This window comes from Scyliorhinus torazame, chromosome 10, assembly GCF_047496885.1.
Source record: "Scyliorhinus torazame isolate Kashiwa2021f chromosome 10, sScyTor2.1, whole genome shotgun sequence".
In the NCBI taxonomy this organism is placed as follows: Eukaryota; Metazoa; Chordata; class Chondrichthyes; order Carcharhiniformes; family Scyliorhinidae; genus Scyliorhinus; species Scyliorhinus torazame.
The window spans coordinates 6,747,477-6,891,655 of record NC_092716.1 but is presented as its reverse complement, the minus strand read 5'-3'; the positions used below and the strand labels follow the sequence as shown (position 1 = coordinate 6,891,655).

The following is a 144,179-nucleotide window of genomic DNA, read 5'->3' as shown; positions in this document are numbered from 1 at the left end:
GCATAAAATTATGAGGGGGCCTAGGTAGCATGGATAGGAAGGTCCTTTTCCCCTTAGCAGACAGGGCAATAAACAGGGTGCACAGCTCTAAAGTAAGGTAGAAGGAATAGAGGGAAGTTGAAAATCAATATTCTCACGCCGAGTGGTGGGGATCGAGAACTCGGGGCCTGTGAGGGTGGCAGAGGCACAAACCCTCATCTCATTAAACAATAGTTGGAAATGCACTGAAAGTACCGTAATCTCCAGAGCTATGGATAAAGAGCTGGAAGGTGGGATTAGGCAAGGTAGCACTTTTATGGCCTGTGTTGTAAATTTGCTAAGTAGCCCTGACAGACGTGTGCGAGTTTAGAAATCCTCTCAGCTGCTATGTACTGCACCATATGGTCAATTAACACTTACTGCCAGGGTTCTCACATGAAGGAAAGATATGAAAGAGCATTTAGCACCCATGGAACTATAATCCAACACAAAGTCAGTGCATTAGAGATGGGAAAAGGTGAAGCGAGGGGCAAGTAGTTAAAAGTCAAGATTGGACTTCCGGGTGCGGCGATGACCAGCTAAGTCGCACGTTTGGGCAGCTCCCGTTGGAACGGACGTTTGGGCTCTTGATAGGAGCCCCAACGGCAATTTAAACGGCCAAAAACACTGTGCGGTAAACCAGAAGGGAATCCCCCCGGACACGCATGGATAAGAGAGAGGATAGCGGCCGGATTGCGGAGGATCCTCTGGAGCAGCGGCAAGGAAGGGAAGCTCAAAGCAAGATGGCGTCGGAAGGTGGCCGCTTGTTATGGGGCCCGGACCAACAAGAGTTCTTGCGACGCTGTGTGGAAGAGCTGAAAAAGGAGTTGAAGAAGGAGCTATTGGCCCCGATATTACAGGCGATTGAAGGGCTAAAGGAGGAGCAGAGGACCCAAGAGCTGGAGCTTCGGGTCGTGAAGGCAAAGGCTGCTGAAAACGAAGACGAAATACAGGGCCTGGTGGTGAAGGCAGAGACGCACGAGGCACAGCACAAACGGTGTGTGGAAAGGTTGGAAGTACTGGAGAATAGCTCGAGGAGGACGAATCTAAGGGTTCTGGGTCTTCCCGAAGGCGCAGAAGGGGCGGACGTCAGGACATATGTGAGCACGATGCTTCACTCGCTAATGGGATCGGAGGCCCCGACGGGCCCTTTGGAGGTGGAGGGAGCTTATCGAGTTTTGGCACGAAGACCGAAGGCTGGAGAAATACCCCGAGCTATAGCGGTGAGGTTTCTCCGCTATAATGACAGAGAGACGGTCCTCAGATGGGCGAAGAAAACTCGGAGCTGTAGGTGGGAGAACGCGGTGATCCGCGTATACCAGGATTGGAGTGCGGAGGTGGCGAGAAGGAGGGCAAGTTTTAATCGGGCTAAGGCGGTGCTTCACAAAAAGAAGATCCAGTTTGGAATGTTGCAACCAGCGAGATTGTGGGTCACACACCAAGGGAAGCACCACTACTTTGAGACGGCAGAAGAGGCGTGGACATTCATTGTGGACGAGAAGCTGGAATAGTCTGGCAAGAGAAAGAACTTTTGGGACAAAGTGGTGGGGTGATTATGTGGGGCGAGAAAAAAAGGGGGGGGGGTTTCAATTTGTTAGTTTTGCGATCCTGTAACTTTTCTCTCTTCCCCATGTTGGGGGGGGGGGGGGGGGGGGGGGGGGGGGGGGAGAGAGAGAAGTATGAGGAACTGTGGGCGCTGGCCATTAGGGGCGGGGCCGAGTGGGAAACGCCGGCTTTATTCCCGCGCTATGGTAATTATGGCGGGAACAGGGACACAGGAAGGAGGGGGCCTCGCACAAGGGGGGAAGCCGAGGTCAGCCAGAGTTCGCTGACTTCTGGGAGCAACATGGGGGGTGCAACTACGCTAGAGGGGGATCTAGCGGAGGGGGGGGGGTTAACTGGGTTGCTGCTGCTAAGGAGAAGGGGGAGCTGTTATGGGATGGGGTGGTCGAGGCGGGAGGGCATCGTCGGGGGATACACGGATACGTGGTAACCGGGTGAGGAGCTGGGTTAAAAAAGGGGATGGCTAGTCGACAAGGGGGGGGTTAAAGAGCCCCCAACCCGGCTGATCACGTGGAACGTGAGAGGGCTGAACGGGCCGATTAAAAGGGCACGGGTACTCGCACACCTAAAGAAATTAAAGGCAGATGTGGTTATGTTGCAGGAGACGCATCTGAAACTGATAGACCAGGTCAGACTACGTAAAGGATGGGTGGGGCAGGTGTTTCATTCAGGTTTAGATGCGAAGAACAGGGGGGTGGCTATTTTAGTGGGGAAACGGGTACTGTTTGAGGCAAAGACCATAGTGGCGGATAGTGGGGGTAGATATGTGATGGTGAGTGGCAGATTGCAAGGGGAGGCGGTGGTTCTGGTGAACGTATATGCCCCGAACTGGGATGATGCAAATTTTATGAGGCGTATGTTGGGACGTATCCCGGACCTGGAGGCGGGAAAGTTGGTAATGGGGGGAGACTTCAATACGGTGCTTGATCCAGGGCTGGACCGGTCGAGGTCCAGGACCGGGAGGAGGCCGGCAGCGGCCAGGGTACTCAAGGACTTCATGGAACAGATAGGAGGGGTAGACCCCTGGAGATTTATTAGGCCTAGGAGTAAGGAGTTCTCATTTTACTCCCATGTTCACAAAGTATACTCACGGATAGACTTTATTGTCTTGGGAAGGGCACGGATTCCGAAGGTGACAGGGACGGAATATACGGCCATAGCCATTTCGGACCACGCTCCACATTGGGTAGACCTGGAGGTAGGAGAGGAAAAAGAACAGCACCCACTCTGGAGAATGGATATGGGCTTATTGGCGGATGAGGGGGTATGTTTAAGGGTGAGGGGGTGCATCAAAAGGTGCTTGGAGCTTAATGACAATGGAGAGGTTCAGGTGGGAGTGGTCTGGGAGGCGTTGAAGGCAGTGGTTAGAGGGGAGCTGATATCTATCAGGGCACATAAAGGGAAGCAAGAGGGCAAAGAAAGGGAGCGATTGCTGAAAGAACTTTTGAGGGTGGGCAGGCAATATGCGGAGGCACCGGAGGAGGGACTGTACAGGGAAAGACAAAGGCTACATGTGGAATTTGACCTGCTGACCACGGGTAAGGCAGAGGCACAGTGGAGGAGGGCACAGGGTGTACAGTATGAGTATGGAGAGAAGGCGAGTCGGCTACTGGCCCACCAATTGAGGAAGAGGGGAGCAGCGAGGGAGATAGGTGGGGTGAGAGATGAGGAGGGAGAGATGGAACGGGGAGCGGAGAGAGTGAACGGGGTGTTCAAGGCATTCTATGAGAGGTTATATAAGGCTCAGTCCCCGGAAGGGAAAGAGGGGATGATGCATTTCCTGGATAAGCTGGAATTCCCTAAGGTGGAGGAGCAGGAGAGGGCGGGACTGGGAGCACAGATTGAGATGGAGGTGGTGGTAAAAGGGATTGGGAGCATGCAGGCGGGGAAGGCCCCGGGACCGGACGGATTCCCGGTGGAATTTTATAGGAAGTATATAGACCTACTGGCCCCGCTTTTGACGAGAACCTTTAATGAGGCCAGGGAAAGGGGGCAGCTGCCCCCGACTATGTCGGAGGCAACGATATCGCTTCTTTTGAAGAAGGAAAAAGACCCACTGCAGTGTGGGTCCTACAGGCCCATTTCCCTTTTAAATGTAGATGCTAAGCTCCTGGCTAAGGTGAAGGCGACGAGGATAGAGGACTGTGTCCCGGGGGTGGTCCACGAGGATCAAACTGGGTTCGTTAAGGGGAGACAGCTGAACACGAACATACGGAGGCTGCTAGGGGTGATGATGATGCCCCCACCAGAGGGGGAGGCGGAGATAATGGTGGCGATGGACGCCGAGAAAGCATTCGACAGAGTGGAGTGGGACTATCTGTGGGAAGTGTTGAGGAGATTTGGTTTTGGAGAAGGGTATATCGGATGGGTACAGCTGCTGTATAGGGCCCCGGTGGCGAGCGTGCTCACGAACAGACAGAGGTCTGACTATTTCCGTCTTCATAGAGGGACGAGGCAGGGGTGTCCCCTGTCTCCGTTACTGTTTGCATTGGCGATTGAGCCCCTGGCTATAGCACTGAGGGGCTCCAGGAAGTGGAGGGGGAGTACTCACTCAGGGGAGGAGAAGAGCACCGGGTATCCTTGTATGCAGATGATTTATTGCTGCATGTTGCGGACCCAGTGGAGGGGATGCCTGAGATAATGCAGACACTCAGGGAGTTTGGGGAATTTTCGGGGTATAAATTGAATATGGGGAAGAGTGAGTTGTTTGTGGTGCATCCGGGGGAGCAGAGCAGGGGAATAGATGACTTACCGCTGAGGAAGGTAACAAGAGATTTCCGGTACTTAGGGATTCAGATAGCCAGGAGTTGGGGAACCTTACATAGGCTTAATTTAACAAGATTGGTGGAACAGATGAGGAGGATTTCAAGAGATGGGGCATGGTGCCCCTGTCACTGGTGGGTAGGGTGCAGGCGGTCAAAATGGTAGTCGTCCCGAGATTCCTTTTTGTGTTTCAGTGTCTTCCGGTGATGGTCACGAAGGCTTTTTTCAAGAGAATTGAGAAAAGTGTCATGAGTTTTGTGTGGGCCAGGAAGACCCCGAGAGTGAGGAGGGGGTTTTTGCAGCGTAGCAGGGATAGGGGGGGGGCTGGCACTACCGAGCCTAAGTGAATACTACTGGGCCGCCAATATCTCAATGGTGTGTAAGTGGATGGGAGATGGGGAGGGAGCGGCGTGGAAGAGATTGGAGATGGCGTCCTGCAAAGGAACCAGCCTACAAGCAATGGTGACGGCGCCGTTGCCGTTCTCCCCGAAGAAATACACCACAAGTCCAGTGGTGGTGGCAACACTAAAAATTTGGGGGCAGTGGAGACGACATAGGGGAAGGACGGGATCCCGGTGCGGTCTCCGATAAGAAATAACCATAGGTTTGTCCCGGGGAGAATGGATGGGGGATTTGGAGCATGGCAGAGAGCTGGGGTTGTGCAACTGAGAGATCTGTTCGTAGACCGGACGTTTGCGAGTCTGGGAGCGCTGACGGAAAAATATGGGTTGCCCCAAGGGAATGCATTTCGGTACATGCAACTGAGGGCCTGCGAGGCAACAGGTGAGGGAATTCCCGCAACTCCCGACGCAGGAGATTCAAGATAGAGTGATCTCAGGGACATGGGTGGGGGATGGTAAGGTGTCGGATATATACAGGGAAATGAGGGACGAGGGGGAGATCATGATGGATGAGCTGAAGGGGAAATGGGAAGAAGAGCTGGGGGAAGAGATTGAGGAGGGGCTGTGGGCTGATGCCCTACGTAGGGTAAACTCGTCGTCCTCGTGCGCCAGGCTAAGCCTGATACAATTCAAGGTTTTACACAGGGCGCATATGACTGGAGCAAGGCTCAGTAAATTTTTCGGGGTAGAGGATAGGTGTGGGAGATGCTCGAGAAGCCCAGCAAACCACACCCACATGTTTTGGTCATGTCCGGCACTACAGGGGTTCTGGGTGGGGGTGGCAAAGGTGCTTTCGAAGGTGGTGGGGGTCCGGGTCGAGCCAGGCTGGGGGTTGGCTATATTTGGGGTTGCAGAAGAGCCGGGAGTGCAGGAGGCGAAAGAGGCTGTGTCTTGGCCTTTGCGCCCTAGTAGCCCGGCGAAGGATATTGCTTATGTGGAAGGAAGCCAAACTCCCGGGCGTGGAGACCTGGATAAACGACATGGCAGGGTTTATAAAGCTAGAACGGATAAAGTTCGCACTAAGGGGTTCGGCTCAAGGGTTCACCAGGCAGTGGCAACCGTTCATTGACTACCTCGCAGAACGATAAAGGAAATGGGAAGGTAACAGCAGCAACCCAGGGGGGAGAGGGCCCGGGCGGGTCCTCAGGGGTGTTTTTGTATAGATATTTGTATTAGGTTATGTATATTGGATTGTTTGATTTTATTTTTGGAGAGTTATTATTTTTGATATGGCAGTTGTCATTTAGTTTATATATTATTTACTTATTTGTTAAAAACGGCCACTGTTATTTATACTGTTTTACTGTTGTAAAAAGGAAAACCTTGGTATTGTTTTGTTTGGCCAAAAAAATTTGAATAAAATATATATATTTTTTTAAAAAAGTCAAGATTGATCTAATATTACACGTACCAAATTTCTCAACATCCACCCAGTCTAATGGGACTGGTGCTTTCCTTTTGCGCCAGAGTTGGTCCATTGTGAGCAAGTACTTTATATCATCCCTGAAAAGCTAAGAAAACAGTGTGTAAAAAAATCTTACAATTAGAAAATATTAACAGATCCAAGCTGACTGCCCACTGTTGACAACTTTCCTTTAAACAGTAACATTCCATTTCACTGATGACATAGCGGCAATGTAATGCTGAGCCTCACGGACTATAACGGCTCAGCATCAATCCCACGTCACTGCTGAGTTAATTGATCGCTGTTTTAGCAGCAGTCCGACACGAACTGCTCCCGTGCCGAGTGACCAATCATTTCAACCATAGTTCAGTGGGCAGCACACTCAACACACGTGTGTTCAAGACCCACTCGAGAGACTTGAAGATACAATCCAGGCCGACACTCCAGTGCTAGTGCTGAAGGACTGCTGCAATGTCAGAGGTGCGGTCTTTTGAACGGGACGTCAAATGGAAGCCCTTCCTGTCCTCTCAGGGGAATATAAAAAAATCCAATGGCGCTATTCGATGATGATTGGGACATTGTCCTGCCTAACATTTGCCTCTCAAAGAAAATCTGAAACATGCTGTGAAACCTTGCTGCACACAAATTGGCTGCTGCTAATCAATAAATCCATTGCTGCTGCATCATACAACTGCCAGGATGGTGGAAGGCAAACTAGATGGACCTCCGTCTTCTTCTGACACATTTTTCTGAGAATTGTGAATGCATGTGCTGTAAGTACAGACTCTCAGACTGGTTGAAAGTTTCCTACATTTACAGAAACGTCTGATTTTGAGCACCTCCATCAGACCACTCGCCTCTTGGTTCAGCTGAGCTATAGTTATATGCTCACATCATAGAATTTACAGTGCAGAAGGAGGCCATTCGGCCCATCGAGTCTGCACCGGCTCTTGGAAAGAGCACCCTACTCAAGGTCATCACCCCCACCCTATCCCCATAACCCAGTAACCCCACCCAACACTAAGGGCAATTTTGGACTAAGGGCAATTTATCATGGCCAATCCACCTAACCCGCACATCTTTGGACTGTGGGAGGAAACCGGAGCACCCGGAGGAAACCCACGCACACACGGGGAGGATGTGCAGACTCCGCACAGACAGTGACCCAAGCCGGAATCGAACCTGGGACCCTGGAGCTGTGAAGCAATTGTGCTATCCACAAGGCTACCGTGCTGCCCTCATCAGAACGGCAGGAGCGAGATCGCTGGGGACTCCGAGTAAATCGACTAGACAGCACTCAGAAAGCTTGGCCCTGTAACAGCTAGCAATTCCCACGTTGCTAAACATTTAGAAAGCTGCGTTTGAGGTTATAACGGGTTCTGAGGCACAAACTCCACCCTCACAGACTAATACATTACCACTGGCACTCAAACATGTTACATCTTCTACGCCTGCTCCTGACTGTTCATTGGCTGCAAAAGTCTCACTGGACGTATCACTGCAAACGTATCACTGCATGTACCTTGTTGAATATTTTAACTGGGTCATACCCAGTGGATCGGGCCCAGTCCTTTGTGGATATACGTTTGATGCCACCATCCTCATTAGAAGCTCCTGCCCTTGCTGCGGCGTCCGACAGCTCCCCTGCCAACAAGCAATTTGGAAATACGCTTAGACATGCAAGCAGATAAGAAATAGGATTGACTTCACAGTCCCTCAAGCCTGTTCCACGATCCTTTTTAAAAAAAACTTTAATTCACGGAATGTGGATATCTTCAGGAGAGCCAGAAGTTATTGCCCACCCCATTGTCCTCAAGGAGGTGGTGACGAGCCTCGCTCTTGAATACAACTGAGCGGATTGCTCAGGCAATCAAGAGTTGACTACATTGCTATGTGCCTGAGTCACATATAAGCTAAACGGGGTAAAAATGGCAAATTGCCACCCGAAAGGGCATCAGTGAATCTGATGGGCTTTTAAATCAATTTGATAGTTTCATGTTTAAAAATAAATTTAGAACACCCAATTCCATTTTTTCCAATTCAGGGGCAATTTAGCGTGGTCAATGCACCGACCCTGCACATCCTCGGATTGTGGGGGTGAAACCCACGAAACACAGGGAGAATGTGCAAACTCCACACGGACAGTGACCCAGAGCCGGGATCGAACCCAGGACCTCGGCGCCGTGAGGCAGCAGAGCTAACCACTGCGGCCACTCCGCCAGCCCTACAGTTTGATAGTTTCATGGTTACCATTACTGATAAATTCAATTAGCCGAATTTAAATTTCCTAGTTGCTGTGGTGGGATTTAGAAAAAAAAACCTTTATTGCCACAAGTAGGCTTACATTAACACTGCAATGAAGTTACTGTGAAAAGCCCCTGGTCGCTACATTCCAGCGCCTGTTCGGGTACACAGAGGGAGAATTCAGAATTATCAGCTGGTACAGGAATTGAACCCGCGCTGCTGGCCTTGTTCTGCATCGCAAAGCAGCTGTCTAGCCCACTGAGCTAAACCAGCCCCCATGAACTCATGTCTCCAGATCAGTAGGTTACTGTACCCCCATTTAAGATCTCCTCCAATACGATCATGTCTGAACTTTTGTCTCCACTCCATTCCCCCACCCTGATATCCCGTGATTCCATTAGTCACTAAAAATCTATCGATTCCAACATATTCAACCATTAAGCATCCATAACCCTGTGGGATAGAAAATTCTAAAGATTCACAACCCTTTTGAGTGAATAAATATCGCATCTCAGTCCAAAGTGGTCAACCACTTAGTCCGAGGCCCCGAGATGTAGGCACTCCACCACCTACCTTATCAAACATCGACTCGAATTTTACACGCTTCAATGACAACCACACCAACCCCTCCCATTCTTCTAAACTGCAGAGGTTACAGGCCCACTGGAATCAATCCACAGAAAGAAATCCCATGCCCAATTCTGATGAATAACGCCACCCGGGGTCCCAAATGCAACACACACAAATCTGCAGCTGGACAGTGAAGGGAATAGTCATAGAGTCAAACAGCCGTGGAGGTTATTCAACTCAACATACCTGTCCTGTCTCTGTGAAAGAGCAAATCAATTAGACCCACTCCTGTTACTATTTAATCTGCTTCCACCAACCATTCTTTCAGGCAATGCATTCCAGATCATAACTCACTTCTAATAAATATCTGTTCAACTTCCTCTGCTTTCAGAATTCCCGATTCTCCAGCCTATCCACACAACTGAAATCTCTCATCGTTGCTGCCATGCCTCTAAACGCTTACTTTGGCACCTCCTTGCATAGTGAAACTGTTGGTACAGTTTCTTAACAGGTGGCGCAGTCCATAGGATGACCAATGTACTGGACAAGGCTTTACATTGGCAGTTTCTCCGAATTACACATCTCAGTCAGGCAAGAAAAAGGAGAATGAATACCCACACAGAATCATGATGGTTCTTGCGTTCACCTAACAAGTCACACAGATTAGAAGACACAGGATCCCAGCCCACACTCTGAAGGGTTATTTGATCCCAATGGTGGAGGTGAAACAATCACACTGAGCATCGCTGGACGAGGGACTGGGGGAGCGGTAGAGAATGGGTAGTGGGAGAATCATTTAGGCTCCCTCGATCTCCATCCAGTGACCTCACTGGAAACTGCATGCATTCACGAGAACTTTCAAGGTCGCACAGTGCGAATGCATGGGTGAGGGCAGGTCTGTCCTGGTTGTGATGGCTCTGATGGAAGAAGAACTAAGCTAAGTTCAAACAAGAGTAACAATCACCTGGTGATATACTGGGCACCCGTGGAACAATATATGTGTCTCAATGTGAAAACACTAAAGCGGGATGGTCTGTGGAGCAGAAGCCTCAATTGTTTGATTAAGCAGCCCACCCATTGGTCCAATTACAAAAAATAGTAAACTGGAGAAATCTACCAACATGTCAGCAAAAACAGGAAATTAAATTCACAGGAACAAGGCAAGTGATCTAACTGGCCTATGTCAGTTCCTGCTCCATGTGGGCTTCTTTCCACCCTGCTTCATCTCACTATCGACATATTCATCCCCTTCTCCATATTTAACTTGCTTCTCATTAAAAGCATCCACATTAGTCACCTCAGCCACTTCATGTGGTAGCAAGTTCCGCATTCCCAGCACTCTGAGTGAAATCCCATCCAAATTTCTTGATTGATTGATTTTTATCATGAACTGTCTTATATTTGACTCCGAGTTTTAGACTCTTGCTACGTGCGACATTTTCTATAGCCTGGCTCCACTCAGCCACTTTTCAGAGTTTTACAGCACTGAAAGAGACCCTTTGGCCCATTGTTTCTGTGCTGGCCATCAAACATCTTTCTATTCTAATGCCATTTCCCAGCACTTAGTCAGTAGTCTTGTATGCTTTGGCGTTTCAAGGGTTCATCTAAATGCTTCTTTTTGTGTGAGGGTTCCACCTCTACCCCCCTTTCAGGCAGCAAGTTGCAGATCCCAACCACCCTCTTGGTGAAATGGTTTCCCCTCAAAATCTCCTGCCCCTTACCGTAAATCTATGCCCCCTGGTTCCTGACCCTTCTGCTCAGGGGAAAGGTTTCTTCCATCTACCCCCATCTATATACCTCAATTTTGTACACTTCAATGAAGTCCCCCCTCAGCCTTATCTGCTCCAAGGAAAACAACCCCAGCCTAACCAGCCCCTCTTCATGGAATTTACAGTGCAGAAGGAGACCCTGGAGCTGTGAGGCGGCAGTGCTAACCACTGTGCCACCATGCTGCCCTTCGTAGCTAAAACGCTCCAACCCAAGCAATATCTCAATGAATCTTCTCTGCAGCCTCTCCAGTGCAATCACATCCTTCCTATAGTGTGGCGACCAGCACTGCACACAGTACTCCAGCTGTGGCCTAACGAACATTTGATACAGCTCCATAACCTCCCTACTCTTTTAATCTATGCCTTGGCTAATGAAGGGAACCACCCCATATGCCTTCTTTTATTAAAAATATTTTTTATTCTCCTTTTTCACATTTTCTCCCAAATTTACACCCACCAACAATAAACAATAATCAGTACCGAATGTAATGTCAACCCCCAATACTATAACAACGATCCCATTGCCCACCAAACCCCGAAACATTAGTCCGCATGCTAACATAAACAAATGACAAAAAGGAATCAGGAGTCACCCATAGTCACCATTAACACACACAGGCTGCTCTCCCCAACCCCCCTAATGTTCTATGTGATCCAATTCTCGAAAGTGCATAATGAATAACACCCATGAAACCCCATATGCCTTCTTAACCACCTTATTTACCTGTCCTGCTGCCTTCAGGGATTATTGAACATGTACCCTCTGGTCCGCTGTACTTCCTAGAGTCCCACTGTTCATTGTTTTTTCCTTGCCTTGTTAATTCTCCCACAATGCATCATCTTTCACTTTCCAGGGTTAAATTCCATTAGCCACTGTACTGTCCATCTGACCAGCCCGTCATCATCCTGTAATCCAAGGCTTTACTCCTCACTATTTCCCACATCACCAATTTTCGTGTCACCTGCGCAAAGCTCCTAGTTGCCACATTCCGGCGCCTGTTCGGGTACACAGAGGAAGAACTGAGAATGTCCAAATCACCTAACAGCACGTCTTTCGGGACTTGTGGGAGGAAACCCACGCAGGCATGGGAGGCCGGTTTATTGTGGGTCGAATTCAGGGGAAGATACCCGAGGTTCAGTCTTGTACTTACAGGCAGCCTCTGGGTCAGCCGTGTCGGGCGATACTTCCTGGTCTGCATCTTCCTCTCCAAACAACTGGCTGCAGAGAGAACAGCAAGCATAAACACTCTGGATGGTTACCTGGCCTGACAGGCGCATTCTGATAGGGCAATTCTTTGCTCCTGCTGTACACAACCCCAATCGATCAAATCATTTCCCAATAACATTGCCAAGCAGAACATTATGGGGAGGTGGTGGAACAGTGGTATTGTCAGTGGATAGTAATTCAGAGACCCAGGGTAATGCTCTGGGGACCCAGGTTCGAGTCCCATCCTGGCAGATGGTGAACTTTGAATTCAATAAAAATCTGGAATTAAAAGTCTAATGATGACCATGACCTTTAGGGAAGGAAACCTGGCCTACACATGACTCCAGACCCACAGCAAAATGGTTGACTCTTAAATGCCCTCGGAAATGGCCACTCAGTTCATGGACAATAAATGTTGGCCCAGCCACATTCCCCACAACGAATAAAAAAAATTAAAAGCAAATTATTTCTAGAAATAACCAGCAAGGGAATGGGACGAGAGCAGACAGCTTTGTAGGTGGAGGGAGGGTGGGGAAGGGAATTAGCATCAGCAAAAGTGGGCTTCTTAATGATCCAAATATATTCAACATATGAAATCCCATTAGGTCATTCCTACAGCAGAGTTCCAATGGCTCACTCACCTTTTAAGGCCACACTGAAACACAACGTAAATATCTTTTTAAATAATTTTGCTCTGTCCACATTTATTGCTCAATCCTCATTGCCCTGTGATCACAAAGTCAAACGTGTGGTGTGGGGACTGACATCATTTGCAGGTCTGATCAGGCGAGGACCCAGGTTCCCCTTTTTGAGAGACATTCGTGAACTTGCTGGATTTCTACACCAATTCAACCAAGTTACTTTTCATCTTGTCTGGTGCCAGCCCAGAAAGTTACTGAATTTAATTTCCCAACTTGCCATGAGGAGGTCTGAATTCGCAAGCTCGGAGTTCCGAGTGCAAGAGTCGGAAACATTAGGGACCTTCAAGCGGCTATTCGATAGGTACATGGATTATGGTAGAATGATCTAGTGTAGATTAATTTGTTCTTAAGGGCAGCACGGTAGCATTGTAGATAGCACAATTGCTTCACAGCTCCAGGGTCCCAAGTTCGATTCCGGCTTGGGTCACTGTCTGCGGAGTCTGCACATCCTCCCCGTGTGTGCGTGGGTTTCCTCCGGGTGCTCCGGTTTCCTCCCACAGTCCAAAGATGTGCAGGTTAGGTGGACTGGCCATGATAAATTGCCCTTGTGTCCAAAATTGCACTTAGCGTTGGGTGGGGTTACTGGGTTATGGGGATAGGGTGTAGGTGTTGACCTTGGGTAGGGTGCTCTTTCCAAGAGCCGGTGCAGACTCGATGGGCCGAACGGCCTCCTTCTGCACTGTAAATTCTATGATTAATCTAGGACAAAGGTTCGGCACAACATCGTGGGCCGAAGGGCCTGTTCTGTGCTGTATTTTTCTATGTTCTATGTAAGACCATAGTCACGAGGCGACCACAAACAAGCTGTGAATGGGGCCTCTACCGTTAATACCTTAAATTTAAAAATTCATCACTGCATTGGGAAAATCTGCTGGGCTAAGTCCATGGAATCATTACAACAGAGAAAGCCAGTGGCCGATTGTGCCCCTGTTGCCTCCCAGTACAGCGATTCAGCAAGTACCAAATGCCCACTCGATCCTCAGAGCAGTGAAGGGGTTCAATCCCTAACCTGGTTCAAAATGAGCCCGATGCGCAAACACACTGACACATTTCAGAAACAACTTGTATGTATATCGTGCTATTGAAGTATAAAATATCCCAAAGGCCCGCTCAGGAGTGTTATAGATTAAAATTTGATACTGAGCCACATGAGGGAGATGGTTAACAGGTCTTCGAGTCGATGGAACTCTCTTCCCCAGAAAATGGTGGAGGCAAGGTCAATGAATATTTTAAGGAAAGGCAGATAGGTTCTACCTTAGGTAGGCGGAAGTGTGGAGCTGAGGCCACAATCAAATCAGCCACCACCTTATTGAATGGCAGAGTAAGATGCTCGAGGGGCTGAAGGGCCTCCTAATCCGTATGTTCAGTCAAAGATGCAGTTTTAAATCTCAGTTGCTACGGCCCGGCCCAGGAAGCCATTGGGTCCATTGTACCTGCAGCAGCTCACCAAATGAGCATCGTGGCTGAGTGCCATTCCCTGCATTTTCCCCGTGTCCCTGCACATTGTTTCTACTCAAGTGGTCAGCTAACACCCTCTTGAATGCATCGACTGAACCTGCCTCCACCATATTTCCAGGCAGCGCATTCCAGACCCCATCATCCCTTTGACATTCAATGGCATTACCATCGCTGAATCCTCACAATCAGCATCCAGGGGGGTCCAATGATCAGAAACTGAACTGGACTAGTCACATTAATACTGTACCTACCAGGGCAGGTCAAAGGCTAGGAATCCGACGGCGAGGAGCTCACCTCCTGACCTCCCAAAGCCTGTCCACCATCTACAAGGCACATGTCAGGAGTGTAATGGAATACTCTCCACTTGCCTGGATGAGAGCAGCTCCAACAACACTCAAGAAGCTCAACACCATCCAGAACAAGGCAGCTGCTTGATTGCTCCCCCTCCCACAAACATTTAATTCCAAAACATTTAAGGTTTTGCTTGACAGCCAGCCAAGATACGTCAGAAAGCACAGGGGTGAGGGGTGAATGGGATTGTGTGTGAATAAGGAAGCAGACTGTAGAGTTTTGTATAACCTCAAACCTTTGGAGGGTGGAATTTGGGAGACCAGCCAGAAGGGCATTCGAACATGTCAAGTCCAAAGTTGGCAAAGGCGTGGATGAGGGTTTCAGCAGCAGATGCCCTGAGCCAGTGGTGAAGTCAGGCAATATTACCAAGTGGAAATGAACATACTTAGTGATGCTTCAGACATGTGCTCAGAAATATGGCATCGAGGTTGCAAAGTCTGGTTCAAACTCAGACAGGTACCAGGATGTTGAATGGAGTCAGCAGAAGTGCAATGCAGTTTGGAGCTTGGGCCCAAAACAATGACTTTGTCTTCCCAATATTTAATTGGATGAATTTCTGCTCATCCAGTAGTGGATGTTGGAAAAGCAGACTGGTAATTTAGTGACAATGGGGGAAATCAAGAGAAGTCGTGATGGTGGCACGATAGCAGTGGTTAGCGCTGTTGCTTCACAGCATCAGGGTCCCAGGTTCGATTCCTGGCTTCTGTCTGTGCGGAGTCTGCACGTTCTCCCCGTGTCTGCGTGGGTTTCCTCCGGGTGCTCCGGTTTCCTCCCGCAAGACGTGCTTGTTCGGTGAATTGGACATTCTGAATTCTCCCTCAGTGTACCCGAGCAGGCGCCGGAGTATGGTGCCCGGGAGATTTTCACAGTAACTTCATCAGGGGCTGGTTTAGCACAGGGCTAAATAGCTGGCTTTTAAAGCAGACTAAGGCAGGCCAGCAGCACGGTTCAATTTCCGTACCAACCTCCCTGAACAGGTGCCGGAATGTGGCGACGAGGGGCTTTTCACAGTAACTTCATTTGAAGCCTACTTGTGGCAATAAGCGATTTTCATTTTATTTCATTTTTCATTGCAGTGTTAATGTAAGCCTAGTTGTGACAATAATAAAGATTATTATATGTGAAAACAAATGTGTTTTCTGATTATGTTGCCATATGGGTGCATGTAGTTGAGAAATAGGAAGGACCAAGAATAGATCCTTGGGGATCACCAGTGGTAATTGCGAGGGCGCGGGAAGATAAGACATTACAGGCGATACTCCAGCATTGATTTGTTAAATAAGAACGGAACCAGGCGAGCGCTGCCCCATCCAGCTGGACCACAGTGGCACGGTGATGGAGGTGAATGGGGCAGCCAACTGTGTCAAATACTGCAGACAAGTTGGAAGGGCAAGGAATGATAGTCCACCTTTGGCACAGTTCAACAGGACTTCACTTGTAACTTTGATAAAAAGTTATTCCGCTAGTGCAAGAGGAAATCTGATTGGAGGTAAATTAGTTCTTGAGACACACAAGGTCCGAAACACTTCAATGGATTCGCACATACACATGCAGACTGGCACACGCTTCTCTGCAATACATACAAAGTCTGGAAATACTCTGCAGGTCAGGCAGCATCTGGAGAGAGAATCAGAGTTAATATTTTAGGTCACTGGCGTTTCATCACAACTGCTCTAGCTCCTTACTTGAAGAGGTACTTTGCCCAAACGATACAGTGGATTGGCTCTGAAGGAGTGTTTCGGATTGTGCAACCTGGAAATGTTTTTTGTGATGGTTTGGGCTGGCACTCGTAGCATTCCGTTACTCCCTGCAAAAAGACAATTTTACTTTCAGCGGCATCAGGACAGGTCCCAGTCTCTCACTGAAATGGTCTTCACTGTGAGAAAATTTGCATGCAATAACACAAGCAGTTACATTACATTAGCTCTATCTGCTAACAGGTAAAATGGCTTTTAATATCTATCAGCAACACATTTCCCTTACAAAAATCACTGATTACCTCGCTTTTAATCAGAGCTCTAGCAAACATACTGTCCGTAAGCATTCGAACCTTGGATTTAATATCACTGCAAAAATGCAGACTACAATGTACGAAAATTTCTTATATTCATCACCCCCTCTTGTTTATCCAGAAACGATCTAGTTTTGCCTTGAAAACAAAGGCTTTGCTTCCACTGCCTTTTGAGCAAAGGTGTTCCAAAGATTAACAACCCATAGAAATGTTTTTCTTCTCATCCGTCATAAATGGGCGACCCCTTATTTTTAAACAGTGACCCCTTGTTCAAGATTCTCCCTTAAGAGGAAACATCCTCTCCACACCCACCATGTCAACACCCCTCAGGATTGTGTATGTTTAAATCAAGTCCCCTCTTACTCTTCTAAACTGCAGCAGATACAAGCCTAGCCTATCCAAACCATTCTCATAAGGCAACCCACCGAGTCCAAGGATTAGTTCAGTAAACCTTCTCTGAACTGCTTCCAATGCATTTATATCCTTCTTTAAATAAGGAGACCAATATTGTACACAATACTCCAGATGTGGTCTCACCAATGCCTTTAAAACTGAAGCACTACCTCCTTAATTGTATATCAATTTCCTCACAATAATAATATTCTATGAGTTTTCCTTTTTTAAAATAAATTTAGAGTACCCAATTCTTCTTTTTTCCAATTAAGGAGCAACTTGGCGTGGCCAATCCACCCACCTGGCACATCTTTGGGTTTGTGGGGGGTGAGACCCACGCAGATACAGGGAGAATGTGCAATCTATTTGCTTTCCTAATTACTTGCTGTACCTGTGTAACCTTTCACGGTTCATGCACCAGGACACCCAGATCCCTCTGCACCTCGGAGCTCTGCAATTTCCCACCATTCAGATAATAAGCATATTTTTTATTCTTCCTGCCAAAATTTGCCCACGTTATACTCCATTTGCCAGATCCTTGCCTCCTCACATAACCTATCTATGTCTTCCTGTAGCCCCCTTATGTCTTCTTCAGAACTTAATTTCCTACCTCTGTCATTAGAAAATTTAGCAACCATTCAAGTACAGAAAATTGGTATGGTTGGGATGGTACTTATTAAACTAAAAACCAGTCATTGCAGGATAAATAATATTCATTACCTTTTTGATGACAGTGACTTGACCAAGATATCCTGCAGTCCCACTCTCTATAAGAGGAATGTCAGCAGCTAAACACATTCTATTCACGTGGTTACGGGCAGCTGAAAAATACAATAGATCGAATAGAAGCAACATTAGGGATCTGTAAACTCAATCGACCACGAAGCAGCAATTGCTGTTCATTAAAGCAACTGCACAAAATCTAAACAAAATGTACCCTTCCAAAAAGTACCACGTACTTAATTTTAGTTATGAGAGTTGTGACCAGTACAGACTGTACTGGACCAGTACAGCACTCCCGAGTTAGAGGAGGAAGAATTCGGAACCGTTCCACATAAAGTGGTTCTCGTGCAATAGAGACGGCTGTGCCATTCTGTGCCAGTGCACACAGCAGGTTATTGCCGATTATACATTTACACTGCGATTTTCCTCTCCCCACTCATTCCCTGCTCCTTTAAATGCAACGACCTTGAGTTTTGAAGTGTTGCTCTCTGCGGAAAGCCAGCTGGTGGCCTTGCAGACTAGTCATGTAAGGAACTTCTTCAAGTGAGGAATTGTCACACTGCCCACAGAAAGTGGCTGCACTGATTTCACCATTCCCAACATTCCATTTCCAGCACAACCGTTCCTGAAAGCTGCTTGATTCAGGTCTTTTCTGATCCCAATGCCCAATGTTTATTTCTCTAATAGCTGATTTGTTAGGATAGTGGTGCGCTGAGCCATGAGGATCTGGAAGGTCCAAAGTTTGATCTTGGTTCCTGATCAATTGGTCTCACCCAGGTCCTGCAGCAGGAGTGCTCTCGGTGCCACTGCATTGAGGCCAAGTAACATTTTCCTTATTACAGAAGATGGGGCTGCATAAAGAAGCTCGTCACCCTTTGTGTTTAAAATGGAGCAAGGGGTGGGGAAATCTGGTTGAGGCGTTTATAAGGGGGAAGCTTTGCAGGACTATGGAGAAGCACTGTTTATGCAGTTGGACGTTCTAGAGTAGGGGGGAGGTCACAATCTACGGACCCTGGGTGGGCATTTAGGGGGTCTTCACTTCGCAAGTTGTGAATCTGTGGGATTTTCCAGCCCGGAGAGTTGCGGCCGCTTGGTTAGAGTATATCCAAGATTGAGATTGATGTGATTTTACGGCTGTAAGGGAATGAAGGAATATAGGGGTCAGATAGGAAAGTAGAGTTGACGTTGAAAATCAGCCGTGATCTCACTGAATGACAGATGGTTCACTCCTGCTCGTACTACTTCTGTTAAAAAAATGTGAGGCAGTGGGATTAATTGGATAGCACTTTTGAAGAGATGGTGACGGACGATGGGTGCCTCCTCCCGTGCTGTTTGATTCTACGATTTGATAAAGTAGAAATACAAAGAAAGAATGGTGGGGGAAATCAAGAACAAAGAGACACAATCTTAAAATTAGAGCCAGGCCATTTCATGAGTGACATCCGGAAATACCTTTTCCATGGAGTCCTGAAAATCTGTGGATCAATAGAAATTCCCATAATTGAGGTGAATAGATTTTTATTAAATAAGGTTATCAAGGAATAGGGATCACAGACGGGTAAATGGAGCTTGGGTACAGATTAGTCACGATCCAATGGTCTAGTGGCCGGACAGCCTCCACTTTCTGCAGCAGTAGATTTAATGCATTAATAATTTTATCACGTGTGTGGCCACAGCATAGTCCAGGAAGTAAATTGCCAATGCTTCCTGCCAAATCCATGTGCTATCTATTACCCTTGTCTGAGTTCATCAACCATTCATTACTCTTGTTTGAAACCAGCAAAGTCACGAGCACCAGAAATCCTTACCCCTGTTATCCAGAGCATTCATCACTAGCGTAAACTGCCTGAAGAATTCCACGTTGTAACCTGGGCTGCGGGAAACAAAAGAGAGAGCACTCTTTTAAACTGGTAACCAACAAGACCAAAAAACATGAAGACTACACATTGTTGTCGCAGCAGCTCTTTCAAAACACTACCTTCCCGTGTAATTCAGCATAATTCCCACCCTCTTGGTCATCATCTCAATAGATGAGCAAGTCTTTCCTCCCACAGTCCAAAGATGTGCAGATTAGGTGGATTGGCCATGATAAATTGCCCTTAGTGTCCAAAATTGCCCTTAGTGTTGGGTGGGGTTACTGGGTTATGGGGATAGGGTGGAGGTGTTGACCTTGGGAAGGGTGCTCTTTCCAAGAGCCGGTGCAGACTCGATGGGCCGAATGGCCTCCTTCTGCACTGTAAATTCTATGATAATCCATGATGATAATAGGGAAGATCAGAGGCTTGGAGCTTGGCAAGGAGGGAAAGTAGGAAGCTGCTTACAGCTCTCCTGTAATGCAAGGCATGAGTTTCAGTTATCTCTCGGTACAGACTCAGTCTCGACGGGGCAGGGCCGGCGCCAACAGAGCCATCAGGAGGCAACACATCAATCAGTTGGACAAGTGACAAAAATGTACCTTAATGCTACAACAGTCAAGAATTGGAAACGGCCAAACCTAATAGGGAGAAATCCAGATCTTACATCCACAACTGAAACTTGAGATAAGAACTGATTAACTAGTTTCCAACAAAGGTCATGATCCATTGTTAATTAATTTCTGCTTTCCTCGATGAAGGAACAAACTCTGGGCATCTCCAAGCCTTTGGTGGCTGACCTGTAGACTGTATCCACTTGCAATTTTTTTTTTTTTAAGTGAAGGAAGTAAAAGGATTGTTTCTGGATTCAGTGCAATCTGTGAGTAAGTTTTTCTACGTGCTGTTTATTCATTCTCAAGATGATGTAGGCATTGTGGGCATGGCCAACATTTACTGCCCGTCTTATCCTGGAGAGAGCGGTGGCAGAACTTCTTGATCCGCTGCAGTCTATGCGGTGAAGGTGTTTCCACTATATGGGCAGGGAGTTTCAGCATTTGGAAATTAAAATAAATAGATATTAATAAAATGATCACAAAACTGTTGGGAAATTCCAGCTCATTCAACGAGGCAGGAATCCTGCCGTCCTTACCTGGTTTGGGCCTACATGTTACACCAGCCCCAACCAACATGGTGACGACTGGAATGGTACCTAGCAAGTCAATCAGTTGTCAAGTATTTGAATCCACTGGATGAATCGGATTTTTAAAGTGACCAACAATATAAACTATCAGCGTGCTATGACCAGATGAAGCGAATGTTGAGATCAGTAGGAGTAAATGAAGACATTTTGAGATATCCTGAAGGTTGAGAAAGGTGTTATATAAATGCGGGTTCTTTCTTTAACAGGGATACTCACTACCTGACCAGGAGAGTGATACTGGGCTACCACAGCTCAAAGTGCATTCTTACTCTTCAGATTCCCAACTAGCCCTCTATTCTTCTGGTAGCACAGAAGCTGTCCCAATCACCACTTTAAAAATAAAGTGCGTTGTTCTGCAGACACACTCTCTGTGATCCACAATAAGGGCCAACAAAAGATTAAACTCACTTCATGATGCTGTCGTGATGAGCTGCAATCCTGGCCTCAGGGCAGAACTTTAAGGCACTCTCCTTGGCCACCTGCAAACCAAATTAAACAGACGGTCAAATAAAATTTAGCCCAAATCCATTTGAGTCAACAACAGCCCTGCTAAAGATGCTGCGTAGAATATACAGCACATGAACAGGCCAATCGGCCCAACTGGTCTGTGTTGTTGTCTATACACGGGTATCCTCCAACCCTACCTCCTTCATCTCAGCCTTTCAGCACATCTATCAGCTTCCTTCACTCTCATGCCCGTCTAGTTTCCTTTTGAATGCATCAAAGTTTGCGGTTCAACAACTTCCTGTGGTAGGGTGTGACACAGTCTCACCACTGAGCAAAGTAGCATTTCTTTATTTCTCAAGTGGACCATCTCGTAGTTATGGACCCCAATTTAGAAGTTTTTCAAAAGCGCAAACATTCTCTCCCTATATATACACACACCCGGTCAACACCAGCAGACCTTGATCAGATCTCCTTTCAGCCTTTCTTTGCAAGAAAAAAAAGAGTTAATCTGTTCAATCCTTTGCAACGGTTGTAATCTCAAGCTCTGGTATCACCCGACATAATCACAGAATGATACCGCACAGAAGGGAGCAATTTGGTTGAATGGGCCTGTACCAGTTCTTTGGTGTGGTTATCCAATTACTCCTACTCCTTTGCTCTTTCCCTGTAGCTCAGTAACCGCTCTCCCTTTCTCCAATCTCTCTTTTTGAATGTCACCATTACATCTGTTTCCACTCCCCTTTCAGACTGTACGTTCTACATCACAACAACTCAACCCTGTAAAAACGTTTCCTTATTTAATCGGCAGTTCTTTGATTAAATCGCTTTAAATCTGTGCCCATGGTTACCAACCCTCCTGCCAGTGAGGGCAGCATGGTGACGCAGTGGGTTAGCCCTGTTGCCTCACGGCTCCGAGGTCCCAGGTTCGATCCTGGCTCTAGGTCACTGTCCGTGTGGAGTTTGCACATTCTCCCCGTGTTTGCGTGGGTTTCGCCCCCACAACCCAAAGATGTGCAGGCTAGGTGGATTGGCCACGCTAAATTGCCCCTTAATTGGAAAAAATGAATTGGGTACTCTAAATTAAGAAAACAAAACCCTGCTGCCAGTGAATACTGTTCCTCCTTATCTATCTGGCGAAGCCATTCATGATTTTGAATGCTTCTATCAAACGGCCTCCTAAATTTCCCTGCTCTAAGGAGAATAATGGCAACGTTGCCAACCTCTTCACACAGTTCCTCACCCATGATACTGTTCCAGTAAATCTCCTCTGCACCCGCTGGGGCTGGTTTAGCACCAGTGGGCTAAATAGCTGGCTTGTAATGGAGAGCAATGTTAGCAGCGCGGGTTCAGTTCCCGTTCCGGCCTCCCCGAACAGGCGCCGGATATGTGGCGACTCGGGGCTTTTCACAGTAACTTCACTGAAGCCTACTTGTGACAATAAGCGATTATTATTATTTAAGGCCTTGACATCCTTCCTAGGGCATGGCGCCCAGAGTTAACCTCCAACCTGAGCTTTAACCAATGTTTCACAAATATTTTCTTTCATTCATACTCTGTGTCTCTATTATTAAATCCAAAGACCCCCTTCCCCATTTTAAACCATTTCTCATCTCTTCCCGCCACCTTCAGGAATTTCCACCAGTGCCTCTCCTTGTGCTCCACCAAATTGGACCACTTCACACCCCCATGTTAAATTCATCTACCACAGGCCTGACCCCTTTGCCAGTCTGTCCATATCCTCCTGAAGTCTGTTACTGTCCTTCCCATTGTTTACTTTCCGAATTGCATATCATCTGCAAACTTTAAAATGATGGCCTGTATACTGCATTAATATATATTACAAACCACGGCGCTGAGGTCCCAGGTTCGATCCCGGCTCTGGGTCACTGTCAGTGTGGAGTTTGCACATTCTCCCCGTGTTTGCGTGGGTTTCGCCCCCACAACCCAAAGATGTGCAAGGTAGGTTGATTGAACACGCTAAATTGTCCCTTAATTGGAAAAAATGAATTGGGTACTCTAGAACATTACAGCGCAGTACAGGCCCTTCGGCCCTCGATGTTGCGCCGACCTGTGAAACCACTCTAAAGGCCAACTACACTATTCTCTTATCGTCCATATGTCTATCCAATGACCATTTGAATGCCCTTAGTATTGGCGAGTCCACTACTGTTGCAGGCAGGGCATTCCACGCCCTTACTACTCTCTGAGTAAAGAACCTACCTCTGACATCTGTCCTATATCTATCGCCCCTCAATTTAAAGCTATGTCCCCTTGTGCTAGACATCACCACCCGAGGAAAAAGGCTCTCACTGTCCATCCTATCCAATCCTCTGATCATCTTGTATGCCTCAATTAAGTCACCTCTTAACCTTCTTCTCTCTTATGAAAACAGCTTCAAGTCCCTCAGCCTTCCCTCATAAGATCTTCCCTCCATACCAGGCAACATTCTGGTAAATCTCCTCTGCACCCTTTCCAACGCTTCCACATCCTTCTTATAATGCGGCGACCAGAATTGCACGCAATACTCCAAATGCGGCCGCACCAGAGTTTTGTAGAGCTGCAACATGACGTCATGGCTCCGAAACTCAATCCCTCTACCAATAAAAGCTAACACACCGTACGCCTTCTTAACAACCCTCTCAACCTGGGTGGCAACTTTCAGGGATCTATGTACGTGGACACCGAGATCTCTCTGCTCATCCACACTGCCAAGAATCTTACCATTAGCCCAGTACTCTGTCTTCCTGTTATTCCTTCCAAAATGAATCATCTCACACTTTTCTGCATTAAACTCCATTTGCCGCTTGTCCTTGACTGGCCCTACTCTAAATTGTTTTTTAAAAAATAATATATATTACAAACAGCAATTGTCTTAATACAGACCTGTGGAGAACACCACTGTATACTTCTCTTCAATCGAAAAAGCAACTTTGCTCGGTTTTTTGTCTCTTGGCCAATTTTGTGTCCATTTTGCCAGAGTCCTTTCAATCACATGGGCTTTAATCTTGTTAAATCTATGATCTGGTACTTGTCAAACACCTTTTGAAAGCCCATATACTCATCAACTGTGCTAGCCTCATCGGCCCTCTCTGTTGCTTCAAAGAACTCAATCAAGTCAGTCAATGACAATTAGTCTTTAAGAAATTCCCTCTGGTTGTTTGGTCGCTTACTTCAAACCTGCGTTTTTTGGTCACTCACCTTTCTACCACCTTTTCTCATTTTTGATAACCATTCATGATTTTTAAAACCTCAACTTTATCTCTCCTTAACCTTCTCTACTCCCGGGGCTGCACGGCGGCGCAGTTGTTAGCACTGCTGCCTCATGGCGCCGAGCACCCGGGTTCACTCCCGGTCCACTGTTCGCGTGGAATTTTCACATTCTCCCCGTGTGTCTCACCCACACAACCTAAATATGTGCAGGGTAGCTGGATTGGCCATGGCAAATTGCCTCTTAATTGGAATTTGCTTTTTAAAAACCTTCTCTACTCCAAGGAGAACATTCCTAGTTTCTCTACCGAGCTGAAGTGCTACATTGTTGGTACATGAGGGGAGAAGCAAAAATACTGAGGTCCTGAAAAGTGTGAGGAAATGCAAGATTTTTTGCTGGAAGACAGAATAAAGAATAGTCATTCCAACAGACGGTGCACAATTCACAGAGTCTCTTCAGCCTAATCTCCAACTCGTGGCAAGCAAGTCATTCCAGTGCTAGGAGGAGAAAACGGTATTCCATCCCGAGTGTGAATCTTTTCTGTTTTCGGGGTTGCCTAGAAGAAACTCTGGCAGGAGAGGTCTAGCTTTCTACCATTGATAATATTTTTTAAAAACATGACTTAACAATAAAACTGTTAATGCAGAAAAATGTCACAAAGTATTTTACAGAAGGAAGGACAAGACCAGCCTCTCTGGACGATAAATGATTCTCACCTGAGCTTTCGACTTCCCAACATGTTTCTTCTGAAAGAGGAATTGCCGGTTAAGGTTGCTGACGTCGATGGTATCCAAATCCATCTGGAGACAAGTGAAGGTGGATTGTTATAAAGTTCAGTCACTCCCAGAGACAGCACGACAGTGAAATAAAACCACTGGACGGGAACCGGCCCCAAGCACATTCCCAATCTCAAATCACCTGGATCGGCACTGGCTCCCAGCACGTTCCCAATCTCAAATCCCCTGGATCAGAACTTGCTTCCACCACATTCCCAATCTCAAATCCCCTGGATCAGAACTGGCTCCCAGCACGTTCCCAATGTTAAAGCCGCTGGATCTGAACCGGCTCCCAGCACATTCCCAATCTCCAATCCACGGGATTGGAACCCGCTCCCAGCACATTCCCAATCTCCAATCCACGGGATTGGAACCCGCTCCCAGCACATTCCCAAGCTCCAATGCACAGGATTGGAACCGGCTCCCAGCACATTCCCAATCTCAAATCCATGGATCGGAATTGGCTCCCAGCACATTCCCAATCTCAAATCCATGGATCGGAATTGGCTCCCAGCACATTCCCAATCATCAATCCATGGGATTGGAACCGGCTCCCAGCACATTCCCAATCTCCAATCCACGGGATTGGAACCCGCTCCCAGCACATTCCCAATCTCCAATCCACGGGATTGGAACCCGCTCCCAGCACATTCCCAAGCTCCAATCCACAGGATTGGAACCGGCTCCCAGCACATTCCCAATCTCAAATCCATGGATCGGAATTGGCTCCCAGCACATTCCCAATCTCAAATCCATGGATCGGAATTGGCTCCCAGCACATTCCCAATCATCAATCCATGGGATTGGAACCGGCTCCCAGCACATTCCCAATCCACGGGATTGGAACCCGCTCCCAGCACATTCCCAATCTCCAATCCACGGGATTGGAACCGGCTCCCAGCACATTCCCAATCTCAAATCCACAGATCGGAACCGGCTCCCAGCACATTCCCAGTCACCAATCCACGGGATTGGAACCGCTCCCAGCACATTCCCAATCTCCAATCCACGGGATTGGAATGGGCTCCCAGCACATTCCCAATCTCAAATCCATGGATCGGAATCCGCTCCCAGCACATTCCCAACCTCAAATCCACTGGGTGGGAGCCGGCTCCCAGCACATTCCCACTCCCAAATCCACTGGATCGGAACCCGGTCCCCGCACATTCCCAATCTCCAATCCACTGGGTGGGAGCCGGCTCCCAGCCCATTCCCAAATCCACTGGATGGGAGCCGGCTCCCAGCACATTCCCATTCTCCAATCCACTGGATGGCCAGCTCCCAGCACATTCCCAATCTCAAATCCACTGGGTCAGAATCTCTAACCACAGGAACGATGGGATGTTCAAAAATAAATCTGACCTCTTCCCTAATAATACTGAGAATCAGGAAGTCAGTGTGTGGGAGCATTCACAACCAGACAATGTGCAGCTCTGAGGGCACCGGCTGTGAAACAACTGGGTAGATCTATTCACTGAAAAAAAAGCATGTGAGATATGTGAAGTTTTATAACCGGAGGTGCAGAATTCAGAACCACACTAATCACTGGTTACAGTTAAAATCTACTGCTTCTGAAAGAAATTTAATAAAAGCTTCTTTTTTCCCCACAATACTCCAATTCAAATCAACAGATGATTCGAAGTAAGAAACCTGCGAACGGGCAAAGTGTAATGCATCCAGTTTTAGGAGAGCACTTTGGAAGCAAGTCAAAGCCCTGGAAAAGATACTGAAGTGGTTTCTATTAGAACAGAGAAGATTAAGATGTAATCAGGTGGAGGTGTTGAAAATTATTATTTTTTTTTTAAATTAGATGATGCCTGCGAACATTTCACATCATGTTTCACGGACTGAAGAATAATTATTGTCAAGACTTCAGGGGAATGCCACCGGTTCTTCAAGCAATGTCATAGAATTAATGTCTACCTGAGTTGACAGAGAGCGTCATTAAAACCAGGAGTGAGAGTGTTGACAGCTCAAACCTTCTCGCCGCCCAATTGCTCCATCCTCGAGTTCAGTGGAAAATCCCCAATGCAGGAACGATCAGGGGGTGGGGTCCCGGGGATTCTCGGGGAGGGATCTCGGGGGGGGGGTTGGTTCTCGGGGAGGGGGGGGGGGTGTTCCTCGAGGAGGGGGGGTGTCTCGGGGAGAGGGGGGTGTCTCGGGGAGAGGGGGGTGTCTCGGGGAGAGGGGGGTGTCTCGGGGAGAGGGGGGTGTCTCGGGGAGAGGGGGGTGTCTCGGGGAGAGGGGGGTGTCTCGGGGAGAGGGGGGTGTCTCGGGGAGAGGGGGGTGTCTCGGGGAGAGGAGGGGTGTCTCGGGGAGGGGAGGGGTGTCTCGGGGAGGGGAGGGGTGTCTCGGGGAGGGGAGGGGTGTCTCGGGGAGGGGGGGGGTGTCTCGGGGAGGGGGGGGGTGTCTCGGGGAGGGGGGGGGTGTCCGGGGAGGGGGGGTGTGTCTCGGGGAGGGGGGGTGTCTCGGGGAGGGGGGGGTGTCTCGGGGAGGGGGGTGTCTCGGGGAGGGGGGGTGTCTCGGGGAGGGGGGGGTGTCTCGGGGAGGGGGGTGTCTCGGGGAGGGGGGGTGTCTCGGGGAGGGGGGGTGTCTCGGGGAGGGGGGGTGTCTCGGGGAGGGGGGGGGTGTCTCGGGGAGGGGGGGGTGACCGGGGAGGGGGGGTGTGTCTCGGGGAGGGGGGGTGTTTCGGGGAGGGTGTCTCGGGGAGGGGGGAGTGTCTCGGGGAGGGGGGGTGTCTCGGGGAGGGGGGGTGTCTCGGGGAGGGGGGGTTCTCGGGGAGGGGGGGGTGACCGGGGAGGGGGGGTGTGTCTCGGGGAGGGGGGGGGGTTTCTCGGGGAGGGGGGGGGTTCTCGGGGAGGGGGGGGGTTCTCGGGGAGGGGGGGGGGTTCTCGGGGAGGGGGGGGGTTCTCGGGGAGGGGGGGGGGTTCTCGGGGAGGGGGGGGGTTCTCGGGGAGGGGGGGGGGTTCTCGGGGAGGGGGGGGGTTCTCGGGGAGGGGGGGGGGTTCTCGGGGAGGGGGAGGGGGGGGGGGGTTCTCGGGGAGGGGGGGGGGGGTTCTCGGGGAGGGGGGGGGGGGGTTCTCGGGGAGGGGGGGGGGTGGTTTCGGGCCGGTCCGTCTCCTCCCGCCCGTTCTGCGCTTCCCGCCCCGGGCCCGGCCTCCCGCCGCCGCGGCCCTGCCTCTCTTACCACCTCGATGTCCCTGAATCCGGCCAAGACCAGGTTTTTGAGCAGCTCACAGCCGATGCCGCCGGCGCCAACCACCAGCAATCGGCAGCGGGACAGGCGCTCCGACAGAGCGCGGGAGAGCGGCCCCACCAGCGCCATGTTGCTCAGCCAAAGGCCCAAGAGCCGGGAACGCTCACCGAGCAAAACCGCGGGCTCCACCTGCAGCGCCACCCACCGGCACCAACACAGCGACCTCCACAGGCAGCGCCACCCACCGGCACCAACATAGCGGCCTCCACCAGCAGCGCCACCCACCGGCACCAACACAACAGCCTCCACCGGCAGCGCCACCTACCGGCAGCAATACCGGATCCTCCCAGCACAGCGCCACCCACCGGCACCGACGGACATTTGATCAAGGAAGATTTTAAAAAGGCCATTCAGCCCTTCGAGCCTGCTGCACCATTCATTTTGATTGATGTATTGTCACATGTACTGAAGTACAGTGAAAAGTACATACATAGTAGACAAAAAGAATAATCAACAGAGTACATCGACAAACAGTGATTGGTTACAGGGCAGAATAAGGGGCCAAACAAAGCAAATACATGAGCAAGAGCAGCCTAGGGCATCGTGAATAATGTTCTTACAGGGAACAGATCTGTCCGAGGGGGAGTCGTTGAGGAGTCTTAATCAGAGAATCATAGAATTTATAGTGCAGAAGGAGGCCATTCGGCCCATCGACTCTGCACTGGCTCTATGAAAGATAATAATAATCGCTTATTGTCACAAGTAGGCTTCAATGAAGTTACTGTGAAAAGCCCCTAGTCGCCACATTCTGGCACCTGTTTGGGGAGGCCGGTACAGGAATTCAACCCGCGCTGCTGGCTTTGTTCTGCATTACAAGCCAGCTGTTTAACCCACTATGCTAAACCAGCCCCGACTTAAGCCCATGCCTCCACCCCATCCCCTTTATCCCCGTAACCCCACCCAACCGTTTTTGGACACAAAGAGCAATTTACCATGGCCAATCCACCTAACCTGCACGTCTTTGGACGGTGGGAGGAAACCGGAGCCCCCGGAGGAAACCCACGCAGACACGGGGAGAACTTGTGCTAACCACTGTTCTACTGTGATGCCTTGTCTTGTAGCTGTGGGGAAGAAGCTGTTCCTATGTCTGGATGTGCGGGTCTTCAGACTTCTGTATCTTCTGTCTGATGGCAGGGTCTAGAAAAGGGCAAAGCTTGAGTGGGAGGGGTCTCTGATAATGCTGTCTGCCTTCCCAAGGCAGCAGAATCAATGTGGGGGTGGCAAGCTTGTGAGCTCATCTAAACACTTCTTAAATGTTGTGAGGGTTCCCATTTCTTCCACCCCTTCAGGCAGCGAGTTCCAGATTCCCACCATCCTCTGGGTGAAAGCGATTTTCCTCACATCCCTTCTTAATGAAATGAATGAAAATCGCTTATTGTCACAAGTAGGCTTCAAATGAAGTTATTGTGAAAAGCCCCTAGTCGCCACATTCCGGCGCCTGTTCGGGGAGGCTGGGACGGGAATTGAACCATGTTGCTGGCCTGCCTTGGTCTGCTTTCAAAGCCAGCGATTTAGCCCTGTGCTAAACAAGCCCCAAATCTCTGCCCCTTTCCTCATCTATACCCCCTGGTATTGAACGACCTGCCCCCGCTAAAGAGAAATGTTCATTCCTATCCACCCTATATATTCCTCTCAATTTCATACACCTCGATCAGGTCCCCTCTCAGCCTTATCTGCTCCAAGAAAAACAATGCACTAACCGGTCTCTCTTGAGAGCTGAAACCCTCCAGCCCAGGCACCCTGTCCTCTGCACCCTGTCGAGTGCAATTTCTTCCTATAGTGAGGTGACCAGAACTGCACAGAATGTTCTAGCTATGGCCTAATGAGCGTTTTACACAGCACCATCATAACCTTCCTGTTCTTATATTCTATGCCTCGGCTAATAAAGGCAAATATTCCATATGATTACTTGACCACCTTATCTACCTGTCCTGCTGTCTTTAGGGGTCTATATAGGCATGCACATCAGGGTCACTCTGGTCCTCTGTACTTCCTAGCATCTTACCATTCATTGTGTATTGCCTTACCTGGTTAGTCCTCCCAAAATGTACCACCTCATATTTTTCAGGGTTAAATTCCATTTGCCACCGTTCTGCCCCTCTGACCAGCCTGTCTATATCGTCCTGCAACCTGAGGCTTTCCTCGCCAACTACCACACACCAATTTTCATGTTATCTGCGAACTTACTGATCATACCTCATTCACATCCAGATCATTATTGTACAGTAGACAGCAAGGGTCCCCGCACCAATCCCTGTGGAAAACCACTGGACTCAGGTTTCCAGTTACAAACGGAATGTTGGATCGCCACCCTCTGCCTCTTGCCACTCTGCCAATTTTGGATCCAATTTGCCCCGGATCCCACGGGACTGTACCTTACTGACCAGACTCCCATGTGAGACCTTATCAAAAACATGATTGAAGTCCATGTCAACTACAAATTAACATTAATGGTGGACGTGTGTCTAGAAACAATTATTCGGGATAGAATCAGTATTCACATGGAAAAATGTGGGTTGATTAGGAAGAGCCAGCAGGGATTTCTAAAGGGGACATTGGTTTTAACTAACTTTGTTGAAGATTTTTGATAAGTAACAAAAGGGTCGTTGAGGGTAATGCAGTTAATGTGGTGTACATGGACCTTCAGAAGGCATTAGATACAGTGCCACACAACAGACTTGTGAGAAAGGCTACAGCTCATAGAATAAAAGGGACAGTCACAACCTGGATACAAAACTGGCTGGATAATAGGAAGCAGAGAGTAATGGGCAATGGATATTTTTCAGACTGGAGAAAGGTTTGTAGCCATGTTCCCTAGGGGTCGGTATTGGGGCCCTTGCTTTATCTGATAGCAGTGGGCAGTTTGAAAGTTTGCAGATGGCACAAAACTTGGACGTATTGTGAAGGACAGTGTAGAGCTTCAAAAGAGCACAGACAAGTTAATGGAGTAGTGCAGGTAGGTGGAAAATAGAAGTTCAATGTAGATATGTGTGAGGTGATACATTTTGGTAGGAAGAACATGGGAGAGACAATATAAAATAAGGGGTAAAATTCTTAAACGGGGTGCAGGAGCAGAGGGTCCTGGGTTTCTATGTGTATGGACAATGGAAGATGGCAGGACAGGTGGAGGGAGTAGTTAAGAAAGCAGAGAGTGTTCTGGGTTTTATTAATAGGGGCAGAGAGTACAAGAGCAAGGAGGTTATGTTGAATTTCTACAAGACACTAGTTAGACCTCAGCTGGAATATTGTGTAGAGTTCTGGGTGTCAAGGATGTGAACACATTGGAGAGAGCGGAAGAGGTTTCCAAGGATGGTCCCAGGAATGAGAAACTTCAGTTATGAGGATAGATTGTAGAGGTTGGGACTGTCCTCCTTGGAGAGAGGAAGACTAGGAGGAGATTTTGTAGAGCTGTTCAAAATGATGAGGGGGCTGGACAGAATAGACAGGGAGAAACTGTTCCCGCTCGTAAAAGGACCGAGAACGAGAGGGCGCGGATTTAAAGTGATTTGCAAAAGAAGCAAATGTAATGTGAGAAAAAAACGTTTCCACACAGGGAGTGGTTGGGGTCTGGAATGCACGGCCTGGAAGTGTGGCGGAGGCAGTTTTATTCGAGTCATTCAAGAGCGCATTAATGATTATTTGAACAGAAACAATGCGTTGGTTTCTGGGCAATGGCACTGAGTCATTTTGCTCATTTGTATACCAGCGCAGGCACAATCGGCTACATTTCTTCCTTCTGCACTGTAACAATTTTGTAATACCTGCAAACACAGCGCCACACACCAGCACTGGTCCTCCCAACACAGCACCACCCACTGGCCCCGGCAGTGTCCTCCCAACACAGCGCTACACCACCAGCACAGGGTCCTCCCGACACAGTGCCTGATAACTACTCACCTTTGGACTGGGAGCAAGCCAGCCTTTTTCCAAGGAATCATCTGAGCATCATGGTACTTGTTGGGCAAGTGTTTTGGGGAATAAGCTGTGAAGGACAGCTGCCCTAACTTGCTTTCTCTCCGCACAAAATTGTGTGGTTATCAAACTGCTGCCAAAGAATTCTCATCTGAGTGAAACCTGCCTGTTGTTTGAAACAGAAACAAGAATTGATGCAGCTCTCTATATTCTCCTCTACACAGAAGCTCCATTGTGAGAACCTCCAAAAATACCGGACCTGTGGCCTGCCTTCACATGAGAGAGCTCCAGATAGACTTTAAAAAAAAATCTTTATTGCCACAAGTAGGCTTACATTAACACTGCAATGAAGTTACTGTGCAAAGCCCCTAGTTGTCACATTCCGGCGCCTGTTCGGGTTCACAGAGGGAGAATTCAGAATGTCCAATTCACCTAACAAGCACGTCTTTCGGGACTTGTGGGAGGAAACTGGAGCACCCGGAGGAAACCCACGCAGACACGGGGAGGACGTGCAGACTCCGCACAGACAGTGACCCAGCCGGGAATCGAACCTGGGACCCTGGAGCTGTGAAGCAACAGTGCTAACCACTGTGCTACCGTGCCGCCCTGTGAACTTTACTCTTTATTTCTTTTTAATGTTTACAATTAAGGGGCAATTTAGCGTGGCCAATCCACCTACCCTGCACATCTTTGGGTTGTGGGGGTGAGACCCACGCAAACACGGGGAGAATGTGCAAACTCCACATGGACAGTGACCCGGGGCCGGGATCGAACCAGAGATCCCGGTGCTGTGAGGGAGCAGTGCTAACCACTGCGCCACCGTGCTGCCATCCTTTACTTTATAAAGCCTATCCTCCGAAGTCCATCTCTGCAAGAGACCCTATCGTTTTGTCCTTTGTTTGTGTGTCATTATGACCTCAGCAGATGTTGATTGCTGAGTAACCAAATCGAAGCGGGAAACCTGGTGTACGGGTCAAAGCCTTTTTCTTGTATTCTGAAAATGGGAAGCAATTGTACTAAACTGAGCAGCAGTAACACTTCTGGGATTTAAAAAAAAATAAAAGTAAAAGGTTTATTAATCAGAAAACTTAAGCGCACAAGATTATAGTTGAACAATTAAAATCAGACTCACAAACATTCCCCCAAAATAGACTTCCTATTCGATCAGACACACAAGTAAACACCCTCCGGGCATCAATCCCTGAAAGAAGTTGAACAATAAAAATCCCCAAGGCAAAGCTGCTGTTGCTTTAATAAGGTATACGACCCACCCTCGCAACACCTCACTTCCATCCTGCTGTGGAAATCAGGACAAGACTGCTTCTAGCAACCGGGAGACTTCTCTGGCTCAACTGGATGGCTGATTCAAACTTCACCTTCTCCCAGCTCAGAGCTGTCCCTGAGCTAGTCCCAACAGGTCTTCCTCGTGCAACCCATTCCAAAGCTCTCAACATCTCTCCTTAAATATCCTTTTTAACGGTTCATCTACAATTTCATTGTCAACATTTCTTTGAACTTAACCGTTTCAATATATAAAATTATTTCGGGTGCGATGGGATGGCCATGTCACTCCGGACTCGATGATGGGGCGAGGCTGTTAAATATTGCTGGGCGAGATCCCCATGAACATATTTAAGTGAGCAATTAGGCCCATCAGCGCCCGGTTCTTCTGAGGCCCGGGAATGAACGTCCATGCCAGGGAGACCTCGCTATGGTGCGGTTCACACAAATGCGGACCAGGGGGGGGGGGGGTTCTCTCAGACCATTGGAGGCCCTTGTGTGGTCGGGTTCTGGGCAGGGCAATATTCTTGCACTCTCGCTGGCGCCCAGGTGCCTTGGCACTGCCAGCCTGGCATTACCAGGGTGCATGGGTGACACTGCCAGGTTACCCGTGCTAGGGCTTGGGCCTGGGGGTGCCCTGCCCTGAAGAGGTGGGGTGAGGGGGCAGCTCAAGCACCCCCTAAGAGGCAAATTGGGGCAGTGGGAGGAGGGGGGGGGGGAGGGGCTCTGGAAGCTGTGGTGGGGTATCCGAGTTGGGGGGGGGGTCAAGAGATTGAAGCAGCATTTAAAAATGGCATCATTTTAAAATGACGAGCTGAGCGTCAGTGCAGGAAGTGAGGTAAGTGAGGCCTTGGCAGGGCGTTCCTCGCTGAGGCCAAATAAAGCCCCGTTTGATAGCGGGGTCATTCTCTGCGCTGCAGGTGCCATGAAAGACCCCACTATGGACGCCCAAAACATGACTCATTTTTTGCGCATTAAATCGTGCCCGTAATCTTTTCAGTGGCTGCACTTTCAGGTCAAATAAAATTTAAAACCTTCTCTTGATTACTTCTGGTACATTTGCAAGCTGTAAAAGCCTTGTTACTTCCCTTTCAATGTTAACAGCTGGCACATATCCCCATGTATCTCCTCATGCAAATCTCTGCCCCATGTCTATTTACCTATAACCAATTTGTCTCATTACCAACATATGCATCTAGCACCTTCAGTCTTTTCCCTCAACTCTGCGACACAAAATGTCTGCATTAATCCTTTCCCAGCTTAATTAAATAATTTACACACACAGCCTTCTTTACAGAACAACATATTCCTCAAAACTAGAATAAAATAATTCTCGTGTGTGTGCGCCCGCGCTGAGATATTTTTTAACTGGGTCAGTTATACATCCAGAGTACAATTGTGTGTATCTAGTCCTTGCAACATTGTTTTAAGAAGACCTTTTGTTTTATAATAATCAATCATTCTGAGTTGATTGAAAGAAGTCAGATTAAAGTCTCTTTTATCCTGGGTCGAATAGCAGCGAAGGGAAATAATCAGCCATTTTGGTGAGTGAATTAAACGTTTAAACAAATAGTGCGACGTGTGGAGCAGTGGGGCTCGATAAGCTGCTCAATCCTCCCATCCCAGCCGTCACAACAGGGGGAGATGGAGAAGGGTGGGAGGCGGTTCATATTGATCATATACACCGGTATGCACTAATTGTCGTGGTAATGTCACTTGACAAATAAACCAGAAATCCAGGCTAACCATCTGAGGATACTGGTTCAAATCCCACCACAGCAGCTGACAGCACAGGAATTTAGTTAATTAAATCTGGAATTGAAAGCTAGTCATGAAACTATCACCAATTGTTGTAAAAAACAATCTGGTTCACTAATGTCTTTTCGGGAAGGAAATCTACCATTCTTTTCCTTTTAAATTAGATTACCCAATTCATTTTTTTTCAATTAAGGGGCAATTTAGCGCGACCAATCCACCTAGCCTGCACATTTTTGGGTTGTGGGGGTGAGCCACACGCAGACATGGGGAGAATGTGCAAACTCCACACGGACAGTGACCCAGAGCCGGGATCAAACCCGGGTCCTCGGCGCCGTGAGGCAGCATTGCTCACCACTGCGCGCCCTCGGAAATCTGCCATTCTAACCTGGTCTGGCCTGCATCTGGCTCCAGATCCACAGCAATGGGGTTAACTGATGGCACGTTTGCATAGTGGTTAGCACTGTTGCTTCACAGCTCCAGGGTCCCAGGTTCGATTCCCAGCTTGGATGACTGTCTGTGCGGAGTCTGCACGTTCTCCCCCGTGTCTGCGTGGGTTTCCTCCGGGTGCTCCGGTTTCCTCCCAGTCCAAAGTGCAGGTTAGGTGGATTGGTCATGATAAATTGCCCTTAAGTGTCCAGAAAGGGTAGGTGGGATTTCAGGGTTAGGGTGGAAGTGTGGGATTAAGTGGGGTGCTCTTGCCAAGGGACGGTGCAGACTCGATGGGCCGAATGGCCTCCTTCTGCACTGTAAATTCTATGACTCTATGAAAGCCACTTCAGCTCAAGGGCAATCAGGGATTGGCAAGTAAAGCTGAACCTTCTCAGTGACACTTACATCCCATAAAAGAATACATTTTAAAACCACTCTGTGTGAATGTAACTCCCAAAGTAATTTACGGCTTGTGAGAGGTTTGGAGAATGTGCAAGTTTACGTACAAAGTTTCTTTACTTACTGCACTCAGGTTAAATTCTTCCAGCATGAACCAAGTTATTGAGCATCTGCAAAGGTGTGTTTCGGGAGCAGCATAGGAAATATAACAGCTGAGTCCTATTGTGACCCATCTTACCCAACGTAAGCACATTCCAGGCTCCCCACAAATAAACGGACACATCAGGAACAGGTGTCGGCCCCTCGAACCTGCTCCGCCATTCAATGGAATCATGGTTGATCCAATTGTGGCCTCAACACCACATTCCTGCCTAACCCCCACCGTTGTCAATCAAGGATCTATTGATCTCTGCCTTAAAAATATACCTCTACCTCCTTCTGGTCCAACACAAGGAACGAGTAAGGCATTCCTGATTAGTTAGGCCCAGTACCAGGTGTTACCTTGACCCGATCATCATTTGAAGATCCTGTGAGACCGCACTGGGATCTCACTGCTATCGGCCTCACAGCGTTTATTCAGCGACCAGAACAACACTGGCAAGGGACTTGGGTCCGTCACACAAAGGAAGCTCAGAAGATTTGCAGGTAAATGTGTGGGAGTATAGAGTGCCACAAAACCTTTTAACAGACAGTGCCCCTGTCACCTTAGGCCCTCCATAAACCTCACCTTATCCCACCTGGTAACACCTCAACATTAAAGTTGTATTAGCGAGAGTCAGCACGGTTTTGTGAAGGGGAGGTCGTGTCTCACTAATTTGATAAAGAGTTTTTCGAGGAGGTCCCAAAGATGATTGATGCAGGTAGGGCAGTGTATGTTGCCTATATGGACTTCAGTAAGGCCTTTGACAAGGTCCCTCATGGCAGTCTGGTACAAAAGGTGAAGTCACATGGGATCAGAGGTGAGCTGGCAAGATAGATACAGAACTGGCTAGGTCATAGAAGGCAGAGAGTAGCAATGGAAGGGTGTTTTTCTGATTGGATTTTTCTGATCAGTGCTGGGACCTTTGCTGTTCGTAGTATATATAAATGATTTGGAGGAAAATGTAACTGGTCTGATTAGTAAGTTTGCAGACGACACAAAGGTTGGTGGAATTGCGGATAGCGATGAGGACTGTCAGAGGATACAGCAGGATTTAGATTGTTTGGAGACTTGGGCGGAGAGATGGCAGATGGAGTTTAATCCGGACAAATGTGAGGTAATGCATTTTGGAAGGGCTAATGCAGGTAGGGAATATACAGTGAATGGTAGCACCCTCAAGAGTATTGGAAGTCAGAGAGATCTAGGTGTACAGGTCCACAGGTCACTGAAAGGGGCAACACAGGTGGAGAAGGTAGTCAAGAAGGCATACGGCATGCTTGCCTTCATTGGCCGGGGCATTGAGTATAAAAATTGGCAAGTCATGTTGCAGCTGTATAGAACCTTAGTTAAGCCACACTTGGAGTATAGTGTTCAATTCTGGTCGCCACACTACCAGAAGGATGTGGAGACTTTAGCGAGGGTGCAGAAGAGATTTACCAGGATGTTGCCTGGTATGGAGGGCATTAGCTATGAGGAGAGGTTGAACAAACTCGGTTTGTTCTCACTGGAACGACGGAGGTTGAGGGGCGACCTGATAGAGGTCTATAAAATTATGAGGGGCATAGACAGAATGGATAGTCAGACCCCAGGGTAGAGGGGTCAATTACTAGGGGACATAGGTTTAAGGTGCGAGGGGCAAGGTTTAGAGGAGATGTACAAGGCATGTTTTTTTACACAGGGTAGTGGGTGCCTGGAATCGCTGCCGGAGGAGGTGGTGGAAGCAGGGACGATAGTGACATTTAAGGGGCATCTTGACAAATCATAGATTACCATAGAATTTACAGTGCAGAAGGAGGCCATTCGGCTCATCGAGTCTGCACCAGCTCTTGGAAAGAGCACCCTACCCAAGGTCAACACCTCCACCCTATCCCCATAACCCAGTAACCCCACCCAACACTAAGGGCAATTTTGGACACGAAGGGCAATTTATCATGGCCAATCCACCTAACCTGCACATCTTTGAACTGTGGGAGGAAACCGGAGCACCCGGAGGAAACCCACGCACACACGGGGAGGATGTGCAGACTCCGCACAGACAGTGACCCAAGCCGGAATCGAACCTGGGACCCTGGAGCTGTGAAGCAATTGTGCTATCCACAATGCTACCGTGCTGCCCTCGAATACATGAATAGGATGGGAATAGAGGGATACGGACCCCGGAAGTGCAGAAGATTGTCGTTTAGTCAGGCAGCATGGTCGGCACAGGCTTGGGGGGCCGAAGGGCCTGTTCCTGTGCTGTACATTTCTTTGTCCTTTTTTCTTTCTCATCCTTGCCTTCAAACTCCTGCACGACCTGGCCCCTCCCTGTCTCTGCGATTTCCTCCAGCCGTCCACCCCTCTGAGATCTCCGCACTCCTCTAGGTCTGGCCTCTTGTGCATCCCCGATTTTGATCGCTCCACCATCGGCAGCTGTGCATCCAACCGCCTGGATCCGTAGCTCGGGAATTCCCTCCCCTGACCTGCTCTGCCTCTCCACCTCTCCCTCGTTTTTTAAGATGGTCCTTAAAACCTAACCCTCTGACCAGGGTTTTCGTCTCCTGTCATAATATCTCCTTAGACCATAAGACGGAGGAGTAGAAGCAGGTCACTCGGCACATTGAGTCTGTCCACTATTCAATCAGATTATGACTGACGTGATAATCCTCAACTCCAGTTTCCCTCCTTATCCCCTTACCCCTTGATTCCCTTACTGATTAAAAATCTGTCTTGAGCATACTTAACGACCCAGCCTCTACAGCTCTCTGCGGTAAAGAATTTCACAGGTTCACTACCGTCTGAGAGAAGAAATTCCTCCTCATCTCTGTCTGAAATGGGTGACTCCTTACTCTGAGATTCTGCCCTCTGGTCCCAGGCTCTCCCACAAGGTGACACAACCTCTCAGCATCGACCCTGCCAAACCCCCCCCCGAGAATCCGATATGTCTCAATAAGGTCGCCTCTCATTCTTCTAAACTCCAATGAGCACAGGCCCAACCTACTCAGCCTCTCCTCATAAAAAGAATCCCTCCCTACCCGGGATCAACCTAGTGAACCTTCCCTGGACTGCCCCCAATGCCAGAATATCTTTCCTAAACTGTCCTTACTGGGCTCAATGTCAATTTCTGTCTGGTTAGGATCCCAAGAAAGGCCTGGAGAAGGTTTATTTCATTGAAGGCACTACGTCAATGCTCACGTTGTTGCTAAGTAGAATTTTCACAAGTCAACATAGAAAACACTTTAATAATCAGAAATCTGCACAGACAATTAACTAATCACCCTTTTTCATTCCATAAGGTTCCCTGTACATGTAAATCCAACTTGCTGTCCACCTCCTTCAAAGTACACAATAATTTTACCCAACTCATGTCATGTTAAAAATCCCACAAATACCCAAAGGAATCCCATTATAAAATTACAACCGGTTTAGAAAGAAAAGGCATTTCTCTGTCAAACTGTTGAGACGCTGGTCCAGTTCACCACGACCATAATGACCGTGGCAGAGTTGTGTCAGAAACAACACAACTAGTCCTCTCACTGCCTTTCCAAACAGAGGGAAACGAGGGAAGCTCAATGCAACTGGAACTGCTTTACGGAACTGGCTGGCGCCCCAGTATTGTTTACTCACTGCTTGTGGTACGATGCACTGACATGCTGGGGGTGTTCGCCTTTGAGAAACAAGGTGAAGGGGAGATTTGATGGAGGGGTTCAAAAATCAGGAGGGGAGTAGGAGAATCTTAAAATCACCGCCAGTTGTTGTGATCTAGAATGTGCTACCACAAATACTGATGGAAGCAGATTTAACAGTAACTTTTGACAGGGGGCTGGATAAATATTTGACGGGGAAACATTTGCAGTGCGATAGGGAACGAGCAGTGGAGTGGGGCTAATGGGTTTGTTCATTGAAGGGCTGAGCACAGGCACGATGGCAGAAAGGTCTCCTGCTGAACTCCACCATTGGCAGCTGTGCATCCAACCGCCTGGATCCGTATGACAACTCGACCTCCAAGTGGGGCTGGTGAGATTCTTCAGTGCGGACATTTTTGAGTCTCTGAAGTCCAGCTACGAAAGGAGCAGTCTCTTGAGGCAAGACCTGGTTGGTGCTGGTGCCAACAGGGGAGAAGCAAAATCAAATATAAAGTGGGACTCCCTCACCTTTTTCCCAGAGGAAGAAAGGGGGAAGAGCGGGAAGAGGCAGGGGATAATGGAACTCAGTCCCAGTAAGGGTCAGGACTTTCAGGAAAGAGGTGAATAAGATTTAGGAATATACAACAAGCTCCCCGTCAAACAGGTCAGCATTGGTGGAAATTGGGCGTAAATCGGCGTTGGATGTTTGGCCTGAGTTTACGGCCCCTTCTTTACACTGATGGCTAAGACCAGGTCAAAACTTTTTCAAAACAGTTCAGGAAAACCGCAATGTTAATTTTGTTTTCAACAATGAGAAACACAATTTAAACTTTCATTATCAGAATACAAAGTGTCCACAGTACGAAGCAGTCCATTGACAGTTTAAACCTTCACATCCTGAGGGTGGAGTGTCACTGAAATCCCCCATACTGAGCTCCCTAGGAGAGAAAGAGAGAGATTTGAGTTACACAGTAAATTGGAATGAACACACACACACAAATCCAATAAAAATCCAGAATTAAAATAAGTCCAAAATCCATGACCTTGAAACCATTGAAATGAAAATCGCTTATTGTCACAATGTTGCTTGCCATGAAAACCCATCAGGTTCATTAATGTCCTGTCATGGGAGTGTCCCTTGAAGAAAGGGTTTTGTCTTGTCACATGGCTTCAGTGATGTCATTGTGTGGGTGGAGCTGGGCTGTGGCTCTGTGAGCTTTTAATTTCGCTTTGAGTTTTGGAGCTGGGCTGTGGCTCTGTGAGTTTTTACTTTTGTTTTCACATTTGGCTGCTGTGGACTCAGACAGAGAAGTATTTTGGCGTGTCTCTCTATTTTCAATTTTGTTCTGCTAGGAGAGCTATTCTTTCTTTTTCCCTTATTTCGTGCTCAAGCTGCTTTAATTCTTTTTCACGTTCAAGCTGCTTGATCTGTAATTGAATTCTTGCCATTTCCAATGATTCTGACTGTGTTTCAGGCAATTTTAAATGCTCAGCTACCGCCGCAATTACCTCTTCTCTTTCGTACTTTGTCAGGCAATTTTAACTGCAATGTTTTTGCCAAATCTAAAAGCCTTTTTTCAGTCTCCATTTTGTAAGGTACTGCACGTGACCTTCTCCACCCCCAAAAAAGTCTGGGCCTCTGAAAGAGCCATTGTCCACAACACAGTCCCTATTTAAACCTGAATACAACGTCTGAAAAGCAAACACAAATATGCTCACCTCTCACTGTCTTTAAGTTTTCTAAGCCAACCCAATCAGGAAAGATAGACTTTTATCCCACAAGCCGCCAATTTTGTTATGGGCCAGGGTTTAGAAAACTCCAAAGTATATTATGGAGTTCACCTGACCTATAACTTTATTGCTTTTGGCTAGGATGAGGAGAGCCTGACTTTCAGGGGCTATTCAACAGACTCCGAAGGCGCTTTTAACAAAAAAAACCAAGCTTTATTCTAAGAATTTTGTTAACGTTTGTATAAACACGCACAATAATTATTATTATCAACTACAAACATAAATACCCCACCAGCTACAGTAATCTATGTATAACCCTTTATGAATTCCCCCTTAACTGTTCCAATTCAATAACAAGATCCAATAAACCAAAAGACCCTTTTTAACAAAACAACAGGTAACTATAATCATTGGGTTTCTTCCTTGGAATAACTCGTTAAAACTGAAAATAGAGAGACAGGCCAAAATACTTCTCTGTCTGAGTCCACAGCAGCCAAATGTGAAAAACGAAAGTAAAATCTCACAGAGCCACAGCCCAGCTCCAAAACTCAAAGCGAAAGTAAAAACTCAGAGCCACAGCCCAGCTCCACCCACACAATGACATCACTGAAGCCATATGATAAGACACGCCCTTTCTTAAAGGGACGCTCCCATAACACCTTTAGGGATGGAAGTCTGCCGTCCTCACCTGGTCTGGCCTACATGGCACTCCAGATCCACAGCAATGTGGTTAGTTCTGAAATGCCCTCTCAAATGACGTTTCAAGATGCTCAAATCAAGAGCAATTAGGGGTGGGCAATAAATGCTGGCTGAGCCAGTGATGAATGACTAAAAAAAGTCCCTCAACTGCCAGGGACAAGGGACCATGTAGCTTGGCACAGCCTGGGAATCAACGTCTTTGTGAGGAATGGAGGGAGCTGGCTCAGCACTGGTGGTCATGTTTCATGGGTAATTCAAGTCAGGGACATTGAACAAGGTTAAAAAGACAACAAACTTGCAGTTATATACAAGCAGAAAACTCTCTGAGCATCAGAGAGGCATCAAGAGTTAACCCATCAAGGTGGGGGAATAGAGTCCAAAGACAAAAGTTGTCCAGAGCAGGCAATGACAGCAGTTTCCTTTCATTGAAGAACATTGATGAATCAGCTGGGTTTGTAAACAATCCAGTTACTTCCATGCCCATCATATCCGATGCCAATTTCACAAATCACCAGATTTCACAATGTGCTGAAGTGGAATTTGACCTCCTGACTTCTGGATTGCTAGTCCAAGATCAGAGCCCCTATCCCACTGTCCAGGGTGTGGTAACCAAGTGTGGCTAAGGAAGAGAGGGCTGGAGAAGTTGTTTCATATCCCTAGGAAGTGAAGCAGAGGGATTTAGAGAGGAGGTCATGAAAGCTAGAAACACTTGGATCATTGGGGTGGCGCAGTGGTTAGCACTGCTGCCTCATGGCATCGAGGTCCCGGGTCCGATCCCGGCCCCGGCTCACTGTCCCTGTTGAGTTTACACATTCTCCCCGTGTCTGCGTGGGTTTCACCCCCATAACCCAAAGATGTGCAGGGAAAGTGGATTGGCCGCGCTAAATTGCTCCTTCATTGGAAAAAAATAAGTTGGTACTCTAAACTTATTTTAGAAAAAGACTTGGATAATTCTAGCGCCTTTAACAACAGGCAAGATAATTTAATAAAATAAATTAGTTGATAATATTTGATCTGGAGCTGTCAGGTTAAAACAGACTTCAGAAAGATCTCAGGGTATAGGATACACAGGTTAATAAGTTGAAAAGCAAATAAACACCAAAATTCATTTCAAGAAGGACAGAATAGAAAAGCAGAGACATTAAGTTAAACCTGTTCAGAACCTCATTTAATAATAATAATCTTTATTATTGTCACAAGTAGGCTTACTTTAACACTGCAATGAAGTTACTGTGAAAAGCCACTAGTCGCCACACTCCGGCGCCTGTTCGGGTACACGGAGGGAGAATTCAGAATGTCCAATTCACCCAACAGCAGCACATCTTTTGGGCCTTGTGGGAGGAAACCGGAGCACCCGGAGGAAACTCACGCAGACACGGGGAGAACATGCAGGCTGCGCAGAGACAGTGACCCAAGCCAGGAATCGAACCTGGGACCCTGGCGCTGTGAAGCATCAGTGTTAACCACTGTGCTACCGATTAGATCAAACTGGGAGTACTGTGAACAGTCACCGTATTTTAAAAGGGAGACGGAGGCACTGGGGAAGATACAAAGAAAGATTTACTAATGAATGAATGGGCTGGCTGAAGGTTGAGGGGGTGATCAGGTTACAAAACGATTTGATTGCGTAGACACAGAGACGAGTTTCCACCACTTGTAGGACTCGGGGCCATAAGTACAGAATAGTCACTCATTCAAACTTGAATCAATGCTTGCGAGCAAACCAACGTGCGCCAGTAAGTACAAGATTGGAGAGTGAAGGGGGCTTGGCAAGTGTCACAAAACAAGCAGCAAAGTTTAATTTTGGGTCGGATAATGTCCCTCGTTTCTGACTGTGTGGCAGGCAGCATGGTTAAAAAGCCCAGAAATGCCACTTGCCATACCTGACCATACTGGAATGCCTGTGGCTGCGCTGGGTTCGGAGCAGATTGCTGGGGTCGGAAAGCCACATACTGTTGCCCTGGATCCTGCTGGAAGTTTCTGAACTGTCCTTGAGAATTCTGTGCAGAATCTGCAAAATAAACGGGAAAGGCAATTAAACAGCAAAATTACATTGTATGGACCACTGCAGCTAAATGGAGCAACTGCTTTCTTCCCCTTTCCCCCCATCCCCACTAATATTTGCTGCAAAGATCTCTGTGGCCACCAGACATCCAATGGTACAATGTCTCAAGCAGCCATAATCCATGATGGTGCGTGTCAACAGGCTATTTGACTGCAAGGTGCATCGCCGCATCTGATGCCAGGCAACTGCACTTTCCAGCAGGAGTCAGTTAATAACCATCGCAAGTAGGAGCGGTGAGTATTCCTAATTCTTTGTTGAAACACCAATGGCAGACACCACCTCCAGCAAGGTCAGCCACTCTCCATCGACCTCCTGGGACTTTCCTGGACTCCAGGCTCTTCTAAAACTGAGAGGCCCTGTCAGCCCTCTCAGATCAACGTAAAAGATCTCATTCCACTTTTTCTCTCCGGTGTTCTCTCCAAGATTCATCTCTCTCTCGACCAACATCATTAAAAGCCGATTATTTGGTCATTATCGGTTTGTTGTATGTAATTGGCTGCATTTTAAAAGTGACTGCACTTCAGGAAGTTCTTCACTGGCTTAGAAGCACTCTAAATTTGTGAAAGGCGCTATGCAGATGAAATGAATGAAAATCGTTTATTGTCACAATTAGGCTTCAATGAAGTTACTGTGAAACGCCCCTAGTCGCCACATTCCGCGCCTGTTCGGGGAGGCTTGTACGGGAATTGAATCGTGCTGCTGGCCTGCCTTGGTCTGCTTTAAAAGCCAGCGGTTTAGCCCAATGTGCTAAACCAGCAAGCCTGTCTTGCCATGAAGGAGAGTGCACAATGGGGAAACAGGGAGGTGGTTACTGAAAAATAGATTACCAGAGAGTCCAAGCGGCAGGATCCATCAAATTGCAGGAAGTTACAGTCCGGCTAGAGGCCATTCGACCTTGAACTGAACAAAACGTCAGATACGTTCTTGAAGAGAACGTAACGAGGACAATTCAGGGAAGGGTAGAGCCCAATTGATCACAAGAAATAGAAAGCGGCCATTCAGCCCATCAAGCCTGCTCCACCTTTCAATAAGATGGTCTAACTGTGGCCCCAATTCCACTTTCCCGTCTGCACCCCATAATCCTCAACTCCCTTATACAGGGGAGAAGGGAGAGGAGAGATTTGAGAATAGAGGGATGACAGAAGGATTAATGGAGCAGTTGGACTGAGAAAGCTTTGTTGAAAAAATAAGCATGTTTAACAAAGGCATCCAATCCTCTACCTGTAAGTAACTGGGTTTAAAAAATCATTAAAATGACTTCGATATCTACTATTTAATAACTTCATTAATACATACTAGTCAGTTTCTGAGTAAATTAAATATATTTTTGGGTGAAACAAACATTCCGTCCCGTGCACATCTTTGGGTTGTGGGGGTGAGACCCACGCAGACACGGGGAGAATGTGCAAACTCCACATAGACAGTGACCCGGGGCCAGGATCGAACCTGGGTCCTCGGTGTCTTGAGGCAGCAGTGCTAACCACTGCGTCACCGTGCTGCCCACAGCATTGAATGCAATTTAATGATCGTCCCCTGATCAGTGCATATGACAGAATCTCACTTCTTTTTTTTGTAAATATTTTTTATTCTCCGCCTTTTTCACATTTTCTCCCAAATTTACACCCAACAATAAACAATGATCAGTAACGAATGTAATGTCAATCCCCATATCAATAACAACGATCCCATCCTCCCACCAAACCACAACATTGCCCGCATGTTAACATAAACAAATTACAAAAAGGAGTCAGGAATCACCCATAGTCACCATTAACACACACAGTCCCCCTCCCTCCAACCCCCCCACCTCCCCCACTAATGTTTGATGTAATCCAATTCTCGAAAATGCATAATGAATAACGCCCATGAATTGTGGAACCCCTCCATTCTCCCCCTCAGTTCAAATTTGACCTTTTCAAGCGCCAAGAATTCCAGCAGGTCCCCCCGCCACGCCAGGGCACTGGGTGGAGAGGCTGCTCTCCAACCCATCAGGATCCGCCTTCGGGCGATCCACGAGGCGAAGGCTACAACATCTGCCTCGGCGCCTGTTTCCAACCCCGGCTGGTCCGACACCCCAAATATGGCCTCCCGAGGGCCCGGGTCCAGTTTCACGTGCACCACTTTAGAGATTACCCTAAACACCTCCTTCTAGTAATCCTCCAGTTTTGGACAGGACCAAAACATAAGAACATGGTTTGTGGGCCCCCCCCCCGCAACGTTCACACACATCTACCCCCTCAAAAAGCCGGCTCATCTTCGCCCTCGTGAGGTGCGCTCTATACACCACCTTCAGCTGTATCAGCCCCAACCTCGCACACGAGGTGGAGGCGTTCACCCTCCGGAGCACCTCACACCAGAACCCTTCCTCCATATCCTCTCCCAACTCTTCCTCCCACTTTGCCTTGATCCGTTCTAGCGGCACCTTCTCCTCCTCCAAAATAGCCCCGTAAATTTATAGAATTTATAAACCGCCAAAGAATCTCACTATTCTGACTGGGGATTGGAGACCTGAATTGTGAATGGTGTAAAAGATCTTGGAAAACATAATCAAATGCAAGCGGTTTTTGGATGTAACTCACCTGTATTTAAAACACTTCACCTTTATTCTGGTTCAGTTAATTGTACTGATTGTGGAAAGCCCACTGGGGAGGTTTTTCAATGTTACTCAGAAGTACTTCACAGAGCTGGGACCCGTGTTCGATTCCCGGCTTGGGTCACTGTCTGTACGGAGTCTGCACGTTCTCCCCGTGTCTGCGTGGGGATTTCCTCCGGGTGCTCCGGTTTCCTCCCACAAGTCCCGAAAGACGTGCTGTTAGGTGAATTGGACATTCTGAATTCGCCCTCTGTGTACCCGAACAGGCGCTGGAATGTGGCGACGAGGGGATTTTCACAGTAACTTCATTGCAGTGTTAATGAAGCTTAATTGTGACAATAATAATAAAGGTTATTCATTTAAGTTTAGGCAAGGGGCTCAGTAGTAGTTGGGAATGTGGACTCAAAAACACAAATCGGTCAGCAATGGATCTTATTGAATGGAGGAGCCGACTCGAGGGGCCGAATACTATTTCATATGTACGTATGGTTTCGAGTCAAGGAAAGCAAAGAGGAGATTTGATAGAGATGGTTAAAATTGTGATGGGTTTAGATTAAGTAAGTTGTGGCTGGAGGGTATTGACCAGAGGACACAGACTAGAAGCCAGAGGCAACATGATGAAAGGCTTTGTTCACGTACAGAGTGGTTAGGATTTGAAGCACATTGCCTGAGAGTGAGCCGGAGGCAGATTCAACATTAACTTACAACAGGCAAGTGGATAAATACTTGAAGGAGAAAGAAATTGCAGTGATAATGGGGTTACAGCGGCACAAATTGGATTGCTCTTTAAAGGACTAGTGCAGACTCAATGGGAATGGCCTCCGTGATGATTCTCGGAAAGAAGAATTGTTTGATATAATTCTGGGAAATCAGTGGGACAAATAAGTGGTGATAATTGGAGAATTGGAAAACAATACCAAAACATAATTAAGTTCAATGCAAGAACATAAAATGGCAATGCAGAATCAAAGATAAGGATGTTTGACTGGAATAGCAGTGCGCTGAGACGAGGTGGGTGTGTGTCAAGTAACATTGGGCAGCACGGTAGCACAGTGGTTAGCACTGTTGCTTCACAGCTCCAGGGTCCCAGGTTCGATTCCGGGCTTGGGTCACTATCTGTGCGGAGTCTGCACGCTCTCTCCGTGTCTGCGTGGGTTTCTTCCGGGTGCTCCGGTTTCCTCCCACAAGTCCCAAAAGACGTGCTGTTAGGTGAATTGGACATTCTGAATTCGCACTCTGTGTACCCGAACAGGCGCCGGAATGTGGTGACTAGCGGCTTTTCACAGTAACTTGTAACAGTGTTAATGTAAGCCTACTTGTGACACTAATAAAGATTATTAATTATTATTAATAGCATAAAAACAGATCCACTGACAGACAGACAGTAAATATAGAAGAGGCTGATTCAAAAATTAGAATTCCATAGATAATTAAGCTGCAACATAAGAGGGAGACATTTTATAAAGAATAGAGAAACGCTGGTACAGGGGGAAAGGAGGGTAGCAGGGTTAAAAGGGGAGGTAAAACAATTATCATATCCTATGAAAGGGCTTTAATAAACACATATTAAGACCATAAGACCATAAGACATAGGAGCGGAAGTAAGGCCATTCGGCCCATCGAGTCCACTCCACCATTCAATCATGGCTGATTTCAACTCCATTTACCCGCTCTCTCTCCAGAACCCTTAATTCCTCGAGAAATCAAGAATTTATCAACTTCTGTCTTAAAGACACTCAACGTCCCGGCCTCCACCGCCCTCTGTGGCAATGAATTCCACAGACCCACCACTCTCTGGCTGAGTTATTATTAAAAGATATTATTAAAAGACTAGTTAAAGCAAGGCTATGGCTGAGTTATGCAGTAAGTTGGAGGGGTTAAAAAGGTTTGTTTGTGCCCCGGTGTATTTTGCTGCTTCACAGCTCTTCCCTGTGTCAGTATACTGTACAGTTTGGATAGTATTGGAACACCAGCCCAGTCTCACTGTCTCCCCCTTCAATCGCTGTCCCAGGACTGAAAGGAACGTGAATGCTCCGTCTCGTCGATATAACCCAGACACAGGTGGTAAGGCAATAAACAAAGTATTTCTCCAATACAAACGCCTGGAACTCACTGAAGTCCTGAGGTGTGCTGGTGAGTGGCTGCTGTGGGGGGTATTGCTGGTAGAAGTTTTGTTGGTGGGAACCAGTATTCTGCTGGAACTGCCCCTGCTGTGGTCCATACCAGGTACCTGCTGCAAGAAAATAAACTCCAAACGTTAGTCTCTGTTACCCACAAATTTATCTCAGTTTAACATTAGATTTAACTCCCTTGTTCAGTAACAAAAGACAGTGATTCTCACTGGGGTACAGGTCAAAGGGTGATCGTCACTTCAGCTACTTGATGATTCCAAAGATGTGCAGGTCAGGTGGATTGATCACACTAAATTGACTCTTAATATTGAAATGATACACAAGTTAGGCGGGGTTACGGGGGTAGAGGATGGGGGAGTAGGCCTTGGTAGGGGATCTTTCAGAGGATCGGTGCAAACTCGATGGGCCGAATGGCCTCCTCCTGCACTGTAGGAATGCTACGATTCTGCCGACACGGTGCTGTACTGGGTCGTTTGCTGGGCCCACAAACCAGAGCAGGTTGCGGTTTGAATTGAACAAGGTACCACCAGCAGGAACTTCTCTCTCTGTCCCCTCACCACCACCCCCAGACTATCCCAATCATGCCACCTTGCCCATACCTATATACTGCTCCTTGGTGATGCCATTGGCACTTCTGGGATCAATGTCTGTAAATATGACCCCAGTTACCCCGCCTCCTTTGACCAGATGGACAGAGAACATTTCCCCAACTGAACCCTGGCAATATGAAAGCCAAGAGCGCCTTTCTCTGTCTCAACCCCAGCAACCCCATCGATTCTATAGTCTCTTCACGAGATGGAGTGGAACCTAGAGAATCCTTCAATACCCTGTAGCATACCTAGACCATATTGGCAACACAATCTTCCCACTTCCCTTACCTCAATCCCATAGCTGACATAATCCTCATTGTTACTCTATATCTAACCCCATGCTGTACCTGTCCTGGGAGTGTTTGATGGGGACAGTGTAGAGGGAGCTTTACTCTGTATCTAACCCCGTGCTGTACCTGTCCTGGGAGTGTTTGATGGGGGCAGTGTAGAGGGAGCTTTACTCTATATCTAACCCCATGCTGCACCTGTCCTGGGAGTGTTTGATGGGGGCAGTGTAGAGGGAGCTTTACTCTGTATCTAACCCCGTGCTGAACCTGTCCTGGGAGTGTTTGACGGGGACAGTGTAGAGGGAGCTTTCCTCTGCATCTAACCCCATGCTGTACCTGTCCTGGGAGTGTTTGATGGGGACAGTGTAGAGGGAGCTTTACTCTGTATATAACCCCGTGCTGTGTCTGTCCTGGGAGTGTTTGATGGGGACAGTGTAGAGGGAGCTTTACTCTGTATCTAACCCCGTGCTGTGCCTGTCCTGGGAGTGTTTGATGGGGACAGTGCAGAGGGAGCTTTACTCTGTATCTAACCCCGTGCTGTACCTGTCTTGGGAGTGTTTGATGAAGGCAGTGTAGTGGGAGCTTTACTCTGTATCTAACCCCGTGCTCTACCTGTCCTGGGAGTGTTTGATGGGGGCTGTGTAGTGGGAGCTTTACTCTGTATCTAACCCCGTGCTGTACCTGTCCTGGGAGTGTTTGAAGTGGACAGTGTAGAGGGAGCTTTACTCTGTATATAACCCCTGTGCTGTACCTGTCCTGGGAGTGTTTGATGGGGACAGTGTAGAGTGAGCTTTACTCTGTATCTAACCCCGTGCTGTACCTGTCCTGGGAGTTTTTGATGGAGACAGCGCAGAGGGGGCTTTACTCTGTATCTAACCCCGTGCTGTGCCTGTCCTGGGAGTGTTTGATGGGGACAGTGTAGAGGGAGCTTTACTCTGTATCTAACCCTGTGCTGTACCTGTCCTGGGAGTGTTTGATGGGGACAGTGTAGAGGGAGCTTCACTCTGTATCTAACCCCGTGCTGTACCTGTCCTGGGAGTGTTTTATGGGGACAGTGTAGAGGGAGCTTTACTCTGTATCTAACCCCGTGCTGTACCTGTCCTGGGAGTGTTTGATGGGGACAGTGTAGAGGGGGCTTTACTCTGTATCTAACCCCGTGCTATGCCTGTCCTGCGAGTGTTTGATGGGGACAGTGTAGAGGGAGCTTTACTCTGTATCTAACCCTGTGCTGTACCTGTCCTGGGAGTGTTTGATGGGGACAGTGTAGAGGGAGCTTTACTCTGTATCTAACCCCCGTGCTGTACCTGTCCTGGGAGTGTTTGATGGGGACAGTGTAGAGGGAGCTTCACTCTGTATCTAACCCCGTGCTGTACCTGTCCTGGGAGTGTTTTATGGGGACAGTGTAGAGGGAGCTTTACTCTGTATCTAACCCCGTGCTGTACCTGTCCTGGGAGTGTTTGATGGGGACAGTGCAGAGGGAGCTTTACTCTGTATCTATCTCTGTGCTGTACCTGTCCTGGGAGTGTTTGATGGGGACAGTGTAGAGGGAGCTTTACTCTGTATCTAACCCCGTGCTGTACCTGTCCTGGGAGTGTTTGATGAGGACAGTGTAGAGGGAGCTTTACTCTGTATCTTATCCCGTGCTGTACCTGTCCTGGGAGTGTTTGATGGGGACAGAGTAAATTTTCACTCCCTCAGTGGCAGCAGCGTGCATGATCTGCAAGATCCACTTCAGCTGCTCACCAAAACTCCTTCAACACCATCTTCCAGACCTGCAACCTCTACCACTTAAAAAGACAAGGGCAGCAAATGCATTGAAACACCACCACCTGTAAGTATCCCTCCAAGCACGGTAGCACAGTGGTTAGCACTGTTGCTTCACAGCTCCAGGGTCCCAGGTTCGATTCCAGGTTTGGGTCACTGTCTATGCGGAGTCTGCACGTTCTCCCCGTGTCTGTGTGGGTTTCCTCCGGGTGCTCTGGTTTCCTCCCACAAGTCCCGAAAGACGTGCTGTTAGGTGAATTGGACATTCTGAATTCTCCCTCTGTGTACCCGAACAGGTGCTGGAATGTGGCAACTAGGGGATTTTCACAGTAACTTCATTGCAATGTTAATGTAAGCCTACTTGTGACACTAATAAAGGTTATTATTAAGCCACACCATCCTGACTTGCAACTATAATGCCGTTCTTTCACTCTTGCTGGGTTTACATCCTTAAACTCCCTTTTCAACACCGCTGTGGACTGTAGCGGTTTAGGAAAGTGGTTCACCAGCACCTTCTCGAGGGCAATTAGAAATGGGCACAAGGGGCAGCACGGTGGCACAGTGGTTAGCACTGCTGCCTCACGGCGCCGAGGTCCCAGGTTCGATCCCGGCTCTGGGTCACTATCCGTGTGGAGTTTGCACATTCTCCCCGTGTTTGCGTGGGTTTCGCCCCCACAACCCAAAGATGTGCAGGCTAGGTGGATTGGCCACGCTAAATTGCCCCTTATTTGGAAAAAATGAATTGGACACTCTTAAATTTATTTTAAAAAAGAAAAAAAGAAAGATATGGGCACAAAATACTGGCCTTGCCAGTGGCACCCACACCCTATGTCATAATAAAGATGTTTCTGATTAATGACCCCTCATTACTGACTCCCTAACCAAAGGAAATTGTCTTTCTTCATTTACTCTTGGAAACATTTACAGTTTAAAAAAATACCATTAAATTTCCTCTTAACCTTCTGTGCTCCAGTGGAACATTCTCCATATCTTCAGTCTTCTGCCAATCTACAACCATTTAAAACTCGAACTTGACATCACTAACTACTTGCTCTCTCTCTCCTGAACTCGAGTTCCTGAGAAAGGTTCCACAGAAATTCAGTGTCCGAGGGTGGCACAGTGGCTAGCACTGCTGCCTTACGGCGCCGAGGACCCGGGTTCGATCCCGGCTCCGGGTCACTGTCTGTGTGGAGTTTGCACATTCTCCCCGTGTCTGTGTGGGTCTCACCCCCACAACCCAAAGATGTGCAGGTTTGGTGGATTGGCCTATCTAAATTGCCCCTTAATTGGAAAAGAAGTGCAATTTTTATTTAAAAAAAAGAAATTCAGTGTCCGTTACCTTCGGTATAAAGCTGTAAATTCATTCCTTCTGCTGGAGCTGGTGTCTGGTTAAACTGGTTGTTGAAAAATTCTCCCTGGGTTGCTGGTGGTTGTGCAGGAACTGATTGGTAACAGATAAGACATACATTAGTAAAATGCTAATTCCTCATCAGCGTGAATAGTAGAGCCAGACTGTTCAGCAATGTGATTAGGGCTTTCACACACAGAGCAGTGTAAATCTGGAACTCTGACCTCCAAAAAGGCTGTGGATGCCGAGGTCAATGTTTCAGGACTGAAACTGATACGCTTTTGTTGGGGAAGGGTAATTAGGGGATAAGGATTAGGTGGGTAAATGGAGTTACGATGCACATCAGCCATGACATAACTGGACGGCAGAGCAGGCTCGATGAGGCTCCTTCTGTTTTTATGTTCCGAATATTCAATCGCAACACGAATAAAAAACATTTGGTGAATTGTGGTGCTGTGGCTGTCCCAGGTTCAATCACTGGCCTGCGTTAAATCAGCTGTTTTCAGCCGGTTTAAAAGTCTAGATATCAGGTGAGGGGCGCCGAGGCTGTGTAGAGCTGGGGGAACCTGTGCTCCTGCTCACTGTCCAGTGACTCCTGCTGAGTGGACTCAGAGGACATGTTAAAGTCAGAGTCATATGTCACCCCAGTGGGCTTTCAACAGTTCAATTTTCCCTCTGGAAAAGCCGAGATCCAATAAAGATGGGGTAAGAACCTGCCTTTCACTTGTGGGCGAATTCTGAACGAGGGGACAATAAAAATAAGAAAGCTACCATCAGGTCAATGTATTAAGGAGGAAATATTTTACTCACAGAGAGGGGCGAGAATGTGGAATTCCTTACCGCTTGGAATGGTTGAAGCAGAGCTAAGGGGAGGGCAGCACAGTGGTTAGCACTGCTGTCTCACAGCTCCAGGGCAGCACTGTGGCACAGTGGTTAGCACTGCTGCATCACAGCACCAGGGCAGCACTGTGGCACAGTGGTTAGCACTGCTGCCTCACAGCACCAGGGCAGCACTGTGGCACAGTGGTTAGCACTGCTGCATCACAGCTCCAGGGCAGCACTGTGGCACAGTGGTTAGCACTGCTGCCTCACAGCACCAGGGCAGCACTGTGGCACAGTGGTTAGCACTGCTGCCTCACAGCACCGGGGCAGCACTGTGGCACAGTGGTTAGCACAGCTGCCTCAGAGCTCCAGGGACCCGGATTCAATTCCGGCCTCGGGTGACTGTGTGGGGTTTGCACGTTCTCCCTGCGTCTGCGTGGGTTTCCTCCGGATGCTCTAGTTTCCACCCATAGTCCAAAGATGTGTGGGTTAGGTGGATTGGCCGTGTGAAAATGCCCTTATGGTCCAAAGATGTGCAGGTTAGGTGGGGTTACAGGGATAGAGCGGGGGGCAGTGGTCTGAGGTAGGGGGCTCTTTCGGAAGGACGGTGGTTGCCCGATGGGCCGAATGGCCTCCTTCTGTACTGTAGGGATTGTAAGGACTCTATAGAGGCTTGTGGTGTACATGAAGAAGAAAGGAACAAAGAGATAGAAGGTGAGGTGGATCAGTGAACAGAATGTGCTCTGGATTCTATGTAAATAAGCAGCCAATATTCACTGTGAGGCTCACATATTAAAAATGGGCACTTTGTAGAATGAGTGAGATGTAAACCACACAGCCAACCTGACTGTGTCTGGTCTTTAACACAGCTCTCAGCTGGGTGAGGTACTGAAGATGCGGTGAAACTGCAGCACCCCAATAGCGAACTTTAATTTGTCATTGACTTTATTTCCATAATTATCGTTTAAAACGTTCCAGTAACTATTTCCTTGTTCGACATACACCTGCAGTACAACTATGTTCCTGCAGATGGTGGAGCTGAGCTGCAGCACTGACAACAGTCTAGTGGCACTGCAAAGCTGATTGCGTTTTGAAAAATCTTCTGCTCCCATCCCAACTTCTACTGACTTTTATAAAATCAATTCCACACCAAATTCTCTTGAGGGCACTGACTCTGACTGAGGTACGGTGCCCTGGGTATTGGAACCTGCTCACTTTACGCTGAAGGATAAAGATGAGCAGGTCATGCACAGCGTCACGATCAGAGCCCGGCTGGAGTAACCTCGGTCAGTTTTGGACCCCTCACCTCCGGGAGCAGATCTCAACCTTGGAGGGGGTGCAGCGTAGATTCACCAAAATACTGAGGGTTAGAAAATGTCGGGTCACGCAGGATTATTTTATTCCCTGGGGTAGACTACTGAGGCGTTTAAAACGTTAAAGGGATTGAGTCGGGTAGGTGGGGGGGGAAACTATTTCCTCTGGCGTCAAATCCTAACTTTGGGTCAGATCTCCAAATTAAAGTCCGACTGTCCAGCAGGTTTTTAAAAAAAACGGGATTTTTAAAAATTAATTTACGGGATGTGGGCGTGGCTGGTTAGGCCAGTGTTTATTACCCATCCCTAGTTGCCCTTCAGAAGGTGGTGAGCTGCCTTCTTGAACCGCTGCAGTTCCTGAGGTGTAGGTGCACCTACTGTGCTGTTAGGGAGGGAATTCCAGGATGTTGCCCCAGCGACAGTGAAGGAATGGAGATATATTTCCCAGTCAGGGTGGTGAGTGACTCAGAGGGGAACCTCCAGGGGGTGGGGCTCCCAGGTATCTGCTGCTCTTGTCCTTCTAGATGGGAGTGGTCATGAGTTCGGAAGGTGCTGCCCAAGGAGCCTTGCTGAGTTCCTGCAGTGCATCTTGTAGGTGGTACACACGGCTGCCACTGTGCATCGGTGGCGGGGGGTTTAAATGTTTGTGGAAGGGGCAGCAATCAAGCGGGGCCGCTTTGTCCTGGATGGTGTCGCGCTTCTTGGGTGTTGTTGGAGCTGCACTCATCCAGGCAAGTGGAGAGTATTCCATCGCACTCCTGGCTTGTGCCTTGTAGATGGTGGACAGGCTTTGGGAGGTCAGAAGGTGAGTTACACGCCTTGGGATCCCTAGCCTTTGACTTGCCCTGGTAGCCACAGTATTATGTGGATAGTCCAGTTCAGTTTCTGATCAATAGGAACCCCTAAGATGTAGGCATCAGTGGCTGGGCCAGCATTTACTGCCCTCATTTCAGAGGGCAGAAGTGAGTCTGGAGTCACATGTAGGCCAGACCATGTAAGAATGGCAGAGTTCCTTCCCGAAAGGACATTACTGAACCACTTGGGTATTTTTTATGAGAATCGACAATGGTTTCATGGTGATTATTAAACTTTTAATTTTGGATTTTTATTTCATTCCAATTTCACCGTCTTGCTGTGGTGGGATTTGAACCAGGCCCCGTGACCTTGTCCTGGGTCTCTGGATTACTAGTCTAGTGACAATACCACTGCCTGCCTACTGAAATCAGAAGTACTTTACCACAAAACCTGGAACTTTCTCCCCATAAAGGGTGTGGATACTTAGGGTTAATTGGAGTGATCAAGACCAAGAGAGAATTCTGTTTGATTCATGGAGAGGAGGAAGGCCGATGTCGTGGCCTTCGCCTCTCTGATTGCACAGCGGCGAATTCTACTAGAGTGTCGGTCGGCACCGCCACCGGGGGGGGGGGGGGGGGGGGGGGGGGGGGGCAGAGGCTGACCTGAATGGCTCCCTGCGGTTGGAGAATATAAAGTATGAGTTAAGGGGCTCCGCAGAGGGGTTTGAGAAAAGGTGGGGGATTGAGGAGCTGTTCGTCGCAGGGTGAAAAAGGGGAAAAAATTTGTCCAGACTGTATCGCTGTTTGCTGGGAAGTATGTTTCCCGGGGTGTTTATGGGTTGTAACCTGATTGATACATGTCTGTAATAAAATACGGTGGCCATGGTTAGCACTGCAGTCTCACGGCACCGAGGTCCCAGGTTCAACCCCGGCTCTGGGTCACTGTCCGTGTGCAGTTTGCACATTCTCCCCGTGTTTGTGTGGGTTTCTCCCCCACAGCACAAAGATGGGCAAGGGAGGTGGATTGAACACGCTAAATTGCCCCTTAATTGGAACAAATGAATTGGGCAATCTAAATTTATTTTAAAAATAAAATGCATTAAAAAACATAAAGAGATTTTTGTTTGATAATAGTATCAAGAATATGGACAAAGACTGGCAAATATAGTCCCTGACCTGTTCAAAAAGGAACTCACTGCCCTCGCTCTAACACAGCGAAAGCAAACAAACAAATATCACGTGTCATTTCTGAATTTCTAGAGAATGAGAGTTCAATTCTCCCACCGTAGCCTGAAAATTTGAATTCAGTCTATTTTTAAATCTGAAAATAAAAGTCTGGTCCGGATAAAAATAACCAGGAATCTGTCAGTTGTCAAAAAACCCAACTGGCCCACTTGTGTCCTTTAGTGACAAAAACCTCCCATTCTTATCCAGCCTGGACCAACAGATGGTTCCAGTCCTCCACTAAGTCTTACCTGCTCCCCTGAAGTGGTTCACTAAGATATTAAATTGTATCACCACCACCTCTTCCAGCGCAGTGAAGAAGTGGACAGTAATTGCCAGCTTTGGCAGCGACACCCACAGGCTGAGAATGAATGGAGGGGAAAATAAATTGCACCTCTGATAAAACCGTAACAGATGTGACAGGGAGATCAGATGGTGTAAGACCAGGAGAGAGAGAAAGATAATTGACTGTCGGCCAGAGAGTGTGGGAGGGAGCATCGAATCAGTTGTCTCTTGCTGTGATCGGCAGGTTGCGTTACCTGCGGTGCTGTGCTCCATCTGTACTCTACCTGGGTTCTGCTGGGCGACAGGCTGCAAGTGAGTCCCCAAGGGCTGCCCCAGACTCACTCCCATCTGCTCCTGGGCTTGGTTGAAATTTCCCACGTTGACATGACTACCGACAGGTAGGCCCATGGCGGGGTTTGGTGTAACCGGCTGACAGTGCGGCTGCCCCTGGGGAAATGGTGATCCAACACCTGCTGTGGGGAGAGAGGGAGAACATTAGAAAAGACAAACAGTAGTGTGGTTTCCATCACGTGGCAATGACTCTCCCCATGGGCCCGGTGATTTCATCGAGCACCTCCTGAACCCACATCTCTCACAAGCAAAACAAACCGAGAACCCAGCTTAAAATCTTCCGTCTGTGTCAGGCCTGATCAGGGGTGGAGGTGGTGTTTAAAGATCCCTGAACCACGCCACCACCCTGAATGGTGCTGGCGTGGGGGAGGAGAGGTTTAACCGGAAGGGGAAAGTTCTGGAACTAAAACACAAGGAAAGGAGGCAGCCTTCCCAGCCACACCACCCTGAAACTCATTGCAACAAACAGCTTGGCCGACTGCACAAGTGTGATTCTGTGAGATTACAAGTTTAAATTCCAGCAATTTGAGAATTTGATGGGATGAAAAATCCAGAACTGACCCTGCAGCTGCTCGATTGACAGAGAAACCCCAAGTGATTCATAAATCTACATTTGACAGACTTGCATTTCTGTAGCACCTTTCCCAAGCGGTGGTCATCCCCAAGTGTTTTCCAGCCAATGAAGCACTTTGGAAACGTGATCACAGGTGTAATGTAGAACACACAGCAGCCAATTAGGGAAGGAGACCTGCTGAGCTTATCCAGTCTGGCCTATATTTGACTCCAGTCCCACACCAACATGGTAACTACCAAACGGAGCGACCAGATGTGCAGTAAATGCCAATCTTGCCAATGATACCCACATCCTGAGAATCAATTAACACAAAAGCTGCACAGTATGGAGATCCTGCCTCACACACTTCCCACACTTCCCAATGCAAATCTATTGCCTAAGCTCGCTGCATTCAAGTGCAAATCCAACAGCTCTGTCAGAGATCACAGCCAGTTGCCCCTTACCTGCCATCTGATGAGCATTCCCTGATCCAGGGGGAGGGGTTCCATTCCCCATGGAGTCTATAGTCCTCCCGACAGGCTCCAGCCCACCCGGCCCCATCGCCATCGGCTGCCCGAGTGTCTGAAAGAGTTAAAAATTGCTCAGTTTAAAAAAAAAACAAAGTCAGGGCAGTGGCTTCAACGACAGTAATCCGTTCCCAGGGGAAGTCGGGCAGACACTCTGGAGGTAGACTCTTGCTATGACAGTGGGCAGATGATTCGGAGAATCTTATCGGTCAAATTTCGGGCAGCATGGTAGCACAGTGGTTAGCACAGCGGCTTCACAGCTCCAGGATCCCAGGTTCGATTCCCCGCTTGGGTCACTGTCTGTGCGGAGTCTGCACGTTCTCCCCGTGTGCGCGTGGGTTTCCTCCGGGTGCTCCGGTTTCCTCCCACAGTCCAAAGATGTGCGGGTTAGGTGGATTGGCCATGCTAAATTTCCCTTAGTTTCCAAAATTGCCCTTAGTGTTGGGGCGGGTTACTGGGTTATGGGGATAGGGTGGAGGTGTGGGCTTGGGTAGGGTGCTCTTTCAGAGAGACTCGATGGGCCGAATGGCCTCCTTCTGCACTGTAAATTCTATGATTATCTATGAAATGTATCCCCACCCCAGCATTCATCGCTGTGAACATGGAATCTGGCTCCCGCCCAGGCAGTCAGCGCATGCGAGCAGCCATAACAAAACTCACCAGCAAAGAGTCAGATGTTTGGCACTGGAAGCTGTGGACACTCTTGAGACTCGGCTTAATGGGTTTTTAAAACTGCATTAAATGGCAAATATCTATTTGGGAGTAACAAGGCTGTAACAATCGGGGGTGGGTGGGATTTACCAGTAAACCTCTGCTGCCAGACTGCTAATTCTCCGCTCATGTCTCTGTGGTACAGTGTGTGACTGGGGCCTATGCAGCAGCTGGTGGTCGGATCCCAGTAGAAAACGGTACAACTTCACATCATCATCAATATTCAAAAAGAATGGAATGAGAGAGAAATACACTCGTCACTGGAACGGGAGAGACAGAATCGTGTTTTGTCAGGTGAGTACTCCCGCCCTGACAGAACGTTATGCAAGTCCTTTTCTGATGGATCTGCTGCAGATAGTTGGCAAAAGAACCAAGGAGATAAACGTTTTCCTGTAGGAAGCTGTGATCTGGAATGTGCTGCTCGAAATGGCGGTGGAAGCAGATTCAATAGCATCTTTCAAAAGAAAACTGGATAAATACTTGAAAAAAAAATGTTCAGGGACAGGGGGAAATAACAGGGGAGGAGTGCGACTAATCAAATAGCTCTTTCAAAGAGAGGACACAAACATAATTTGATCATTTATTCAATTTATTGATAGAATCCCTACGGTGCAGAAGGAGGGCATTCAGAGTCTGCACCGACCCTCCGAAATAGCATCCTACCTAGGACCACTCCCCAGCCCTATCCCCATAACCACACCCAACCTGCACATCCCTGACCTGACCAGGTCACACACGGAATAACACACAGACCTGGCCAGGTCACACACGGAATAACACACAGGACTGACCAGGTCACACACGGAATAACACACAGGCCTGACCAGGTCACACACAGAATAACACACAGGACTGACCAGGTCACACACGGAATAACACAGGCCTGACCAGGTCACACATGGAATAACACACAGGACTGACCAGGTCACACAAGGAATAACACACAGGCCTGGCCAGGTCACACACTGAATAACACACAGGCCTGACCAGGTCACACACAGAATAACACACAGGCCTGGCCAGGTCACACACGGAATAACACACAGGCCTGACCAGGTCACACACGGAATAACATACAGGCCTGACCAGGTCACACACTGAATAACACACAGGCCTGACCAGGTCACACACGGAATAACATACAGGCCTGACCAGGTCACACACTGAATAACACACAGGCCTGACCAGGTCACACACGGAATAACATACAGGCCTGACCAGGTCACACACTGAATAACACACAGGCCTGACCAGGTCACACACTGAATAACACACAGGCCTGACCAGGTCACACACAGAATAACACACAGGCCTGGCCAGGTCACACACGGAATAACACACAGGCCTGACCAGGTCACACACGGAATAACATACAGGCCTGACCAGGTCACACACTGAATAACACACAGGCCTGACCAGGTCACACATGGAATAACACACAGGACTGACCAGGTCACACATGGAATAACACACAGGCCTGACCAGGTCACACATGGAATAACACACAGGCCTGACCAGGTCACACACAGAATAACACACAGGCCTGGCCAGGTCACACACGGAATAACACACAGGCCTGACCAGGTCACACACGGAATAACATACAGGCCTGACCAGGTCACACACTGAATAACACACAGGACTGACCAGGTCACACACGGAATAACACACAGGCCTGGCCAGGTCACACACGGAATAACACACAGGCCTGGCCAGGTCACACACGGAATAACACACAGGACTGACCAGGTCACACACGGAATAACACACAGGCCTGACCAGGTCACACACGGAATAACATACAGGCCTGACCAGGTCACACACTGAATAACACACAGGACTGACCAGGTCACACACGGAATAACACACAGGCCTGGCCAGGTCACACACTGAATAACACACAGGCCTGACCAGGTCACACACGGAATAACACAGGCCTGACCAGGTCACACACGGAATAACACACAGGCCTGGCCAGGTCACACATGTGGGATAACATACAAGCCTGAGTACACGCCACTTACCACGGGTTGGGCACTGGGCACATTCTGGCTGGAGTCTGCTATTGTGGCCAGGTAGATGAGGTTTCTGTGCAAGATCTGCTGATATCTGAAGATAATCAATGAGAAAATATTAGTAATTTCTCATCCACCATTTTCTCTTCTGAAGACACCATTCTGGAGGACAGTTCCAAGAGCACTAACAGCCCAGGGTCTATTTCTCACATGTGCCTCTGACAGGCTGCTCAGCATGAACAAGGGAGTGGGGAGCAGGGGGGGCATCTCCTCTGGGCTATTTCCAAACTGCCCTCACATACCAGCATGAGTTACAGCAGTACTGGGCACGCCCAGCTAGGGAGTGGGCCGCCTGTAGTCTGTGAGCGACACGAGCGAAATTGGGCAATGCATTAACCTCAACCCCTGGATAAAAATTAAATGTGCCAAATATTTAATAACCAGTTACAGAAGATGCTTAAATAAATATTTTAATAGAATTGTCACCAACCTCAAATGGCAAAAACAAATGAAATATTTGTGCTGACATGATTAATGTGACCTCAGGTTGGATCTGTTCACCACAGGTTTCTTTAGCTTTGGACTCAACGATATACAGCCGTTTGAAATTTTAAAAAATTCACTTATGGATTGTAGGCGTTGCTGGCTAGGCCAGCATTTATTGCCCATCCCTAGTTGCCCTTGAGAAGGTGGGGATGAGCTGCCTTCTTGAACCACTGCAGTCCCTGAGGTGTAGGTACACCCACAGTGCTGTTAGGGAGGGAGTTCCAGGATTTTCCCCCAGCGACAGTGAAGGAACGGCGATATATTTCCCAGTCAGGGCGGTGAGTGACTCGGAGGGGAACCTCCAGGTGGTGGGGTTCCCAGGTATCCACTGCTCTTGTCCTTCTAGATGATAGTGGTCGTGAGTTTGGAAGATGCTGCCTAAGGAGCCTTGGCGAGTTCCTGCAGTGCCTCTTGTAGGTGGTACACACGGCTGCTACTGTTCGTCGGTGGTGGTGGGTTTGAATGTTTGTGGAAGGGGAGCAATCAAGCGGGGCTGCTTTGTTCTGGATGGTGTCGAGCTTCTTGAATGTTGTTGGAGCTGCGCTCATCCAGGCAAGTGGAGAGTATTCCATCACACTCCTGACTTGTGCCTTGTAGATAGTGGACAGGCTTTGGGGAAGTTGAGTTCGTTGCCGTACGATGCCTAGCCTTTGACCTGCCCTGGTATCCACAGTATTAATGTGGCTGGGTCCACTTCAGTTTCTGATCAATGGTAACCCCCAGCATGTTGATTGTGGGGGATTCAGCGATGGTAACGCATTGAATGTCAAGGGGCGGTGGTTAAAGCCTCTCTTGTAGGAGATGGTCATTGCCTGGTACTTGTGTGGCACGAATGTAAGTTGCCACTTATCAGCCCAAGACTGGATGTTGTCCAGGTCTTGCTGCATTTGGACACGGACTGCTTCATTATCTGCGGTGTTGCGAATGATGCTGATTGTTGTGCCGTCATCTGTGAACATCCCCACTTCTGACCTTATGATGGAAGGGAGATCATTGATTTAATTTTTTTTTTAAATTTTAGAGTACCCAATTCATTTTTTCCAATTAAGGGCAATTGAGCGTGGCCAATCCACCTACCCTACACATCTTTGGGTTGTGGGGGCGAGACCCACGCAGACACGGGGAGAATGTGCAAACTCCACACGGACAGTGACACAGGGCCATGGTCGAACCTGGGACCTCGGTGCCATGAGGCAGCAGTGCTAACCACTGCGCCACCGTGCTGCCCATGAAGGGAGATCGTTGATGAAGCGGCTGAAGATGGTTGGGCCGAGGACACTACCCTGAGGAACTCCTGCAGAAATAAGTTAGAGTTGAGAAGATTGACCTCCAACCTCCACAATCATCTTTTTTTTGTGCCAGATATGACTCCAACCAGCGGAGAGTTTTTCCCTGATTCCCATTGACTCCAGTTTTGCTAGGGCTCCTTGATGCCACACTCTGTCAAATACTGCCTTGTCAGGGGCAGTCACTCTCTCCTCACCTCTGGCATTCAGCTCTTCTGTCCAGATTTGAACCAAGGCTTTAATGAGGTCAGGAGCTGAGTGACCCTGGCGGTACCCAAACGGAGTGTCCGTGAGCAGGTTATTGCTGAGTAAGTGCCACTCGATTGCGCTGTTGATGATTCCTTCCGTTGCGTTTGATAATTGCCTCTTGGTTTTTAAACCCAGCAAATTAAACATCTACAGATTTGCCGATGATCTGATGACAGCGAGCCAAAGTCACTGCATCATTCTCATGTAATGCTTGTCTCAGTATCTGCCTCTGTTTTCATAGCTTACTTCAGATTTGAAAGCTGTCGAGCACATTGGGCAGAACGTGAGTGGACCAGGACAGACTGTTGGTGATGGTGACCCCCAGGAACTTAAAGCTATCGACCATCTCCACTTCGGAGCCATTTATGTAGAGCGGGGTGGGGGGTTGTCGTGCTACACTTCCTGAAGTCGATGAATAGTTCCTTGGTCTTTCCAACATTTAGAGACTCTAACCTCGTGGTGGGCATCCTGCCACCAGCAGCGCGTGCAGCCCATCGGGGCTCTGAGTGTGCCCGTTGACTGGTGTCCACTGGGCAGAGGAGCCACGCCTCTCCAGTCCATCCAGTCCATCCCGGGACCGGGACCTGGAAAATTTGCCTTGTGAGAGGGATGGCATGTTTCATAATGTCTGTCAACATTGTATTGTTTTGGAACTGCTATCACCTCATTGCAAATGAAGTACAATCATCTCCCTTTCTGTTGAGCAACAAAATAATCCAGTTCCCAACTCTCTCTGACCATTCTGTCCTCGTCGCCCATTTTTCTCTTTTTTGTCACTTCTTCTTCCTATGCTTTTTTGATTTTGAGTGGATTCTCCCTTCCTCATCACACCACTTCAACATAAAAACATGCATTAGGCAGGAGCAAAGTGGATGACTGCCAAAAGTCAACAGCAAGAAGTGCAACCTGACTCACGCGCTCTGACACTGAAGACAGCGGGTTCCCTGTGCTTGCGGAATCCAGAATGTGCTGGGATTGAACAGCAGGAACTGCAGAACCACGATCCTGACATCAACTTGTGGCAGTGGGGTCCCGGGCCCGGGATGGACTCCTCTGCCCAGTGGACACCAGTCAACAGGTCACACTCAGAGCCCCGATGGGCTGCAGGATACCCACCACCAGGTTAGAGTCTCTAAATGTTGGAAAGACCAAGGAACTGTTCATCAACTTCAGGAAGTGTAGCACGACAACCCCCCCACCCCGCTCTACATAAATGGCTCCGAAGTGGAGATGGTCGATAGCTTTAAGTTCGTGGGGGTCACCATCACCAACAGCCTGTCCTGGTCCACTCACATTGATGCAACAGTCAAGAAAGCCCAACAACGTCTCTACTTCCTATGGAAGCTAAGGAAATTTGGCATGTCTGCATCAACTCCCACAAACTTCTACAGATGTGCCATAGGGAGCATCCTATCCGGCTGCATCACAGCCTGGTATGGAAACTGCTCGGTCCAAGATCGCAAGAAACTGCAGTGTGGTGAACTCAGCCCAACGCATCACACAAGCTTGCCATCCTCCCATTGACTCTGTCTACACCTCCCGCTGCCTCAGAAAGGCAGACAGCATTGTCAGAGACCCCTCACACCCAGGCTTTGCCCTATACCAGACTCTTCCATCAGACAGAAGATACAGAAGTCTGAAGACCCGCACATCCAGACACAGGAACAGCTTCTTCCCCACAGCTACAAGACTCCTCAACGACTCCCCCTCGGACTGATCTGTTCCCTGTAAGAACACTATTCACAACGCCCTATGCTGCTCTTGCTCATGTATTTGCTTTGTTTGGCCCCTTGTTCCGCACTGTAACCAATCACTGTTTGTCGATGTACCATTTGTCAATGTTCTCTGTTGATTATTCTTTTGTCTACTATGTACGTCCTGTGTACGTTCCTCGGCCGCAGAAAAATACTTTTCACTGTACCTCGGTACATGTGACAATAAAATCAAATCAAATCAGGTGCCGGACGTCTAGGAATTCATGATTAATCTCCTGTGGCAATGCTTGAATAAAATCCCAGGAGATAAATCATTAGGACGTTAAATTTGTTTGAGCATATTTTGTTTACTATTTATGAAGAGATTGGAGATGGGGAATAAAATCCATTTAACAGTCAAGATCATCCAATCCAGTCCCAGTCTGTTCACTTTCCAATTGGCCATGGGAAGGTGAGACACCAAGCAGTTTGGACACAAGAGATTGGAGCAGGAATGGACCATGTGGCCGCTGTAGCCACTTAAAATGGCTAACTCCCGACTTAAAATGGCGAACAGCAAAGGCTGATGGGAAAGTCAGCCAACAGGACACAAACGAGCAGCTGCAGGTTGTGTATTTACCTCTGGAAAGGCCAGACAAGATCGATACCAGCAACCATCAGCATAACAAAACACCAGCCATCTGCATACTAATGAGCAATCCCCGGGAACAATAAGCAACATTTAGACACACAAAGCAAAACCAGACTCTTCGGCGCCAGCAGAAGCCGACACAAAGGGAGGTGAACGACCACCTCAGGACCGCCCATCGATCAGGGAACCGCTCCAGCATTGGAGAAAATCGAACCAAGTGATTGGGACAAAGTCCAATCACTTGGAACCAGGTGCAGGGTCCGCCCCAAAAGGCGGGAAGCCCCTGGGGACTATAAGAATCAAGCCCAAGTTCAAATCGTTCTTCTTGACCGGGTCACTCAGCAACGCGAACCAACCCTTGACAGTGACCGGTTCAGCCGCCGCCGATATCCAGTAAGTCTTACTTCAACACTCGCTACGAGATAGGCGCTCCTAGCTACCAATCCGTACCAACTTCGAATCCCGCAGGCTCAGAACCCGAACGAAAGGCCATTCGTTTCCCTGACCTGGTGGGCCAGTTCCAAGTTAAGTATTTGCCTGTTAGCTGTAGAAGTAGCTTAGATGTAGAATTTGTACACGAGTAGTGATTACTGTGTATAATAAATGTGCTTTGATTTAACTCTTACTAAGCGGTGTATTGGATTATTGATCATTACTTGGACTTGAACCACGTGGTGGTATCATAAAGATACCTGGCGACTCAAGAGCAAAGGTGATAAAACAGAGCAATTAAACTAAGGCAAAAGTTAGCAACACCGCTCACCTGCGGTAGAAAATTCCAAAGATTCACAACCCTTTGACTGAAGTAACTACTGCTCATTTCAATCCAAAATGATCGGCCTCTTACCCTCAGATTGTGCCCGTGTGTTTTAGATTGTGGGCAGCACGGTAGCATAGTGGATAGCACTGTGGCTTCACAGCGCCAGGGTCCCAGGTTCGATTCCCCGCTGGGTCACTGTCTGTGCGGAGTCTGCACGTTCTCCCCGTGTGTGCGTGGGTTTCCTCCGGGTGCTCAGGTTTCCTCCCACAGTCCAAAGACGTGCAGGTTACGTGGACTGGTCATGATAAATCGCCCTTAGTGTCCAAAAAGGTTAGGAGGGGTTATTGGATTATGTGGATAGGGTGGAAGTGAGGGCTTAAGTGGATCGGTGCAGACTCGATGGGCGGAATGGCCTCCTTCTGCACTGTATGTTCTATGACCAGCAGATCCAATCTCTCAACCCCTTCAGTATCTTCTATGTTTCAATGAGATCAACTCTCATTCTTCTGAACTCCAGAGCCAAGTGAGGCACTCAATGGCAGCAGAGTAGGTCATTGATTAGAATCATAGAATAGTTGCAGCACAGGAGGCCATTCAGTCCATCATGTCAATGCTAGCTCCCTGTAAGAACAACTCAGCTCGTCCCACTCCTCTGTCATTTCCCCCTCGTCATTCACGTGTTTTTATCTTCGAGTGCTTACCCAATCCCCTTTGGGGAGCCACAATTGAATCTGTCTCCAGCACACACCCGGCCAGTGCAGTCCAGATCCTAACCACTCGAAGCATAATATTTTCCCACGTGTTTTCTGTATATATCTGTCCCTCTGAATCTCAATCCTTGTGTCAAAGGAACAATTTCTCTCTATCCATTCTGCCCAGACCCCTCAGGATTTTGAACACTTCCATCAAATCTCCTCTATTTTGAGAACAATTGCCACCTCTCCAATCTATCCATGTTACTGAAGTCCCTCGTCCCTGGAATCGATCTTGTAAATCTTTTCTGCACTCTCTCTAATACCTTCACATCTTTCCTGAAGTGCACTGCCCAGAATTGGATACAATACTTCGGTTGAGGCAAAACAGTGTTTTGTTTTTATTTATTTAGAGTACCCAATTATTTTTTTCCAATTAAGGGGCAATTTAGCGTGGCCAATCCACCCACCTGCATATCTTTGGGTTGTGGGGGTGAGGCCCACGCAGACACGGGGAGAATGTGCAAACTGCACTGGGACATTGGGTGACCCAGGATGGTCGAACCCGGGTCCTCGGTGCCGTGAAGCAGCAGTGCTAACCACTGTGCCACCGTACCACCTGTAATGTTTTATAAAAGTTCACCATAACTTCCTTGCTTTTGCACTCTCCACCTTGACTTATAAAGCCCAGGGAGCCTTTTTCACCACGTTTTCTAATTGCTCCACCATCTTCAACTGTTAATTCTATGAATTAAAGTGTCTACAAGTGGGGGACACTCATTGGCTTATGCATAGGGGGAGAGTGTGGATCTATGGTATTGTCACTGGCCTAGTAATCCAGAAACCTAGGGTAATGCTCTGGGGACCCGGGTTCCAATCCCAGCATGGCAAGTGGTGAAATTTAAATTCAATAAAAAAAATCTGGAATTAAAAAGTCTAATTACGACCCTGAAACCATTGTCGATTGTTGTAAAAACCCACCTGCTTCAGCAATTCCCTTTAGGGAAGGAAATCTGCCGTCCTTACCTGGTCTGGCCTACACGTGATGTGGCTGACTCTTACCTGCCCCCTCAAGGGCTATGAGGGATGGGCAATAAAAGCTAGCCCACCCCCACAGGTACGTCTGTAGCTCTCCCCCACCCTCACCATTTCACAGACCATTGACTAGGTGACAATGATCACCAAGGTTGATGAATGGAACCTTGGCGAGAGGGTGAGGTAGGTACAGGAAGGAAACTGCGGAGCCCAGGCCCCAACACCATGAACAGGAAGGGTATTGAAGAGAAATGTATTTAATAAACCTGCAAGACTAGAATTAAGAGTGAAACTCACTGTGCAACATCAAACATAAACAATGACTCCTCTCCTGTTCTGGGATCATGTTACAGTTGAGTCCAGACACGTCCAGAACAAAGATCTTACTGTCAGTGTGAGACTGACTGAGACACCAAATTTACTCGGGAACATGCAAATTCCTACACACACATCCCACAATCACTTAATCTCCAAATTCAATCCACTGTTAATTTTTGTCCAGATACAGCAGGAAGTTTAAAACAGTGAAGCTCCCTCTACACTGTCCCCATCAAACACTCCCAGGACAGGTACAGCACGGGGTTAGATGCAGAGTAAAGCTCCCACTACACTGTCCCCATCAAACACTCCCAGGACAGGTACAGCACGGGGTTAGATGCAGAGTAAAGCTCCCACTACACTGTCCCCATCAAACACTCCCAGGACAGGTACAGCACAGGGTTAGATACAGAGTAAAGCTCCCTCTACACTGTCCCCATCAAACACTCCCAGGACAGGTACAGCACGGGGTTAGATACAGAGTAAAGCTCCCTCTACACTGTCCCCATCAAACACTCCCAGGACAGGTACAGCACGGGGTTAGATACAGAGTAAAGCTCCCTCTACACTGTCCCCATCAAACACTCCCAGGACAGGTACAGCACAGGGTTAGATGCAGAGTAAAGCTCCCTCTACACTGTCCCCATCAAACACTCCCAGGACAGGTACAGCACGGGGTTAGATACAGAGTAAAGCTCCCTCTACACTGTCCCCATCAAACACTCCCAGGACAGGTACAGCACAGGGTTAGATACAGAGTAAAGCTCCCTCTACACTGTCCCCATCAAACACTCCCAGGACAGGTACAGCACGGGGTTAGATACAGAGTAAAGCTCCCTCTACACTGTCCCCATCAAACACTCCCAGGACAGGTACAGCACAGGGTTAGATACAGAGTAAAGCTCCCTCTACACTGTCCCCATCAAACACTCCCAGGACAGGTACAGCACAGGGTTAGATACAGAGTAAAGCTCCCTCTACACTGTCCCCATCAAACACTCCCAGGACAGGTACAGCAGAGGGTTAGATACAGAGTAAAGCTCCCTCTACACTGTCCCCATCAAACACTCCCAGGACAGGTACAGCACAGGGTTAGATGCAGAGTAAAGCTCCCTCTACACTGTCCCCATCAAACACTCCCAGGACAGGTACAGCACGGGGTTAGATACAGAGTAAAGCTCCCTCTACACTGTCCCCATCAAACACTCCCAGGACAGGTACAGCACAGGGTTAGATACAGAGTAAAGCTCCCTCTACACTGTCCCCATCAAACACTCCCAGGACAGGTACAGCACGGGGTTAGATACAGAGTAAAGCTCCCTCTACACTGTCCCCATCAAACACTCCCAGGACAGGTACAGCACGGGGTTAGATACAGAGTAAAGCTCCCTCTACACTGTCCCCATCAAACACTCCCAGGACAGGTACAGCACGAGGTTAGATACAGAGTAAAGCTCCCTCTACACTGTCCCCGTCAAACACTCCCAGGACAGGTACAGCACGGGGTTAGATAAAGAGTAAAACTTCAGCTGCACAAATGTTTTCACTCAGCCATAACTACCAATGACATTGGAAAGAGCAGCATGCAGATGTGGGCAAGGTGACATTATTCAGGTACCTTTGGATGCAATAATGCAGAGATAAGAGAGAGTGGCTGTTGCTGGAGAGACCCTGTTCTATTCCTATTGTCTGAACAGAGTCTGTGTGAGACTGGCTCTGTCAGAGTGGAGTAAGTGGCTGCAGAGAGGAGAGGTTAAGGATGACACACCAGATTCACAGCCAGAGGATAGCATTCCTGCCTTTGGCAGAATGTGAGTTAAGGGTTTGAAGGTAGAATGTTTGGCCCAGGTGGGTATTGATTGGGAATCAGGAACCCAAGTGAACCAAGTGACAGGTTTGGCCCTCTAAGATGGCCACCTGCAAAGGACCATGGGAATTATGGCCAACCCAGGACTCGGACACAGAGCCTATGTGTATCTAAAACACAGGTAACCAGACCTGACCGAAACCCCCGCTCATTTGCATTTCAATGCTCCATTTTCCCAGGACACTAGAACTCCAATCAAGCAACCAGTCCAGCCACAGACTGATCGGCGCCACTCCCCTTACTCAGAAAGCACAACTGCCAAGGTCAATGACCGCTAAGGAGCCGCCCCTTTATTGGCCGAAATCGAAGAGAGTGATCAGAGCCCTGTCGAACTATTGGGTCCAAGGTTAAGGACCGCCCCAAAGAGCGCAAAATCCCAGAGGGATAAAAGAGGACACAGCCATGTGTTCTGTCTCTTTTGGATCCGACCTGTGCCAACCCAATTGCAGCAGGAACAGCCAGCCAAGTTCAAGACCAATGATCGCTACCTGACGGATGAGCCCAGCAGAGACAGAGCCACTTTCTTCGAACCAGCCAAGTGAAATACAGATAAAGGCCTTATCCATTTGCACAGTGCCAGTCGCCCTGAAGTTAAGTATAGGTTATTGTAGCTGATAGGTGTAGTTTAACTTGTAGTAGATATTGTGTTTGCATGTTGAGATAACTCTTGTGTATGTAAATAAACCATCTTTTGAACTAACTAACTGGTTGTGTGGTCATTTGATCGATATAAGGGAAGGCTTGTGGTTCACCGAGATAAATAGAAATACCCACAGTATTGGTGACGCTGTTGGGACCGAAACTGAGCAACACGGGCGGCACGGTAGCACAGTGGTTAGTACTGTTACTTCACAGCTCCAGGGTCCCAGGTTCGATTCCTGGCTTGGGTCACTGTCTGTGCGGAGTCTGCATATTCTCCCCGTGTCTGCATGGGTTTCCTCTGGGTGCTCCAGTTTCCTCCCACAAGTCTCGAAAGACGTGCTTCTTAGGTGAATTGATCATTCTGAATTCTCCCTCAGTGTACCCGAACAGGCGCCGGAATGTGGCGACTAGGGGATTTTCACAGTAACTTCATTGCAGTGTTAATGTAATTCTACTTGTGACAGTAATAAAGCTTATTATTATCTTAGACAATAAACCAAAGTAATAAGCTGTCATTAAATGGACCAAATGGGTCTGGAGGAGGGGGTACAGAGCTGATGATGACAGAGATTTTCAAATGGCAAGTATCAGGGTGGGAGAAATATTAAGAAAGCAGGAAGCACTGAAACAGTTTGCCCTGCCAGAAAATGACAGTCTTTACACTTCAAACATCCCATTAATGCTAAAGAATATGGGGGAAGAATTAAAACCGTCAAAATCTCTTGACAAACTAATGGGGATAAAGGCAGATTATCCCCCCCGGCCCTGATGGTCTGCATTCTTGGATCCTAAAAGAAGTAGCTACAGAGATAGTGGATGCATTGGTTGTAATTTTCTGAAAATCCTTGGATTCTGGAGAGGTATCAGAGGATTGAAAGAATGCCAATGTGGCAGCCCTGTTCACAAAGCTGGTAACTATCGGCTGATGAACATGGGGAGAAGGCCGGGCACCTTCCGCAGCATCAGCTCAAACGGCAAACCGCCTCCCAGGAGACCCCGCGGATGCAGAACAAGGAGCTTTCCGCCCCTCTCCAGGTAGCTCGTATTACCATGAATTCTGAGAGTCACAGCCTCCTTTGAACACATCAGGTAAGATGACCTCCATATCCCTTCCATATGGGAAGGCAGGAGACTGGAATTGGATTCGCCCTTCTGCTCGGGAGAAATACTCAAGGGCATTGGGCGGCTACAATCTGGCAAAGCCCCCGGTGCTGACAGCCACCGAGCCGGGTTTTATAAAAGGTCTGAGAGCAGCTCCTACCTTTATTTATTTCTTTAAAAAATATTTTTATTAAGGTATTTGAAATTTTTAATAAAAATAACATTAACAATGACATCAACGTGCTACAATAAACATTTCCACCCCCATCCCAATCTTCACACACCCCAACCATAAAACAACAATCCGGCCCTCCCCCACCCCTTGGAATTCTGCATCAGCCGACATTTTAATTTTCCCCGAGAAAGTCGCTGAATGGCTGCCACCTCCGGGTGAACCCGACCATTGACCCTCTCAGGGCGAACTTTATTTTCTCGAGACTGAGAAACCCAGCCATGTCACTCACCCAGGTCTCCACACTCGGGGGCTTCAAGTCCCTCCACATTAGTAAAATCCGTCTCCGGGCTACCAGGGAAGCAAAGGCCAGGACGTCAGCCTCTTTCGCCCCCTGAACTCCCGGCTCTTCCGACACTCCAAAGATCGCCACCTCCGGACTCGGCACCACCCGTGTTTTTAGCATCGTGGACATTGCCTTAGCAAAATCCTGCCAAAACCCTCTAAGCTTCGGGCATGCCCAAAACATGTGGACATAATTTGCCAGGCTTCCCGCGCACCTCGCACACCTGTCCTCTACCCCGAAAAACCTGCTCATTCTAGCCGGTCATGTGTGCCCGGTGACTACCTTGAATTGTATCAGGCTAAGCCTGGCACATGATGAGGTATTAACCCTGCTTAGGGCATCCGCCCACAGACCCACCTTTATCTCTCCTCCTAGCTCGTCCTCCCACTTGCCCTTAAGCTCCTCCACCGGAGTTTCCTCTGCCTCCGAAAGCTCCTGGTAAATATCCGATATCTTCCCCTCTCCCACCCAGGTACTGGAAACTACTCTATCCCGTATCCCCCGTGGCGGCAGCAGCGGAAAGGCCGGAACCTGTTTTCTCAGGAAGTCTCACACCTGCAAATACCTAAACCCGTTCCCTGCTGGCAATTCAAATTTATCCTCCAAGGCTTTCAATCTGGGAAAGCTCCCGTCTATAAATAGATCCCCCATCCTTCTAATAGCTCTTACATTTATTAATGGACATGTTTAACCACTCGCTGTGAAAGGGGGGAGGGTCACTATCCCCAACCTTCACTCGAGCCACAATTTTGTTGCTCCTTGTGGGGGAGTAGACCCAGTCAAAGGCGGGTCATACTGACCCATCTCACTTTTCAATAGGGACGTTAAGCTGCTGACTAAGGTCCTGGTGTCCCGACTAGAGCTCAGTTCTAATATCTGAGGATCAGACAGACTTTGCAATGGGCTGATAGTTCATAGAATCATAGAATTTACAGTGCAGAAGGAGGCCATTCAGCCCATCGAGTCTGCACTGGCCCTTGGAAAGAGCACCCTACCCAACCTCCACCCTATCCCCGTAACCCAGTAACCCCACCTGACCCTTTTGGACACTAAGGGCAATTTAGCACGGCCAATCCACCTAACCTGCACATCTTTGGACTGTGGGAGGAAACCGGAGCACCCGGAGGAAACCCACGCACACACGGGGAGAACGTGCAGACTCCGCACAGACAGTGACACAAGCCGGAATCGAACCTAGGACCCTGGAGATGTGAAGCAACAGTGCTAACCACTGTGCAACATGCCCCCCACGTGCCGTGCCCATAGTTGTCGGGCAATGTTCGACATCTCTGATACATTGTCCTCTCCCCCTTCACTGCTCTGGAATGTGACGTCATCGTGTCTTGGGATGCAGGAAAAGCATTTGATAGGGTGGAATGGAACTATCTTTTTGAGATCATGGGGAGCTTTGCATTCAGCCCTAAATTTGTGTCCTGGAATCATCTGTTGTGCAATGCCCCTAAGACCAACATTCGTACAAAGACGGTATTTTCATAATACTTTCCCTTGGACAGGGGGCGCTAGACAGGACTGCACTCTCTCCCCACTGCTGTTTGGCTAAGTTATGGAACTCCTCTTGATAACGCTGACGGCACCTGATCGGTGCAGAAGTATTTGTCGGGACAGAGTGGAGCATCGGGTATCGTTTTATACAGATGACCTACATTACAGACCCAGCTCCCTCCATGGACAACATAAATACTCACTGCGTTTGATACCTTCTCTGGTTACAGTCTAAATGTAAGTAGGATTATCATAGAATTTATCACAGAATTTACAGTGCAGAAGGACGCCATTCGGCCCATCGAGTCTGCACCGGCTCTTGGAAAGAGCACCCTACCCAAGATCAACACCTCCACCCTATCCCCATAACCCAGTAACCCCACCCAACACTAAGGGCAATTTTGGACACGAAGGGCAATTTATCACGGCCAATCCACCTAACCTGCACATCTTTGGACTGTGGGAGGAAACCGGAGCACCCGGAGGAAACCCACGCACACAGGGGGAGGATGTGCAGACTCCACACAGACAGTGACCCAAGCCGGAATCGAGCCTGGGACCCTAGAGCTGTAAAGCAATTGTGCTATCCACAATGCTACCGTGCTGTGTAAGTGTTTCCCAGCGAGTTTACCGGCTAGAGGAGCTCAACTTAGTTAACTACCGTTTCGCCTCTCCAAGACTTGTTTCTGTTACTTGGGGGCCAGTGTAACCCATAACCTGGAATTACATCATCAACTAAATGAGTCAACCCTCATGGGTAACGTCAAAACAGATTTGCAGAGATGGGGTCGCCGTCCTATGTACCTGACAAGTAGGATCCAAACAATTAAAATTAATGTGCTTCCTAGATTTCTCTTTTTCCTTCAGTGTATTCCCATTTTTTTTGCCAAATCATTTTTTATCAACAAATTGATTGCTGCTTTTATTTGGGCAGTAAGTGTTCTGGAGTTCATAGCGCTCTAATTCAGAGGATCGAGAGGTTTGGCACTCTGGAATCTTTTGTTTCATTATTGGGCTGCCAATGTACAGAAAATCCTGCATTGGCGTAGCGACCCTGATTTGACCTGGGGAAAATGGAGCCTCGGGAATACACCAATACCTCTCCTCTTCACTCCACAATTACTGCACCGCTGCCCTCCTCCCTCACAGATTTTCCTCAAATCCTGCAGTGATTTCCTCCTTCAGGCACGGACCCATCGTTAAGGTCTTGGGGGACAAGGGGGGCTTGTGCATTTTGGGGATCTATTCTTAGAAGCGAAATCTGCCAGCTTCGAGAAACTCCCTGACAAATTTCAGTTGTCCAGTTCTAACCCTGTTCGTTATTTTCAAATCCGAGATTTCTCTCGTAAATGTTTTTCTTCTTTTCCCCTGACATCCCCGCCCGCCCCCCCACTCCGCTGGGGAGGGTCTTGGCACAACGGGGCAGGGGATCTATTTTAGATTTGTACGGCCTTGTCCTTTCATCAGATTGTGCCCCTTTGGAGGAAGTGAAGGACAGACGAGAGAAGGAACTGGGTCTTGTGCTTGGGAGGAGACCCTCTACGTTCATCAGATACAGGAGCAGAATTAGGCAATTCGGCCCATCCAGTCCGCTCCGCCATTCGATCATGGCTGATCTCATCCTGGTCTTAACTCCACCGTCCTGCCCGTTCTCTATAACCCTTCAACATTTTATAGGGTGAACTCCAGTTCATCTTGAGCCAGACTGAGTTTGATTCAGTTTAAGGTATTACACAGAACGCATTGGACCAAAGCGAGGAGGAGTGGGTTCTTTCAGGATGTGGAAGACAAGTGTGTTCGTTGCTTGCTTGCGCCAGCAAATTGCGTTTTTATTGGGTGGGGCCCACGTTCTTGCCTTTGTCTCTTTAATGACCAGGAGGCGAATGTTGCTCAGTTGGAGGTCACCCACACGGCCCAGAGCATCCGCCTGACTGGGCAACTTGAAGTCATTTCTACACCTGGAGAAAATTAAGAATGCCATCGTGGGATCGGTGGAGAGATTCTCCCTGAGGTGGTAACCATTTATCTCTCTTTTTAATGACCGAGACACCATTGACTGTTCGGGGGTTTAGTTCACAGTGAGGTTAATTTGTCTGAGGAAAAATGTGTGTATATTATATATAACTTTTTGACTCTGCATTTCCATTTTATGGTTGTTTGTTTGATGATATTGTGGTTAATGTTAATGAAATTCAATAAAGACATCTATATACAAAAAAACTATAGGCCGTTTAGCATAACATCTATTGTTGGAAAAATGTTGGAATCAATTATTAAGGAAGTAACAGCAGCACATTTGGAAAATCATAATCTAATCGCGCAAAGCCAACATGGCTTCATGAAAGCCAAGTCGTGTCCGACTAATTTATTCGGGTTTTTTGCAGAAGTCTCAACCAGAGTGAATAGAGGGGAACAAGTAGATGTGATGTATTTGGACTTCCAGAAGGGGTCCAACAAGGTACCTCACAAAAGATTAATTCATAAGATGTTGGGAGGTAGTATATTGACATGGATAGAGATTGGCTAATGAACAGGAAACAAGGAGTGGGGATAAGGGGATGAGGGTAGAGTCTCGGAATGAAGGGTGACCTGCAACCTGTGGGGTTCCACAGGGATCAGTGCTGGGACCACAACTGTTTACAATTCAGATGAATAACTTGGAGGAAGGAAGCGAATGTACTGCAGTCAAATTTGCAGGCGACACAAAAATAGATGGAAAGGAAGTTGCGAGAGCGATACAGACAGTCTGTTAAGTAAATGGGCAAACGCTGGCAGGTGGTGTATAATGTGGGAATATGTGTCGTTGTTCATTTTGGAAGGGAGAACAAAAGAACAGAGTATTATTTAAATGGGGGAAAACTGCAGCAAGCTGCAACACACAGGGACCTGGGGAAACATGTGCACAAAACACAGAAAGGTAACACACAGGGGCAGCAGGTAATCGGGAAGGCGAGTGGAATGTTGGCCCTTATTTCAAGGGGGTTGGAGTATAAGAGTGGGGAAGTCTTGCTGCAACTGTACAAGGTACTGGTGAGACCACATCTGGAGCACCGTGAGCAGTTTTGGTCCCTTATTTAAGGAAAAGTATTATTTCATTGGAGTCGGTTCAGAGAAGGTTCACTAGGATGATCCCCGGTATGGAGGGACTGTCTTCGGAGCAAAGGTTAAACAGGTTGGGATTCTACTCATTGGAATTTAGAATGAGAGGTTATTTCATTGAAACATATAAAATTAAGAGGCTGACAGGGTAAACGTTGAGAGTATATTTCTCCCTCGTGTGAGAGTCCAGGAGCAGAGGGCAGAGTGTCAGAATGAAGGGTTGCTCATTTATGACTGAGATGAGGAAGAAGTTCTTCTCTCAGAGGGTTTAGTCTTTGGACTCCTTGTCACAGAGAGCTGTGGGGGCAGAGTCTTTGTGCATATTTTAGGCGGAGATAGATTCTTGATCAGTCAGGGCAGCAAGGTTATGAGCAAAGGGCAGGAAAGTGGACGTGAGCAATGTCGGATCAGCCATGATCCTATTGAATGGCGGAGCAGGCTCGAGGGGCCGAATGGCCTACTCCTGTTCCTATTTCTTGTTTAAAAAAAATTCCAGTTAAGGGGCAATTTAGCGTGGCCAATCCACCTACCCTGCACATCTTAGGGTTGTGGGGGTGAGACCCGCGCAGACACGGGGAGAATGTGCAAACTCCTCACAGACAGTGACCCAGGGCTGGGATCGAACCCGGGACCTCGGCGCCGTGAGGCATCAGTGCTAACCACTGCGCCACCGTGCCGCCCTTCCTGTTCCTATTTCTGATGATGGCTGCATGGGAGAGAAAAATTGTACAGTGCTGGGGTGGGGGCTCATAGTTCGAGTGAATGGGAGCTGAAAGAGGATATTCATATCAGAATGGTTCAGTGGATTGCATTCTCACCTGCTGAAGGTTGTAGTTTCAAACCCCACTCCAGAAACTTGAGCATATAAACTAAGGTTGACGTTCTAATGCAGTACTGAGGGAGTCCAGCACTGTTAGGGGTTCTGTCTTTTAGGCTAGATGTTAAACTCAGGCCCATTCCCCTCTCAGGTGGATGTAAAAGATTCCATGAACACTAATTCAAATCGCATCTGTGAGCTTCTCCCTTGTGTGCTGGACAATATTTATCCCTCAACCAGGGCAGCACAGTGGCGCAGTGGTTAGCACAGGTTTGATGGGGCAAACAACCTCCTCCCCACTTCTAAACGGTTATGATTCAAAAATATAAAATGTGTTTCTGTGACTTAATTAACTGCTTCGTTCATTTGATGGATAATAAATCATTCAATTGCATGAAATGGTCACAAATGCAAAAAAAACAATGCACCCTGAGACATCAATTCACAACCGTTTGCTTGTTTTGTTCTATGTGGGAAGTGTGCGTGGAGAACTACTGCTTAAGAGAAATGAGCTGAAACCTAAAACTGTAAAGACAGAAATTTGAAACAGGTCAGGACAAAACAAATTCTCCTTTCCGCTCCCTGATCAAGGAATGTCATTTGAGCCAAAGCCAACGTGTTCAACACCAGGATATTATTCAGATAACCCACAACAACCTCAATATTCCATCTACAAAATAAACTCCTACCCATTTGCATTTTAATCTTTTTATTATTGTCACAAGTAGGCTTATATTAACACTGCAATGACGTTACTGTGAAGAGCCCCTAGTCGCCACATTCCGGCGCCTGTTCGGGTACACAGAGGGAGAATTCAGAATGTCCAATTCACCGAACAAGCACATCTTTCGGGACTTCTGGAAGGAAACCGGAGCACCCGGAGGAAACCCACGCAGACACGGGGAGAACGTGCAGACTCCGCACAGATAGTGACCCAAGCTGGGAATCAAACCCGGGACCCTGGCACTGTGAAATAACAGTGCTAACCACTGTGCTACCGTGCCGCCAATATTTGAACATTCAAGTTTACCATTTTCTATTTGTGCTTCATATAAATAAGTCTGACTTAAATTGGGAAATTCCAATTTAACCCCACTCCCCACCTCAGCATGACACTTATACCTCTCTGTCCCAACCCAATACCCTCTCCCTCTGTCACTATTAAAGGAAATAAATGACACTTACTGAGTGCACTCTGCAGTTTTTCCATTGTTCTGATACTCCACAATGCACTGAATTAACTGGTTGTTCTCGTCAAGTAACTGAAAACAGACAATATTACCACTTTTAGCAACAACTTCAGAGTAATCAATTTCTTCCAGGGCATAGAATCGAGGATTCACGAGTAGTCTACACAACCCAATGCTAATGGCTACAAAGTACAGCTAGACCAGAAGGTCTCCAGTCTTGGTCAGCCACACCAGTCAGCGCCAAAATATTATAATTGACAGCCAGAAAAGTGGGGCTGAAATCACCAGCAGATCAGCCATGATCATACTGAATGGCGGAGCAGGTTCGAGGGGCAAGTGACCAACTCCCGTGCTTAATTTGCATGTTTGTATGGTCTCAGCATCTCTGAGCAGGTGAAGTGGGGTGGGGAATGGTGATGTGATTATATCACTGGGCTAGTAATCAAGAAGCCTAGGATAATGTTCAGGGGACACGAGTTCAAATCCCATCACAGCAGCTGGTAGAAGTGAGATTTGATCAGTAAGTCTGTACCAAGCGAGTCTCGGTGATTGTAACGAAGCATCAATTGTAATAAAAACCCATCTGGTTCACGAATGTCCTTTAGGGAAGGAAATCTGCCACCCTTACCTGGTCTGGCCTACACGTGACTCCAGACCCACAGCAATGTGCGTGACTCTCTGAAATTGGCCCAGCATGCCCCTCAGTTCAAGGGCAATTGGGGATAGGCGGCAGGTTCTGCCCAAATGCCCACATCCCATGAAGGAATAACAGAAGAGACAAATTAGTGAGGCATCCGCTTCCAAACCGCTACACAGCAGCTTACAACAGGATTAGCTCGTTCCCTGAATCAAGCTCCTTTTCATTCTTACTGTTTTTTTAAATGAAGAACTTGCAATGAAGTTATTTTAAATTTCAGCCACTGTTGCTTTGTGGGGAAATATGAAGATAGCATGGGTAAGTGGAGGAGGAAGAGATCAGCCAGGAACATATTCAATGACAGAGCAAACACAAGAGGCCATATGGCTTTCTCCTGCTTTGTGTTTATGAGCAGCTGGCAGTGGAGCACTTGGATACGACGGAGTGGCTTGCGGAGATAATTGGCAGAACAGGTAAGGATTAACCACAGGGTGTGTATGTGTGTGACTGGAATTAAATAACACTCCCCAGGTGAAGCCTGGTGGTGCAGGTCGGTTTTACGCTGCCCCAACTTTAATTTTGACGGACAAACGGCTGAAAACCTTCATCCAGTCTTGAGAATTGTGTACTTTCCAGTAAAGATCTATAGGCAGCAGAGAAGCAGATGATTAAAATAGAGCTTAAACTAAATAAAGCTGCTGAATATTTCTTGCACCTGACCCCCTCCAAACCATTCTTGACAGTTTGTTTTGATTTGCTATTCGACGACATGGTGCGTCACAGCCAAACCCAATCTCAGTCAGCCCCATTCTGCAGCCAACGGTGCACAGCAACAGGACATGAGGAGGCCATTCAGCCCTCTAGGTTGTTCTACTATTCAGTCAGAGCATAATTGGTCAGCTTTTGCAACCTAACCCTCCCCTTGTTGAAGGTCCTGTGGTCAGAATTCGACCATTGGGCAGATGCAGCATGGGTTCATAAAGGGCAGGTCGTGCCTAACTAATTTAGTGGAATTTTTTGAGGACATTACCAGTGCGGTAGATAACGGGGAGCCAATGGATGTGGTATAGCTGGATTTCCAGAAAGCCTTTGACAAGGTGCCACACAAAAGGTTGCTGCATAAGATAAAGATGCATGGCATTAAGGGGAAAGTAGTAGCATGGATAGAGGATTGGTTAATTAATAGAAAGCAAAGAGTGGGGATTAATGGGTGTTTCTCTGGTTGGCAATCAGTAGCTAGTGGTGTCCCTCAGGGATCAGTGTTGGGCCCACAACTGTTCACAATTTACATAGATGATTTGGAGTTGTGGACCAAGGGCAATGTGTCCAAGTTTGCAGACGACACGAAGATGAGTGGTAAAGCAAAAAGTGCAGGGGATACTGGAACTCTGCAGAGGGATTTGGATAGGCTAAGTGAATGGGCTAGGGTCTGGCAGATGGAATACAATGTTGACAAATGTGAGGTTATCCATTTTGGTAGGAATAACAGCAAAAGGGATTATTATTTAAATGATAAAATATTAAAACATGCTGCTGTGCAGAGAGACCTGGGTGTGCTAGTGCATGAGTCGCAGAAAGTTGGTTTTCAGGTGCAACAGGTGATTAAGAAGGCAAATGGAATTTTGTCCTTCAATGCTAGAGGGATGGAGTTTAAGACTAGGGAGGTTATGCTGCAATTGTATACGGTGTTAGTGAGGCCACACCTGGAGTATTGTGTTCAGTTTTGGTCTCCTTACTTGAGAAAGGATGTACTGGCACTGGAGGGTGTGCAGAGGAGATTCACTAGGTTAATCCCAGAGTTGAAGGGGTTGGATTACAAGGAGAGGTTGAGTAGACTGGGACTGTACTCGTTGGAATTTAGAAGGATGAGGGGGGATCTTACGGAAACATATAAAATTATGAAGGGGATAGGATAGAAGTGGGCAGGTTGTTTCCACTGGCGGGTGAAAGCAGAACTAGGGGGCATAGCCTCAAAATAAGGGGAAGTAGATTTAGGACTGAGTTTAGGAGGAACTTCTTCACCCAAAGGGTTGTGAATCTATGGAATTCCTTGCCCAGTGATGCAGTAGAGGCTCCTTCATTAAATGTTTTTAAGATAAAGATAGATCATTTTTTGAAGAATAAAAGGATTAAGGGTTATGGTGTTCGGGCCGGCAAGTGGAGCTGAGTCCACAAAAGATCAGCCATGATCTCATTGAATGGTGGAGCAGGCTCGAGGGGCCAGATGGCCTTGTCCTGCTCCTAGTTCTTATGTTCTTACCTGGACATTTCCTCCATTTTAATATTTCAGACAGTGGGAGGCACTGAACACTGTCCGGGGGCTGGGGGGCTGGGTGAGTCCTTTAAATCCGAGTGGGGGGACTAGCCGTTTAAATCCGAGGGTGGGGGACAGCCCTTTAAATCCAAGTGGAGGGGTCTAGCCCTTTAAATCCGAGCGGGGAGGACTAGCCCTATAAATCCAAGCGGGGGAACTAGCCCTTTAAATCCGAGCGGGGGGGACTAGCCCTTTAACTCCGAGCGGGGGGACTAGCCCTTTAAATCCGAGCGGGGGGGACTAGCCCTATAAATCCGAGTGGGGGACTAGCCGTTTAAATCAGAGCGGGGGACTAGCCGTTTAAATCAGAGCGGGGGACTAGCCATTTAAATCCAAGCGGGTGGGGAGAATAGCCCTTTAAATCCGAACGGGGGGGGACTAGCTGTTTAAATCTGAACGGGGAGGGGACTAGCCCATTAAATCCGAGCAGGGGGGACTAGCCCTTTAGAACCGAGCGGGGGAACTAGCCCTTTAAATCCCAGCGGGGGGACTAGCCCTTTAAATCCCAGCGGGGGGGACTAGCCCTATAAATCCGAGTGGGGGACTAGCCGTTTAAATCAGAGCGGGGGACTAGCCGTTTAAATCAGAGCGGGGGACTAGCCATTTAAATCCAAGCGGGTGGGGACTAGCCCTTTAAATCCGAGCCGGGGGGGGGAGAATAGCCCTTTAAATCCGAACGGGGGGGACTAGCTGTTTAAATCTGAACGGGGGGGGGCTAGCCCTTTAAATCCCAGCGGGGGGACTAGCCCTTTAAATCCGAGCGGGGGGGACTAGCCCTTTAAATCCGAGCGGGGGGGACTAGCCCTTTAAATCCCAGCGGGGGGACTAGCCCTTTAAATCCGAGCGGGGGGGACTAGCCCTTTAAATCCGAGCGGGGGGGACTAGCCCTTTAAATCCGAGCGGGGGGACTAGCCCTTTAAATCCGAGCGGGGGGGCTAGCCCTTTAAATCCCAGCGGGGGGACTAGCCCTTTAAATCCGAGCGGGGGGGACTAGCCCTTTAAATCCGAGCGGGGGGGCTAGCCCTTTAAATCCCAGCGGAGGGACTAGCCCTTTAAATCCCAGCGGGGGGACTAGCCCTTTAAATCCGAGCTTGGGGACTAGCCCTTTAAATCCGAGCGGCCGGACGTTTGAAATGAATAAATGTTGAGTTTCACGGAGGCGGCGGCGGGAACCGGGACCCGGGCGGGAGGAAAACCCACCGCAAAACACAACAATAAACTGACCCCCCCCCGGGACACACTCTCACCCCCCCCCCCCCCGGGGACACACTCTCACCCCCCCCCCCCCCCCGGGGACACACTCTCACCCCCCCCCCCCCCGGGGACACACTCTCCACCCCCCCCCCCCCCCCCGCGCGCCCCGGCCCGGGGAGAGCCCCCCCCTCCCCCCTCCTCACCTTCTGGATGGTGGCCTGGTTGATCTCGCATTTCCCCCGCAGTCTCTGCGGCACAAACACCACCGACATCCCGGGAGGAGCCGCACCGACAGCCCGCGGCCTGCGCCCGCCGCCCTCACACACACCGCCCGCCGCCCGCCGCACCCTCACCCTCGCCCTGCCCCTCGCCCTGCCCCTCACACTCCCCGCCCGCCTCACAGTCTCCTCCCTCTCGCTGCCAGCTGGGCTGCTCTCCAGCGCCTCCCCGAGTCCTCAGCACGAACTGCATGGTTGTGGTGGGGACTGTCCACAGGGAACAGGCACTCCCCCAGCAACTCAGCCTGCCCCCCCAAACCCTGCCCAGGCGGGGTTCCTGCCCAGGCGGGCAGGGCGCTTCAGCACCATCCAACCATCAGATCAACGTCACATACTAACCACCCGCCATATAAACAGGAATAAATAGGAGCAGGAGGAGGCCATTCGGCCCTTCGAGCCCGCTCCGCCATTCATTATGATCATGGCTGATCATCAAGTTCAATACCCTGAGATTCAACCCCCCCCCAAATATCCCTTTAGCCCCAAGACCTGTATCTAATTCCTTCTTGAAATTACACAATGTTTTGGCCTGAACTACTTTTGTGGGAGTGAATTCCACAGAATTCCCGCTCTCTGGGTGAAGAATTCTCTCCTCACCTCAGTCCTAAAAGGTTTACCCCTTATCCTCAAACTGTGACCCCGCGTTCTGGACTCCCCCACCATTGGGAACGTTCTTTCTGAATCTACCCTGTCTAATCCTGTTAGAGTTTTGTAAGTTTCTATGGCATCCCCTCTCACTCTTCTAAACTCCCGTACCAGCCTCCCCGAACAGGCACCGGAATGTGGCAACTAGGGGCTTTTCACAGTAACTTCATTCGGAGCCTACTTGTGACAATAAGCGATTTTCATTTCATTTCATAATCCTAACCGATATACGGTTGGATTTACCAATCATCCCGCAGCGAGTTTTTCAGCGGGATCTACCTGTCTCACCGTCAGGAAACCTGTGCGCCGGCATGGATCCGGAATTTCCCACCGGCATGACCAGCCAGTAAATCCCGCACTTAGTCTCTCCTCATATAACAGTCCCGCCATCCCAGGAATCAGCCTGGTAAACCTTCGCTGCTCTCCCTCCATAGCAAGAACATCCTTCCTCAGATCAGGAAACAATACATGAATTTCAGCAAAAGCTTCGACAAGGTCCCACATGGAAGATTTATAAAGAAGGCAAATGCACATGGAATACAGGGTGATTTGATAAGGTGGATTCATATTGGCTTAGCTTAGGAGACAGAGGGTGATGACAGACGGCTGCTTCAGTGACTGGAAGCCAGTCTCCAGGGGCGTACCACAGGGATCTGTGCTGGGTCCCCTATTGTTTGTCAGTTATATAAACAACATCGATATCTATGTTGGGGGGGGGGGTGATGGGGTAGGATCAGTAAGATTGCGGATGACACAAAGATTAGCCGGGTGGTTAACAGTGAGGTTGAGTGTCTTGGGTTACAGGAAGGTATAGACGGGATGGTCAAAAGGGCAGAAATGTGGCAGATGGTTTAACCCTGAAAAGTGTGAGGTGATACTTTGGAAGGATGTGACAAGGAAGTATTCAATGAGTGGCCTGACACTGGGAAGTTCCGAGAAACAAAGGGACCTTGGCGTGTTTGTCCGTAGGTCTCTGAAGGCAGAAACGCAGGTTAATAGAGTGGTGAAAAAGGTATATGGGACACTTGCCTTTATCAATCGAGCAGGGAGGTCATGATGGAGCTGTATAGAACTTTGGTGAGGCACAGCTGGAGCAGTTCTGGTGCAGTTCTGGTCACCACATTATAGGAAGGATGTGATTGCACTGGAGGGGTAGAGGCGATTCACCAGGATGTCGCCTGGGATGGAACATTCAGGTTATGAAGAGAGGTTGGATAGGCTTGGGTTGTTTTTGCTGGAGCAGAGACGACTGAGGGGCGACCTGATCGAGGTGGACAAGATTATGAGGGGCATGCACAGGGTGAATAGGGAACAGCAGTTCCCTAGTTGAAGGGTCAGTTATGACGCGACACAGGACACACGGTCAAAGGTGAACGACCTCTTCTGCACTATTATTCTGTGACTACCCGCAAGCCCATGCACTTTAACATTATGTAGTAATCTGCTATGTGAGACCTTGTCGAAAGCCTTCTGAATGTCTAAAATAAACCACATCCACCGGTTCTCCCTGGTCAACTCTGCCAGGTACATCTTCAAATAATTCTAGATTTGTCAAGCATGATTTCCATGCTGACTTTGTCTGATTATACCACTGCTTTACAAATGCTGTGCTAAGAAATCCTTGATAATGTACTCCAGGGCAGCACGGTGGCACAGTGGTTAGCATCGCTGCCTATGGCGCTGAGGACACAGGTTCGAATCCCGGCCCTGGGTCACTGTCCTGTGGAGGTTGGACGTTCTCCCCGTGTCTGCGTGGGTTTCGCCCCCACAACCCAAAGATGTGCAGGGTAGGTCGATTGGCCACGCTAAATTGCCCCTTAATTGGGAAAATTAATTGGGTATTCTAGCAACTTCCCGACTAGCGACGTTAGGCTCACTGGTTATATTAGCTACCTTCGTGGGCAGCACAGGGGTAAGCACTGCTGCCTATGGCACCGAGGACCCGGGTTCAATCCCAGCCCCCGGTCACTTTGTCCGTGTGGAGTTTGCACATTCTCCCCGTGTTTGCGTGGATTTCACTCCCACAACCCAAACTTGTGCAATATGGGTGGATTGGTCACACTAAATTGCCCCTTAATTGGAAAAAAAATAATTGGGAATGCCAAATATAAAAAAAAATATTTTAACTACCTTCCAATCTGTCCAAAGAATTTTGGAAAATGACCAATGGATCTACTATTTCTGGGGCAACTTCCTTAAGCAGTCTGGGATGAAGATTTGAGACACTGAAGATTTATCCGCCTTCAAGCCCATTGATTTCCCCAAAGCCATTTCTCTACTCATACTAATTTCCTTCAGCTCCTCACTAAATCTTGTGTTTCTTGGAACCTCCGGTACATTATTCATGTCTTCCTTTGTGAAGACTGAAGCAAAGTATGAATTTAGTTCCTCAGCCATTTCTTTGTTCCAGTTATGAATTCCCCCATTTCTTTTTTTTTTTAAATTTAGATTACCCAATTATTTTTTCCAATTAAGGGGCAATTTAGTGTGGCCAATCCACCTACCCTGCACATTTTTGGGTTGTGGGGGCGAAACCCACGCAAACACGGGGAGAATGTGCAAACTCCACACGGACAGTGACCCAGAGCCGGGATCGAACCTGGGACCTCAACGCCGTGAGGCAGCTGTGCTAACCACTGCGCCACCGTGCTGCCCGAATTCCCCCATTTCTGACTGTAAGGGGCCTGCATTAGTTTTTAGCAATCTTTTTCTCTTTATGTACCTTTTACAGTCAGTTTTTGTCTTCCCCGCTAGTTTACTTTCAAATTGTATTTTTCCCTTAATCAATCCCTTGATCCACCTTTGCTGAATTTTAGTTGTTCCCAATCCTCAGGTCTATTGCTTTTTCTTGCTAATTTGTTTGCCTCTTCTTTGAATCTAACACTATCTCTAATTTCCGTTGTAAGCCATGGTTTGGCCACAATTCCCTTTCTACTCTTGTGCCAAATAGGAATAAACCACTTCTGTAATTCACCTATTCGTTCCTCCATTGCCTGTCTGCTGTCCTTCCTTTCAGTAATGTTTCACCATCCCCTATACACTCCAGAAATTCTTCCTCTATTGTACTGTGATTATGATGTGGAGATGCCGGCGTTGGACTGGGATGTGCACAGTAAGAAGTCTTTCAACACCAGGTTAAAGTCCAACAGGTTTGTTTCGAATCACTAGCTTTCGGAGTACGGCTCCTTTCCAATCCCTGACCCGGGGGGGACACTTCCTTCATGGCCTCTGCACTGACCATAGCTATGCACAAAAAATTTTAACTAACAATTCTAAGGGCGCTATGTCAGGGACATGCATTACAAAATAACAAACTTGGAACCTCTAACTTATCCTTAATATACTACCCTCGCTAAACATTCCATTATCCTACCTTCCTCAATCATACAACAAAAATTACAACATTTCATAGTCTTTCCTGGCTTGGCAGTCAAGCTCAGGATCATACAATTTTTTTTGTTCATAAAAAAGTTTTTTACATCTCTTTATTTACAAGAACAACAATAAACGCAGGTGAATGCACTTTATTATTTTATTATAGATCGTGGGGGTCGGGGGTCTGGTCGTAACCGAACATAGGGGTTCGAGCACGGTAGGCTCTCCTTCTCCATTTTCGTAGACGCATCGTCTGCACTACACAGCAGAGTATCGCCAACGCTAACAGTGTTTTGATCACATAGGACAGGGAGTACCAGGTTATGAACCTGGCACACCAGGAAGATGCAGTGTCGCTGGTGACTGGGCTCTGGGTACTGCGGGGCAGTGAAACATTAACGGCTGGGGGGTTTGAAGTCATGGGGTTCGCGTTCACGCGCAACCAAACGTCCATAAACACAAGGGTGATCCACTTGAAGGAAGTCCTCATGGCTGTTCTTGGTCCTTTTCTTTCTTTGTGTTCTCTTTATTTTCTCCGGTCCTGGAGCTTCTGAAGTTCTGTAGAAACAAGTGTAGTATTTGTAACTATCTTTGTTTAATATCTGGAATGCTCGTGTGTCTGTCCTTTGGTGCCAATTATTCCCTTTATAATTGGTCACTATGTGTGACTCCCTCATTTTTTTTCAAAAACAAGTTTTAGGACACGGCACACTTCCCAATCATGAACCAGTGCTGATTTATCATCCAAATGTTCCAGGATGTAAATAGCAGATGGCGGGCAACCTAAGGGTTACCTAAACAAACAAAACTTTTTGAAATGAAAAATGCCAAATGAGGTGCGTCTGGGCCGCGACGGGTAAGATTTGGATGGAGTTCCCGGGTAGGACGGCTACCAATGCCGTGTCTCCCCTTCCTGAGCGTGAATGACCAGCGGGGGGGTCCCCAGGCAGGGCGGGTCCCAAGCCGTTTCTCCACTGCCTGAGCAACCGACAAGAACGGGCAAAAATGTAGTCATCGTGTTGGGGCTGCCGTAGTGGTTCTATCCTTCGAACCAGAAGGGCAGTTACGATCGGGCTTCTGATAATCGAACAAGTATCAGCTGAAAAGCTAGTTCCTCTGAACAAGTGTGTGGTCTGTTGACCAGTATCTGCAGATAAGCTAGTTCCTCTGAACAAGCGTCTGGCAGCGGTGGGTCTCTGAGGGCAAGTCCTCAGAGGTTTCGGCCGAATGGGCGTGTGGCAGTGAGAAAATTCTCCTGTCGGACATACAACATTTAACAAACGTACAAACAACATAAAACATTCTGCAGGTTCCACCAGGAAGGACAACACTTTTCCCAAGCGGTTCCTTTAAAACATCATGTGGACACCTCAGTTCTTTGTTGCGAACAGGGTCGCAAAGGGGTTGGCGGCTTGGGAGTCAGATCCGAGGTCGTCACCTTCTCCCGGGTGCCAAACTCTGGAGTGGATTAGGGCTGAAAGAGCTGCTTGGTGTGAGTTGGGGTTGCTCTCGTCATTGCGGACGAGTCGGTACGAGTTGTCACGGTGCCAATAATTGGTGTCTAATTGTGTGGGGCCAAAATCGGGGTCGTCAGTGTGGTTCGGTGGTCGGTGGTGGGGTTTATTTAGAAAAGTGATCGGGGGGGATCACTTGGATCGTAGTCGGAGTCGCTGGGTGTGGGTCCAGTTTTTTGGGGATAGTAGGGAGGCGTGCTGTGGCTATCGTCCGAGTCACAGTCGCTGCCTCTGCTGCTGCAGTCTGTGGGCGTTCCGGGGCGGAGTGTATATTTCGGGGATGGAGTCGAGGTCGAGTCCGTGGCTGGGCTGGACGTGGTGGGGGTTGGTCGGGTTACGCTGGCTGTGGGCGGGGTGTGGTCTGCTGCGTCAAGCATGACTTGGTGTGCGTGGTTCGACTGTGCTCCATAAACCTTCAACTGGTTTATATGAAACCACGCAGTCTTACCATTGGGGTACTTGATTTTGTAAACAGATGGGCTTACTTTGTCCGCAATAGAATACAGACCCGAGTATTTAGGTGACAAGAATGTGCTGGGGTTATATACAGACAGCATCACTTGCTGGCCGATATCGTACTCCGTCGCATGCACTGTCTTGTCGAAACAAGCCTTGCTCTGTTTCTTTTTGGTGCCCAATTTACTGCGGTTGCTAACTGAGCCGTTTTAACATTTGCAACTAATTGCTCCACGGCTTTCTCGTGTGTGAGGGCCGTCACTTCGGGGCTGGTCAGGTCTAAACCTAACAAGTATTGTGTCCCTTTCCCTGCGCACATGTTCCCTGAACATACCTCTGCGCTGTTTCTTGTAACTCTTCCCAATCAGGGCCGTCTTCCTGGTCTAACTTTTCCCCAAAGGTTTCCTGAAAACCTTTCTGAACAGAAAGCAGTGATTGCAGCTCTGCAATCTGCTTCCGGCACTTTGCATGATCTCTGTCTTTGTTCTGTGGTGGCAGCGTGGAGTGCTCTTAAGGCTGCCTTGAGATCACTACACTGTTTCTGTAGCGTCCCTACCTGTTTTTCTGTCTCTTTTCTTACCAGGACTGCACGTTACGTGTCCTGATAGGCCTTTTCATACTGTGACTGGAAGCTGCTTAAGTGCGCTAGACCAGACTGGTGAGCCCGTTTGGCGTCAGCCACCTCTTCGTCCTTTGCTGCCAATTTCCTCCTTAATTCTAAATTCTCTTTTTCAACTTCGCTTACATCGACTTTACTCATCTGATGTATGCCCTCAACTTCTTTGCGGAGCGTCTTGACGACCTCCTCGGTGCCTCGCAATTGTGCCAAACAGGACACGATTGCCATCGGCTTGCGAGCTTTTCCCAAGCTCTTTTTGTGTATCTCGCTCAGGTTCTCCCACCAAGTATGTCTTATACTTCCGGGACCTGATTCCTCGTTATCGCAGAAATCATTCCACAGGGGCCATCCTTTGCCCTTGAGATATTTCCGGATTTCCTCCTCCCAAATGGGACACTGTCCCACTCTACTGCTGCTGGTCGCTACGACCGCAAATTCCTCAGGGTTCATGAGGTGCTGCATTGCCTGCATGGCCATCTTTCCTATCCGATTGCTTCTTCTAAATTTGGAACGGGGGCTAAGGTGTTGTAAATGCGGGTACGGCTTCCGCTACTTTCCGAAAATACAAACTTCCGACAGTTTTGACGCAACAAAATCGATCAGTTTTACCTTATAGCCCTGTTACGCATGCATACACCCACTTCCGAATTATGACTATTGATCATAACAGCTTGAACACTTGTGGTTTTCTGTTTCCAATTGGGTTTCTAATTCAAATATCTTGGGTTCTCCCGGAGTGGTTTTCCACTTCTAGATCGGGTCCCGTCAGGATGTCGCCAAAATGTTGCTCGTTTTAGCCTTAGTTTATTTGCTCTAATTCTGTCACCTTTGCTCGAGTCGCCAGGTATCTTTCTGATACCGCCACGTGGTTCAAGTCCGAGTAATGATTAATAATCCAACACACCGCTTAGTAAGAGTTAAATCAATGCTCATTTATTATATACAGCAATTAATACGTATACATTAATTCTACTTCTAAGCTACTTCCTACAACAGGCCAATACTTAACTTTGGAAATGGCCCACCAGGTCAGGGAAATGAATGGCCTTTCGAATGGGTTCTGAGCCTGCGGGATTCAAAGCTGGTACAGGTCGATAGTCAGGAGTGTCTATCTGGTAGCGATCGTTGGAGTAAGACTTACGTTTCTTTCGGCCGTTGTTAGAGAGAGTGAAGAAGGGTGCAGCCGAGAGAAGAAGGGTCGATTTGAACTTGGCCCCTATTCTTATAGTCCCCAGGGGCTTCCTGCCTCTCGGGGCGGACCTTGTACCTGGTTCCAAGTGACCAAGTGATTGGACTTGGTCCCAATCACTTGGTTCGATATTCTCCAATGCTGGAGCGATTCCTTGATCGAGGGGCGGTCGTTTACCTCTCTTTGTGTCAGCTCCTGCTGGCGCCGAAAGGTCTGGGTCGGCTTTGTGTGTCTATTTTTGTATCGATTGTTCCCGGGATTGCTACTTTATATGCAGATGGCTGGGGTGTTGTTATGTTGATGGCTGCAGGTATCGATTCGGTCTGGCCTCCCCAGAGGCGAATACACTGTTTTACCTGCAGCTGTCTGTTTGAGTCCTGTTGGCTGATTTTCCGATCAGCCTCTTCCGTTCGCCATTTTAAATCGGGGTTTGGCCATTCTAATCGGGAGTCAGCCATTTTACATGGCTACAGGACTCTGGGGCTGTACTCGTTGGGAGTTCAGAAGGATGAGAGGGGATCTTATTGAAACTTACAGGATACTGTGAGGCCTGGATAGAGTGGACGTGGAGAGGATGTTTTCACTTGTAGGAAAAACTAGAACCAGAGGACACCATCTCAGACTAAAGGGACGATCCTTTAAAACAGAGGTGAGGAGGAATTCCTTCAGCCAGAGGGTGGTGAATCTGTGGAACTCTTTGCCGCAGAAGGCAGTGGAGGCCAAATCACGGAGTGCCTTTAAGACAGAGATAGATAGGTTCTTGATTAATAAGGGGATCATGGGTTATGGGGAGAAAGCAGGAGAATGGGAATGGAAAATATCAGCCATGATTGAATGGCAGAGCAGATTTGATGGGCCGAGTGGCCTAATTCTGCTCCTATGTCTTCTGGTCTTATGATCCTTGCTGTACTCCACGAGTCACAGCTTCACTGAAAAATCCATGTTTACACCCACTCTTTGTCACTTGTCTGTTGACCAATCCTATATCCATGCTAATATATTACCCACAACTCAATGAGCCCTTATCTTGTCTATTAGACTTTCGTGTGGCACCTTATCGAATGTCTTTTGGAAATCCAGGGATGCTGGTTCCTCTTTACCTACTCTCCGAGTTACATCGTCAAACTAATACATTTGTCAAACAGGATTCTATATCATAGAATTTACAGGGCAGAAGAAGGCCATTCAGCCCATCGAGTCTGCACCGACCCTTGGAAAGAGCACCCCACTTAAGCCCTACACCTCCACCCCATCCCACTTTATCCCCACCTAACCTCTTTGGACACTAAGGGCAATTTAGAATAACCAATCCACCTAACCTGCACATCTTTGGACTGTGAGAGGAAACCGGAGCACCCGGAGGAAACCCACGCAGACACGGGGAGAACGTGCAGACTCCACACAGACAGTGACCCAAGCCAGGAATCAAACCTGGGACCCTGAATCTGTGAAGCAACTGTGCTAACCACTGTGCCACCGTGCTGCCCAATTTCCCTTTAGTAAAACCATGTTAACTTGTTCTAATCATACTATACTTTTCTAAGTGCATTGTTCAGACTTCCTGATATTGATTCCATGATTTTCCTGCTTGATGTTAAGCCGAACTGGCCTGTAGTTTTCTTTCTTCAGCTTTTCTTGAAAAACGGTCTTACACTTGACAACTTGCAATCTGATAACACTGTTCCTGAATCAAAGGAATTTTGAAAAATCCCAGCATATTCACCACTTTCTGAAAGGACAGAGTGATAAGTGCCAGACAAAAGACGGGTAAATTGCTCATCCAGCTAGCCAGTGCAGACATGGGCCAAATGACTCTGACTGGATTGTCACACTTTTGTGACTATGTCTGTTACGGTCTCTTTTAGAACCCAAGGATTGTAGGCCATCAGATCTCAGGGATTTTTCTGATGTTTGTCTCTTATTTTCTCCAATGTTTTTTCTGCTGTTATTAATTTAATTATCTTTTTACCTCTTGGCTTACCCTGTATTTCTCCAGTATGCAAGTTGCGCTTTCCACTGTGAAAACTGACAATATTTCCCCATGAACATTTCTACTGTCTTTGCTTCGAAGGGCCCAATATTGACTTCAGCTACTCTCTTCATTTTATATACTTACAAAAGCTCCTACAATCTATAAAAGCAAATTTACTAATTTACTTTAAACTAATTTGTCAGGGGGATGGGAAAACGAGCTGTAGTCCAGAAGCCAGTGTCAAGAGTAGTGAGGTACTGAGGAGGGTATCAAGGTCGCAGGCGTGTACCGGCAGATAGGAAGGTGGGTTGAAGTGTGTCTACTTTAATGCAAGGAGCATCCGGAATAAGGTAGGTGAACTTGGAGTGTGGATTGGTACTTGGGACTACGATGTTGTGGCCATTACGGAGACATGGTTGGAACAGGGACAGGAATGGTTGTTGGAAGTTCCGGGGTTTAGATGTTTCAGTAAGAGTAGGGAAGGTGGTAAAAGAGGTGGAGGAGTAGCATTGCTAATCAAGGATAGTTTAACGGCTTCATAAAGGCAGTTCGAAGAAGATCGACGTACTGAGATAATATGGGCCGAAGTTAGAAATAGGAGCGGTCACGTTGTTAGGAGTTTTCTATAGGCCCCCAAATAGTAATAGAGATGTGGAGGAAGAAATTGCAAAACAGATTATGGATAGGTGTGGAGGTCACAGGGTAGTTGTCATGGGTGACTTTAACTTTCCAAATATTGATTGGAACCTGTATAGGTCGAACAGTTCGGATGGGGCAGTTTTTGTACAGTGTGTGCAGGAGGGTTTCCTGACACAATATGTGGATAGGCCGACAAGAGGGGGGGACCACATTGGATTTGGTACTGGGTAATGAACCGGGCCAAGTGTTAGATTTGTTTGTGGGAGAGCACTTTGGAGATAGCGACCACAATTCGATGTCTTTCACTATTGCAATGGAGAGGGATAGGGCCATACGGCAGGGCAAGGTTTATAATTGGGGGAGGGGTAATTATGATGCGATTAGGCAAGAATTAGGGAGCATAAGATTGGAACAGAAACTGTCAGGGAAAGGCACAAATGAAAAGTGGAGCTTGTTCAAGGAACAAATACTGCGTGTTCTTGATAGGTATGTCCCTGTCAGGCAGGGAGGAAATGGCCGTGTGAGGGAACCATGGTTCACAAAAGAGGTTGAATGTCTTGTCAAGAGGAAAAAGGAAGAGTATGTAAGGATGAGAAAACAAGGTTCAGTTGGATCGCTTGAGGGTTACAAGGTAGCAAGGAATGAGCTTTAAAAAAAGGGCTTAGGAGAGCTAGGAGGGGGCATGAGAAGTCCTTGGCGGGTTGGATCAGGAAAAACCCCAAGGCTTTTTACTCTTATGTGAGAAATAAAAGAATGACCAGGGTGAGGTTAGGGCCGATCAAGGACAGTAGTGGGAACTTGTGCATGGAGTCAGAAGAAATAGGAGAGGCGTTGAATGAATACTTTTCTTTAGTGTTCACCAAGGAGAGGGGCCATGTTTTTGAGGATGAGAGTGTGATACAGACGGGTAGGCTGGAGGAAGTAGATGTTCTGAGGAAGGATGTATTAGCAATTTTGAAAAACCTTAGGGTCGACAAGTCCCCTGGGCCAGATGGGTTACATCCAAGGATTCTTTGGGAGGCAAGGGATGAGATTGCAGAGCCTTTGGCTTTGATCTTTGGGTCCACACTGTCCTCGGGGATAGTGCCAGAGGACTGGAGAGTGGCGAATGTTGTTCCTCTGTTCAAGAAAGGGAATAGGAATGACCCTAGTAATTATAGGCCGGTTAGTCTTACTTTGGTGGTCGGTAAGTTAATGGAAAAGGTCCTGATGGATAGGATTTATGACCATTTGGAAAGATGCAGCTTGATCCGGGATAGTCAACACAAATTTGGGAAGTGTAAATCTTGCCTCACAAATTTGATTGAATTCTTTGAGGAGGTAACTAAGTGTGTAGATGAAGGTAGAGCAGTTGATGTCATATACATGGATTTTAGTAAGGTGTTTGATAAGGTTCCCCATGGTCGGCTTATGAAGAAAATAAGGAGGTGTGGGATAGAGGGAAATTTGGCCAATTGGATAAATAACTGGCTATCACATAGAAGAGAGAGGGTGGTGGTGGATGGAAAATGTTCAGACTGGAGACCAGTTACCAGCTGTGTACCACAGGGATCAGTGCTGGATCCTCTGCTATTTGTGATTTTTATCAATGACTTGGAGGAGGGAGCTGAAGGGTGGGTCAGTAAATTTGCTGATGACACGAAGATTGGTGGAGTAGTGGATGAGGTGGAGGGCTGTTGCAGGCTGCAAAGAGACATTGATAGGATGCAGAACTGTACATGACCCTGGTGAGACCACATTTGGAGTATTGTGTGCAGTTCTGGTCACCTCACTATAGCAAGGATGTGGAAGCATTGGAAAGGGTGCAAAGGAGATTTACCAGGATGCTGCCTGGTTTGCAGGATAGGTCTTATGAGGAAAGGTTGAGGGAGCGAGGGCTTTTCTCTTTGGAGCGGAGGAGGATGAGAGGCGACTTAATAGAGGTTTATAAGATGATGAGGGGGAGAGATAAGAGTGGATGATCAGAGACTATTTCCTCGGGTGGATGTAGCTGTTACAAGGGGGCATAACTATAAGATTCAGGGTGGGAGATATAGGGGGGATGTCCGAGGTAGGTTCTTTACTCAGAGAGTGGTTAGGGTGTGGAATGGACTGCCTGCTGTGATAGTGGAGTCGGACACTTTAGGAACTTTCAAGCGGTTATTGGATAGGCACATGGAGCGCACCAGAATGACAGGGAGTGGGATAGCTTGATCTTGGTTTCGGACAATGCTCGGCACAACATCAAGGGCCGAAGGGCCTGTTCTGTGCTGTATTGTTCTATGTTCTATGTACTGTGGATGCTGGAATCTGAAACGAAAGAGAAAATGCTGGAAAATCTCAGCAGGTCTGGCAGCATCTGTCGGGAGAGAAAAGAGCTAACGTTTCGAGTCCGATGACCCTCCTGGCCGCGAGGTTTGCTAGTGTCACACGGGAGGGTTTAAACTAGTATGGCAGGGGGGTGGGTACGGGAGCAATAGGTCAGAAGGTGAGAGCATTGAGGGAGAACTAGGGAATAGGGACAGTGTGGCTCTGAGGCAGAGCAGACGGGGAAAAGTTGCTGAACACAGCGGGTCTGGTGGCCTGAAGTGCCTATGTTTTAATGCAAGGAGCATTACGGGTAAGGCAGATGAACTTAGAGCTTGGATTACTACTTGGAACTATGATGTTATTGCCATTACAGAGACCTGGTTGAGGGAAGGGCAGGATTGGCAGCTAAACGTTCCAGGATTTAGATGTTTCAGGCGGGATAGAGGGGGATGTAAAAGGGGAGGCGGAGTTGCGCTACTTGTTCGGGAGAATATCACAGCTATACTGCGAGAGGACACCTCAGAGGGCAGTGAGGCTATATGGGTAGAGATCAGGAATAAGAAGGGTGCAGTCACAATGTTGGGGGTATACTACAGGCCTCCCAACAGCCAGCGGGAGATAGAGGAGCAGATAGGTAGACAGATTTTGGAAAAGAGTAAAAACAACAGGGTTGTGGTGATGGGAGACTTCAACTTCCCCAATATTGACTGGGACTCACTTAGTGCCAGGGGCTTAGACGGGGCGGAGTTTGTAAGGAGCATCCAGGAGGGCTTCTTAAAACAATATGTAGACAGTCCAACTAGGGAAGGGGCGGTACTGGACCTGGTATTGGGGAATGAGCCCGGCCAGGTGGTAGATGTTTCAGTAGGGGAGCATTTCGGTAACAGTGACCACAATTCAGTAAGTTTTAAAGTACTGGTGGACAAGGATAAGAGTGGTCCGAGGATGAATGTGCTAAATTGGGGGAAGGCTAATTATGACAATATTAGGTGGGAACTGAAGAACATAGATTGGGGGCGGATGTTTGAGGGCAAATCAACATCTGACATGTGGGAGGCTTTCAAGTGTCAGTTGAAGGGAATACAGGACAGGCATGTTCCTGTGAGGAAGAAAGATAAATACGGCAATTTTCGGGAACCTTGGATGACGAGTGATATTGTAGGCCTCGTCAAAAAGAAAAAGGAGGCATTTGTCAGGGCTAAAAGGCTGGGAACAGACGAAGCCTGTGTGGCATATAAGGAAAGTAGGAAGGAACTTAAGCAAGGAGTCAGGAGGGCTAGAAGGGGTCATGAAAAGTCATTGGCAAATAGGGTTAAGGAAAATCCCAAGGCTTTTTACACGTACATAAAAAGCAAGAGGGTAGCCAGGGAAAGGGTTGGCCCACTGAAGGATAGGCAAGGGAATCTATGTGTGGAGCCAGAGGAAATGGGCGAGGTACTAAATGAATACTTTGCATCAGTATTCACCAAAGAGAAGGAATTGGTAGATGTTGAGTCTGGAGAAGGGGGTGTAGATAGCCTGGGTCACATTGTGATCCAAAAAGACGAGGTGTTGGGTGTCTTAAAAAATATTAAGGTAGATAAGTCCCCAGGGCCTGATGGGATCTACCCCAGAATACTGAAGGAGGCTGGAGAGGAAATTGCTGAGGCCTTGACAGAAATCTTTGGATCCTCGCTGTCTTCAGGGGATGTCCCGGAGGACTGGAGAATAGCCAATGTTGTTCCTCTGTTTAAGAAGGGTAGCAAGGATAATCCCGGGAACTACAGGCCGGTGAGCCTTACTTCAGTGGTAGGGAAATTACTGGAGAGAATTCTTCGAGACAGGATCTACTCCCATTTGGAAGCAAATGGACGTATTAGTGAGAGGCAGCACGGTTTTGTGAAGGGGAGGTCGTGTCTCACTAACTTGATAGAGTTTTTCGAGGAGGTCACTAAGATGATTGATGCAGGTAGGGCAGTGGATGTTGTCTACATGGACTTCAGTAAGGCCTTTGACAAGGTCCCTCATGGTAGACTAGTACAAAAGGTGAAGTCACACGGGATCAGGGGTGAGCTGGCAAGGTGGATTCAGAACTGGCTAGGCCATAGAAGGCAGAGGGTAGCAATGGAGGGATGCTTTTCTAATTGGAGGGCTGTGACCAGTGGTGTTCCACAGGGATCAGTGCTGGGACCTTTGCTGTTTGTAGTATATATAAATGATTTGGAGGAAAATGTAACTGGTCTGATTAGTAAGTTTGCAGACGACACAAAGGTTGGTGGAATTGCGGATAGCGATGAGGACTGTCTGAGGATACAGCAGGATTTAGATTGTCTGGAGACTTGGGCGGAGAGATGGCAGATGGAGTTTAATCCGGACAAATGTGAGGTAATGCATTTTGGAAGGGCTAATGCAGGTAGGGAATATACAGTAAATGGTAGAACCCTCAAGAGTATTGAAAGTCAAAGAGATCTAGGAGTACAGGTCCACAGGTCATTGAAAGGGGCAACACAGGTGGAGAAGGTAGTCAAGAAGGCATACGGCATGCTTGCCTTCATTGGACGGGGCATTGAGTATAAGAATTGGCAAGTCATGTTGCAGCTGTATAGAACCTTAGTTAGGCCACACTTGGAGTATAGTGTTCAATTCTGGTCGCCACACTACCAGAAGGATGTGGAGGCTTTAGAGAGGGTGCAGAAGAGATTTACCAGAATGTTGCCTGGTATGGAGGGCATAAGCTATGAGGAGCGATTGAATAAACTCGGTTTGTTCTCTCTGGAACGAAGGAGGTTGAGGGGCGACCTGATAGAGGTCTACAAAATTATGAGGGGCATAGACAGAGTGGATAGTCAGAGGCTTTTCCCCAGGGTAGAGGGGTCAATTACTAGGGGGCATAGGTTTAAGGTGAGAGGGGCAAGGTTTAGAGTAGATGTACGAGGCAAGTTTTTTACGCAGAGGGTAGTGGGTGCCTGGAACTCGCTACCGGAGGAGGTAGTGGAAGCAGGGACGATAGGGACATTTAAGGGGCATCTTGACAAATATATGAATAGGATGGGAATAGAAGGATACGGACCCAGGAAGTGTAGAAGATTGTAGTTTAGTCGGGCAGTATGGTCGGCGCGGGCTTGGAGGGCCGAAGGGCCTGTTCCTGTGCTGTACATTTCTTTGTTCTTTGACCCTTTGTCAAAGCTAACAGACAGAGAAAGTGGGAAATATTTATACTGTGGAGTGAGAATGAAAGATGAGTCATAGCCACAGAAACCCAGGGAGACCGGGTGCTAATGGCCACAGAAACCAAGGGGAAAGAGCGCTAATGGCAGACCCCAGAGAGAACAAAAGATGTGAAAGGCCAAACAGCAGAGAAACTGCCATCAGAGGATGAACTGTAGATGTGGGGGGAGAGGAAGGGTGAAGCAAAGAGGAGAAAGGGTAAGGAAAGGTTGATAAGATGGGGAGGGGGTTGGGGGGTTAAATATATATTAAGAAAGACAAGAAAGAAATGGCAAAAGACAGTTAAAATGAAATGGGATGAAAATAAATGGGTCAAGGTGGGGTAGAGCTAATCATCTGAAGTTGTTGAATTTGATGTTGAGACCAGAAGATGAGATGTTCTTTCTCCAGTTTGCGTTGAGCTTCACTGGAACATTGCAGCAGGCCAAGGACAGACATGTGGGAATGGGAGCATTTTGTTAAAATGGCAACGGGAAGGTCCGGGTCCTGAATGCGCACAGACCGAAGATGCTCAGCAAAGCGATCACCCAGCCTGCGTTTGGTCTCTTCGATATAGAGGAGACCACATTGGGAGCAGCAAATGCAATAGACCAAATTGGAAGAGATGCAAGTGAAACGTTGCTTAACCTGGAATGAGTGTTTTGGGTCTGGGATGTTAAGCAAGGAAGAGGTAAAAGGGCAGACGTTACACCTTCTGCGATTGCATGGGAAGGTGCCATGGGTGATGGGAGAGGTACTGGGTATTGTGGAGGAATGGACGAGATTATCTCGGAGGGAACGGTCTCTGCGGAATGCTGACAGAGGGAGTGAAGGGAAGATGTGTTTGGTGGTGGCATCACGCTGGAGTTGGCGAAAATGGCGGAGGATTGCATACGGAGGCTGGTGGGATGAAATGTGAGGGGGACTCTATCCTTGTTCTGGGATGTGGAGATGCCGGCATTGGACTGGGGTGAGCACAGTAAGATGAATCTTTGAATTTGTCTATATATATGTTTCTGGAATATACCTCTTCATTCACCTGAGGAAGGAGCAGTGCTCCGAAAGCTAGTGTTTGAAACAAACCTGTTGGACTTTAACCTGGTGTTGTAAGACTTCTTACCTTGTTCTGGGAGGGGAGGGGGCGAGGGTAGTGGCGTGGGGGATGGACTGTACACTGTTGAGGGCCCTGTCAACAACTGTAGGTGGGAAATCACGGTCGAGGAAGAAGGAACACATTTTCGAAGCACCATTTTGGAAAGTGGCATCATCGGAACAAATGCGACGGAGGCGAAAGAGTGGAGAGAAAGGGATGGAGTCCTTATAGGGTGTAGGGTGCGAAGAGCTGTAGTCCAGATAGCTGTGAGAGTCAGTGGGCTTGTAGTGGATATTAGTGGATAGTCTATTGCCGGAAATGGAGACAGAAAGGTCAAAGAAGGGAAGGGAAGTGTCTGATGGACCAGGTGAAAGTGATGGAGGGGTGGAAACTGGAAGCGAAGTTGATGAATTTTTCCAGGTCCGGACGAGAGCAGCACCAAAATAGTCATCAATGTATCGGTAAAGGAGTTGTGGGAGGGGGCCCGGATAGGCCTGGAACAAGGAATGTTCCACATACCCCATAAAAAGGCGAGCGTAGCTAGGACCCATGTGGGTACCAATTGCTACATTTTTGATTTGGAGAAAGTGGGATGAGTTAAAGGAGAAGTTGTTGAGAGATAGAACAAGTTCAGCCAGGTGGAGGAGAGTAGTGGTGGATGGGAATTGTCCGGGCCTCTTTTCGAGAAAAAAGCGAAGAGCTCTCAGGCCATCCGGGTGTGGGATGGAGGTGTAGAGAGATTGCACATCCATGGTGAATAGAATGCGGTTAGGACCCGCGGACTGGAAGCTGTCAATATGACGCAGGGCATCGGAGGAATCCTGGATGTAGGTGGGGAGGGAATGGACCAGAGGAGTGAGGATGGAGTCAAGAGGAAATAAGTTCGGTGGGGCAGGGGCATGCTGACACAATGGGCCTGCCGGGACAGTCCTATTTGCGGATTTTGGGAAGTAGGTAAAAGCGGGCTGTCCGGGGTTGGGAGACTCTGAGGTTGGAAGCCGTAGGGGGAAGGCATCCGGAGGAAATGAGGTCAGCAATGGTGTTGGAGATAATGGCTTGATGTTCAGTGGTCTGGTGATGGTCCGGGGGAGGTAGGACGAAGTATCTGAGAGTTGGTGCTCAGCCTCTGCGAGGTAGAGGTCAGTGCACCAGACGACAACAGCACCCCCTTTGTCGGCAGGTTTGATGACAAAGTCGGGGTTGGACCTGACCGAGTGAAGAGCAGAAAGTTCGGAAGGAGAGAGGTTGGAATGGGTGAGGGGGGCATAAAAATTAAGATGGCCAATGCCCCGTCGACAGTTCTCAATGAAAAGATCGAGGGCAGGTAATTGTCCCGGCGGGGGGGGGGGGGGGGTCCACTTGGAGGCAGAATGTTGGAGGCACATGAAAGGATCAGTGGAACGGGGGGAGGATTCTTGCCCAAAGAAGTGGGCACAGAGGCGAAGGTGACGAAAGAAGAGTTCAACATCAGGTCGAGCCCAGAATTCATTGAGGTGGGGATGTAAGGGTACAAAGCTGAGTCCTTTTCTGAGAACAGTACGCTCAGCCTCAGAGAGGGGAAGGTCGGAGGGTATGGTGAACACGCGGCAAGGGCTGGGGCTGGGAGAAATGGGGTATGAGGGATTGGGACTGGTGGAGGGCCTAGGATGGGCAGTGGTGTTGATACTGGGAGCTCCTACAATCTGTTTTGTATTTCTGACCAATTTACTCATGTTCCATTTTCCCCCTTCTAATCGATTTTAAAGTGGCCCTTTGCTAAAACATTCTCAATCTTCAGACTTGCTACTGTTTTTTTGCAAAATTATGCATCAGCTTGTACACTTATGGGACCTGGGTATCACTGACAAGGCCAGTGTGATGAACATAGGAATTTGAGACATATTGTATTATATGTATTTGATGCAGTAAGTCTGTGTTCTGTATGACTGCTACAATAGGGTTTTCAAACATCCTGGTTTGCAAGACAGCAAGGTTTTGAGGAGCCAGAGGTACAATTAAAACATCATAAAAGTTTGGGTTAATGGATTTTTGTCTATATTAAGCGGGTTCCCTGCGGAGTGGTCAGTTAAAGATAGTGTTCAGTTTAATGAGGTGATGTAGTTAATGGGAGGAGCCAGGGTCTGAAGCAGTCTGGTGTTGAGGTTTTCAGAGTTTTCATTTTTGCGTGGAAGGTAAGCCGAGGAGGTTCCTGAATAAAACCAGAGATTCTACATTATTCGGACAGGGTGTCGGGTCTCTTTCTTTAAAGCAGTTTCAAAAGGCCTCTCTTTCTCAAAGTGGAGTATTCAAGACATCTCTGTACAGCAAGTATTCCTTTAAAAAAAATAAATTTAGAGAATCCAATTATTATTTTTTATCCAATTAAGGGGCAATTTAGCATGGCCAATTCACCCTGCACATCGTTGGGATGTGAGGGTGAGACCCACTCAGACGCAGGGAGAGTGTGCATACTCCACACGGACAGTAACCCAGAACCGGGATTGAACCCGGGTCCTCAGCGCCGTGAGGCAGCAGTGCTCACCACTGCACCACCATGCATTCCTGAGTGCTAACTGTATTTGAAAGTGGATTGGGATCGGAGATGATTTTATTGTTTGAGTGGAAGTAAAGGTAGCAAGGTACTGGGGCTGTTTAGCACAGGGCTAAATCGCTGGCTTTGTAAGCAGACCAAGGCAGGCCAGCAGCACGATTCAATTCCCGTATCAGCCTCCCCGAACAAGTGCAGGAATGTGGCAACTAGGGGCTTTTCACAGCAACTTCATTTGAAGCCTACTTGTGACAATAAGCGATTTTCATTTCATTTCAGTTAAGGGTTTTGGTGTCAATGTATCGATTCACATTGTTTAAGGGGTACCTGTAAGCTATTTTCATGTGCAATATTAAATATATTTCAAAACTGTGTTAGCAATAAAGTTGATTTTAATATACCACATCCCTATTTTGCATGAAATAATTCCTGGAGCGAGGTTATCCTTTCCTCACAGACTTACAAAATTAAAATAAAATATTGGGGTTTCTGTCCAAGATCCTAGCGACTGTTGGGGTCTGGTCTGGGATCATAACACCAGAATTTATTATCCATCCCAAATTCACTTGAGAAAGTCGTGGTGAGCTGTTACACTTGTGTACACCCATGACAATGAGCCTCATCAAATTGGGTGGCTTTAAGGGACACCCTGGAGAAAGAGGGAAATTTAAGGAGAATTCCAAATACGAGGATCAAAGCAGCTGAAGAAGCAACTACTAATGGTAGGTGGAAAGAAGTGAGAGATTCACAAGAGGCCATAACTGGAGGTATGGAGATCCAAGGCTGGAGACCTAAAGAGAGGCAATGGAAGACCCCACGGGAGCTACATGGTCAGTTTGAGCTCTCAACATTTTTTTCCCTTCAACTATTCACTCCAAGTCTACACTGACTGGTGTTACTGAACATTGAGAATTCCTGGTCTTGAATTCAGAGTTTTCTGGGTTCAATTAAATTTTGGAGGATTGTGCAACTCTTTCCGAGTGGCCAGCAGGGTTTTGGTACTTTTTATGGCGAGGTAAATGCAGAATATCTGGTTACTCCTCTCAAGACATTTTGTGGAATCTTGCCAAGACCAAAATAGCAGCATGTGTGAAGAATTATGAGGTGGAGCAATATTAATGCCTGTTATTCTTAGGCTTGAATGTCTAATTAGAACATCTTAAATCAATTTGTAAAAGAATAAAATCTCTTCAATTAAGAAAACTATCAGGTTCAGGTTCTACAAGATGCACTGCTGGAACTCACTAAGGCTCTTGAGGCAGCACCTTCTGAACTCATGATTGCCAACATCTGGAAGGGTAAGGACAGCAGACACGAGAACATCACCACCTGCAAGTCGCTCATCACCCTGGCCTGGCATTATATTGGCTGTTCCTTCACCGTCGCTGGGTAAAATCATAGAACACCCTCCCTAACACTGTGCGTGTACCTACACCACATGACAGTTCAAGGTGGTAGCCCACCCATCACCTTCTCAAGGGCAATTAGGAATGGGCAATGAAGGACTTCCGGTGGCGACCAGGATGAAGTAGGTCGCAGGTCCGATCGCTCCTGCCGGTGATGGGCTAATGGACCTTTTCTGATTGGATTTTTCGGGACTTTGTGACCTGAATCGGTGGAGGAAACAACAGGGAAGAGGTTTTCCCCCCTGGGGTATGGACGGCTGGACCAGAAGTGGTTGAGTGAGGCGGCTTGGATCGAAACGGGAGCAGCGAGGACAGCAGACCGGACGGCGAAGCATGGCGGACGGCAGGGACCAGAAAGCGAGGCTCACTGGCTAAAGGAGCAGCAGATGGAGTTTTTAAAGAACTGCTTCGCCGAATTGAAAAGTGGCACAGGTGGTCCAGGAGAAGGCAATCAAGGAGGTGGAGTCGAAGCTTTCCAGCCAGGAAGACACGATATCGGTGCTGGAGCACGAGGTGGAGGAACTGAGCTCCTGCCAAGAGAGGATGCAGGAGCAGCTTGAGGAGCTGGGAAATAGAGCCAGAAGACAGAACCTAAGGATCGTTGGCCTTCCCGAAGGCAGTGAGGGATCGGACGCGGCAGTATACGCGTCGGGTATGCTGGAGGCATTGATGGGGCCCAGGGCCTTCCCTTGACCCCTGGAGATGGATGGGGTGCATAGAGCACCCGCAAGGAAGTCCAAGGCGGCGACCGACCAAGGGCCCTGGTGGTTCCTTTCCACTAGCTTTCAGACAAGGAACGTGTGCTGCGGTGGGCCAAGACAGAGCGGAGCAGCAGGTGGGAGAACTGTGAGATGCGCATATACCAGGACCTGGGAGCGGAGCTGGCCAAGAGGCGTGCGGGGTTGATAGAGGTAAAGGCGGCCCTCTTTAAAAAGGTGAGGTTTGGAATGCTGTATCCTGCGAAGCTTTGGGTAACGTTCGGAGAGCATCACTACGACTTTGAGTCGCCAGATCAGGTTTGGACTTTTATTAAAGGGAAGAAACTGGACTTGAACTAAACGACTTTAGGCTTCCAGAGATGTAATGTGGTGGCGGTTTGTTAATATAATCTGTACTGTACTGCTCCATTCAAGAAGGAACTTAGGCTTGGCAGAGAATATGGACTGGAGGGCCGCGTTGTTTCGGGAGTTTGCATGGGGGGGGGGGGGGTGAGAGGGACCCTGCAAGGGGGGCCCTGCAGTCAACATCTTGCGGTGGGAGAGTTCTGGGGGACTGGCAGTGGGCTGGTTAAGGGCTATGTAAATGTCCTTTAGAGAGTAGTAACTGTTTACCCACTAAGGAATGCAATCAGGTTAATGGATCTTTTCTGTGTTGGGGGGGAGGGGCCCGAGTGGTAGTCAAGACAGGTGCCATGGGTAGGGGTCAGCGAGGCGAGCGTAGGTCAGCGGGCACTGGGGAGCGTAGGAGGGCCGAGCTAGGGCTAGGCAGATGGCTGACCTGGGAGTTCAGGCTTTTGAGGCTGGGGAAGTCTTGGGGGAGGGGGGGGGACTGCTGTGAGATAGGGTAGGGGAGGCACAAGTGGACCAGTGATACCACGGAGGGGGAAGTCGCTTGTCGACCTTCAGGGCGAGGTCTAGGATACCGGCAGCAGTAGCATCCCGGGGGGTGGGGGAGAGCCACTTTAGTTTAGATGACCATATGTGGGCTGTGCTGACAGCCGACCGGGGGGGGGGAGTGTCTTATTATGTTTGTTTTTTCCCCACTGTTTGTTTTCACCATGTTAAGGTTCTTTGCTAATTGCCTTTTTTCTGTAAATGTTATGAATTTGTTTTAAATAAGAAGAAATGGGCAATGAATGCTGGCCTATCCAGCAATATCCTCATTGCGTGAATAAATTAATAGGTTTGGTTAGTCTGACATTGGAACCCAAGGATTAACAAAGTCATTACTTGAGAAAGAAATGACCTGACAATTGGGAAACCCCATAAATAATTCCCCAAAACTGCTCCAGGAAAACCGACTTAGAGTAATTGAGAATAAAAGCCAGGGGAGGAAACATTGTCCTGCAAACTATGAAATGAAAAGAAAATCGTTTATTGTCACAAGTAGGCCCCTAGTCGCCACATTCCGGTGCCTGTTCGGGGAGGCTGGTACGGGAATTGAATCGTGCTGCTAGCCTGCCTTGGTCTGCTTTCAAAGCCAGCGATTTAGCCCTGTGCGAAACAGCCCCTATAATAATAATCTTTTATTGTCACAAGTATTCAGTTATTGTGAAAAGCCCCTAGTCACCACATTCCGGCACCTGTTCGGGTAAGCTGGTGCGGGAATTAAACCCGTGTTGCTGGCCTTGTTCTGCATCACAAACCAGCTGTCTAGCCCACAATTATGATCTTGAACGTACTAACCAAAAAACTGGTGGATTGCCACTTTTGAAAGGAAACTGGATAATTACCTGCAACAGGGAACGAGATAATGGGACATATGACAGAGGAACAATAGGTCATACGGTCTCCTTTCTGTGGCACCTGATTCCATGAGTTCAAGATCATTTGATCACATTAACTTTATCACTGGGCGGCACAGTAGCGCAGTGGTTAGCACTGCTGTCTCACGGCGCCGAGGACCCGAGTTCGATCCCGGTCCAGGGTCACTGTCCGTGTGGAGTTTGCACATTCTCCCCGTGTCCGCGTGGGTCTCACCCCTCCAACCCAAAGATGTGCAGGGTAGGTGGATTGGCCACGATAAATTGCCCCTTAACTGGGGGAAAAAAAGATTTGGGTACTCTAAATTAAAAAAAAACAAAAAAACGAACTTCATCACAAGGTAAGCAATCGCTTTCATAGAATTTAAAGTGCAGGAGGCCATTCAGCCGATCGAGTCTGCACCGGCCCTTGGTAAGAGCACCCTACTTAAGCCCACATCTCCACCCCATCCTCGTAACCCCTCCTAACCTTTTTGGACACTAAAGGCAATTTACCGTGGCGAATCCACCTAGCCCGCACATCTTTGGACTTGTGGGAGGAAACCAGAGCACACGGAGGAAACCCACGCAGACACGGGGAGAACATGCAGACTCTGCACAGACAGTGACACAAGCCGGGAATTGAACTTGGGGCCCTGGAGATGTGAAGCAACTGTGCTAACCACTGTGCTACCGTGTCACCCACCAACTTGCCATTCTAGATAAGCAATTCTATTAGAAAATCCACACATTCAACTTCTTGTGCATTTCCTTTTTATTATTAAGATGTTTGAAATACATACATAGACACACAGGTACAATTCATCAAGAAAGCTCATGAGAATTTGTTATGCTATGCTCCAGGTCAAAGTCAGTTGATTAATTCCCATTTCTAAAAAAAGAAATTGTTTTGATTTAATTCTACCAAATCTGTTTTTTTTTGTGGGGGGAAATAAAGTGGGACATGTTTTAAAAGCAGGTACACAAGAACCTGCAAGTTTGCCACCAAACCACAGCATTGTGACCACTGCTGTAGCAGAACAGAACATGATATCTACTATTGCGACTTGATCATGCTTTAGATTTGAACTTGTATATAATTTTCAAAATTGTTTCTAATGTGGTAGGTCTTGGTGTACAGATCTGTTCGAGTACAGTTCCAGGTGTACAGAGAAGACCACTTTGATGACATGAAATCCATTTTGATTTAACAGTTAATAAATTGTCAACTTCAAACATATTCGACATCTCCTTCAATGGAACTGCATATCCAATAGGAGCAGCAGCCATGAAAGAGCAATGGACCAGTAAATGAGAATGTGCTCATCAGTTCTCTTTCCAACCAAAAGATGTACAAGCAAATTATAACCAATGTAGGTCAATACGGAGGAAGCTTGCAGCACTGTTATGGTGATCTTGTAAAATCCAGATCATTGAAATAGGATTATTTTCCATTAATAGTATAAAGTGCCTAATCGTCCAACATTTCAAAGCCCCAACAACCTTGAGTGGATGATAAAACAAAAAATTCTAGAAAAGCTCAGCATATCTGGCAGCCTGTGTAAAGAGAGAAACAGAGTTAACCTCGAGTCCAATGGGTCTCTTCTTCTTCAGATGTATTATGTCCTTAATTAAAGCAGGTCTAGTTACCAATTTCTACCCAACTCAACTTTCCCATTTAACTTTTTAAGGTTCATTTACCTGATCCTGTCTACAAGTCAACAATTCTGAAAAAGAGGCCTTTGCATACAGATTCCAGAAGACCCTTGTTGGAAAGATGGGCACATTTTCCCATCTTGGGAAAGGGCTTGTGGGGAACCATTCCAGGAAAATGAGCACCAGAAAACTAAGACAATTAATGAACATAACTACCGTCACATTTTCCATTGCTGTATTCAGTGCTATTCTGTCTTTGCTGCAGTGACAGTAACCACGCCGACACTTGAAAGCACACAATCTTTCCACTGATCCGGCATTTCTGCATCTTAATCCATCAAATCAATAATTGGAAAGAGCACACATTTGAGTGGAGGTTGCGCATCCGCATAGTACTCAATGTTTCACCTTCAATTCAAACTCAAATGATCCCATTTTATTCAAAGTTACGACAATAAAACTAGATTTAAAAACCATTAAAAAAAAATAGGGCAAGCTCAGTGGGTGGCTACCTTGCTGCATTTTCAAACAGCCAGACCTCCACCATTCAATGGTGGACCTGCTTTGCATCACAGGCAACCACTTGTCACCCCCAGCATATTATGCTCTACCGTGACAGTACTGGAACCATTATATTCCAGTAGATATTTGATTCATCAGTCTACCCCTGCTGAGCAATCTTTAACCTTTTAGCAGTGATTATCCAATTCCCTTTTTAAAAGTTAATTGCCGCAGGATTCATTCACTTTCGGGCAGCATGGTAGCACAGTGGCTTCACAGCTCCAGGGTCCCAGGTTTGATTCCTGGCTTGGGTCACTGTCTGTGCGGAGTCTGCACGGGTTTCCTCCGGGTGCTCCGGTTTCCTCCCACAGTCCGAAGATGTGCGGGTTAGGTGGATTGGCCATGCTAAATTGCCCTTAGTATCCAAAAAGGTTGGGTGGGGTTACTGGGATGGGTGGAGGCATGGGCTTGTGGGGTGAACTTTCCAAGGGCCGGTGCAGACTCGATGGGCCGAGTGGCCTCCTTCTGCACTGTAAATTCTATGATCTATGACTTTCACCAAGAGCATGTTGTGCATGTCTGCAGCTCAAGATGGAGAGAGGGGTGGGTGACTTCAAGTTCAGTTTTACCTTGAGCCAAGAGTGTTACAACATATCCCATTGGAATACACTTGGCAATAACCATGAAATGCAATATTTAATAGTAATGTCAGGCACTCACTAACGACACATCTGTATTAAGCTACACACGGTTTTTAAAAAAATAAATCGATACTTTTTAGCCTAACTTTCAATGCTAAACCTGCAAATCTACATTGCCAATCCTAGAGATTCCAGCCAATTTCAGTGTACAAATAACTAACATTTTTTGCACTGTAAAAGCCTTTCAAGAAGTTATCCTTAAAATTGTATAAGGGCATGAGACAAAATAACTCGAAGTAATAATTGCATTAGCAGAAGGAGCAAGGATATTGTACCTCTACCAGCATCCAAATATCAATTACGTTAATATTAAAATGCTTCTTGGTAGCTCTAAAAAGTCAACAAATGTCCAAAACTTCAGAACTTTACATACAAATTCTCCACCTTTTTGGAATCAACTTCTCAAACCTATATCATCTGTTGTAGACAGCACCCAGAGTTGAACAAATTGATCCAATTCAGTGATTTAAAAATCCGTTAAAATGGCAAAAATTTAAACTGTGTTTTCAGAAATCACAAACCGTCAAAATTTTTCAGTTTGGACATTTGGTTAAAAGCTTCCAGTTTTTAAACCTTAACAAAAGAGACAAAACATTATTACTTGTGTAATGTCACAATCTAATTGAAGACATGTGTAATGTGCCACATGCATCCTCTGATGATGCCAAGTTTGGTCCCAGATTAAGCACATTGCAAACCTACGTCCTTCTGTTTGCAGCACTGAAGCTGAACTATGGACAATCACAAAGCTAAGAAAATAAAAATCAAAATGCTCGGAGCCTCACGGCACTGCGGTCCCGGGTTCGATCCCGGCTCTGGGTCACTGTCCGTGTTGAGTTTGCAAATTCTCCCAGTGTTTGCGTGGGTTTCACCCCCACAACCCAAAAATGTGCATGGTAGGTGGATTGGCCACGCTAAATTGCCCCTTAATTGGAAAAAATGAATTGAGTACCCTAAGTGGGCTGGTTTAGCACAGAGGGCTAAACATCTGGCTTGTAATGCAGAACAAGGCCAGCAGCGCGGGTTCAATTCCCGTACCGGCCTCCCAGAACAGGTGCCGGAATGTGGCGACTAGGGGCTTTTCACAGTAACTTCATTGAAGCCTACTTGTGACAATAAGCGATTATTGTTATTATGATTCATTTTATTTTATTTTTTAAAAGAGGGGAAAAAAATCCTCGGAGCCAAAGAACAGCTCTGCCAAAAATAAAATTCAAAAATATCATAACTGCAGGTTGTTCAAGCTTTGGGAACAAAGGGGGAATGGTTCAAGTGAAAGAAAATCAGGGACCCCAAGTTGAAAACTCCTTCAAAATTAAGTCAACGATCAGGTTACATCATGATTACAGCAGAACCGCCAGCTTAAACATGTGAAAACCCAATTTATTTTTAGACTGAATTTTCCATTTCAAGCAGTCCCCAAAAGTTATGTGCAGCATGGGTCCAATGCTGAGTAAAATGCTCCCTCCACACGATCCCCAGTCCTACGTTGGTCACCTGTAAATCGGTGTGCTCTTTATCCATTTGCACACCAGGCATTTCCAACTGCTTTACTGGCAACCGATGCAGTGGGAACATGACCTCCAGGAACTAAGTTGAGACCTCCTGAACTCATTTTCGTTCACATTGTTACCAAATAGCAAAGCCTGCAATCCCATTAGTCTGCGAATCTGCTTTTGTATCCAGACCTCAGGCGGTGAAAAAAAAACAAATGTCAAAACTCACTGCACCACCCGATCCAGTGGCCAATCAGTGGGAGGCATTCAAAAGCAAGATTGTACAGTCACACTCTCGGCAGGTCCCCACAAAGAAAAAGGTGGTGCTGCCAAATCTAGAGCCCCAGTTATATTGAAACACACACGGTAAAATAAAGTAGAAAAAGAAACTTTATAACGGTCATAAAAAGCTTAATACTAGAAAGCCTAGAGGCATGCAGAAAGGGGTGAAGTAAAAAAAGTAAATTAGGAAAGCAAACAGAATATTGTAAAATATTGGCAGATAAAATTAAAGAAAACCCAAAGATGTTTTGCCAGTACATTAAGAGCAAGAGAATAACTAACGGGATGAGGAGGGCCTATCATGGTAGCTTGTGCACTGATGCTGAGGAGGGTAGGATTCTCAATGAGTACTTTATGTCTGTCTTCACCAAGGAGAGGGATGATGCAGACATTCTAGTTCAAAGAGGAGGACTGTGAAATATTAGATACAATAAATACGAGAGAATAAGTACTGGAGGACTGAAATCCTTGAAGGTGGATAATTCACCAGGGCCAGATGGATTGTATCCCAGGCTATTAAAGGAAAATGGTGGGTGTTCTGAGGATCATTTTCCAATCCTGACTACACATAAGTGAGGTACCAGAGGATTGGAGGGCTGTTAATGCTGTATCATTATTTAAAAAGGGCATGAAGGATAGGCCAAAAAACTATTGGCAGGTCAGTCTGACTTTAGTGGTGGACAAATTATTGGAAGCAATCTCAGAGACAGGATAAATTTAGAAAGGCATGGAGTAATCAGGGATAGTCAGCATGGTTTTTCAGGGAAGATTGTACCGTACTAAATAGAAAGTTTTGAGGAAGTATTGGTGAGAATAGTGCAATACATGTTGTCTACATGAGTTTGATTAAGACTCTTGATAAGGTCCCACTTGGCACACTGGTCATCAAAAGAATAATCCCATGGGATACAAGGGAAGGTGACCGGTTGGATTCAAAATTGGCTGAGCAACAGGAAACAAAGGGTAATGGTCGATGGATGCTTTTGCAAATGGAAAACAGGGTTTTGTTGGTGCCCGTGCTGTTTGTTGTATAAACTGTTGATTTGGACTTAAATGTGGAAGGTATAATTCAGAAATTTGAAGATGACACAAAAATTGGTTTGTAGTTGATCATGAAGAGGGTAGCTGTTGTCACCAGAATGATTATTAATAGTTTGTGTGAGTGGGTGGAAAAACGATGAATGGAATTCAATCCAGGATAATCGTCAGATAATGAAGTGGTCCGTGTCCAAATGCAGCAAGACCTGGACAATCTCCAGGCTTGGGCCGATAAAGTGGCAAGTTACATTCGCACCACACAAGTGCAAGGCAATGACCATCTCCGACGAGAGGATCTAACCATCACCCCATGACATTCAATGGCATTACCATCGTTAAATCCCCCACAATCAACATTCTGTGTGTGTGTGTGTGGGGGGGGGGGGGGGGGGGGGCTTACCATTGATCAGAAACTGAACTGGCCTAGCCACATTAATACTGGGCTACCAGGGCAAGTCAGGCTGTTTAGCACAGGGCTAAATCGCTGGCTTTGAAAGCAGACCAAGGCAGGCCAGCAGCACGGTTCAATTCCCGTAACAGCCTCCCCGAACAGGCGCCGGAATGTGGCGACTAGGGGCATTTCACAGTAACTTCATTTGAAGCCTACTTGTGACAATAAGCGATTTTCATTTTCAAAAGCTAGGAATCCAATAGAACTCCCTGACCCCCCCCCCCCCCCCAGAGCCTGTCCACCATCTACAAGGCCCCCCCCCCCCCCAGAGCCTGTCCACCATCGACAAGGCACAAGTCAGGAGTGTAATTGAATAGGGAATAGTCTCCACTTGCCTGGATGAGTGCAGCTCCAAAATTCTCACACCATCCAGGACAAAGCAGCCCGCTTGATTGCTCCCTATTCCACAAATATTCAATCCCCCCACCACTGATGAACAGTGGCAGCCGTCTGTAAGATGCAGTGCAAGAACTCGCCAAGGTTCTTTAGACAGCATCTTCCACTACCATCTAGAAGGACAAGAGCAGCAGATACCTGGGAGCCCCACCACCTGGAGGTTCCCCTCCAAGTCACTACCACCCCAACTTGGAAATATATTGCCGTTCCTTCACTGTCGCTGGGGTAACATCCTGCAACTCCCTCCCTAACAGCACAGCAGATGTACCTACACCTCAGGGCCTGCAGTTGTTCAAGAAGGCAACTCACCACCCCCTTCTGAAGGGCACCATGGGTGGGCAATAAATGCTGGCCTAAACAGCGACGCCCACTGCCAGAAATCAATATTTTTAAAGTGTGATCTAATGCATTTGGGGACGGTAAACAAAGCTAGAGAATATTCAGTAAATGGGAGGATATTGACGGGGGTAGAGGAAATGAGTGCATGTCCACTGGTCAGTGAAGGTGGCAGGATAGATGGAAACAGTGGTGAAGAAAGAATATGGAATGCTTTCCTTTATTGGAGGTATTGAATACAAAAGCAGGGATGTAGTTGTATAAAATGCTGGTTAGGCCTAAATTAGAAGAATTGTGTACACAGTTCTGGTCACCATGTAACAGGAAGGACGTTATTGCTCTGGAGAGATCATAGAGGAGATTTAAAAGAATGTTGCTAGGGTCTGAAAATTGCAGTTGAGGAGAGATAGGATAAGCTCGGGTTGTTTTCCTTGGTACAGAAGGTTAAGGGGTGACCCGAGGTGTACAGAAGGCTTCGATAGGGTAGACGGGAAAGACTTGTTTCCTCCGGCTTAAAGGTCAATTACCAGGATGCATAGATTTATTGTGGTTGGGAGAACAATTAGAGGGGGACTGAGCTTTCACCCAGAGGGTAGTTGCTGTCTGGAATTCACTGCCCAAATTGGTGGTTGAAGCAGAAATGTCAACTCATTTGAACAGGTACCTGGATCTGCATCTGAAGTGATGTAACCTGCAAGACTATGGACCAGGTGCTGGAAAGTGGGAATAAAATGAGAGGCTAGTTTCGTTTTTTGGCTGGCCAGCATAGACGCAATGGGCTGAATGGCCTCTTTCTGCACTAACTTTTCTATGGTTCCTCCCAAAAGGTGTTCACATTGGATTCCAGTGTCTCCTAATGCACGCCAATCAGTAAACACTGCTTGTACTAGATTGTACATACGTGGGAAAGCTTTATTTTTGGTCCCTTATTATGGGCGAGATTCACATAATCAGAAGAGGGTTACAATTTGGGGCCAAGTCTTTTTGCACCGCCTCTCCCCTCCTGCCCACCCCAAAATCAAGGAGACCAAACTCCTGCCCCCACTTAATGAAAACAAAATATGTCTCCAATTTGACCGCAATATTACTCAACCCATCAGGTCTTCTAGAAGCATTGCAGAAGCGTTAAGAATCCTCCTTGATTGGAACAACCTTCTTCCAGTTGATCACAAGCAACTCATTGGTCCATCACTCATGCAGATGCAATGGTGTTTCACATTTTACCCCCTTCCCAATAGACATCAACTTGTTTGCTGGGTGATCAGGAGCTCTCCAGTACCTCATCCAATGCCAATCTTCATGGCTGACTCAACTACCACGAAAGTAGACTGGACACATCACACTAACAAACCAGTTGTTTTTCTTTATGCTCAGGGAACTTTGCCGAAAGAGCCCTCTAGCTGAAGAGGAAATTAAGTACCTCATGTATTCACCCAACCTCGCTGAACTGCCCAAGCCTTTGTTTCTTGTTGACTGCAAATAAATGGAGTTCCTTCAAACACACCAACAAGCAACTGAATTTTCTGAACAATGGTTTATTTCTCATTATTGAATAAAAACCTCATGTCATGTCAGCGAGGGAAACAGAAAATACACTATGCTGTAAATCTCTGGGTCAAGGTAAACACCAGAATATTAATATTCAAAGCTAAGGGGGAGGAAAAAAAACAAATTTTATACCTTCACATCATCTGTAGCATTTGGATACAGCAAGAAACAATTTAAATGACCACTGTATAAGGTATAATAACTGTTAGACATAACCACCAACCTGCTACCTGTCTTGATTTGCATGGCATCGTTCCAAGCACTGAGTGGCGTTCGCTGGTTAAAGGAGCCGGTATCAACTCAAATCTCAAAATTGTAATTGGGACTCAATCTTTAAATAAAGCTAGTTACAATGGGAAAACTGCGGTCATTGAAGAGCTGGCACAGTATACAATCTGCTGGGTTATCGTTTTGCATGTAGCTCTGATGGGCGTCGGTGACACTTGCTGATCATCGCTGCATCCCACCATGTGCAAAATGCAGTGCAGTTTTAGGTGGGTTATATTTGGCCCTACTGTTTTTTAGATGTGAGTCATCAGTGACCTGTAATGTGAAAGGGCATTCCCACCTTCCCCACTCCTTTAGACATTATTCCAAAGCATTATTCGGGAGAGAGGGAGGAGAGAGGAGAGAGAGAGAGAGACAGACAGAGACAGAGACAGAGAGACAGAGAGAGAGGAGTTGGCTTCATTACACGATAACCCTGGAGCTAATTTTTCTGCATTTACCTGGGACTACATATGTATCCGTTCTTCCCATCCACCCCCCGCTCAAAGTCTGTAATTCATTCGAATAAATAGGTAACAGATTCAAATCAATCAGCTTGGATATCATGACACACCACAGCAAGTCCCAAGTGACTGAATTACTTCCTCAAACTCACTGACTGACGTTAGTTAGCTATTCAATAATATTTAGTGTATAGTTACTTTTATTGTTATTTGAAGAGCATAGCAAAGAACTTGGTGAAAGATGAATAATGACAGTGACAGAGGAAATACATCTCTTGGATCATCAAGCTCAAATTTATGGGTAAGATATTATCAGGCCATTAACTATACACTATATATTACATGTCAATTGTGGAGTTCAAAATCAGTTTCACATGGCTATATAAATTCAAAAATTCTTCCTCTTTGGATCCCTTTTGCTTTGTATATCTCAAGAGCTAAATTTACCCACAATTTAAAAAAGCTACAAATTTAATATTTTTTGTTCGAAATGAAAAATTCTATCAGCTTCATAAAACAATGAAGTATAGTTGGGAGACACCAGAAAGTTTTATATCTCAACTCCACCCCAGCGGGGGGCAGGCGAGGCATCTCCAAGGTCTTAAGTCATGAAAGATGTTCTGATCCCATGTTTTTCTCCTTAAAAGAAATTCTCGCCACACATTAGGTATGCATTTGTCCTACGCAGATTAAAGCTAAGTTTTATAATTTGGGAAAAAATAAATCTGAATAGCTTTCAATGTAGTTTCCTGTAAAGTATCAGAGGCAGACTGCAATCACAGTAGATGGCGAGCTGCAAACAGTATTTCTTGCAACTGACAGCATTTTTATCAAACATTTTCAGTAATAAGAAATCACTCTCGTTATCAATGCAAAAATACTGGAAAGCTCCAACATACTAGTCATATCTATACATTTACAAATTTTCCTTCTGCTATTTCAAAGACAAATATTTAATGCTCAACATTGTAAAGACGGACCTTCTGCACAACAAGATATTGCGTGTTCCCCCTTTGAAGTCAAGCACGTAAATACCAGTGCTGGTGACAAATGTACAGCAAATTAATTTCTTCACTTTTGCTGTTCAAAAATAAGTTTGAAACTAAACAAATTCTCTGGACTGGGTAGATCTAAAGTCCTTTTTCTGCGAAATCCAGCTTGTATACTATGCAGCAATTTTATTGTCCTTCTGTGAAAAGAAAAATAGAAGCACATCAATAAATGCTGGAGTTGGGACGAAAATCCACCTTCCCTCTTCACAGGTGTGAACCAACTTCTGCATTCCCAGCGTGAAAGTTATCATGGACTAAAATGATGATATGCCATCAAACACGTTAAAAGAGCAAAGACATTATTTTGAAAAACATGTGGAAAAATCTTGGATTTCAAAGCATTCTCGGGATTTCAGGGTCTCTAATGAACTATTTCGGCAAAGCAAAAGCAGAAATTCTGGAAATATTCAGAAGGTCAGGCAGCATCTGTGGAGAGAGAGAGAGAAAAACAGAGTTAATTTTTCAGGTTTGCGATCTTTCGTCAGACCTGACATGTTAACTCTAGTTTTGTCCGCATGGCTGCTGCCAGACCTGCTGAGTGTTTCAAGCATTTGCAGTTTGTATTTTTGATTTCCAGCAAGGCAGTATTTTATTTTTCCACTTCAGAGAAGGAGTCACTGTTGCAACGTAGGTAAACATGCCAACCAATTTGTGTACAGCAGGAGTGACAAAACGCAATTAAATAAGCAGATAACCTGTCCTCGCAATGTGAAGGAGAAGTAAATGGTCAGGACGCCACACAGAATTCCCCTGCTCTCCTGTGCAAAGTGATTGTTTTTGCACGAGTGCAGGTGTCTCATTCAAAAGATGATTCCTCTGACAGTTCAGCATCCCTCTAGTACTGCAGTGGGAGTCAGACTGGATTACATGTTCAAGCACCTGGAGTGGGACTTAAACCCTCAGCCTCCAGACCCGGGTGAGAGTGCCAATAGGTTAAAAAAAAAAGCCAAAATTTAACTGAAAAGACTAACAAAAATATGACACACTGTTGGGAACTAAAATGAAACTGGAGTCAAGCTTTATCCAAGAAATTAAAAACAATACTTCTGAACATATCACCCAAGATTTGGGAATACAGAGCACAATTTCAAAATTTGCAGATGAGATGAAACTTGAAAATATTGTGAAATGAAGATGGGAGTAATAAATGAAGAGAACACAGAGAAGCTCGCTGAATAGGCGGACAGGTGTCAAATTTAAATTTAATGCAGAGAAATACAAAGTGACATGTTAGGGTCAGAAGAACAAGGAGGCAATTACAAGGGGTTGCAAGAGCAGAGACCTGTGTTATGTGTGTTAAAAGTATTGAGGATGTTCGGTTGGCTGGTTGATCCAAGTGGTTAAACATCAGATAGGATCTTAGATTTTATAATCAGAATACGAAAATGAGGAAGTTCCGATGAATCTTTATAAAACACTGGTTTGCCCTCAACTGGAGTAGTGTCCAATTCTGGGCACTGTGCAGAAAAGATTGACGAGAAGGGATCCAGGGTTGAGACTCCAGTCACAGTGGCAGATTGGAGTCAATGGAGTTTTTCTTCTATGAAAATGGAAGGTTCAGAAGAGATTTGATATAGGTGTTCAAAATTATGAGAGGTCCACACAAAGAAACTGGACTTGAATATTGCCAAAAGGAAAGATATGTTGCGTCGCTGAGGTTGTTGCCCTCAGAGCAGAGAATCGATGAGGACACTTGTTAAAGGTATTTTAAATCATAACGGGTTGAATACAGTAAATAATGAGAAGCTATCAATGGTTGAAGGGGCAATAGCAAAATGAGCCCAGGTTTGAGGGAATTGCAGAAACAGCAGAGGGGACATGAGGATTTTATTTTTATGCAACAAGTGGTGAAGGTGCAGAATTCACGGTCAGAAAAGTGATGCACGCAGAATCAAAATACACGAAGGGGGAAGAAATTGCAACGTTTGGGAAAATAGTAGAGTTGGGATACTAAATAGATTGGTTCTTCGAAAGAGGCAATGCAGATTGAATGAGTCAAGTGGGCTTCCTTCTGAAGTATACTTTTCTCTGCTTCTATGAAATGAAGGGCTTAGTCCCCATAGCAGCAGCCTTCTGGTATCTCTCAAGGTTCAATACTGCTTCTCAAAGGCAAAGACCCCAGCCTGTGTACACAAGGGCGGCAGCAGGTTCGAGGTGGCAACATTTCGGACACGTGCAGAAGCCTCCGATTCCACACATGAAAAAGTGCAGCGGTTCTGATGGTTTAGTACTTTAGTTGGTGAGTGTTGAAAGCCCCAAACGCTTGTTTTGTGTTTGCGCTGTCAAGATCAGGACGGTTCAATCACAGGTCTGTGGAGAGTTCAAGGACAGTTGTAGGAACATGGGGGAAGGTGGGATTTAGGGGTGGAATGGAGAAGGAAGAAGAAAAATGTCATCAGGGATTCCAGTTGGGCTTGGCAATGTCCCCCTTTTTGAATAGTGGCAACACTCACCATAAGGCTCTGAACTGAGCGGCAGCTTGAGGGAGTTCATGATGGATGTCCATCACTTGTACATCCATACCTTAAACAAAGTCAGTGCCTTCAGGAGAGAAAGAATAAAGGGCAGAACACAGGAGGGGGGGCAAACCATCAATTTTGCAACCTTGGCTGGCTGGACCAGATTCCTAAAGCACTCTGTTGTTTAAAAAAAAAGTCAGACTTTATCAAGAGAATTTGGACATTTTGTGCATAACCGTAGCCTGACAGATCCATGCCAGTTACTGTACTCCACATGAGTCTCCTCCCACCCGACTTCAGCTCATTCTATCAGCATATCCTTTTTTGTTCTCCCAAACATAATTATCTCCCTTCCATTAAATGGTATTTCCCCTCAAACATTCCTTGTGGAAGAGAATTCTAACTCTCTGGGTAAACAGATTTCCCTGATTTCAATATAATTTATTCTTTGTGGCCTTAGATGAAAAAATTAAGAAGTCCAAAACTAGGGCAAAAATGAGGAGTTAAGCAGTGTGTAAGGCTTTCACACTATCACCGATTTATGGACTTTAAGCAATGTTACATGATAAGAAATTGCAAATGATGTGTTACCCTGTATTCAAAGTCTGAGAATTCTCTTCCTCCTCCACGGCCTCCTCGGAGTCCTCCACGATAACCACCACGGGGAGGCCCATAGTTTCCTCTCCCTCCACGACCCCGCCCGCCCCGATATCCATAACCACCTCGTCCTCTGTAGCCCCCACGACCACGCATTGGGCGTAGTGGTATTCCGAATGTTTCCGCATTCATCCGCCTCTCCTCTGCCCAGGTGGGTCTCCGATCCCTAGAAGAGAAATAGCTGACGAGAGAGTTATACTGCATGCTCATAAAATGTGAACCACCTGCAAAACATTAGTAGCAAAAGGAGGCCATTCAGCCCCTTGAGATTGCTGTGCCGTACAATTATAATAATTATTATAGTTACTGTGAAAAGTCCCTAGTTGCCACACTCCGGTGAATGTTCGGGTACACAGAGGGAGAATTCAGAATGTCCAATTCACCTAACAAGTCTGTCTTTCGGGACTTGTGGGAGGAAACCGGAGCAAAGCCACGCAGGCACAGGGAGAATGTGCAGACTTCGCAGTGACCCAAGCCGGGAATCGAACCCGGGTCCCTGGAGCTGTGAAACAACAGTGCTAACCACTGTCTAACTGGGCCACCCTTGAACATAGAACATTACAGCGCAGTACAGGCCCTTTGGCCCTTGATGTTGTGCCGACCTGTGAAACCACTCAAACCCATCTACACTATTCTCTTATCGTCCATATGTCTATCCAATGACCATTTGAATGCCCTTAGTATTGGCGAGTCCACTACTGTTGCAGGCAGGGCATTCCACGCCCTTACTACTCTCTGAGTAAAGAACCTACCTCTGGCAACTGTCTTATACCTATCTCCCCTCAATTTAAAGCTATGTTCCCTCGTGCTAGGCATCACCATCCGAGGAAAAAGGCTCTCACTGTCCACCCTATCCAATCCTCTGATCATCTTGTATGCCTCAATTAAGTCACCTCTTAACCTTCTTCTCTCTAACGAAAACAGCCTCAAGTCCCTCAGCCTTTCCTCATAAGATCTTCCCTCCATACCGGGCAACATTCTGGTAAATCTCCTCTGCACCCTTTCCAATGCTTCCACATTCTTCCTATAATGCGGCGACCAGAATTGCACGCAATACTCCAAATGCGGCCGCACCAGAGTTTTGTACAGCTGCAACATGACCTCATGGCTCCGAAACTCAATCCCTCTACCAATAAAAGCTAACACACCGTACGCCTTCTTAACAACCCTCTCAACCTGGGTGGCAACTTTCAGGGATCTATGTACATGGACACCGAGATCTCTCTGCTCATCCACACTGTCAAGAATCTTACCATTAGCCCAGTACTCGGTCTTCCTGTTATTCCTTCCAAAATGAAACACCCCACACTTTTCTGCATTAAACTCCATTTGCCACCTCTCAGCCCAGCGTTGCAGCTTATCTGTGTCCCTCTGTAACTTGTAACATCCTTCCGCACTGTCCACAACGCCACCAACTTTAGTATCATCTGCAAATTTACTCACCCATCCTTCTACGCCCTCCTCCAGGTCATTTATAAAAATGACAAACAGCAGCGGCCCCAAAACAGATCCTTGTGGTACACCACGAGTAACTGGACTCCAGTCTGAACATTTCCCATCAACCACCACCCTTTGTCTTCTTCCAGCTAGCCAATTTCTGATCCAAACTGCTAAATCACCCTGAACCCCATGCCTCCGTATTTTCTGCAGTAGCCTACCGTGGGGAACCTTATCAAACTGAAATCCATATACACCACATCAACTGCTTTACCCTCATCCACCTCTTTGGTCACCTTCTCAAAGAACTCAATAAGGTTTGTGAGGCACGACCTACCCTTCACAAAACCGCGTTGACTATCTCTAATCAAATTATTCCTTTCCAGATGATTATACATCCTATCTCTTATAAACCTTTCCAAGATTTTGCCCACAACAGAAGTAAGGCTCACTAGTCTATAGTTACCGGGGTTGTCTCTACTCCCCTTCTTGAACAAGGGGACAACATTGGCTATCCTCCAGTCTTCTGGCACTATTGCTGTGGACAAAGGTGACTTAAAGATCAAAGCCAAAGGCTCAGCAATCTCCCCCTAGCTTCCCAGAGAATCCTAGGATAAATCCCATCTGGCCGAGGGGACTTATCTATTTTCACACTTTCCAGAATTGCTAACACCTCCTCCTTATGAACCTCAAGCCCTTCTAGTCTAGTAGCCTGAATCTCAGTATTCTTCTCGACAACATTGTCTTTTTCCAGTGTGAATACTGATGAAAAATATTCATTTAGCACCTCTCCTATCTCCTCGGACTCCAAGCACAACTTCCCACTACTGTCCTTGACTGGCCCTACTCTTACCCTAGTCATTTGTTTATTCCTGATATATCTATAGAAAGCTTTAGGGTTATCCTTGATCCTACCTACCAAAGGCTTCTCATGTCCCCTCCTGGCTCTTCTTAGCTCTCTCTTTAGGTCCTTCCCAGCTAACTTGTAACTCTCGAGCGCCCTAACTCAACCTTCATGTCTCATCTTTACATAAGCCTCCTTCTTCCTCTTGACAAGTGTTTTGACTGCCTTAGTAAACCACGGTTCCCTTGCTCGACCACTTCCTCCCTGCCTGACAGGTACATACTTATCAAGGACACGCAGTAGCTGTTCCTTGAATAAGCTCCACATTTCCATTGTGCCCATCCCCTGCAGTTTTCCTCTCCATCCGATGTATCCGAAGTCATGCCTCATCGCATCATAATTGCCTTTCTCCCAGATATAACTCTTGCCCTGCGGTATATACCTATCCCTTTCCATCACTAAAGTAAACATAATCGAATTGTGGTCACTATCACCAAAGTGCTCACCTACCTCCAAATCTAACACCTGTCCTGGTTCATTACCCAGTACCAAATCCAATATGGCCTCGCCTCTCGTTGGGCTATCTACATACTGTGTCAGGAAACCCTCCTGCACACATTGGACAAAAAGGACCCATCTAAAGTACTTGAACTTTAGCGTTTCCAGTCAATATTTGGAAAGTTAAAGTCCCCCATAACAACTACCCTGTTGCTTTCGCTCCTCTCCATAATCATCTTTGCAATCCTTTCCTCTACATCTCTGGAACTTTTCGGAGGCCTATAGAAAACCCCCAACAGGGTGACCTCTCCTTTCCTGTTTCTAACCTCAGCCCACACCACCTCAGTAGACGAGTCCTCATCAAACGTCCTTTCTGCCACCGTAATACTGTCCTTGATTAACAATGCCACCCCTCCCCCTCTTTTACCACCTTCCCTGAGCTTACTGAAATATCTAAACCCTGGCACCTGCAACAACCATTCCTATCCCTGCTCTATCCATGTCTCCGAAATGGCCACAACATCGAAGTCCCAGGCACCAACCCATGCCGCAAGTTAACCCACCTTATTCCGGATGCTCCTGGCATTGAAGTAGACACACTTTAAACCACCTTCCCGCCTGCCGGTACACTCCTGCAACTTTGAAACCTTACTCATGACCTCACTACTCTCAACCTCCTGTATACTGGAGCTACAATTCAGGTTCCCTAGATCATGTCTGTTCCTCAACCTGCCTTGGAAACATATCCCTCAAGACCCTTCCATTACAAACATTTTCCTTAGTCTTGGAAGCTTCAATTGGGACCCCAAAACCCTATGTGAAAATGGTTTCACAATTTCACTCCTAAATAGCCTAGCTTTAATGTTAAGACACAAGAACCTAAAATATTTGACCTACATGGTGGTGGAGCAGTGTTATTGTCGCTGGTGGAGAAATCCAGAGACGCAGGTTCAAATCCCACCAAGGTAGATTGTGGAACTTAACTCAATAAAACATCTAATCCAATGATGACCATGAAACTTTAGTCGACTGTCGTTAAAAACCCTACTGGTTCACTTTGAAGAAAGCTGCCGATGACCTGTTCTGGCCTAAACGTGATTGCAGACCCACAGACTCTTAAATGCCCTCTGAGATAGCCTCAGCAAGCCACTCAGTGGTATCCAACCGCTAGAAAAACAGGAAAGAGGAATGAAACCGGACCGACCACTTGGCATCAACCTAGGCACCGGAAACGACAACAACAAACCGAGCCCCGTCTAACCGGAAATGGCGTCTTGACTAATGGAAGGGTCCTTCCTGTTGATTCCCTATTTCCCATTTCTTTTACTTTGTGGTTATCATTTTTATCCATGGATATTTACTGGACATGCACCTTTAAGTCAAGCAGAGGTAGTGGGGAACTCAAAAGTTGCAAAACAGTACACCGTGCAGCCTTCGAACAGATTTGGTTCAATTGGTTGGCTGGGAGCCATATTCTGCCCATCGACAGATGGTGATTGGGTCCCACCAGAGTGAAAAGGATTTTAGGGGATGCAGGAAGTGACAGTCGGATCCAAGACGCTCAGAGAGGAAACTGTTAGTGTCTACCTCTTTCTTCAGAAATGCTGCTTCCTGATCTCTTAACCTGCAGAGGCGTTCTTGAAACCTGGATAAATCTACAGTGAAAACTATTACAGACTGAAAGCAAAAACCTCAAACTGAAAGCCTAGACCAAAGAAAGGCATACTGCAAGACAACAATCTGAAACAAAGACTGCTATCTTTATACATTCTTTTTTTTTCTTAGATAGTTGGAGAGAGAGTGGGCAGTGGTTTGGAAAGAGTGGGCACCCGTCTTTTCCCCTCTGTATGTGTCTCTCTTGTGTGTATGGGTGGAGCGAGTTAGGGTTAGAATTGGGTAATAGTCAACCAGCTGTTTTGCTGCATATTTAATATTAGTTATTGTTATTAATAAAAATGGTGTTTAAATTTACAGGCCTGGTGACAGGTCAAACATGGGCACAGAAACACCCAATTGATTCCGCGTACTGTCAGTATCAGTACTCCTCCATGGTGCTTCCTCGAAGTGGTGTCCACAGCCAGGACAGAGACTAGCATTTTGACTTCAAAGCCACCTAAAACTATGTTGCAGTTCAACAGAGAATGGTTGTCTTTTGTTCCAATGCAAATTATATTTTTAAATTATATCTTTAAACATTCATTCTCATTAAGTGTCACTAGTAAGGGCCACCCTTATTGCGTATCCCCGGTTCGGTTGCCCATGAAAAGTTGATGGTGAATCAGTGCAAACATATCCTTTAAAGGCGATATACCTCTGACAAAGACCCACAGCTTACATTGCAATTTAACCCAGGACACCATCTGTGCCACTCCGCAGTCCAGCAGATGGATAATTCTAGCAGACCGGCATTACTAACCACACCATTGCACACATTGGGAGCAGGAGTGGTTTGCAGATCTCGGAGAAATCTCTCCAAAAAGCATCGTTGCTCCAAAACATTCCACACCAACACTGCGCGCTTTGTGTTTGCAATGTATACATTTATGGGACAGAAAATTGCATCTTCCATTCAGAAATTGTGAAAATACACTATTGATACTTTTGTGAAGCTACCAATTTTGGCAGAAAATAAATACCTGGTTTCATTATCACAGGAAATGTTGTCAAAAAAGGATTTGGTTTTGTCATAATAACATTTCGGTCCCGAAGCCTCCTCCTCATCGGCGTTTCCTTCACTGTTTTGTGTTTCAATCCCTGAGTCACCTTTATCTTCACCATTTACAGCCTTGTCCGTTTTATCAGGCTGCTTGTCATCTGTCAAGAAACAAAAAGAGCATAAGCTTTACTGATAAATTAAAGAGCAAAAACCTTGTGTAAATCCTTAAACTCTTCAGTGGGCATGCATGTGGCAGTGGGCATGAATGCACATGTGGCAGTGAGTGTGGCCCTACTCCCAGTCTCAGAATTTTCACTCACTCTCACCACCCCACACCTACACATGCACTCAAAGTGAGTGAGCACTCAAAGAACAAAGAAAAGTACAGCACAGGAACAGGCCCTTCGGCCCTCCAAGCCCGTGCCGACCATGCTGCCCGACTAAACTACAATCTTCTACACTTCCTGGGTCCGTATCCCTCTATTCCAATCCTATTCATGTATTTGTCAAGATGCCCCTTAAATGCCAATATCGTCCCTGCTTCCACCACCTCCTCCGGCAGCGAGTTCCAGGCACCCACTACCCTCTGTGTAAAAGACTTGCCTCGAACATCTCCTCTAAACCTTGCCCCTCGCACCTTAAACCTATGCTCCCGAGTAATTGATCCCTCTACCCTGGGGAAAAGCCTCTGACTATCCACTCTGTCTATGCCCCTCATAATTTTGTAGACCCCGCCCCTCAACCTCCGTTGTTCCAGTGAGAACAAAACAAGTTTATTCAACCGCTCCTCATAGCTAATGCCCTCCGTACCAGGCAACATTCTGGTAAATCTCTTCTGCACCCTCTCTAAAGCCTCCACATCCTTCTGGTAGTGTGGTGACCAGAATTGAACACTTTACTCCAAGTGTGGCCTAACTAAGGTTCTATACAGCTGCAACATGACTTGCCAATTCTTATACTCAATGCCCAGGCCAATGAAGGCAAGCATGCCGTATGCCTTCTTGACTACCTTCTCCACCTGTGTTGCCCCTTTCAGTGACCTGTGGACCTGTACACCTAGATCTCTCTGACTTTCAATACTCTCGAGGGTTCTACCATTCCCTACCTGCATTAGACCTTCCAAAATGCATTACCTCACATTTGTCCGGATTAAACTCCATCTGCCATCTCTCCGCCCAAGTCTCCAAACAATCTAAATCCTGCTGTATCCTCTGACAGTCTTCATCACTATCCGCAATTCCATCAACCTTTGTGTCATCTGTAAACTTACTAATCAGACCAGTTACATTTTCCTCCAAATCATTTACATATACTACAAACAGCAAAGGTCCCAGCACTGATCCCTGCGAAACACCACTAGTCACAGCCCTCCAATTAGAAAAACATCCTTCCATTGCTACTCTCTGCCTTCTATGACCTAGCCAGTTAAGTATCCACCTTGCCAGCTCACCCCTGATCCCGTGTGACTTCACCTTTTGTACTAGTCTACCATGAGGGACCTTGTCAAAGGCCTTACTGAAGTCCATATAGACAACATCCACTGCCCTACCTGCATCAATCATCTTTGTGACCTCTTCGAAAAACTCTATCAAGTTAGTGAGACACGACCTCCCCTTTACAAAACCATGCTGACTCTCACTAATACGTCCATTTGCTTCCAAATGAGAGTAGATCCTGTCTCGAAGAATTCTCTCCAGTAATTTCCCAACCACTGACGTAAGGCTCACCGGCCTGCAGTTCCCTGGACTATCCCTGCTACCCTTCTTAAACAGAGAAACAACATTGGCTATTCTCCAGTCCTCCGGGACATCACCTGAAGACAGTGAGGATCCAAAGATTTCTGTCAAGGCCTCAGCAATTTCCTCTCTAGCCTCCTTCAGTATTCTGGGGTAGATCCCATCAGGCCCTGGGGACTTATCTACCTTAATATTTTTCAAGATGCCCAACACCTCGTCTTTTTGGATCTCAATGTGACCCAGGCTATCTACACACCCTTCTCCAGACTCAACATTTACCAATTCCTTCTCTTTGGTGAATACTGATGCAAAGTATTCATTTAGTACCTCACCCATTTCCTCTGGCTCCACACATAGATTCCCTTGCCTATCCTTCAGTGGGCCAACCCTTTCCCTGGCTACCCTCTTGCTTTTTATGTACCTGTAAAAAGCCTTGGGATTTTCCTTAACCCTATTTGCCAATGACTTTTCGTGACCCCTTCGAGCCCTCCTGACTCCTTGCTCAAGTTCCTTCCAACTTTCCTTATATTCCACACAGGCTTAGTCTGTTCCCAGCCTTTTAGCCCTGACAAATGCCTCCTTTTTCTTTTTGACGAAGGCCTACAATATCTCTCGTTATCCAAGGTTCCCGAAAATTGCCGTATTTATCCTTCTTCCTGACAGGAACATGCCGGTCCTGAATTCCTTTCAACTGACACTCGGAGATTGAGTGAGCTAGACACGTACAAACTGAACTCTGTCACCTCGACATTTTTATTAATTAATTTTGTTGATTACTCTGTACTGCTGTGATGTTGTCCCTAGAGACGATATATCCAAGGGTTCGCTCAGAGTCTATATGGGTAGAACTGAAAAATATGAAGGGTGAAATCACTTTGACAGGACTTTACTATAGCCCCCCAAATAGTCAGCGGGAAATCGAGAAGCAAATATGTACAGATATTAGATAGCTGCCGGAAAAATAGGGTGGTAATAGTAGGGGACTTTAACTTTCCCAACATTAACTGGGACACTAGGGGTTTGGATGGAGAGAAATTTGTTGAGTGTATTCAGGAAGAATTCCTCATTCAATATGTGGATGGCCCGACCAGAGAGGGGGCAAAATTTGACCCCCTCTTGGGGAATAAGGAAGGGCAGGTGACAGAAGTGTTAGTGAGGGATCACTTTGGGACCAGTTTTAAGATAGCTATGGAGAATGATAATTCTGGCCCAAAAATTAAAATTCTAAATTGGGACAAGGCCAATTTAAATGTTATTAGGTGCAAACTTTCAAAAGTTGATTGGGGGAGCTGGTTTACAGGCAAGGGGATAGCTAGTAAGTGGGTGCCTTTCAAAAGGGTGATAACTAGGGTTCAGGGTGAGGACATTCCTCTTAAGAGTGAAGGGTAAGGCTGGTAGAAATAGGGAACCCTGGATGACTCGGGATATTGAGGCCATGGTCAAAAGGAAGAAGGCATATGACATGCATAGGCAGCTGGGATCAAGTGGTTCCTTGAAGAGTATAGGGCTTGTCGGAGTAGAGTTAAGACAGAAATCAGGAGGGCAAAAAGGGGACATGAGATTGCTTTGGCAGATAAGGCAAAGGAAAATCCAAAGAGCTTTTACAGATACATAAAGGGCAAAAGAGTGACTAGGGAGGGGGTGGGGCCTTTTAAGGATAAACAAGGTCATCTATGTGCGGATCCACAAGGGATGGGAGAGGTCCTAAATGAATATTTCTAGTCAGTATTTACTGTTGAGAAAGGTACGAATGTTAGGGAAATAAAAAGTCAAGTCTTGAGGAGTGTACATATTACGGAGGAGGTGCTGAAGGTATTAAAGCGCATCAAGATAGATAAATCCCCGGGACCTGACAAAATGTATCCCAGGACATTGTGGGAGGCTAGGGAGGGAATTGCCAATCCCCTAGCTGAGATATTTGAATCATCGACAGACACAGGAGAGGTGCCTGAAGATTGGAGCATAGCAAATGTTGTACCCTTGTTTAAGGGCTGTATGGATAACAGTGAGCCTCACTTCTGTAGTGGGTAAGTTGTTGGAAGATGTTCGGAGGAACAGGATCTACAGGCATTTAGACAGGCAAGGGCTAATTAGGGAAAGTCAGCATGGCTTTGTAAGGGAAAGCCATGTCTCACATTGAGTTTTTTGAAGGGGTAAACAAGAAGGTAGGTGAGGGCAGTACTGTCAACGTTATCCACATGGACTTCAGCAAGGCCTTTGACAAGGTACCACATGGTAGATTGTTGCAAAATGTTAAATCCAGGGGAGGTAGCCAATTGGATACAAAATTGGCTTGATGACCGAAGCCAATATATATTGCAAATGATTTGGATGAGAATGTTGCAGATGACACAAAGATTGGTGGCATAGTGGCTAGTGAAGAAGGTTGTATAAGACTGCAACAGGATCTTGACCAATTGGGCCAGTGGGCCGATGAATGGCAGATGGAGTTTAATTTGAATAAATGGGAGGTGATGCATTTTGGGAGATCAAATTCGGGCAGGACCGACTCAGTTAATGGTAGGGAGTTGGGGAGAGTTACAGAACAAAGAGAACTTGGAGTACAGGTTCGTATCTCCTTGAAGGTGGAGTCGCAGGTGGACAGGATGGTGAAAGATCTCATATACACGCTGTCCTTGGGCAACATCATCTGAAAACAAAGTGTTAATTTTCATTACACTAACACCAGTGAGCTCCACCTCACCACGTCTATCGACTCCTCCACTGTTGCCAAATTATCAGACTACTTACCCGTTATCCAGTAAAAGGCGAGCTGTAATTGCCTCCAATCAATACACAGTAAATTGGAGGTCGCCGAAAAGTCTGCTGCCGTCTTTTATTTATGAATTTAGAGTACCCAAATATTTATTTTTCCAATTAAGGGGCAATTTAGCGTGGCCAATCCACCTACCCTGCACATCTGTGTGTTGTGGGGGTGAAACCCACGCAGACACGGGGAGAATGTGCAAACTCCACACGGACCAGAGATCCAGGTCCTCAGCGCCGTAGTCGCGGTGCTAACCACTGCACCAAGTGTCGCCCCGCTGCCCTGTCTTAACTCACAGCAAGTCCCATTCCTCTGTACCCCCATGCTTGTGTTGGTTCTCATGTCAAACAACACATTGTTAGTGCGACGCAGTGGTTAGCACTGCTGCCTCACAGCATTGAGGACCTGGGTTCGATTTCAGTCCTGAAAGTTTGCACATGATTAATAAGGGGTTCAAGTGTTATGGGGAGAAGGCAGGAGAATGGGGATGAGAAAATATCAGCCATGATTGAATGGCGGAGCAGACTCGATGGGCCGAGTGGCCTAATTCTCCTATGTCTTATGGGAAATTTGTACATTCTCCCCGCTTGCGTGGCTCTCAACCCCACAACCCAAAGATGGGCAGGGTAGGTGGATAGACCATGCTAAATTACCCGTTAATTGGAAAAATAAGATTTGGGTGCTCTAAATTTATTTGAAAAAAAAGCAACATATCAATTTTGAAATTTTCATGCTCACTTGCATATATCTCCAAGGCCTTGCCCCTCCCCATCTCTCTCATCTCCTCCAGCCCCATAAATCTCCAAGATATCTGTACTTCTCTAATTCTAGCTTCTGGTGCATCCAATATGAATTCCTCCACAATTGGTGGCTGTGCCTTCAGTTACCTGGGACGCAAGCTCCGGAATACCTTCCCGACACCTCTCTGCCATGCTTTACTTCTGTGACAACACTTCCTTGAACCTAGCTCTTGGTCATCTGAAATAATACCTTGCACGGCTTGGTGATGAGTCTGCTCCTCTGAAGCACCCTGGATCATTTCAATACACCACAGGTGCTATATTGGAGTTTGTTGGATCTTGCTGGGTTGATTGGTCGGCACATTTCCTACCTTTCAACAATTACCATGCTTCAAAAAGTATTTTACTGGTTGTTAAATGCTTTGGCCGGTCTGCAATCATGGAATGTGCTGTAGAAATGAAAGTCCTTCCTTCTCTGCAGATGCTGACTTGCCTTGTGCATTTTCTGTCTTCTATATATTTCAGTGCCTTCTAGGTGTAATTTCTTTTGCTTGTCCTTTTTCCAAGTTTCTCTGTGCTACTTACCTTGTCTCCAACCCTACACAGGCACGTTGTTCTATTTAATTAATAGGTTTGAGACAGCGAGTTGTGAAATGGAAGGAATGAGATTAAGTTCACTTTCCTATGCGTTTTATATTTCAAACATCCTGAAACAATTTAAACGCGAATTATTAGGCCAGTTCTTACGGTGTACAAAATTTCTATGCAAAGAGCAGAGACAAACAAGCATATAATGTTGTTCACATGGGTGTGGATTGATGTTTTTCTGAAATACCACAACATGCAGAAGTCAGTCTCATTTTAACAGCACATCCAAAGGACTGCAGTGGAACTCTCCTTCAGTCCTACTTGCGGTGTTAATGTATGATACATGCTCAGCTCCTGGCATTGATCTTGAACCCGTTGTGTTTTGATTATACTTCAGGAACGCGACTAAGCCAAGCAGACACTGCAAAACTCTGCTTTTTTTTTGACAGCTCTTACGTGAAGGGCTCTATTTTGTTCTGCTCCACAGGTTAGAATAGCAAAGATCCACCGTAACTGCCTGATGAGTGTCATTATCCTACTCTTTCCCGGCAGCTTTGTAAACCGTTGACTTCCGATGGCAGCATGTAGCGAGAGGTCGCACACAAGGTAGCTCCTGACAGGGTTCTTAATTTCGGCGTTTTTAAAATCCTGTTTCTGGGGTTATTTTTTTGAAAAATCCCATCCACCAGCTAATATAAGGTGGCCACAGTAAAGAGATGCCAGAAAAGGCCAGGGGAAAGAAACCTGTGGATAGAAGTTAGTCGATGGATTCGGCAACTTCACAAGTCTCCTCAACGGAGAAAATGGCGGAGGCTGCACCTGTGACACCGGCCATTCCAATCGCACCGATATCTCCGCTAACAACGGAGTTCGAGAAACAGTTTGAGAAGCAGTGCAGAGTAATGAAGCTACTTTGGAGTTTTGGCTCCTTTTCTGGGCACAAGTTGAATCTGGATAAGAGTGAATATTTTCCAGTCAATCCCCTACGGAGGGGAGACAATCTGGGGCTGTTATCTTTCGTCTTGCCAGATCCAGTCATCGTTATCTGGCTATCCAGGTGATCCATGATTGGGCCTTGCTTCATAAACTGAACTATGCCAGTCCTCCTTGGAGTTATTATTGGGCCGTCAACATTGTGACTGTGTTGCTGTGGATTAGCGATCCGAGTTCCATTTGGGAGAATGGAGGTGATTTATTGGAGGGGCTCCAGTTTGGGTGCCTTGACAACTGCCTCGCTTCCGTTTTCCCCTGCGAGTTTTTAAAAACCCGGTGGTGATGTCCACCCTGAGGATATGGAAGCAATTTAGACAACATTTTAGGCTTAGCTCTATGTTGTTATTGGCCCTTATCTGTGGTAAGCATCCTTTTGTGCCATCAAGTTTAGACTCAGTGTTTAGGTCAGGGGAGGGGAAGGGTCTTGTTTGTGGAGGGGGCAGTTTGCCAGTTTTGAGGAGCTGTCGGTAAAGTTTCCAATCTCTGGGGCAAATTTGTTCCGATACTTCCAGGTTCGTAACTTATTGAAAAGTACTTTCCCTTTGTTTCCCTCGTCATCACCATCCTCCCTGTTGAGGAGGATTCTGTCTGTAGCCGGGTCTGGCGGAGGGGGTATTTTGGGTATCTCTGGCCAAGTCTTGTCAGTGGAGCTGACCCCAGTGGATGAGGTGAAGCTGAAGTGGGAGGGGGAATTGGGACCTATTTTAGGTGAGGTGGTGTGGAGTGAGGCCCTTTGCAGGGTAAACTCCACATTCTCCAGTGTGCCTTGTTCTTTGGTGGCCATTTTTGGAGTTTCGGACTTGCCGGTGCTGCAGATGGGAGTGAGGGCAGATGTTAATAGCTCGAAGGAGAGTTTGGCTTGGGTAGAGGTCTTCTACTTCTACATGGGGGTGATAGAGAAGAGTTACAGGGAGGTAGCCACACCCAAGGTACAGGACAAGGGTAGCTGGGTTACAGTCAGTGGAAGGAAAACGAACGGGCAGTCAACACAGGGATCCTTTGTGGCCGTTCCCCTTCAAAACAAGTATACCGTTTTGGATCCTGTAAAGGGGGGGCGGGGGGGGGGGGGGGGGGGGGGGGGAGAGAGAGAGAGAGAGAGAGAGAGAGAGAGAGAGAGAGAGAGAGAGAGAGAGAGAGAGATATGACCTACCGGGCGAAGGCCCAAGCGGCCAGGTCTCTGGCACTGAGCCTGACTGTGTGGCTTAGAAGGGAAGGGGGGAGAATAGAAAAGCAATAGTGATAGGAGACTCAATGGTTAGGGGAATGGATTGGATAGGAGATTCTGTGGTCGCAAACAAGACACCCGGAAGGTCTGTTGCCTCCCGGGTGCCAGGGATGTCTCGGATCGAGTCTACAGGATTCTTAAGGGGGAGGGGGAGCAACCAGAAGTCGTGGTGCATTTAGACACCAACGACATAGCTAAGAAAAGGGATGAGGATCTAAAAAGTGGTTTTAGGAAGTTAGGTTGTGAAGTGGGAAATGGTTCAGGAGGGCACTTGGCACAGAAGATGGCTGCCTGATACACAAGATGGAGACACAGAGAATAAAGCAGACATAACTGATGCCTGGAGCCCAGCGGGGTGCCAGTGGGACAGATAGGAACAGATCCAGGACAAAGGGAGCCAGACAGGAAGATTAAGAAATACATAAATGCGGGACACCACTTGAATAAAGCTGACTTCAGCCAAGTTGTACACAATGATATGCTAATACAAATGTCTTGGGCCATTTCCTAAAACAAAGGGACAATCGATACTGCTTTCCTGCTGCTACCTGTAACCTGTAAAACCTCTTTAACTATAACCATGTGTAAATGGCAAAATGCTTACAAATAGCGATGTACAATCTATAAAATGTTTAAAGATAGCAAGGTGATAATTGTTTTGTATCTGGGCCCATTGAACCTAAAGTATAAAATGAATGACTGCCATTTAAACCACGAGAAAGGCTGGCTACCGTACCGCGGGGTACGTACGCTTTCTCCCGAAGCTTCGAGTAACAATAAACTGCACTAATTGGACACAGCAAGTCTGACTCCTGAAGTGGTTGATTTTCCTACAACAGGTTGGAAGCTAAAGAGCAGGACAAGCAGAGTAATGATCTCAGGATTGCTACCGGTGCCACGTACAAGTGAGGCAAGGAACAGAGAGCGAGTGCAGCTGAACACGTGGCTACAGGGCTAGTGCAGGAGGGAAGGATTCAGATATGTGGATCATTGGTATATCTTCTGGTGAAGGTGGGACCTGTACATGAAGGACGGATTGCAACTGGAGGAGCACCAATATCCTGGGTGGGAGGTTTGCTAGAGCTCTTCGGTAGGGTTTAAACTAGTTTGGCAGGGGGGGTGGGAACCAGAGCTATGGATTAGAGGATAGGGTAGCTGTTGAACAGGCAGAAATAGTATGCAGCAAGTCTGTGAGGAAGATAGACAGTTGATAGGGCAAAGTTTCACTCAGTGGAATGGGTCAAAGTGTGTCTGTTTCAATGCAAGGAGTGTCAGGAATAAGGGAGATGAACTTAAGAGCATGGATCAGTACTTGGAACTACGATGTTGTGGCCATTACAGAGACATGGATTTCACAGGGGCAGGAATGGTTGTTAGATGTTCCGGGGTTAGATGCTTTCAGAAGAATAGGGAGGGAGATAAAAGAGGAGGGGGAGTGACACTGTTAATTAGGGAGTGCACCACAGCTGCAGAAAAGGAGGTAGTTGAGGAGGGTTTGTCTACTGAGTCAGTATGGGTGGAAGTCAGAAACAAGAAAGGAGCAGTCACTTTATTGGGAGTTTTCTATAGACCCCCCAATAGCAGCAGAGAGATAGAGGAACAGATTGGGTGGCAGATCTTGGAAAAGTGCAGAAGTAACAGAGTTGTTGTCATGGGTGACTTCAACTTCCCTAATATTGACAGGAACCTCCTTAGTGCAAATGGTTTGGATGGAGCAGATTTTGTCAGGTGTGTACAGGAAGGATTCCTGACTCAATATGTAGATAGGCCGATTAGGGGGGAGGCCATATTGGACTTGGTGCTCAGCAACGAACCAGGCCAGGTGTCAGATGTCTCGGTGGAAGAGCATTTCGGTGACAGTGACCACAACTCCTTGACCTTTACCATAGTCATGGAGAGGGATAGGAACACACAGTATGAGAAGGTATTTAATTGGGGGAGGGGAAATTATACGGCTACTGGATAGGAGCTGAGGAGCATAAAGCGGGAACAATTGTTCTTGGGGAAATGCACAACAGTAATGTGGGGGTTGTTTAAGGAGCACTTGCTGCGAGCGCTGGATAGTTTTGTCCCACTGAGACGAAGGAATGGTAAGGTGAAGGAGCCTTGGATGACAAGAGAAGTGGAGCTTCTAGTCAAGAGGAAGAAGGAAGCTTACGTAAGGTTGAGGAAGCAAGGATCTGGCACGGCTCTAGAGGGTTACAAGGTAGCCAGGAACGGACTCAAAAATGGACTGAAGAGCTAGAAGGGGGGCATGAAAAAGCCCTGGCGGGAAGGATTAGGGAAAACCCCAAGGCATTCTACACTTATATGAGAAATAAGAGGATGATCAGAGTGAGAGTAGGGCCGATCAGGGATAGTGGAGGGAACTTGTGCCTAGAGTCTGAGGAGATGGGGGAGGCCCTAAATGAATATTTTGCTTCAGCATTCACGAGAGAGAGGGAACTTGTTGCCCATGAGAACAGCGTGAACCAGGTTTATAGGCTCAAATAGGTTGATATGAAGGAGGAGGATGTGCTGGAAATTTTGAAAAGTATCAGAATAGATAAGTCCCCTGGGCCTGACGGGATATACCCAAGGTTACTACGGGAAGCGAGGGAGGAGATTGCTGCGCCGTTGGCGATGATCTTTGCGTCCTCACTCTCCACTGGAGTAGTACCGAATGATTGGAGGAAGGCGAATGTTGTTCCTCTGTTCAAGAGAGGGAATAGGGAAATCCCTGGGAATTAAAGACCAGTCAGTCTTACGTCTGTGGTGAGCAAAATATCGGAAAGGTTTCTGAGAGATAGGATTTATGATTATTTAGAAAAACATAGTTTGATTAAGGATAGTCAGCATGGCTTTGTGAGGGGCAGGTCATGTCTCACAAGCCTCACTGAATTCTTTGAGGATGTGACGAGGCACATTCATAGAATTTACAGTGCAGAAGGAGGCCTTTCGGCCCATCGAGTCTGCACCGGCTCTTGGAAAGAGCACCCTACCCAAGGTCAACACCGCCACCCTATCCCCATAACCCAGCAACCCCACCCAACACTAAGGGCAATTTTGGACACTAAGGGCAATTTATCACGGCCAATCCACCTAACCTGCACATCTTTGGACTGTTGGAGGAAACCGGAGCACCCGGAGGAAACCCACGCACACACGGGGAGGATGTGCAGACTCCGCACAGACAGTGACCCAAGCTGGAATCGAACCTGGGACCCTGGAGCTGTGAAGCAATTGTGCTATCCACAAGGCTACCGTGCTGCCCCAAGGCTGGTCGCCTTCATTGATGAAGGTCGGGCAGTAGATGTGGTGTATATGGATTTCAGTAAGGCATTTGATAAGGTTCTCCATGGTAGGCTCATTCAGAAAGTTAGGGGGCATGAGATACAGGGAAATTTGGCTGTCTGGATACAGAATTGGCTGGCCGAAAGAAGACAGTGAGTGGTAGTGGATGGAAAGTATTCCTCCTGGAGGCCGGTGACCAGTGGTGTCCCGCAAGGATCTGTTCTGGGACCTCTGTTCTTTGTGGTTTTGACAAATGACTTGGATGAGGAAGCGGAAGGGTGGGTTAGTAAGTTTGCCGATGGCTGGGGGAGTTGTAGATAGTGTTGAGGGTTGTTGCAGGTTACAACAGGACATTGACAGGATGCAGAGCTGGGCTGAGAAGTGGCAGATGGGGTTCAACCTTGATAAATGTGAAGTGATTCATTTTGGAAGGTCGAATTTGAATGCTGAATACAGGGTTAAAGGCAGGATTCTTGGAAGTGTGGAGGAACAGAGGGACTTTGGGGTCCAGGTACATAGATCCCTCAAAGTTGCCACCCAGGTTGATCGGGTTGTTAAGAAGGCGTATGGTGTGTTGGCTTTCATTAACAGGGGGATTGAGTTTAAGAGCCACGAGGTTTTGCTGCAGTTTTATAAAACTCTAGTTAGACCACACTTGGAATATTGTGTCCAGTTCTGGTCGCCTCATTATAGGAAGGATGCGGATGCTTTGGAGAGGGTACAGAGGAGATTTCCCAGGATGTCTTATGAAGAAAGGTTGAGGGAGATAGGGCTTTTCTCACTGGAGCGAAGAAGAGAGGTGACTTGATAGAGGTGTACAAGGTGATGAGAGGCATGGATAGAGTGGATAGCCAGAGACTTTTCCCCAGGGCTGAAATGGCTGTCACGAGGGGGCATAATTTTAAGGTGATTGGAGGAAGGTATAGGGGAGATGTCAGAGGTAGGTTCTTTACACAGAGAGTGGTGGGTGCATGGAATGCACTGCCAGCAGATGTAGTGGAGTCAGAGTCATTAGGGACATTTAAGCGACTCTTGGACAGGCACATGGACAGCAGTAAATTGAAGGGGTGTAGGTTAGGTTGATCTTATGATGTGGAGATGCCGGCGTTGGACTGGGGTGAGCACAGTATGAAGTCTTACAACACCAGGTTAAAGTCCAACAGGTTTGTTTCGATGTCACTAGCTTTCGGAGCGCTGCTCCTTCCTCAGGTGAGGAAGGAGCAGCGCTCCGAAAGCTAGTGACATCAAAACAAACCTGTTGGACTTTAACCTGGTGTTGTAAGACTTCGTAAGGTTGATCTTAGATGAGGATAAATGGTTGGCACAACATCGTGGGCTGAAGGGCCTGTACTGTTCTATGAACTGGCCCAAAGGTCTGTGCTCTGCCGACAACAGGTGGTGATTGAAAACATTCCAGTGGGATCAAATCCAAAGGTGACACAGGAGCACAGTTGCTTCACAGCTCCAGGGTCCTGGGTTCGATTCCGGTCTTGGGTCATTATCTGTGCGGAGTCTGCACATTTTCCATGTGTCTGCGTGGGTTTCCTCCGGGTGCTCTGGATTCCTCCCACAAGTCCCAAAAGACGTGCTGTTTGGAGAATTGGACATTCTGAATTCTCCCTCTGTGTACCCGAACAGGCGCCGGAATGTGGCGACTCGGGGCTTTTCACAGTAACTTCAATAAAGCTTTAATGTAAGCCTACTTGTGACAATAAAGATTATTATGGTTTCACTTTTGATTCTGCAGCCTGGATGGGGGAATCTAACTCTCTCCCAAAGGTCCAGCTAATGCTCTACATAAGGCCACTGAGAGAGCTGACTCTGTCTCCAGCAAGTCTGGGTGCTATTCTCTTAAGACAGCAGAGGCCTGAACTCAAACACGAGCTGAAACGTGATGTGAAAAAAGTGCCCATACATAAATTATAGACCTTAATGTGAACGTCGAGCTGAAGGCCCAGTTTGAAAAGAAATAAAGCATCTCTTCAGAAAGCCTGCTGCCTGCAAGTGCTGTATTGAATGAATGATTCTGCAAAGATGACTATTATAATAATAATAATCTTTATTGTCACGAGTCAGCTTACATTAACACTGCAATGAAGTTACTGTGAAAATCCCCTAGTCGCCACATTCTGACGCCTGTTCAGGTACACGGAGGAGAATTCAGAATGTCCAATTCACCTAACAGCACATCTTTCGGGACTTGTGGGAGAAAACCGGAGCACTCGGAGGAAACCCACGCAGGCACGGGGTGAACGTGTAGAGTCCGCACAGACAGTGACCCAAGCCGGGAATCGATCCTGGGACCCTGGAGCTGTGAAATAACAGTGCTAACCACTGTGCTACCGCGCTGCCCTCCTATTAACCAGAGACTTTAATCAGCGAGCATACTGTGAGGAAAGTGTGCTAAAGAACCACCATTTGAAGCAATGATTCTTATCTTTTGATCTTCATCCTTATTATTCTTATCCCCCCCCTCTGCTTGTCTGCCTTATGTGTGTGGGTAGATGACAGGACAGTTAAAGGGAATAGTAGATTAGCTTATCGGTACCCAGTGGTATTTATTGCATTTTTCATCATTATTCTTGTTATAAATAAACAGTTATTGTGTTTCAACTTACAAACCTGGTGAGTGTAGCTGATGAGCAGCCATTGGTTCGGCAATTCTTATAAGAATTATTGGTTAATTCACTTGTGCTGCGACTCTGGGTCGAGTGGGGCTGGAATTAACCGTGGACTTGCCCAGGGTGTCGATACAGTACCACCATGGTTAAAAACAACAGATCCTGAAGGAAAAGCACCAGAGTTGCACTCTCCAAACCACAACATTTTAACGTGTTGGCCACATGGTCTAATTTTCCCACCAGGCCCGGATGTGGGAGCCAGACCAATCAGGTGAGACAACAAAGGGCATCAATGAGAACACATTCATGCAGTAAATGCAACAATTAGGAAATGCACCCGTCCTTAGCTGTGGAAGTTGCTGGACGCAAACTGTAGCCTCATCAAAGAGCAAGGAGAAGAAAACAAAATTACCTTTCAATTTCAGCTTATTCTGGAACTCTCTATCTATCTCCTCTTTGTTAAACTGTGCATTAGCACTCTCAAAGTCAAAGTCTTTTTCGAACTTCATTGGACCGTCTCTTCGTACAGCAAATCTTCCCCTTCCTCGGCTCCCACCACGTCCTCGCCTGACAGCCTGGCCCCCTGATAACCAGGAGAGAGCATGTTAGTACATCAAGAAGCCAGGTCAGAACCGGGAACAGCAGCAAGATGGTCAGCATCACAACTTCAAACAGCCACAGTTACAGCATTGAAGACTGCAACAAAGACACGGTCTTCTTTGTAAGATACCTGCAACAATCCAGTATCTCGGCTACAGTGCAGTCCAACTAAAGAGGAACATCAATAAAGCAATAAATAAAGCAAGTCAATACGCATCTGTGATTGGACATGCTGATCAAGAGGCTTACACCACCTCATAACCCCTTCAGACAGCCCGTAATCAATCGCAGCTTAAAACTAAAACTACAACCAAGTTTAAACTGCAACCTTGAATCCAGATCATCCCCAAGGCTCACTTTATCATATAATAACCTTTATTAGTGTCACAAGGAAGCTTACATTCACACTGCAATGAAGTTACTGTGAAAAGCCCCTCGTCGCCACATTCCAGCGCCTGTTCGGGTACACAGAGGGAGAATTCAGAATGTCCAATTCACCTAACAGCACGCCTTTCAGGTCTTGTGGGAGGAAACAGGAGCACCCGGAGGAAACCCACACAGACACGGGAAGAACGTGCAGACTCCGCACAGACAGTGACCCAAGCCGGGAATCGAACCTGGGACCCTGGCGCTGTGAAGCAACAGTGCTAACCAGTGTACTATCAACAAGTGAAATGTACATTGGTAAAATCAGGAGTATCTGGACAGAATGAGTCTGTCAACTGTAGTGAAGGGGCATTTTTACTGTGCCCTGAAATACAATTTCAGGGTTTAAGCAATGTGTGTCCGTGTGGAGTTTGCACATTCTCCCCCGTGTCTGCATGGGTCTCACCCCCGCAACCCAAAGATGTGCAGGGTAGGGGGACTTGCCACGCTAAATTGCCTCTTAATTGGATAAAAAATGAATTGGGTACTTCAAATTTATTTCAAAAAAAGTACAAGTTCCTTCAACTCAGTTCGCCAGCAGTATTTTCAGGATTTCTTCCTTCAGAGCTCAGAATATCAGCCTGGTCTCCCTGGCACACACAAACCAACTGCAGATGTGTTGCTTGCCCACATCTGTGTGTGGGTCCAACTCTACTACAGTTCTATAGAAGGTTCAACGGACTCGAAACATTAACCCCCTCTCTCTCTCTCCACTGATGGTAGCCATGATGTGGAGATGCCGGCGTTGGACTGGGGTGAGCACAGTACGAAGTCTTACAACACCAGGTTAAAGTCCAACAGGTTTGTTTCGATGTCACTAGCTTTCGGAGCGCTGCTCCTTCCTCAGGTGAATCCTGAGGAAGGAACAGCGCTCCGAAAGCTAGTGACATCGAAACAAACCTGTTGGACTTTAACCTGGTGTTGTAAGACTTCGTACTCCACTGATGGTGCCAGACCTGCTGAGTTGATCCACCATTTTCAGTTTTTATTTCTGTTTTCCAGCATCTGCAGTATTTTGCTTTTATTTACCCCCCCCCCCCCCCCCCCCCCCCCGCAAAGCTATATTTTGGCAACTTATTAAAATTAAATAGGAAAAACATGTTAAGCACCAGTGATTTTTACTAAATTAAACCCACTCCTTTCTTGTGCAAGCAACCAAATGTTACTTTTGGATAACTGTTCAAGAGCCAGGAGGCCAACAACAGCTATAAAACCATCCTGCAGTCCCAAAATTATTCAAACTGGAAAACGCTTTTGCCACCTTATAAGTAATCGCAATCAGATATGCCCCCCCCCCCTCCAGTTTTCTAAATGTATCTTGTACTTGGCATCTCAATGTACCTTTTGCTTATCCTGTCAGCCTCTTGAAAAGACCAATTTCCAATCAACTTATATTTATGCAACAAAACTTTATGCGAACCAAATCTTGAAAAAGGTATTTCAGAAATTACATCATCATTCTGGACAGAAAAGTAGATTCCAGAGACGTGTCATTAGTCACAAGAGATTCTGACTGTGATGGAAGAGAACCAGATCATGGAGACGAAAGGGAAAGTGGAACTCCATTTCAAAGTGAAACTCTGAGCAGGATCAATGGCCCTAGCTCTTCTGTTGGGTCAGTTAGCTTTAAAACGCAAATTTGTGATCATCGACATTTTACAGATATTATCGAGACATGGGGCGGGATTCTCTGACCCTACGCCGGGTCGGAGAATCGCCGGGAGCTGGCGTGAATCCTGCCCCGTCCCGAAGTCTCCGCCACCAGAGATTCCGCGGGGGCAGGAATCGCGCCGAGCCGGTCGGCGGGGGCGGGAATCGCACTGCGCCGGTTGGCGGGCCCACCCCCGCCGATTCTCTGGCCCACGATGGGCCGAAGTCCCGCTGCTGGAATGCCTGCCGCGCCAGCGTGGATTAAACCACCGTTTGAACGGCGGGACAAGGCGGCGCGGGCAGGCTCCGGGGGGGCGATCTGGCCCCGGGGGGTGCCCCCACGGTGGCCTGGCCCACGATCGGGGCCCACCGATCCGCGGGCGGGCCTGTGCCGTGGGGGCACTCTTTTTCTTCCGCCTTCGCCATGGTCTTCACTATGGCAGAGGCGGAAGTGACCCCCTCCCCTGTGCATGCGCGGGGATGACGTCAGCAGCTGCTGACGCTCCTGCGCATGCGCCGATCCGCGTCGCCCGGTGAAGACCTTTCGGCCCCGGCTGGCGTGGCGCCAAAGGCGTTTCCTGCCAGCCGGCGGCGCGCAAACCACTCCGCCGCGGGTCTAGCCCCTCAAGGTGAGGGCTTGGCCCCTAAAGGTGCGGAGTCTCCGCACCTTTGGGACGACCCGACGCCAGAGTGGTTCCCGCCACTCCATTACGCCGGAACCCCCCGCCCCGCCGGGTAGGGGAGAATCCCGCCCATGGTTTCAGAGCATATAAAGCCGACTACTTGCGGAGCTTCTAACTCGAATAGCTAGACGAGAATCCTTCAGCTGGAAAGAAAATTCTTAAAAACACTCTTTTTAGTCGAGGTCATCATCAACTCTCAGGAAATGAAGAGCAGGTAACACTATTCCCATTTACTTCTCAGACCATAAGACATAGGAGCGGAATTAGGCCACTCGACCCATCGAGCATGTTCCCAATTGTAGTTGGACTGACCCTGAGCCTGAAATAAAGTTACTCAGCAGTGAATGAGGTGCACTGAACAAAGAAATGGTTACATTTGGATGCGAGGCAAGTCACGTACCCGATGGCCTCCTATTTGGTTCCCGATTTTCATTCTTAAAGTGATCATTCTCCGGCCGTAGACCTTTCTGTGATTCAAAAACTAATTAAAGAAAAAAATGCAATAGTAATAATAAATAAACGGTCAGCAGGATTTTTCAAAGTGTTTCATGGTACCAACATTTCAATACTGAGGAGATTACATATTGATATTATAAACTCCAATTCAAGAGGGTACAGTAATATAACGTGAGGAAATACTCTCAAAGCACCTCGCAAGACATGGTAGCTGGAGACTTCCGTTTGGACAGTGAAGTTCTAGAGCACATTAAGATGGATACGGTATTATCAGCTG

The 144,179-nt window shown here is 47.3% G+C and overlaps 3 protein-coding genes across 9 annotated transcripts in view; all 3 read right to left on the bottom strand.

Annotated features, from left to right (window-relative positions):
- uba2 (ubiquitin-like modifier activating enzyme 2) overlaps positions 1 to 28,426 on the bottom strand; it is an 88,823-nt gene extending 60,397 nt beyond the window's left edge. The window contains exons 1-9 of the mRNA XM_072517781.1: positions 28,250 to 28,426; positions 25,003 to 25,086; positions 21,040 to 21,110; positions 19,386 to 19,450; positions 17,575 to 17,675; positions 16,136 to 16,257; positions 11,885 to 11,952; positions 7,673 to 7,794; positions 6,157 to 6,256 (exon numbers count right to left, since the gene is read on the bottom strand). Of these exons, the coding sequence (XP_072373882.1) occupies positions 6,157 to 6,256; positions 7,673 to 7,794; positions 11,885 to 11,952; positions 16,136 to 16,257; positions 17,575 to 17,675; positions 19,386 to 19,450; positions 21,040 to 21,110; positions 25,003 to 25,086; positions 28,250 to 28,387 (871 nt within the window). The 5' untranslated portion in view covers positions 28,388 to 28,426. The remainder of the gene's footprint in view (positions 1 to 6,156; positions 6,257 to 7,672; positions 7,795 to 11,884; positions 11,953 to 16,135; positions 16,258 to 17,574; positions 17,676 to 19,385; positions 19,451 to 21,039; positions 21,111 to 25,002; positions 25,087 to 28,249) is intronic.
- An 11,008-nt stretch (positions 28,427 to 39,434) lies between these two features.
- LOC140430329 (protein SSXT-like) lies at positions 39,435 to 84,106 on the bottom strand. Of its 4 annotated transcripts, none has more exons than XM_072517777.1 (9): positions 83,960 to 84,106; positions 79,607 to 79,683; positions 61,652 to 61,736; positions 58,854 to 58,971; positions 57,770 to 57,958; positions 53,039 to 53,140; positions 49,040 to 49,159; positions 44,152 to 44,279; positions 39,435 to 40,776 (listed from the first exon to the last, which is right to left on the bottom strand). In XM_072517777.1, exons 1-9 carry the CDS (start codon positions 84,026 to 84,028, stop codon positions 40,750 to 40,752), a joined length of 915 nt encoding a protein of 304 aa, XP_072373878.1. In that variant the 5' UTR covers positions 84,029 to 84,106; the 3' UTR covers positions 39,435 to 40,749. The 4 variants fall into 4 exon arrangements, with proteins under 4 accessions (XP_072373878.1, XP_072373880.1, XP_072373879.1 ...); XM_072517779.1 differs by having other exon boundaries at positions 49,040 to 49,156; XM_072517778.1 differs by having other exon boundaries at positions 57,770 to 57,955.
- Positions 84,107 to 115,781: 31,675 nt separating this feature from the next.
- Positions 115,782 to 144,179, bottom strand: part of LOC140430327 (protein LSM14 homolog A-like) — a 115,469-nt gene continuing 87,071 nt past the window's right edge. Inside the window, exons 6-10 of one of the 4 annotated variants that reach the window (XM_072517776.1) lie at positions 143,847 to 143,927; positions 140,500 to 140,670; positions 126,125 to 126,302; positions 120,644 to 120,875; positions 115,782 to 117,730 (exon numbers count right to left, since the gene is read on the bottom strand). In XM_072517776.1, coding sequence (XP_072373877.1) covers positions 117,707 to 117,730; positions 120,644 to 120,875; positions 126,125 to 126,302; positions 140,500 to 140,670; positions 143,847 to 143,927 — 686 coding nt within the window. In that variant the 3' untranslated portion in view covers positions 115,782 to 117,706. The other 3 variants (XM_072517775.1, XM_072517774.1, XM_072517773.1) reach the window with 3 other exon arrangements.

What these genes read in the sequence shown, in the direction of transcription:
- LOC140430329 (XM_072517777.1), bottom strand. Translation starts at nt 84,028, where the DNA reads ATGTCGGTGGTGTTTGTGCCGCAGAGACTGCGGGGGAAATGCGAGATC. An exon ending in GAATGCTCATCAGATGGCAG is followed by an intron (nt 57,959 to 58,853) that starts GTAAGGGGCAAC and finishes CTCTCCCCACAG; the next exon opens with CAGGTGTTGGATCACCATTT. An exon ending in AGGCATTCCAGTATGGTCAG is followed by an intron (nt 40,777 to 44,151) that starts GTATGGCAAGTG and finishes TTTCTCTCCTAG; the next exon opens with GGAGCTCAGTATGGGGGATT.